Source organism: Cricetulus griseus, chromosome 8, assembly GCF_003668045.3.
Source record: "Cricetulus griseus strain 17A/GY chromosome 8, alternate assembly CriGri-PICRH-1.0, whole genome shotgun sequence".
NCBI lineage: Eukaryota > Metazoa > Chordata > Mammalia > Rodentia > Cricetidae > Cricetulus > Cricetulus griseus.
The window spans coordinates 24,422,126-24,557,881 of record NC_048601.1 but is presented as its reverse complement, the minus strand read 5'-3'; the positions used below and the strand labels follow the sequence as shown (position 1 = coordinate 24,557,881).

The 135,756-nt window shown below is 40.8% G+C and overlaps 3 protein-coding genes and 1 pseudogene across 6 annotated transcripts; 2 read left to right on the top strand and 2 right to left on the bottom strand.

The window, feature by feature from the left end:
- Positions 1-24,965: 24,965 nt before the first annotated feature.
- Positions 24,966-52,998, bottom strand: Ccdc77 (coiled-coil domain containing 77). 4 transcript variants are annotated; one of them, XM_027429305.2, is made up of 12 exons: positions 52,578-52,958; positions 49,663-49,716; positions 47,927-48,164; positions 46,871-47,013; positions 45,358-45,454; positions 42,267-42,339; positions 40,869-40,960; positions 33,440-33,588; positions 31,664-31,883; positions 28,300-28,425; positions 28,055-28,207; positions 24,966-26,388 (listed from the first exon to the last, which is right to left on the bottom strand). In XM_027429305.2, the coding sequence occupies exons 2-12, from the start codon at positions 49,698-49,700 to the stop codon at positions 26,242-26,244; spliced, it is 1,476 nt and encodes a 491-aa protein (XP_027285106.1). In that variant the 5' UTR covers positions 49,701-49,716; positions 52,578-52,958; the 3' UTR covers positions 24,966-26,241. The 4 variants fall into 4 exon arrangements, with proteins under 4 accessions (XP_027285106.1, XP_027285105.1, XP_027285108.1 ...); XM_027429304.2 differs by having other exon boundaries at positions 26,242-26,388; positions 52,870-52,990; XM_027429307.2 differs by lacking the exon at positions 49,663-49,716 and having other exon boundaries at positions 26,242-26,388; positions 52,870-52,998.
- Positions 28,434-30,873, bottom strand: LOC103160458 (60S ribosomal protein L6-like). Its single transcript, XM_035448655.1, is given in 2 exon segments — positions 28,434-29,721; positions 29,723-30,873. Coding segments are annotated over 2 exon segments (1,065 nt in total). The 5' UTR covers positions 30,008-30,873; the 3' UTR covers positions 28,434-28,941.
- On the top strand, positions 47,359-47,486 carry LOC113837063 (annotated as a pseudogene).
- Positions 52,999-56,296: 3,298 nt separating the features above from the next.
- On the top strand, positions 56,297-129,186 carry Kdm5a (lysine demethylase 5A). The gene is made up of 28 exons (XM_027429308.2): positions 56,297-56,932; positions 59,089-59,166; positions 61,189-61,311; positions 62,920-63,090; positions 66,044-66,178; positions 68,847-68,952; positions 70,680-70,771; positions 72,233-72,391; positions 76,072-76,191; positions 76,743-76,901; positions 80,514-80,695; positions 83,467-83,629; positions 88,000-88,119; positions 90,855-91,049; positions 94,189-94,370; positions 94,786-94,910; positions 95,577-95,727; positions 97,170-97,284; positions 101,090-101,445; positions 102,562-102,700; positions 105,259-105,438; positions 106,319-106,480; positions 106,987-107,538; positions 107,878-108,021; positions 113,066-113,225; positions 116,278-116,498; positions 118,638-119,048; positions 125,994-129,186. The coding sequence occupies exons 1-28, from the start codon at positions 56,768-56,770 to the stop codon at positions 126,198-126,200; spliced, it is 5,073 nt and encodes a 1,690-aa protein (XP_027285109.1). The 5' UTR covers positions 56,297-56,767; the 3' UTR covers positions 126,201-129,186.
- The last annotated feature ends 6,570 nt before the right edge of the window (positions 129,187-135,756 follow it).

Here is a 135,756-nt window from a genome sequence, read left to right as displayed (position 1 = left end):
GAATTGTCAGAGGTCACCCAGCAGGTGGAGGTTCAATTTTCCACTCTTGTAGAGAAAAAAAAAGTCAGAAAACTGTGGAGACAGCTGAGCATGGTGACACACACCTGTGATCCCAGGGGTCAGAGGTAATGCAAGGAGGACCTGAAATTCAAAGTCATCTTCAACTACATAGTTAAATTTGAGGCTGGCCTAAGATACATAAAAATGCTCCCCGTCCTTCCCCCCAGAAAATAAATAAATAAATAAATAAATAAATAAAACTTTGGAAGAGGAGGAAAAGTGGAAGGCCCCAATGTGTTTCAGGACATATTAAAATCAAGCACATAACCATGCAAATGCTGTACAAGGGCAGATATCTACAGGACTAAGTGTATTTCCTCACTCTAGGTCTTGGGTAGAAGTCCCTAGAAAGTGTCCGTGTGATGTTCTAAAGCCACCTATGGAAGCTTTGGGTGGTTGTTCGTTTGTTTGTTTACCAAACATCCAAAGCAGGAGGGCAGCTTGTTCAAGTTGTCCTGAGCCTGGTGGGAAGGGACTGGGACCCCTGTAAGATCTCTCTTTTATTGGTAGCAGTACTGCTGGCCTTAGGCTGAGTCACTTGCAGCATTTTGTCATGGAAATGGGTGGTAGCCTGTTCCCTGCTATGACTCTGGCAATCATTTCATTCAACCAAATGCTCGAAGCACCGGTGTGTGGGACCTGGGAGGGATGGGACACAGGAATCATGCAGTGTCATTGACTAGAAAAGACATTTCATAGAAATCACACACTTTAAAGGTCAGATTTCTGGCCCAAGCAGTAAGTGTCCAAGAAATTCAGCAAAAGGATGAAACCACTTTGTATCTCTCAATCTTGGGCCTTCCTCTTCTCACCTTTTCTCTCTTTGTTTCCTTGCTAAGGACTGGGCTCATGTCTGGTACATGCTGAACATAAGCTACACCCCTGAGCCACACCCTAGCCCCACTGTTCTGTTCTTATAACTTCCCTGATAAAGATGAAGGTGGGGGGAGAGGAGACCAGGAGATTCTCAGGGGTCCCCCCTCCTATCTTCAGTCCACTTTCCTGCTGCATAAGCCTCTGTGGTACCCTGCCTGCTTTACACCCCTTTGCATGCTGGGCAAGTTCTCTACCAACGATTTACACCCTAACCCCTACATTCCTTTTTTGACTTCTGGTGTTATCACAGACTTGGCACTCAGGTTTCTTTCCTGATCAGCTGAACTCCAGAGCTAAGTATATGGATTGAAATACTCATGCTGTCCCACATCCACAGGCTAATATATTGAATATATTATTTATAATGTCTTTTTGTTGTGGTGTCTACTGGATACTCACTAATTCTACAAATGTCTTTTCGTGACTTTTTACCATCTGACCCTGAGCCTACCATAGCCCAGAGTCACAATGCAGAGGCTGCACCAGAAAAGAAAAATAATTTATATTCTATTACCTGTAGTACCATCTTGGAAGAGCTTTCTCTGGGTTTGGGCTTGGCAATGATCTCAGCATCAGGGCAAGCCATGCACAGAGTAGGTCTTTTCTGATTATAGAAGTTTTGAAAGAAAGGTCAAAGTCAGGCTTTCTAAACTGAGCCAAAGTCATCACAGAGACACAAGATTCTGGGGGTAGAAGACACAGAAGGGAAGAGAGAGCTGGGGTGCATCTCAGTGGTAGAGGATATGTTGAGCATTCACAAAGCCTTGGGTTTGAGCCCGAGTGCAAGTGAATACACATAAACACAGGCACCTCCACCCCTAAAAATAATCCTTAAAGTAAGAGGAAGAGAAGCCAGGTAGTGGAGCACACGCCTTTAATCCCGGCACTCGGGAGGCAGAGGCAGGAGGATCTCTGTAAGTTCGAGGACAGCCTGGTCTACAAGAGCTAGTTCCAGGACAGCCTCCAAAGCCACAGAGAAACCCTGTCTCGAAACCAAAAAACCAAAAAACCAAAAAACCAAAAAAACCAAAAAAAAAAAAAAAGAAAAAGAAAAGAAAAGAAAAGAAAGAAAGAAAAGAAAAAAGAAAAAAAAAGAAAACTAGGGGAAGAGTAACAGGTGGGCAATAAGTGATGGGGAATCCCTGTGGAAGAAGGCTGAATTAGAACAAACAATGAAGTGTGTGTGTGTGTGTGTGTGTGTGTGTGTGTGTGTGCAACTACCATAATAAAATTCATCACTTGGTATACTTCTAAAAAAAAAAATAATGTTAAAAAGGAAGAGAAGGGGCCAGGTGGTGGTGGTGCAAACCTTTAATCCCAATACTCAGGAGTCAGAGACAGGCAGATCTCTGTGAGTTCGATGCCAGCCTATCTACAGAATGAGTTCCAGGACAGCCTCCACAGAGAAACGATGTCTCAAAAAAGAAAGAAAAAAAAAACGAAAAGAAAAAAAAAAAGGAAGAGAAGGATAATAGATAATGCCAGGAGGCAGAGGCAAGTGAATCTCTGTGAGTTGGAAGCCAGCCTGATCTATAGAGCAAATTCAGGACAGCTAGAGCTAGCTACCCAGAGACCCCCTGTCCAAAAAAAAAAAAAAAAAAGATGAGAAGGATGCCTAGTAACCAGCATGCCTAATATAGAGCAATTCTTTAAAAAATATATCTTCTAGACTTATTTTGCTTTATGTATATGAATGTTTTGCCTGCATGTATGTATACCATGTGTGTACCTCAGAGGTCAGAAGAGACAACCTGGAGTTGCAGATGGTTGTTACCCACCATGTGGATGCTAGGAATTGAACCCAGGTCCCCTAGAAGAACAACCAGTGCTCTTAGTCACAGAGCTATCTCTCCAGCCCCTACAGAGCAATTAGTATTCTACTACATAGAGATAAACTAAGCACCAGGCCAGGGATGTAGCTCGGTTGAGAGAGTGCTAACCTAGCATTCACAAGGCCCTAGGCTCAGTCTCCACCAAACTAACCTGCAATCCCGGTACTCCAGAGATGAAGTAGGAGAATCAGAAATTTAATCCCAGGCTACAAGGTGAATTTGAAGCCAGCTACATAGCAAGAGCCTGTCTCAAACCCTCTATCACCCAAAATGAACAAATAAATAACTGTGCTAGAGTGCTCTTCATCTTGGCAATGCTTCATTTTTTTCTCTCAACTCATGCAAATCATTTATAGAGAGGCAATAGGTTTTATTGGTTCATTTTACAAAGATATTAAATACTAGATATTGTATAGACAACTCACGGTTCAAGAGATGGGGAATCAAATTCAGGGCTTGTAACGCTAGCCAGACACCATGACCTGCACGCATCCCTGGCCCCATCTGTATCTTACAGGAGCTCCAACCCAGAAGTTCTGACTTCAGGCTCCTGAACACATTTTGTTGTTGTTGTTCTGGGGATGGAACCTAGGACCTTGCTAATGCTTTTACACTGAGCTGTATCCAAAGCCCTGAGGTCCAGTGTATTTTTATTCCTCTTTGTATATGTTGCTTCCAGGAAATGGAAGTTCCCCTGGAGAAATAAATCCACCCTGGAAACTCTGAGCTCTCTTTCAGCACATCTGCAACTCATTCAGACATGCTCTGTCCCTCATCCCTCCTCCCCATGTTCTCATCAGTACCACCTGCTCTTTTCTTTAGTGAAGACATCTTCATTTCCATCCATGGTTTCCTGGGTCCATTATCTACAAATAACTCTATAGAGTTTCCTTTTGCAGGGTAGTTTCCAGGAGCAGATAGAAATTCTTACTGAATTAATTGCTCTTATTGTGCTATTGCAGCAGGGCCTCAGTATGTGTCCCAGGCTAGACTCTCAATTCCTAGATTGAAACAATCCTCCTGCCTAGCCCCGCCACCCCCCACCAGCTGGCACCGTAGGCATTATGGTCAGGCCCTTCCATCTGAATGATGGAATAAACAGCAGGAACCCTGCCGAAGCCCTGAGTCTGTAACCTTACACAGTTTTGCCTAATAGACAGGAAAAGTGATGAATGTTTACCATCTCCATGGATAATTGTGTGCAAGATTAACAGGGCTAGTGGTGCAGGCCTGTAATCCCAGATAGCAAGGAGGCTAAAACAGAAGAATCTCAAGTGAGATCTGGCTGGCCTACAGACTGAGTTCAAAGGCAGCCTTAGCAAATTCAGCAAGACCCTATCTCAATGATTTGTTTTTGTATGCTTGTTTTTTTGGTTTTTCAAGACAGAGTTTGTAGTTTTGGAGCCTTCCTGGAACTCACTCTGTAGACCAGGCTGACCTTAAACTCACAGAGCTCCACCTGCCTCTGCCTCCCAAGTGCTTGAATTAAAGGTGTGTGCGACAACTGCCCAGCAGCTTTGTTTTGTTTGTTTGTTTGTTTGTTTGTTTTAATGAAGAAGAGAACTGAAGACAGAGGATTTGCCTAGCAGGTGTGCGCTCTATATTCAATCCCTAACACTGAAAATAAAGTGCAAGATTAAGCCATAAAGAGTTAAAGGATGCTGAGGATGATGGCAGTTTATCAGTCCCAGCACTCAGGAGGCAAAAGTAGAACTCTTTGTGAGTTCAAAGCCAGCCTCATCTACTTAGTGAGTTCCAAACCAACCAGACCCTGTCTCAAAAACAAAACAACAACAAACAAACAAACAAACCACAACCAACTCCATACTGTTTGGTTTTGGCTTTGGTTTTTTGAAACAGAGTTTCTCTATATAACAGCCCTGGCTGTCCTGGAACTCATTCTGTGACAAGGCTGGCCTCAAACTCATAGAGATCCGCCTGCCTCTGCCTCCTGAGTGCTAGAATTGAAGGCAGGTGCCACCACCACCACTGGCATAAATCCATACTTTTTAAAAAAGAACAATGCCTCAACTAGATGATGGAATAGACTTAGTAGACTTCCTATGAGAGGCCTTACCCTCTCCGTGGAGCAGATGGGAGGAGCAGGAAGTGGAGGGAGTGGGAGGAAGGGAGGGAGGGGGAACTGGGATTGGAATGTAAAAAGTAAATTAATAAAAAAAGAGAAAAACAAAACAGCACTCGGGAGGCAGAGGCAGGCGGATCTCTGTGAGTTTGAGACCAACCTGGTCTACAAGAGCTAGTTCCAGGACAGCCTCCAAAACCACAGAGAAACCCTGTTTCAAATCCCTCCCCCCAGAGAGAGAGGGGGGTAAACAAAAGAAATCAGACAAAGGAAGTTACAGAAAAGAAAAAAGAGTGACAATGTTATGCTCAAATCAAAATAAAGTTCATGGGCTTTAGAAAAATCCTCAGCAATTCCCAAACTAGGAGATCAAGACTTTGCCATTCTCCACCCCAGTTTTCAGCACTGTATTCAGGGAATGGTAAGGAGGTATTCTCAGGGCAGAAGTGTGTGCTTTGAAATTCTTCCTTTTCCAGTTCAAAGTGAGAATGCACCCTACACACCCATTATTTTTAGACTGGCCCCAAACTCCCATTTGTACCCTAGGATGACCTTGATCCTCCGGCCTTCACCTCTCAAGCACTAAGGTTACAGGTATGAACCACCATGCCCAGTTTATGCTTTGTGTTTTGAAACTGGGCTCACTCTGTAACAGGCTGACTCAAGGTCTTCCTGCCTCAGGTAAAATACACATGGCAAGTATTTTACCACTGAGCTAAATGCCCACACTTTTTCTTCTAGTTGACCAAGTTTGACCCAAGTGTGCCACAATGGCTGGTTTATGTGCTGCGTGGGATCAACTTTGTGCACATTGGGAAAACATTCTAACCACTGAACTGTATCTTAACTCCTGCTTCCAAATCATTACAACCACACTTTCTGCCTTCCATCAGTAAAAGGAATTCCCCAGAAATTCACCAGACACTTATGGGGGGTGCAGTTTTATTTGCTTAGGCTTTTCAATAGAATAATATCAATTATTTTCCTCCACTGAGGTTTCCTTTGTTGCTAGGAAGCTCAGAGGATACAGATAAAAAGCACTCTTCTTCCTCCTCCTCCCCCAACCCTATCTTTTTAGGGTATTGACACCAAGTCATTAGGTCATGCATGACAAGCAGCTTTACCCCTGAGCTACACTCCCAGTCCCCAGAAAAGTCATTTTGATTTCTCTTTATTTTTTTTTAAACTGTTGGCTGAGAGTTTAGGCTTCTTTTTTTTTCTTTTCAGATTTTTTTTATTTGAATTAGAAACAAGATGATTTTACATGACAATCCCAGTTCCCTTTTCCCTCCCGTCCTCCCCTACCACCCTCCCCCCAACTAAAACCCCTACCTATCACATATCCTTTCTTCTATTCTTCCCCTGACTCAACCTTTCTGCTCCCTCATGACCTCTGCATCCCTCCTCTTCCCTTCTCATTCTCGTAGCTCCCTTCCCCCTCTTCCGGTGCTCTCAAATTGCTCAGGGGATCTTGACCCTTTCCCCTTTTCCAGGGGACGATTTCTCTTTATTTTTAACTATTATACTACAATTGAAAGTTTAGTTTATCACCTTGGACAGAAAAAAACTCTTGACTTCTCTTTAGTTGATAAGCCAGGAGAGCTTCCCCTGAAGCTCTACTTCCCGTTTCTCTGATCATTAAACCCCTGCTCAGGGAGCGGCAGGAGATACCCAGTGAGGAGCACTTGCCTAGCATGCTTGAAGCACTGGTTCCCATCCTGGTATGTGCGGGGCAGGGTTGGGAATTGGGGCATGTTCCAAACCCTATATGAAGACACTCCCTTGCCTTTCTCCAGAAAGACACTCTCCTGCCTGCATCCTGCAGCCTGATACTACAGCTAATGGTGGGAAATGTGAAGCTGAAATGAAGGAGTGGTAACTCTAAGCAGAACCACGTATCAGTCTAAGCAGAATCTTGCATGTTCCCAAGTCATGTCTACCAGCTAACTATGTGGCTCGCCATTCCTCTAAGCAGTTCCCAACCACCAGTGAGCACTTGACACTTTTTCTTGTCCTGCCAGGACGTATTTCACAGGTTCAGTTCTCGTAAGTTTGCACAAACACCTGAGTTTGCACTCCGCCTTAAGGAGCTACACGGACCATAGACCCAGAAGCAGCTCCTGGACAGTCAGCTCTCTGGCGCCACCTTCTGCACCTTTGAGGATGTTCCCAGCATTTTCAGAATAGGCTGCAGGGCACCGGGCTTCTGGTGTTTCTTATCTCTATCGTGACATGAGCACTTCTGTGTGTTCTGGTTTGGTTTGGTTTGGTTTGGTTTGGTTTGGTTTGAGACAAGATCTTTCTCTTAGCCTCTGCTGTCCTGGAACTCATTGTATAGCTCTATCTAGAATTCAATACTTAACGATCCTCCTGCCTCAGCTTTCCAAATATTGGAGTTATGGGCATGGCTTCTGACCTTGTTTTCTACTTCCTGTGACCTGCGTGCCTCGTCATCATTCAGCTGAGAAATCATTCAATAAACATTCTTTTTCACTTGAGACAGACAGCCCTTGACTGTCCTGGAACTTGCTGTGTAAACCAGGCTGGCTTCGAACTCAGAGATCTACCTGCCTCTGCCTCCCCAATGCTGGGATTAGAAGCATGTGCCACCTCCTCCTGGCATCAATAAACATTCGGTAATGACGGAAACTACACTTAATCTCTAGTCACACGAGTCTCTGTCTCCTGGACGGTCCACCTATCTAATGCATTTCCCTAATAAAGTGGAAATGGTCCAGCTTGAAGCTGTAGCTGAGCACTTGCCTTACGAGTTCAAAAGTTCTGCACTCAAATTCCAGAATGGGAAAAAGGGAGGAGGAGAAGGAAGAAGAAGAGGAAGAAAGAAAATGAATAAAGAAGGGAACACATCTATACTGCATTTCTGCTTTACCTTTTCTGACTTTCATATTGGGTCTCAAACACAATTGCACCCACTCCCTGCCAGGATCGTTGTTGGCACCTTGGACAAATGGTCCCCTCACAGCTACATTAACCTACCTTCTGCTTTGCTGGGGAAGAACAATGATCCTAAAACCCAGTACATGTGCCAAGTGTCACAAAACGGCAGCAGCGCTCAAGCCCCGGACAGACTTTTTGAAAACCTTCTTTGTCTAGGTCCACTGGTTTAGGCTGTAAACCCAGTAAGAGAGCCCAGTCATGCCACTCAATGCCCAATCAGTGCAGCGTCTCAGCGACGGGTCTCGATTTCCACACAGCGAATGGGCACTGATGCAAGTCGGAGCGGCTGGTTTAGGGTTTCTCAGCCATGTTATCTAAGGACCGGCTGCTTGGGATTTGATCAGGGCTGGTTTGAGAGAGAGGCAGACGCCGGCTTCTCCCCAGAACAGACTGCTCTTTGAGCCCTGCCGCCACCGGGACTGAGGATGGAAGAAAGAAAACAAAAATCCCCACTGTACGTGGTTTTCTGGAATTTAGTTTGGCCCTGGAGAGGGAAAATTAGAGAACAACATTGCTCTCTGACTCCCCACGCCCTCTGCAGGCAGCAAACCCCACTAACGCCTTGTCAAGGCTGGGAAGAGAAAGGGTGAGACAAAATTTCCCACCCTGTCAACAGAGTTGGGGCTCCCACTTCATTCCTAGGGAAACAGTAAGATGACGAGGGAAAAAGCCAGGTTTGACAGAATGTGTGCTGTTGCTTTGAAGAGCAGGGATGGAACCCAGAACCTCCTACATGCCAAGCAAGAGCTCTACCCCTGAGCCACAGCCCAGCCCTGAAGTTCCCTGTAAAGTCGGTTTGCAAGTCCCCATTGAAATCCGACATTCTCATCTGGCTAAGGTATGAAGAAAGGAAGTGGCTTTAGCTCCCATTTTGGCTCCCTCATCGATAAGCTGAATACATAGTGTGTGTGTGGGGGGGGGGGTAGTGGTGATACCAGTGGAGTCAGAGGGGGTTAGGGATAAGCAGAAGCCTCCTGGAGAAAATGGACAGTTGAGTTCAGGGGTAGCACTTGCTACCCCTGGAGCTCCCAAAACAGTCTTCTGTCTTGAGGATTCTGCTATTCCTCCACGAGTCTAACTCTCGGAGGGCTGTCAGGCAGGCTAAAAAGAGATGTGCATGGTAGGGCCTTGTATTCTATCATCCTGTGTCTTTAAAACAAAACAGGGCTGGGGATTTAACTCAGTGGTAGAGAACTTGCCTAGCAAGCTTAAGGCCCTGGGTTCAATCCTCAGCAAAAGTTCCGAAAAGAAAGGAAGAAAGGAAGGAAGGAAGGAAGGCAGGCAAAAGAAGCCAGAAGTGGTGGTTCGAACCTTTAATCTCACCACTCAGGAGACAGAGGCAGGCTGATCTCTGTGAGTCTGAAGCCACCCTGGGCTACGTGAGAGTAAATCAGTCTAAAAGAGAAATAGAACTCACACAAGTTCCAGGACAGATAGAACTGTTACACAGAGAAACCCTGTCTCAAAAAACCAACAACAAAAACAAAAAACATACAAACATAACCTTTCTATATATTCCTAGCAGCCTGATATTTAACACTTACTATGAAGCCCATGGTGGCCTCAAACTTGCAGAAATCCTCCTGCTTCGGCCTCCCGGTTCAGAGATCATAGACGTATGCCTCTGTTTCTGGCTTCTCCTTCAAAGGATGTAAGTGATCTCAGAAATGTCAGGGCAGCCTCTGCATTGCTTTCCTTATATGGATTGTCTGCCTGTTTGCTCTGCATTTTCATGGAGTTGCAGCTGTCCTGGCCCTCATGTAGAAGAACATTGTCTTAGCCTTCTCTTAAAAGCCATCCTATCTTTAAGGGAGGCTGCCACTGCTTTGAAGACCTCTCAGGAAGCTGGGCATGATAGTACATACCCATAATCCCACCACTCCATAGGCTGGATCACACAGTGAGACAAACAAAACTGACTTTTTAGAAAAGAAACCATAGCATCAGTAAATGGAGTCAACGCATGAGAACGCCTAGGGAGAGGATGTGGGTCATTTACTGCTTGAACTGGAATGTTCCTCAAAAGTTCAGGGCTGGAACGTGGGAGATGAGGCCTACTGGAGTGTCTCCAGGTCACTGGGAGTGTGTCGTGGGTGGGGGGTCACCTGGTTGCTCTTTTTCTGAGTTCTGTTCTTCTGTTTTGCTTTGTTTTGTTTTGAGACAGTGTCCAGTAGCCCCAGATGGTCTCAAACCCACCATGTAGCTGAGGTTAGATTTAGACTCTGACCCTGCCACCTCTACCACCCAGGTACTGGGATTACAGGTGTGTGCCACCATGCTCAGCTGACGCCAGTTGCCACCATGATGTCCTCCTGCCTTGTCACAGATCCAAATCAATTAAGACCAACTGACAATAGACAGAAGTCTCCAAAACAGTGACCCAAACTAAACTTTTTGCTTTGTTAAGTTGATTACTTCAGATATTTGTTATAGTAACAGTAGGCTGACTAATTCGTGTGTGTGTGTGTGTGTGTGTGTGTGTGTGTGTGTGTGTGTGTATCCTTGCACAAGTGAGTGATGGCTCAGGGAATAAAAGCACTTGCCTCTCAAGCCTTGACTTTAATCTGCAGAACCCACAGTCCATAGAACTGACTTCAAAAGTGGTTCTCTAACATTCACATGTACACCCGAACTCTCTCATACAGATATATCATACACAGAGAGGGAAGGAGGGGGGCTAAAGGGAGCAGGCAAAGAAGAATATTTGTTTTCAAAGATTTATTTATTTATCATGTATAGTGTTCTGCCTGCATGTATCCCTCCATGCCAGAAGAGGGCACCAGATCTCATTACAGATGATTGTGAGCCACAATGTGGTTGCTGGGAATTGAACTCAGGACTTCTGGAAGAGCAGCCAGTGCTCTTAACCTTTGAGCCATCTCTCCAGCCCAAATATTTGTTTTTAAATCCAAGGTTATGATGACTTAGCAGCATTTGCTGCTCTTACAGAAGACCCAAGTTCAGTTCCCAGCACCTACATGGTGGCTCGCAATCATCTGTAACTCCAGCTGCAGACCTCTTCTGGCCTCTGAGGGCATCAGATATATGTGAGAATATACATACATGCTGGCAAACACTTACACACACAAAAAATACATCTTATTTTAAATATCCCAGGCAAAATGCCCCAGGAATACCAACACTAAAAAAGGAGTGTGGAGGTACAAGAGATGCTGAAGTGAGAGGCCCGGGAGCAGTCTAGGATGCAGGAAGCCGGAGTCCATGCCCACTCCCAGATGGCATAGACAGCAGTCTCAAAGAGTCAGTGCTTGGGAGGAGAGGACTAGAGACCAGGAAAGACAAGACACACCTGCACTGGAGAAAGGGTAGGCAGTCCGAGAGACAACTGGGCAGGCTGCTTTTGGCTGAAACACAGAATTCCACAGATGAGAACAAAATATGCTTCAGGAAACAGGAAGAGAAATTAGCAAAGAAAGAGAGCACGGCCATCATCACAGAGATGTCTGTGTCTATTTTCCACAGACACTAACAGGAGCTGGTCTGGGAAGTGACACAGCAGATGCAAGGCTAGAGGGGCTGACACGCTAATCTAAGTAAAAGAGCTCCAGACAGATCAGTCTAGACTGATCACGGAGTCTGAAGCCAAATGAGATCTTATAAAAGCTTATGTGATGATGCAACATTACGCTCATTTAGATTCTGGGTTCCGCATTTAATATTTAATTGTCTCTCCAAATGTCAAGGCAAGGTTGACAATTAAAAGGCTCTGAGGCAGTCAGCATGCTCATATTAAAGCTGTACTAATTTAAGATTAGCACTTCTATTGCTAAAGGCTGAGATGATTGGTACATATGGCAACGATGAACCAAAAGTGAAGCAGAATATCACAAAGCAACAGAAGGGCAACAGGAAATGTACAATCACTGCAGCTAGCCATGTGAGAAGGAAGTCACAGACTCAGGGATAGTGGACAAAAGGTATACTGGACCACTGTATTATTTGCTACAACTGAATACAAATGCATGATTATTTAAATGATAGACAAATGAACTGACTAGTCAAGCACAATAAAATATGTATTTAGCCAAACAAAAAAATTAGTTATCAACATGAAATTCCTGTATCATAAACCTAGTATCTAGTTTCAATTGGTTCTATTAATGTGTGTGTGTGTGTGTGTGTGTGTGAGTGTGTGTGTGTGTGTGTGTGTGTGTGTGTGTGTGTGTGTTGCTGGAGAAGAGCTCAGAGCCTTTTGGATGCTAGACAGTGCACCACAGCCCCAGCAGCACTTTTTTTGTTTTTGTTTTTGTTTTTCGAGACAGGGTTTCTCTGTATTGCTTTGGAGCCTGTCCTCACTCTGTACACCAGGCTGGCCTCGAAATCACAGAGATCCGCCTGCCTCTGCCTCTGGAGTGCTGGGATTAAAGGCGTGCGCCACCACTACCCGGCAGCAGCAGCACTTTTTTTTTTTTCCAGTGCTGGGGATCGAACTCAGGACCTTATGCAAAGGAGTAGCTGGCTGTTGAGATAGATAGATAGACAGACAGATTATGCCAGCCAAGATGCAAAGAAGATGTCAAGAAAGTCAGCAAATAGAAACAATTATAGATGCCATTTGAAGGTCAAGGTGCCTGAAGGTCACCGGGGCAAGGCCTTACTCCATACATGCCATTTTAAATGTGCTTATTATGGTCTGGTCATCCCAAGGCACAGTGTACCATCTCCAAGTCTAGAACAGCCTTGCCATGACTGCTTGGCTATGTTATGAGGTCACCAGGATATCAGGTGATTACATAATGGCCCCTGAAGTCCAGTGTGATTCACAGTTGCTGTGTACAGGGCTGATTGGAAACTAAGCCACCAGCCCAGTCCAGACGTAGAGAATTTCACAGCTTTTGCCCATAAAACAATGTTTTTATATGGAGATTTATCGCTCTTTTAAAAACATTTTCTTTTCAGTGCCTCATTTCAAATAGCAGCCAACTCCTCCCTCCAATTTTATCCTTTCTCCTGGGCCCCCTAATCTTGCTTAGTCTGGACCCATTTTGGCTCTGTGCCTTCACCATTTAGAGGGGCAGATGAAGCCAACTGTGACTTGCTGCAATTCCAGACAGATTTCACTGGCTACCAATTCAACTCAATGAACCCTGCAATGAGACCTGTCGTTCAGTAGTAGAGCTTGTCTAGCATGTGCAAGGCCCTGGTTCTCAGCCCTGGAGTCAAGAGACAGAGAGAGGGGGAGAGACAGACAGACAGACAGACAGACAGACAGACAGACAGACAGAGGGAGGGAGGGGGAAAGGGAGGGAGGGGGAGAGAGACAGATAGACAGACAGAGAAGGAGGGAGGGAGGGAGGGAGGGAGGGAGACAGAGAGAGAGAGAGAGAGAGAGATCCAAACATTCGCTCATTCACTCTCCTCAAGCCTCCATCATATCGAAGGCCACGCCTCTTTCAGTAGATGGCTTTGATTTATTCTCTAGGAGACACAGGCCATTGACCCCTTTAGATCACTATTTATCTATTCTTACTGTCTTTATCAGCAGTGGGTCTCATTTGTTCCAGTATTTGTTTGTTTGTTTGTTTGTTTTGTTTTTTCAAGTCAGGGTTTCCACTGTGTAGCCCTGGCTGTCCTGGTGGAGTTATGGGAGCCGCCAGAGATGCAGAGGAAGCAGGAGATGAACATGCCGAGCTGAGGAAAGGTACTGCCACATGGCACTGTATAATCTAAGATACAAGAGCTAGATAGTAACACGTCTAAGCTGTCAACCGAGCATTTATAATTAATAATAAGTCTCTGTGTGGTTATTCGGGAACTGGCTGGAGGGAAAGAAAAGTCCACCTACACCAGAGGTTTACCAAAGGAAAACTGAAATGCCAGCTGTGAAATACCTCCTGTGAGTTGTTGGTGAGTGAGGCTCCAAAGGTCCACCAAACAACACATGCTGTTGCCATTATTCTTGGTTGCCCATCAGAAGTAGATGCTTAAGACTCTCTTAGGGGGGCTGGAGAGATGGCTCAGAGGTTAAGAGCACTGACTGTTCTTCCAGAGGTCCTGAGTTCAATTCCTGGCAACCACATGGTGGCTCACAACCATCTGTAATGAGATCTGGTGCCCTCTGCTGGCCTACAGGCAGAAGACTGTATACATACTAAATGAAAAAAATCTTAAAAAAAAAAAAAAAGACCCTTTTAGGAAGATACCATACACTGTGGTTGTAAGGCTGGAACTCTTCTGGAAGCTTCGCCCTGGTGGCTAGCATTCATAGCGCCAAAAGATGTTTTGCATCTGAGGGAGAAGGGTCATCCAGTCTTTCCCTGCTGTGGTCCCTCATGTTACAGTTCCGATGCGCCAGGCAAGATGTGTCTACCGGTGCAATAGTGATAATGCATTCTGGTTGGGCTCGAACAGGAGTGCACATGTGCCTGGTACTGTAAACTTCACCAGAAGCCTGTGGCCTGGCTTCTAGAGGAGGCTGTTTCCTGGTGTTTAGCTCCATGGACATGTAGCTAAGCTGCCTCCTACATAGTTATGTTTAAATTGAACTAATTCTGCTCTCAACCTGGGTTAAGAGAAGCTTCTGTCTCCAGAGACTCACAAATGGTCAAAGAGCTGAGCAGAAGTCACTGCTGACCATGCAGCCTAAGTGAGACGTCCATGTCACCCTCTCCAAGGCTCAGGGAACATCTCAGATGATGGGTTGAGAAAATTCGATAGCCGGAGGACAGGAGGAGCGCTGTGAAAAGCTGTCTTCTGGACACGACACGGCTGTTGTACATATGAACTCAGAACAGTTGTGTTACCCTCACAAAACCGCCCTGGATGGGGGAGGGGCTCGTGAGGCCCCACCCCTCCCTGAGGAGCGCTTGGTGGTTAATGCTTGCTGTGGGTGGAGGAGTCATTCCTTTTAGTGTATTTGTCCATGTTCCAGGAAATAACCCCAACCCATGCTCATGCAAACAACCCTAATTTTACTCCGTGGGTCACCAAGGTGAAAAAGCCATAGCCAGGTGTGGTGGTGCATACCTTTAATATTGGCACCTGGCAGGTAGAGGTAGGCAGATACCTCTGAGCTTGAGATACTACATAGCCTGGGCTATGTAATGAGACCCAGTCTCAAAAAAACAAAACAAAACAAACAAAAAGCCAGAAAACCAAACCAAAGACATAAAAGTGGGAGGGGGACTTTTTGGGAAGGAAAAGGGAGTTCAGCAGGAGCGGAGAGGGGTAAGAGAGGGGAATGGACTGGGTGTGAAAATTACCCAAGTACATTATATACATGGAAGTTATTGTCATAAATAATTGGTCTAGTTCATCACTATTTTGAATGAGTATGTCACTCAGGGCGAGGTTCTCCATGCCAGGCTTCCATTCCATCTTGTCAGGGCTTGAGAGCAGGAACGATTTTCTGCAACCACACAGCTTTTCTTTTGGAAGTTTTTGGTACTATGGAGCAAAGAGTCAAACTGACGTCTCACTCTGAGACATTTTCAGGAGGTCTCTGCAAAGCTGCGTCCTTTTCTTCATAACTCGCTTACTCATTCCTTCATTTAAAAATATTTATTTTGTTTTATGTATATGTGTGGATGCCTGTCTATATGTATGTATATCATGATGGGGAATGTACTGTGTATGTTCATCTTATTGATTACTGAATAAAATACTGTTTGGCCAATGAGACAGCAAGTTAGACGGGACTAGGAGTCAAAGAGGATTCTGGGAAATGTAGTAGAGAAGTGGTGATCCAGGCAGGAAGTGACACAGCAAGGAGACTCATATTTCATATTTAAGCAAGGAGAAACAGGAAGTGTTCCCTTTTCCCCTCCGCTCTTCCTCCAGGAGTGCAATGTGATCCACCGGCAAAAGAGGGTGCCAGCGGAAGGCATCCTCTATAAGATAAGTCTTATAAAATATATAGATTTATGATAATTAAGGCTGAGCTAACAAATGAGAATCCTAGTCATTGGCCAAGCAGCATTTGAACCTAATACAAGTTTCTGTGTATTAATTTGGGCCCTAACTCGGCCGGGCGGCTGGCGTAAAGCGCACACGTGGCGGTGGGGCTCGGTGGGTTTTGGCGGAAAGATTTATCATAACAGCATCATATGAATGCCTAATGCCCTCAGAGGACAGGGGAGAGCATCTGATTTCCTGGAGCTGGACTTACAGGCAGTTTAGGGCCACCATGGAAGAGCAGCCTCTGTAAGAGCAGCCAGAGCTCTTCACTGCTGAACCACCTCTCCAGCCCCTCATTCCTTCACTTTTATCTTCTGCCATCTCCTCTTTTCACTCACACACAACCTTCTCTGCCTTTGGAAGGAACCTTGGGCTCAGTCTCTGTGCTGGTCCTGATTGCTGGTGGCCATACTAGCAACCTAGAAAATTCTCAGTCCATCTCATCTACAAAGGGTGAGGTTACCCTACCAGTAGGCACTATAATGGCATTTCCTGTTAGCCCCAACTTTCAGACACATTGTAAAGCCATAATCCCCCCTCTATAGACTTTGGGAATTTTTTTTCTGATGCTGAGAAACTGTTAGCTTAATGTTATACTATCATATTACTGCCCCACCCACCTCCCCTTTAGGAATTCTGACTAGAGATTCAAATGTAGAATTCTGGTTTCCTGCTTGGAAATTGTCTCTGCCCGAAATACCTGCATTTGCACCCCTGGTCCAGGGATGTGCTGGCTAGTTTATGTCAACTTGACATAGGCTGGAGTCATCCTGAGAAGAGAGGACCTCAGCTGAGAAAATGCCTCTATAAGATTGGGCTGTAGGCTATTTTCTTAATTAGTGATTGATGTGGGAGAACCCAGCTTATTTTTTTTTAAGATTTATTTATTTGTTATGTACAGTTTTCTGCCTTTATGTGTGCCTGCAGGCCAGAAGAGGGCACCAGATCTCATTACAGATGGTTGTGGGCTACCATGTGGTGGCTGGGAATTGAACTCAGGACCTCTGGAAGAGCAGTCAGTACTCTTAACCTCTGAGCAATCTCTCCAGCACCCCCCCTTTTAAAGATTTATTTACTATGTACACAGTGTTCTGACATGTTTACACCAAATCTCATTATAGATTGTTGTGAGCCACCATGTGGTTGCTGGGAATTGAACTCGGGACCTCTGAGAGAACAGCCAGTGCTCTTAACCACTAAGCCATCTCTCCAGCTCAGGACCAAGCTTATTTTGGGTGATGTCACCCCTGGGCTGGTGGTCCTGGGTTCCATACAAAAGGAGACTGAGCAAGCAAAGTAGAGCAATCCAGTAAGCAGCACTCCTCCATGGCCTCGGTATTAGTTCTTGTCTCTAGCTAGGTTCCTGTTGTATTTTGAGTTCCTGTCCTGACTTGCTCCAGTGATGGACTATGATGTGGAAATGTAAGCCAAATGTATCCTTTTCTTCCCAACTCGCTTTTGGTCATTGAAGTAATCATAACCCAAACTAAGACAGGGATCACTTTGTGAGGCAGGAAAAAGAAAGTGGAGGTGGTAGGGGTGGGGGGTGGGACTGTAGCTTCATCAACACCATCCCCCTAACTCTTTTCTCTAGATGCCCCAGAAAACTGGACTTATTTACTATGTCTCTCAAGTTGAATGTGAGCATGCACACATGGAAAAGCCAGGCCCTCATCTTGTTTCTCCCTTTCTTTTTAAAAAATCAAGCCAGGTGACGGTGGCATACACCTTTAAGGAGGCAGAGACAGGCGGAGCTCTGAGTTCGATGTCAGCCTGGTCTACAGAGTTCCAGGACAGCCAGGGCTACACAGAGAAACTCCATCAAATATGCATAAAAATAAAATAAATAAATCTTTAAAAAATATCTACAAGAAGGAATCAGAGCTACTTTGTGCAAAGTATGCCCAAAGATCCCAGGTTTTCAGCCAGAGAGATGATTTGGTTGATAAAAAACACTTGTCACGAAACCTGATAACCCAAGTTGAATCTCTCAAACTCACATGGTAAAAAAACAAAGCAAGCTGTCCTCTGACCTCCATGTGCACAAAATGTCATATGTGCCCAAACATAAATGCAAACACACAAATATGCATAATAAAATTGTTTATTTAAATCTCTTATTTTTGTAATCCAAATGCTCACTGTAACCCTATCACTTATAGCTTGTCCACCTCTTCCCAACATAACCTGCACCCCATTAAGAATGTGTCAGCAGGCTTTAGAATCATGGTGCACAGGGCTTCTGTGTCATAAGAGCCTCTTCTTGACATGACTTCACCTACACACTGTGTGTGACTCCATGTTTCCAAGGATGGGTAGCCTAGTGGGCCTTGCCCTTAAAGTTGATAGACTCCATTGCCTCTGGCAGTTTCAAGTAGAGTTTCTCATTTCCATCTTTGTTTCTGGCTTCTTAAATCCTCTAAACTAAGATGAATTGAGTGATCTTGCTTGGGATGTTGTAAGGTTTGGGGAGCAAGGGCAGATCCACCCTACTTTGACAGTATTACATCAACATTTTAGATTTATTAGTAATAGTGTGTGCTTGTGCGTGTGTGTGTGTGCGTGTGTGTGTGTGTGTGTGTGTGTGTGTGTGTGTGTGTGTGTGTGTGTGTGTGTGTGTGTACAGCAAGATTCCTTCTCACTGCCACCTCCCCACCAAGGGAGTCTATCTCACTAAAGTTCACAACTGGTTTTGAGACTAGTGAGGGCTGTGGGCTTGCCCTGACAGTGGGACTGCAGTCTGTTCTCACAAGGGTCCCCAGCTTGCTTTTTGGACATATCTTTCTTCCCCTCTCCTCTACCCAGGAGCCTTCCTTTCTATACACTGACAGCTGTCTTTTTCTCTGCACTTTTCAGGTATTGTATCACTTACTACCTTTGCTCTTCATGTCTTTGGAATAGACCCCTCCTATTTTTTTTTTTTGTTTGTTTTATTCGCACTCTTCTTCTCTGGGTCACATGGAAGTAACTTCTAAGCAACCATCTGTGGTGGTTTGAATAAGAACGGCCCCAGTAGGCTCTTATATTTGAATTGTTAGTCATCAGGGAGTGGGCTCTATTTGAGAAGGATTAGCAGATCCTCCTTGGTGGAGGAAGTGTGTCACTGGGGATCAGGATCAGGATGTAGAACGCAATTATTTCTCCCACACCATGTCTGCCTGCATGCCACCGTGCTCCCACCATGATAATAGTGGTCTAACCTCTGAAACTCTAAACAAGCCCCCAGTTAAACGCCTTCTTTTATGAGGGTTGCCTTGATTATGGTGTCTCTTTACAGCAATAGAACATTGATGAAGACACCATCTTACCCAGAAGTTCTTTCGAGACAGTCTGTGTTGTTAAGGCTGACCTTGAGTTCATGGGCTCAAACAATGTTGCCTCAATCTCACAAGTCTCTGGTGACTACAGGTATGCAGTAACATGCCTAACTTGTATTTATTTCTCTTTATTTTTAAATAAAAGGAAACTTTTTGTATTGTTTTGTGGTTTTTCGAGTCAGGCTTTCTCTGTGTAGCCCTGGCTGTTGTGGAACTTGCTCTATAGACCAGGCTGGCCAGGAACCCACAGAGATCTGCTTATCTCTGCCTCCCATGTGCTTAGATTAAAGGTGTGGTCATCACTGCCAGGTTATAAGCATCTCTTAAGCCTCGCCATTATAAAGAAACTGCAGTGAGTGGCAGTTAGTTCTAGGCTTTAGTTCTGGAATGCTAATTACTGTTGCTTCAGGAAATTATCACCATTTAACCAAAATGGAAAAGCTTTTTAAAATGGAGTAGCCATGGCTAACAGAACCTAAGGAACAACAGATAAAGTTGTCTTATGGCCTTCATGTGTACATGTACACACACACACACACACACACACACACACACACACACACACACACACACGAGAGAGAGACCAAAAAAACACCATAAACTTTTCATAACTGAATTAAGTGTATTTCAAGCAATTTTTTTTTCTTTTTTTAAATGTCTGTTACTTTTCTGTACTCCCGTTTGCCCTCTGTCCTCCAGGCCTTCACGTGTTTGTCCCTCTGTTTCTAACTCAGCCTGTCTGTGAATCTGCTTTTAAGATTCAATTCAAGTGATACAGTGGTGGTACACGACTTTAATCCCAGCACTCAGGAGGCAGAGACAGGCGGATCTCTGTGGGTTTGAGTCCAGCCTGGTCTACAAGTGAGTTCCAGGACAGCCAAGGCTACACAGAGAAACCCTGTCTTGAACCCATCACCCCTCAAAAAATATCAGCCTAAATAGAGCACCTTCTACTGCTTGTACCTTGTACACTTTACTTTTCTCCTCAGATTAATTTTTCCTGTTTATATTCCCAATTCTGAGTATACTGTAGCACGTGTGTGTGTGTGTGTGTGTGGTGTGTGGTGTGTGTGTGTGTGTGTGTGTGTGTGTGTGTGTGTGTGTGTGTATCAGAGTTGTTTACTGGAGCAAAAGTGAGAGTTTCTTTACAGGATGGGCATCGGTACAATACTAGAATGAAAAACTCTTTTGTTTCAAAACAAAAGGTCCTTTTTTTCCCCCTTTGGTTTTTCGAGACAGGGTTTCTCTGTGGGTTTGGAGGCTGTCCTGGGAACTAGCTCTTGTAGACCAGGCTGGTCTCAACCTCACAGAGATCCACCTGCCTCTGCCTCCCGAGTACTGGGATTAAAGGCTTGCACCACCAACGCCCGGCAGCGGTATTTTCTTGGCTAGGTCTATTCCAATTTGTTTTTGTTTTTAAGGCTACTGTGTATTTGGTGCATATATATTTAGAACTGTAGTGTCCTCTTGTCAGCTTGTTCCTTTGTTTGTTTATTTATTTGTTGGATATTAGAGTAGCAATGCCTGTCTGTTTCCTAGTTTGATTTGCTTGGGATACGTTTTCCAGCCTTTTATCCTTCTTTCTGGCGATCGGCAGTTGGCCATTAACACTGTCCCCGGCGGATGACCTCTCCTCTCTTCTCTCTTACTCTCTGCTCTGCTCTGATCTTCCAGTTCTCTCCCCCCTCTCTCTCCCAAGCTATAATAAACTGGTTAATGTGTTCTCCATAAGTTCCATTGTCCATCTCTCTCAAATTTCTAATTTAAGCAAAAGAATAACAGTATCTACCTTTGATGGTGAGACGTTTTGTGTCTTTGGGAAGCAGCAAATAGATGGATCCTGCTTTTAAGTACAGTTTGCTAGTCAGTGTCTTATGATTGGAAACCATTAATATTTGGAAGTATTGTTGAAAGGTGTATATTAATTATTGCCATTTTGCTGGTTTTGCAGTGTTTGTTGTTTTCCAAATTCATATTTGTTTAGCTGTCACAGTAGCATCTAAAGCCTCTACGATGTGCTCGTTGTTTTTCTCAATCCAAAGAATTCCTCCCAGTATCTGCTATGGAGCTGATGTTGTGGACATAAATTCCCTCGCCTGCTCTATTTAGAGGATGTTCTTTTTCTATCAATTATAACAGATAGTTTCCCTGGGTATACTTGTTAGGTTCAAAGCAGGCCCTAAAACTGGCAGTGCTGGCGACACCATCCTAAACAGAAGGGCTCTGAGCAGGTAAACAAGGGTAAGCAGAAGCCTACACTCAGCATTCCTCAGGAATCTCCTAAGGAAGACTTGCGTTTACTAGGAAAACACACCACTTCCCTTACTCCCTTACCCACCCAAACTACCTGGAGCAAGGGCATCTAGTTCCCAAATAATTAATCTAATAGCCGACTATCAGCTCAAAGACCCGCATCCTGTTGGCTCTTATAGAGAACCTGCTCACTTTCCTGCCAAGCTCCTGCCATCGATTCTTGGAGTCAGATTGGCAGTTTGTTCCCCCAATAAACTTTTCTTTCTCCCCATTGAGTAGTCCAGTCTGGTGGCTTCACTGAACCCTTACTTACAATATTAATCTGGGTTGACAAGTATTATCTTTCCAAACCTGAAGTGTATTTTTCCATGTTCTGGCTTTTATTTAAAGTTTCTGCTGAGAAATGAGCTGTTATTCAGGTGGGGCTGCCTTTGCATGTGACTTGTGTTCAGCTGGAACCTCCAGCTGGCCCATACATGGTCCAGAAAGCCCCATTCCTGTCTCTCCAAACCCCACCCACTCAGAGGCTCTCCAACAAAGGGAAGGCACAAAAAAGCCCAATTGCACGTTCTTAGCTGCTGTGGCTTCCTCCCCTGAAGTTGCATCTGCCCAAGTCCCCACCTAAGGCACTCAGCTTTTGACCATACTTGAGCTCAAACCCAGACTGTGGTGGACATGTCATCACCCCCTCACCTAAAACCTATATAATCTCCTTGCTTTTGTTTGGGCATGTGGCTTCTCTGGCCCCAATCTCTGGGACTGGAGAACCTGCCTGGGAGTTGCTTTGCTCAAATAAACTTATTATACTTTTTCAAGTTGGCTTGATCTGGCGTACCTGTGTTAGTGGAGAAACCTATTATGAGGGGACAGAAAACCTATTATTATCTTGGTGCCAAAACCCAGAAGGAGGTGAGTTCTCCCACCTGATGAACCAGGTCATTCAGTCATGTGGAGGTGGCTCGGGGAGGGGGGGCACTCCTTTTGAAAGGTTCAGGCTTTAATGCTGATAGGCTCTACCTCTTTAAGAGACAGCCCCGACCCCCAGACAACAGTCAGGGCACACATAGGGACGTGCCATCACCACATCACCCACCACGCATTTACAGCCTGGGTGAGGACTCCAGGCATGTGTGGAACCTCAGTGTGCATGCACAGTCTTCCCTTTAAAAGTTCCAACTTCCCTGCTTTCTCTCTCTCTCTCTCTCTCTCTCTCTCTCTCTCTCTCTCTCTCTCTCTCTGCTTCTTCTTTGCTCTCTGTTTGCTTCTGCTTCTCTTCTCTCTATGGCGACCAGCCATGGCGGTCAGCCATTAACCCTGTTTCTCTTCTCTTTTAGTCTCCCTACTCTGCCCAGCCTAATAATAAACTGGTTAATATGTCTCATCTTGCACCTCCTCTTTTCTTTATATCTAATTTAAACATAACACCTCTTCCTTTATCTTTCTCTCCACCAGACATAATCCACTTTTGACTTGGGGTAAGCCACCCATTTCCTAGTCACCACCTAAAGAGGTACAGGTCACCTCTTCCCAGTTCCAGGACCTTCGGGATCCCCTACCAAGCCACAGTTGTGCCAGGGTAAGCCCAATCTGTGCAGAGACGGTCTCTGTTTGAGGGGGGGCTTTGTGTAAGGAGATATCATTCCCAAAGGCTACCCCACCCCCACTGCTCCACCCCAGGCTATCTCGTGGGATGCTTTGCCCTAGTCTTCACTCCAGCACAGACTTGGAAATGAGCAATGCCAGGTCTAAACCTAATCCTCAGTCAGCCCTGAGGTGTCTGCTGTGAAATTTATCCAAATTGGGGCTGTCTCAGACCATACACCCAAAACCTTAGTCAGCCCTGAGGTGTCTGCTGTGAAATTTATCCAAATTGGGGCTGTCTCAGACCATACACCCAAAACCTTATGTCCAGGTTTATTTTGTTTTGGTTTTTCTTGCTGTTGTTACTGTTTGGTTTTGGGTTTTTTTAGATTTATTTATTTACTGTGTTGTCTTTGGTTTGCATGTTTGTCTACAGGCCACAAGAGGGCACCAGATGTCATTGCAGATGGTTGTGAGCCACCTTTTTTTCTTTGCATTGGTGCCAAAGATTAGGCTCTCCTGGTATTTGGTCTGGCCATGCTGGGATACTACCTGTCCCATTCCACCCAAACAGATCTGATCTCCCTGCTTGTTTCTGTCTGCTGTTCCACCCTACCACGGTAGGATCCTACCCACTCACTCCACCTGCAACAGATGCGCTCATTTGTTTCTGTCTGCTTTCCTACTCTAAACTTCATAAATGTCTGGTCTATACATTTGTTGCAATGTGGGAGTCAGAGCCAGAGAGGCCAGCTACTGTGTGCCCAGCACACACCTTTTCTCCCTTGCAGCATCTACCGATCTAATAAGACATACCAGCTCCTGGCAGGACCCCTGTCTCCCCCCAAAGAAAATGGATGGGTGCAGCACCAAGGCAATAGATTTTCTGTCCCCAAATAATAGGTTTCTCCACCAACAATCAAGCCAAATTGAAAAAGTATTACAGGTTTCTTTGAGCAAAGCAACTTGGTGTTTCTCTTTGTTCTGTATATTTAGTGTGTAACTATAACACAATAGGGAGAGTTTCTTTTTTGTCATGTCTATTTGGAGCTATATATGCTTTTATTTTTTTCTTTACTTCAATGGGCCTCTTTCCCTCTAGATTTTGGAATTTCTCTACTATAACTGTATTGAAAACATTTTCTATGCCTTTGACATGGAGTTCTTTGGAGGAAGAAAAAGCAGGGGAAAGAATAAGGAGAGAAGGCTCTTGCAGGGGGGTTACATGTGGGTGTAAAACGACAAAAGCAAGATAGAGTAAGAAGGGCTGAGCCAGGCTGCTAAATAATATCGGGTATTAAAGAGGGAAATTGCTGGGTAGAGATATAGGATATAAAAACTGACTGGCAGGGCTGAAGAGATGGCTCAGAGATCTGCTCTTCCAGAGGTCCTGAGTTCAATTCCCAGCAACCACATGGTAGCTCACAACCATCTATAATGAGATTGGGTTCCCTCTTCAGGCACGAACGCATACGTGAAGGCAGAATATTGTATACATTATAAATAAAATCTTTAAAAAAACATATCATCAGCACTGTCCAGTCCGTGGGCAGTGCTTCACAAGAGAGACCATAGCTTTGCTCAAGCATGTTAATCCCCTCGGGGCTCTGGTCTTGATGGTACTTGGAGTCTGTGAAAGTTCTAGTGTATCCTTCAGGTGTCTCCAGGTTGTCAGCTTCCTGAAGGCTGGATCTTTTGTGGTATACTATTTGTCAGGCTCTAGCATGTAGCATTTTACTTATACTTATTTTCCTATGAGTGTGGCTCACAGAGGGTCTCAGGCTGTCCAACGGTGAGAGAAGATAGTAGATACTCCAGGTACCAGACCATATATTAAAAATGATATAAATAAGGGCTGACGAGATGGCTCAGCAGACAGACACCTGCTGCCAAGCCTGACAACCTGAGTTAGATCCCAAAACCCACATAGTAGAAGGAAGAGACTGACTCCCTCAAGTTGCCCTCTGGCCCCCATATGCTGTAGCATCCATCAATTCCACTCTAAATAAATAAATTAAAAATCATTTTTTAAAAAGAAAGTAAACCAAGATAAACACTTAAAGCATAAGACATTGTGGAACACTGAAATATTTTGAACTTCACATTTTATTGAAAATACATACTTTGAATCATATTTTTGGAAAAAAATTGATAAAATATCAAACTTTTTTTGACTTAAGTGTCATTTTGGTTTTGCCTACTCTAGATAAAGTAGCACCTTTTTCTTGATGACCTTTTTTACTTAAGCACACAGGCTGTGCTGTCTCCTGGTGATTGTCACTTGGAACACACTCACAACAGTTACACAGCGAAATAAGTGTCATTGTGCGTGTAATTTGCTGCCTCTTTCCCTCCCTGCCAAGAAGGAATCCACTTCAATGAATGCTTTTGCTCCTGCAGGAAATGTGCGGTTCCACTGACACTTGGTCAAACTCAGCAAAACATCTCTTCCTAAGTTGTTGTCATCTTTGTTTATTTGTTTTTTAGACATGGTTTCTTGTAGCCCAGGTTAGCCTAGAACTCACCATATAGCCAAGGGTGAACGTGAACTTCACCTGTGCCTCTCCAGCGCTGATTATAGAGGAGCCACCAAGCCTGGATTTATGTAGCTTTAAGGATGGAACCCAGGGTTCTGTATGCTGAATAAACACTTCAGCAGCTAACCTACATCTGTCTTTTTTTTTAAAAAAAATAATAATTTATTTTAATTTATGTGCATTGGTGTTTTGCCTGTGTGCATGTCTGTGTGAGGATGTTGGAAGCCCTGGAACTGGAGTTAAAGACAACAGTCTTAAGCTGCCATGTACGTGCTGGGAACTGAACCAGGGTCCTCTGAAAGAGCAGCCAGTGCTCTTACCACCGAGTCATCTTTCTAATACCCCCATTACTGTCTTTTTAAAGAGAGAAAAGCCTGTCAATATATAAAAGAAAAGTAGGAATGTCTCCAAGTAATTCAGGCTATTGTTCAGATACCCCAACAGTGAAATAGCAAGGTTACTGCAAGCGCAGTCTTTCAACACCCAATTTGTCACTGCTTTGTTTGTTTGTTTGTTTGTTTCCTTTTCTGGTTTTGATGTTTTGTTTTTGGTTTTTGGAGACAGGGTCTCACTAAGTAGCCTTGAATGGCCTAGAACTTACTATGTAGACCAGGCTAGCCTTGAATCACAGAGCTCTACCTGCCTCTACCTTCAATTTGTGGCAATCCTCCTGTCTGAGATTATAGATGTGAGCCACCATGCCCTGAACACCATCTTTATAAAAAGAAATACCGTTACTCTGGCCAACTTCATGTCCACTGCCTGGGAACAGGTGACCAAGCCTCAGGTTTCAGGAAGCCGATGTCTACCGCCCCACAAAGTAGACATCAACACAGCCTGAGATCATTCTCCAGACCGAACACCTTAGACTTGAGGGCCTTCAGCTCGCCCTGTATCTTATGTGCTCGTCTATTGCTGTCACGAACTTCACACAGAATGGCAAGGTCCTGGTTTTCCCGGGTATTCACTGTTGCCTACAGAGGTGAGAAAAGACAGAGAGAGGAAAAAAAGAATTAGGTTATAAGCTATGGAAGAAAAATGAAGTCGTAAAGAACATGCTATACTGGCTGGCTCCTTTTTTGCATATGATAAATGCAATCCTAAATTCTTCAGTGACTAATTTTAACAACGAAAATGTTTAATTCGTCAGAGAAGGAGGCAGAACATCAAGAATTCAAGGTCATCCTTGGCCACATATGCAGTTTGAGGACAGCCGGGGCAACAAAAACCATCTTAAAAACAAAACGAACAAAACAAAAGGGCAATGAAGCTTTGGCATAGAGATTAATAAACAACTAACAACAGACAAAAAGATCGGTACAGCCTTCGTGAGATCGCTCAGTGGGTAGGTAAAGGCACACACCACCAAGCCTGACAATCTGAGTAGGACCTCAGGAGCCATATGGTGGAAGGAATGAGCTGACTTCCACAAGTTGTCCTCTGACCCCCACACATGGACCATGACATACATACCCTCACACAAAAATAAATAAATGTTAATTTAAAAAAAAGACCAATAAATAACATTATTGGAAATTTTGCCAAAAATAATAGAAAGCATTTCTTTCTTTTTTTATCAGCTTTGTTCAGAACATACTATTTAGGACCTGTGGTGATCATTAAATCTCTACCAAAACTCTTGAGATACTAGACACTGAAAGGTGTCTGAGAAAGTACCTCATTACTTGATTATTTTCCCCACTTTAAAAACAATTATTATTATTATTATTATTTTTTGAGACAGGGTTTCTCTGTGTAGCTTTGGAGCCTATCCTGGCACTCGCTCTGGAGACCAGGCTGGCCTTGAACTCATAAAGATCTACCTGTCTCTGCCTCCCGAGTGCTGGGATTAAAAGCATGTGCCACCAAGACACGGCTTAAAAACAATTATTTTAAGGAGTGAGTGTGCATGCACATACGAGTGAAGGTTAAAGATGACGTCAGATTGTCCTCTGCCACTCTCCACCATTTTTGTTTTGTTTTGTATCTGGGACAGGGTCTCACTATGTAGACCTGGCTGCCCTACAACTTGCTATGAGGACCAGGCTGGTCTTAAATTCACAGAGATCCTCTTGCCTCTGCCTCTTGAGTGCTGGAATAAAGGTGTGTGCCTGAGAGATGGTCTACCAGTGATCCTAGAGGTCATTGCTTTGGCTATACCACCTGCCAGCACACCCTGGGGCCCTCCTGTCTTTACCTCTTAGCACTGTGTTTCTGATGTGTGTCTGTGCTTGGATTTCACATGGGTGCCAGGGATCTGAACTCAGGTCATAATGCTTGCACAGCCAGCAACTTTACTCAGTGGGCCATCTGCCCAGCTCCCCTGCAGGAAAACAGACCTAATTCTTTTAATCTGGTTGTAAGGTTGAGTCTGTTTTCCCAGCAGGGTGTTCCTATTGAACTGTTGCTCAGAGGTTTCTAGGGTACTTATTTGTTGGTGTCCAACTAAGGACACAGCACATCCTTCTGAGTTTTTGTAGTGCCAGGGCCTTCTTATTGTCGTGTGCACACACACGCACGCATGCACACACAGGCTCTACTGAAATCCACACCACATCCGTGGCTGTCCCTCTGAGGAGCCCTCCTGACCGTCTTTCTACACCACCACCCCTTCCCTTCCTAACTCCGGGGCAAAGGTACCTTATAGAGCATTTGCTCCAGGTCTCTCAGCTTCTGTCGAAGAACCTTAATGTCTGTCTTGAAGCCTTCTACTTCCAGCATGCGTCGATGCTCCAGGGCTTCATAGCGTTTTGTCATTGTCTGTAAGCGCTTGCCCATCTTGTTGGAGCGATCCTAAAAATGGGTGATGGGGAGTTTATGAAGAGAGAATCAGTCTCCAGGGCTGTCTGCATGTCCACTCGTCAAAGTGTGACAGCACTATATACCTTGAAGATCTCCCTCCTCACTCCCTCTTCCTCCCGGATTCGAGCAAGTTCCTCTTCTAAGGAAATGCACTGTTGTTGGTACATGCTGGACAGCTTTTTCTCTTGCATTAGTTTATCCTTTAGAGACTGTAGGCCAAAGGGATAAAAACATTTAATGTTCAGCACTATAATTATCAGGTAATTCTTTTTTTAACTTTATTTTTATTTTATGTGCATTGGTGTTTTGCCTGTATGTATGTCTGTGTTGGATCCTGGAGTTATAGACAGTTGTGAACTGCCATGTGGGAGCTGGGAATTGAATCTAGGTCCTCTGTAAGAGCAGCCAGTGCTCTTAACTGCTGAGCCATGTCTCCAGCTCTATCAGGTAATTCAAAGTAACACTCTGGTAAAGAAGGGAGGGAAAGATTTCTAGAGCAAATGAGCGGGAACAGATATGAGGAGACACCGGGGTCCCTGCAATGTCTACACTTTCCTCTCTGTACTATCCCTCAAGTAGATACATTCTTTTTTTTTAACATATGAAGCTGTTTAATTAGGTCGATAGCAATTTTAAAAAACAGTTTGTAGTCGGGCGTTGGTGGCGCACGCCTTTAATCCCAGCACTCGGGAGGCAGAGGCAGAGGCAGGCGGATCTCTGTGAGTTCAAGGCCAGCCTGGTCTCCAGAGTGCCAGGATAGGCTCCAAAGCTACACAGAGAAACCCTGTCTCGAAAAACCCGTTTCTCAGAGAGAACTGAGACCTCAGGTAGCCCTGGAGCTGAGGAACAGCTTTGATCTTTGGCAAAAGCTTCGAGTCCATAGTTTTCTGATCGGCCTTGTGCTGCTCTGTAATCTCATATTTCTCCTTCTCTGTGTCGAAAGTCTCGCCCTCCTGGTGCCTGGGCTTGCGCAGCTGCTGCTTCTTAAAGTAAGCATCAGTCAGGTGTTTGGGGATTTTAACCTTGCTGATATCAACTTTTGTAGAGGTGGCAATGACAAATTTCTGGTGTGCTCTTTGCAGAGGAACTCTGTTGAGGGCAAGAGGTCCTGTCACAAGTAGCAAGCTGCTGCCCAGTTGCTTCAGGAAAACCACCCTCTTGCCCTTGTGGCACCCGGTGAGGATGATCAGGACAGTCCCTGGAGTGATGCTGGCTCGAAGCTTCCTTACATGCTGACTGAAGGGCTTCTTGCCATGGCTCAGCAGCTTCCGAGGAACATCTTCAGTAGGGTAACACCTGGGCATTTTTCGAAGCTTAACCACCCAGGTACCACCGTTCTTGTTACTGCCAAGTGGTTTAGTGACAGTGGCAAGGACCTTCTCCTTTTTCTTCTTCTTTTCAACCTTGGTTTTTGCAGCTGAGTATTTTCTTTTGTACAGGACCTTTCTGGAATACATAGCAGATTGGGAGTACCTGCCAATTTCTCTAACCAGGCCAGGGTTTCTGGCTGCAATGGGGCCTCCCCTTCTTGGGCTTTTTAACCTTAGGGTCACCCTTTTTGGCTGCACCAGCGGCATCACCACCAGCCTTCTTGGCTGCTGGTTTCTCTTTTGTGTCAGGCTTTTTGGCTTTTTCACCCACCATCTTGCAAAGAAGGAAAAGAGCAGTAGATACATTCTTAAGATAAAACAACCCAGGTGTCCTAGTTAGGGTTCCTATTGTTGTGACGAAATACCATGGACAAAGCAACCTGGGGGAGAAATGGTTAATTTGGCTTACACCTCCACACATCGTAGTCCATCACTAAAGGAAGTCAGGGCAGGAACTCAAGCAGGGCAGCAACCTGGAGGTAGAGGCTGGTGCAGAGGCCATGGAGGGGTACTGCTTACTGGCTTGTTCCACATGGCTTGCTCAGCCTGCTTTCTTATAGAACCCAGGACCACCGGCCCAGAGGAGGCACCATACACAATGGGCTGGACCTTCCCAAATGAATCACAATTAAGAAAATGCCCTATCAGCTTGCCTCCAGGCCAATTTTTATGGAGGCGTTTTCTCAGTGGAGGCTCTCCTCTGCTCCCATCCTCCTATTTGCGAGCTCCAGCTTGCGTCAGAACCATCTAGCACACCAGCTCTGGTGCTCATGGCCTCTAACTCTAACATTCTGGAGGGAGACAGGACCAGCAATTCAAGGTCATCCTCAGCTACACAGTTAATTAACAGCCAAAAAATAAAAGTATTTTTGGTTGAGAAGAACCACAAAATAGAGCTCAGAGTTTGTTTTAAGTAAGACATTATGATGTGTTTTAACTCTTTGAAAAAAAAAAAAGAAAGAAAGAAAGAAAGAAAGAAAGAAAGAAAGAAAGAAAGAAACATCAACAACATGTATTACACACTCCTCCATGGAGGAGCCAAACACAGACCTTCAAAACATTAAACTGCAGCCAGTAAGACAGCTCAGCAGTTAAGGCACTTGCTATGATGACTGGGCCCCACATGGTAGAAGGAAAGAACTGAGTCCTGCAAGTTCTCTGACCTCTACATTCCTATCATGATATGTTCATGTGTCACAAGAGTCTCAAATGGGTGTACACACACACACACACACACACACACACACACACACACACACACACCACATAAATAAATGCAATTTTTGGGGGGAGGGGGTTTGAGACAGGGTTTCTCTGTGTAGCTCTGGAGACCAGGCTGGCCTTGAACTCACAGAAATCTACCTGCCTCTGGCTCCCAAGTGCTGGGATTAAAGGCGTGTGCCACATGTGCCACGTGTGCCACCACCATCACCACCCAGCAAAATAAATACAATTTTTAAAATTAGAAAAACCAAAACAACAAATCAGATCCATATACAGAAGTGACACCTGTAATCCAGGTACTCTAGAGGCAAATGGAAGATTACCAGGGGTTCAAGCTCTGCCTAGGAAACAACAATGAACCTCCCACTCAAAATAATAAGCTGGTGTGGTAGCACATTCCCAGAATCCCAGCACTCAAGAGGCAGAGGCAAGAAAATCAAAAGTTCAAGGCCATCTTCAGCTACACAGTGAGTTGGAAGCCAGCCTGGCTACCTGAAACCCTGTCTCAAGAGGCCAAAAGGAGACATCAGACCAAGTTACTTTCTCATTAACTCTTCCAGGACACAATCATTAGAACCATGTTTATATCCCTTACACTGTCTCTAACAGGGTCTTGTGTAGCTTGGGCTGGCCTCAAACTCACTTCATCCAAGGATGACCTTGAATTAGTATCTCTCCGGTCTCTAATCTCCAAATACTGGGACTATAGGCATGAGCCATTGCACCTGGCTTTATGCAGTGCTGAAGATCAAATCCTAGCTCTCTGTATGCTATGCAAATATTCTCACAACTGAGCCTTAACTTTAACCTCAAGGAATTCTTTTCAACTCTCCCAGGAAAGTAATGACATTACCTTAATATATTCATTTTGAGTATGATGATTCTCAGGTAAAGCTGGGATAACTTTTCCAAGTTTATCTTCTTTCTTCTTACATTGCACTTTATACTGCTTAATCTTTGACATCAAGTGATCTTTTTCAAGCATCCATACCTTCTCTTTATTTTGGTTTTCAAATCTTAGTTGTAGAAAGTCTTTGGTGCTCTCGTAGAGCAGTTCTTGGGTATAATGGAGACTATGAAAAAAGGAACAACTGTGAGCATAAAGATGTTCACACTGTTTAGCTGAAATACAGGGCTATGCCAAAAAAGAATACAACTTCTTTAAAGATTGTACAATACAAACTCCCAAATAGTAGCAGTTTTAAAGAGACACACAGTCCGACAGTCTTATAGGCTTTATTAGCCAAAGTGTATTGTACCTACCACACTCCTAGTTCAGACTGGACTTCACAGAAACTTTACCGAGTGCTAATTTGAGGGTTTGGATTAAAAAGAGGACATAACTGTGTATACATAGCCCAAGTAAGTATGAGTTATTCCCGAGGAGCAATATAAGGAAGACCCATGCCACAAGGAAGACCTGAGCCATGGTTCTCTGACTGTGCACTAATCCCAGTTCTTAAATATCAGAGACAAGCTGTATTTATGCTGTTTTCACTTGTGTTTATGCTGTCCTCCATGTATGAAGGCCTATTCCAAAATCTTTTGAGATGCTCTAACATATACCCAGCTCTCCCCTCTTTAAATGTTTATCTTTTATTTTGTCTTAGGAACTTTCGAAATTGTCTAAGCTACCCTTGAATTTCAATCCTCCTTCCCTGACCTCTTGAGCAGTGGTATTACAGGCATACACCACCATACCCAGCTGAATTCTTGTCCTTTTCTTGAGATCAATTTCTCTATGAAGTTATGTCAATGATTTAGCGTATTTTACATTTTTCTGTTTTCTCAGTCCTACGTCAGTTTTAATTTGTACTGTCTTATAATTCAATAGTTGTTTATATACTGTATCAGATTTTGAATGTCAACATGCATATTTTTCCTGAGCAAAAGATAGCTGGATTTTTTTCCTTACCAGCAGAACAAGGATAGTACTAACTACTGGAAATACAAAAGCACTGATTAGTCCTGATAACTGTTGTTGATATTGGGAATAAAAAAATGATGTTTGTAGCTCTAAAACAGAATATCCTCAGAAGTTGGCACTAACAACACCTAGAAAAGTAAGTACTATAGAAAGTGATATAATTGCCTGCAAGAGCATTAAATACCATAAAGCAATCACTATAACTCCCTACTTATCAAATAATAGCTCTTTTCTGAGTAGCAGGAAACGTAAGTTTTATGTTTGAAATTATAAAGTGGTTTGAAAATATCCAGATTAAGGAGTAGGAGGGGGACAAGAGAAAGTAAAGGGAGTGAACATGATCCAAATATATTATGCACATGAGTGAAAATGGCAGAATGAAATCCACTATTACATATAATTTGTCTAATTAATATATGCTAGTAAAAACATTTAAAATATCATAGCTGAGCTGATGTGCTCACATACTAGAACACTTGCCTAGCCTGTGTATAGTCCTAGGTACAATACTAAACATTGCAAAAATAAATAAAACATCAGGGAAAAAAAGGGAGATACCCAAAGGTCAGTCATCAATGGCCTAGGGTTTCAGGCCACACAAGGGCCTTAGGATGATTCACTAATGAAGGAACTGAGCATGACCCTGATTAGTCATTCAGAAAAGTAAGACACCTGTTAGGACCATGATTCTTGGGTCCTCACCTTTTGGTCAGCTCTTTGACTTTGTCTTGATTTCTCTGGTGTTGAACTTGTATCTCCTCGATTCGAATCCGTCTATCCTCCATGAGCCCTTCAATTTGCTCTCTAGAGAGCTTTGTCTGCTCTCCCAGCTGGGCCTGAAGTGCTTCTACCTACATGGGCCAAAAGGGAAGAGTTAGCTATCCATTCCTGCTTCCATTACTTCATATCTCTGAAGGTGAGCCCTTCCTAGAAACAAAGTAAAATGGGTAGGGGAAAAAACCCAAGCAGTAGCAAAACAAACAGAATCTCAGCTCTGATTTTATGTGTGTGTGTACTGTATATGCCTATGCTGTGTTCACACTTCTGTTGGGCATGAGAGTGAGAAAAGTGTCTCCTTCAATCACTCCCCATCTCATTTCTCTTTTCTTTCTTTTTCTTGCTTTTTTTTTTTGGGGGGGGGTGGCTTTTCCGAGACAAGGTTTCTCTGTATTGCTTTGGAGGCTGTCCTGGAACTTGATTTGTAGACCAGGATGGCTTCGAACTCAGAGATCTATCTGCCTCTGCCTCCTGAGTGCTGGGATTAAAGGTGTGTGCCACCAACGCCTGGCCCCCACTTCATTCTTTCATTCTTTCTTTCTTTAATAATTTTTTATTTAAATTAGAAACAATCTTATTTTACACATCACTCCCAGTTCCCTCTCCCTCCCCTCCTCCCATGCTCCCCACCCCAGCATCCCATCCCTCATCCACCTCATTTCTTTTTTTTTTTTTTTTGTTAATATAATTTATTTATTCTTATTTAATCACATTAGGGTTTTGCCTACATGCATGTCTGTGTGAGGGTGTCAGCTCTTGGAGTAACAGACAGTTGTGAGCTGCCATGTGGATGCTGGAGGAGCAATCAGTGCTCTTAACCGATGAGCCATCTCTCCAGCCCCCCACCTCATTTCTTAAAACATGGTTACTCACTGAGCCTTGAGCTTACCAACTGCCTAAACTGAATGGCCAATGAGTTCCAGGGATCTCCCTGGGCCCACTCGCCCAGTGGGATTACAGAAGTGTTGTCACCCAGTTTTCTTTTCTTTTAATATATATTCTATTTTTATTTATTTATTTTTTGTATGTATGAATTTAACCTGCACTTATGTTTGTCTCATGTATGCCTGGTGCCTGCTACAGAAGTCAGAAGAGGGCATCAGAGGTATAGGAGGTTGTCAGCTGCCATGTGGGTGCAGGGAATTGAACCTGTGTCCTCTGCAAGAGCAGCCAGTGACCTTAACTGCTGAGCCTTTGCTCCAGTCCCCAGCCCAGCTTTTTGATGAAGGTGGGAGGGATCTGGGCTCAGGTCCTCATGCTTTCTGACGAGCACTTTACCAGCTGAGCCATCTCACTAACTCCTAATTCCCTTTATTTTGTGCTTTATGAATGGTGTTGGGCTGTACTAGAACCAACTCTTTATCCATACTCAGCCTCTCATCTATACCACACAAAGTAAGAGCTGTCATCCACCTCTCTCTACCCCATTATTCTTACTGTTCACTGTCTCCTTCTGGGCTTAGAGGACTGTGTCTTCCTTTTAAGATATCCCCCACCTTGGCAGGGCAATGATGGCTCACACCTTTAATCCCAGCACTTGGGAGGCAAAGGCAGGTGCATCTCTGTGAGTTTGAGGCCAGCCTGGTCTACAAAGTGAATTCAGGAGAGTCTCCAAAGGCTACACAGAGAAACCCTGTGCTGAAAGACAAAAACAAACAAACAAAACAACAATAACAACAACAACAACAAAAAAACAACACAGGCGTTGATGGCACATGCCTTTAGTCCCAGCACTTGGGAGGCAGATGCAGGTGGATCTCTGAGTTCGAAACCAGCCTGGTCTACAAGAGCTAGTTCCAGGACAGCGTCCAAAGCCACAGAGGAACCCTGTCTTCGAAAAACCAAAAAAAAAAAAAAAAAAAAAAGAAAAAGAAAGAATAGATGCCCTAATTATATAGAAACATAGTGAGTCTTCCAGTTTCAAAATGTAGAGCAAAATGGAGGTAATGTAATTTCTTTCTTGTGGTCTAGCTATTATGACTTTTGAGACACTGGCCAAAGGCAAAAATTTTTTAAGTCAATGTACCACTGCCCCAATAAGGATAGGAACTTTTGAAATAACACACTAGGACCCAGTTGTTGCAAGATAATTGATTATACTGTGTACAGATATGTCATTGTGATTGGTTTAATAAAAAGCTAAATGGCCAGTAGCTAGGCAGAAAGTATATAGCAAGAACTTCTGGACAGAGAGAACTCTGGGAAAAAGAATGGTGGAGTTACCAGCCAGATGGAGAGGAAGCAGGATGGACATTACACCAAGCCATGTAAAAGAACATAGATTAAAATGTACGGATTTGGGCTGGAGAGACGGCTCAGAGGTTAAGAGCACTGACTGCTCTTCCAGAGGTTCTGAGTTCAATTCCCAGCAACCGCATGGTGGCTCACAACCATCCGTTATGAGATCTGGTGTCCTCTTCTGGTATACAGATATACATGGAAGCAGAATGTTGTATACATAATAAATAAATAAAATCTTAAAAAAAAAAAAAAAAGAGCTAGAGAGGGGGCTGGAGAGATGGCTCAGTGGTTAAGAGCACTGCCTGTTCTTCCAAAGGTCCTGAGTTCAATTCCCAGCATCCACATGGTGGCTCACGACCATCTGTAATGAGATTTGGTGCCCTCTTCTGGCCTGCAGGCATACATGGAGGCTGAACACTCTATACATAATAAATAAATAAATAAATAAATATTTTTTGTTTTAAAGGAAAAAAAAAAAGAGCTAGTGGGACAAGCCTAAGGTATACACTGAGCTTTTATAATTAATAGTAAGTCTCCATGTTGTTTTTTTGTGAGCTGGCAGCCTAAAGAAAATTCCATCTATATGTAGCACCCAACATGGGACCATGTATATCCACATAAGGCCCAAGAAAGCTTTAAAAAAAAATTGTAATAGGAAACTAAAGGTGGTTTCTTGGTGGCCATGGTCTCTTGGGTAGGTTTGGCAGCATACAGAGACACAGCTACCTGCCGCTGCCTGTGGGCTGTAGTCAGCCACCAGCACCATGTGCTAACCTGAGCCACACTGGCAACTGACACAGCAGTTTAAGATTTGTCTCACAAGATCAGAGAACACTGCAGATGCTTAGTAAAGCCAGGTCAAGACACATTTAAACCTCTAAAAAGATATGTTTTTAAATGTGCATAGGCTTAAAAAAGAAAAAAAATGGGTATAGACAGTCATAGAAAAATGGTTTATAAATAATAAAACAAAGTCTTTAAAGAGAGATAAAATAATATAAAAAAGATAAGCTATACAAAGATGGGAAATACACAGAGAGTCTAGATCCTATATGATGTCTTATTTATTTTGAATTTTTAAATGCTAATGAACAGAGAATGACAGCTGCTGAGAGACACTGGATTGTGAAAGGGACTGTTGAATTAAGCTAGCCTAGATACTTTAGAAACACTTTAACTTTAAAATGGAAGTCAGAAAATGTCTTGCTTTGGTGAAGAGGTTATGCTTTTGTTTCCAGAGAAAACAAAAGGCTGTGGATTCCCTCAAGATTAAAGAGGACTGGGTTTGATCCAAAGAGATCCCCCTGAAAATCCTTGCTACAGATACTACAAGACAGGTGATGTATATTTTACCTGTATATTAAACATAAAACAAAAAAAATCATCTTTCAATGGCTTCTGTGCAACACACAGTTCATACCTGTGTTAATACAGATATGTATGTTACCTTTGAAAGTTTGTGTGCTTTCAGAGCAAGGGGACCAGAAACGACTAAAAACCGGTGGCCCAGGTGATCCAGCCTCTCAGAATGCCTCTGTTGCAGTTTCCTCAGAGTTCTGCATCTAGAACAGCTTTAAGGCTGCTGGCTGAGATGGTCCAGCCTCACAGACTATTCCAGCCAGAACTTCAGATAAGCCTTGCACTTTCCCGTCACACTGAGACTGGACAACAGCTAGTTCTCCTAGGACTTGATCAATATCCCAAATTTCTCAGGGTCCCTACAGACATCATTGCCCCCAGACAACAGGAAGCAGTCGAGAGAATATAACACCCACACTCCCAAGAAGTGCAATGGGTGGTTTTTGGTCATTCGGTGGGTTATGTATGTTTGTCATTTTTTAGGGAGGCTTGTTACAAATTGCTACTGGTCATGGTCAGGATAAAAGCTAAACAAAGGAGATTAGATTCAGGGATTTCTTTCTGAAGGGAAAAGAAGGGGGGATATAGTACAGGAATGATGGGGTAAAAGGATGGATTGTAGAGTCTACTCTTGAACAACTACTAGTCTCACATATTTTACATTGGTAAAGATCTTTGTATATTGGTATAAATTTAAAGTTATTTTTGTTATACTTTATATGTTTCTATTCTTATTTAAGATATTGTACCTATGCAGCTCATTTAAAAATGTAAAGTTCTAGTCCTTGAAAGCTATTTAGGATAATAAAGTAATACAGGTTAATAGTTGTCTGTAACTATCAAACTTACAGTCATGTTAAGTATGTTTTCAAGGTCATACAGAGATATATTTTAGATAGATAAGTGATCTTCAAACACTTCAAAGACCTACAGAATATGGCATTTAAAATGTTTTAATAACATAGGTTTTTTTGACAGTGAGGCACGTCTGCTCCCAGCAGCACCAATCTACTTCAAAAAAAAAAAAAAAAAAAACGATGATGGGCATCAAAGAACCTCCAGATGGAGTTTGTTTTCTTTGTGGCAAAAGCTAGCCATTTGGGCAAGAAACTGCCCTTGTCTTTACTTCTGACAGTGTGTGGTCCAAATTGAACAAGCAGGGCACAACTGCTAAACTTTGCTAAGACAGAACAGTCTTCCAAAAATTTCCTGCTTCATAGACAACTCTGTCAGATATTTTAGGTTTATAGGTCAACTTGGATGCCCCAACATTACAAAAGGACCTTGGATGACTGTCCAGGTAGCCAGCTGTCTTTGTCGTTTCGTGGTTTTGGAAGTTGCTTGTTCTGCACTTCCTGTTAGGTAATATTATATTGTTGAAGACTAGATAGTTATAGTTTTCTTTAGTTATGACATAAGGTAAATTAGATGCAAAATTTTGGACTCACCAAGAAGTATTAATAATGGAGTATTCTCTCTGAACTTGCCAAATGAAATGAACTGGACATTGTAAATGTAAATCCTACCTGATAATTGTTCTTACTGTATAAATTTTACTATGTTAGAGTGAAAACACTTTCCTTTTTATTTAGACAAAAAGGGGGAAATGTTGAGAGATATTTGATTACACTGTGTAAAACTATGTCGCTGTGTTGATTTAATAAAAAGCTAAAAGGGAAGCCAGGCTGCGGTGATGCATGCCTTTAATCCCAGCACTCGGGAGGCAGAGGCAGGTGGATCTCTGTGAGTTCAAGGCCAGCCTGGTCTACAAGAACTAGTTCCAGGGCAGCCTCCAAAGCCACAGAGAAACCCTGTCTCGAAAAACCAAAAAAGGAGCTAGTGGGACAAAACTAAGTAAGGTAGAAGCTGATTTTACAATTAATAATTTTATAATTATTAGTAATTTTATAATTAATAGTAAGTCTCCATGTCATTTTTTGTTAGCTGGTAGCCCAAAGAAAAATCCCTCTACCCCAGTAGTAAGATAATGATTTATTATTTTCCTAGATTTTAGAATAAATGATTATAACCCCAAATGTTGATTTGTCAGACAGACAAACTTCTTTATGCTACTCTCCGTATAGTCCTCAGGCCAATCACAGAGTAAATTCTAGGCAGGCATGGTGGCATCTTTAATCTCAACATTCAGGAGGTAGAGGCAGAGGCAGAGGCAGAGGCAGGAGAATCTCTGTGAGTTTTAGGTCAGCCTGGTCTACATAGCAAATTCCAGACTAGTCAGGGCTACATGACCAGATCTTGTTGCAAAACAAGAACAAAACAAATGGGAATTCTTATTTTAGGATGGTTTTGTTAGCTAGGGCTTAGCATGTTAACTAAAGGTTTCCAGAAGCACTCTAGAATATTCAAATAGACAATAATGATTTTAAAGTATAAGTACTATGAAGCTATTCTCACTTGAGAAACCCAAATTTCCTCTCAGGTATGCATTACTATTCTCCCCATGACTCCTTCCAAATATACACCATGTGATCACACACAATTAAAAAAAAAAAAAAAAAAAAAGCAAAAACAACTTTCCAGATCTATATGGTATTAGGCTGCCAGAGGCAGTGTAATGGGCTACTGAACTATAGTTATGCCATCTTGTGAAAGTATTCCTAAGAATACTTTAAATGCTAAAATTATTTTAGGTAAACTGGTCTCTGATCACTTAGATCAACCATAAATTCGCCATAGATTCCTACTATAAACTGGTCTTTGGACCAGCCATCAATTCTATACAATGTGTCCCTGACTTGAAGGTTATGAGAAGTACCTAACCACTTAAGTGCTGTATCTCCGCTTCTGTAAACAATACTTGCTTGCTGCAGATGTCCATACTGCCTTTCTGTACATGTTGCAATTGCAGTTTTTGCCTTTAAAAACAACAAATTGGAACAGTGACTAAAGCCTCCATATGACTTATTCAGGCATCTCAGGAGTTTTTCTCTTTTGGTACCCCATAACAACAGAACTCCCAGATCGTCTCTCTTAGAGGAGTGGGGATATATAGAAACAGGGTTTTGCTAGGAAGCTCTAGTTGGCCTGGTGTTCCCTACATAGAGCCCAGCAGGCTTCAAATGTATGGCAATCCTCTTGCCTCAGCCTCTCCTAAGTGCTGGGATTAAAGGAGTATGCCACTGTGTATGGCTTTCTCTCCTACATTAATGTTCATATTTAAATCTATATTAAAACTATCTCGGGCTGGAGAGATGGCTCAGAGGTTAAGAACACCGGCTGCTCTTCCAGAGGTCCTGAGTTTAATTCCCAGCAACCACATGGTGGCTCACAACCATCCGTTATATGAGATCTGGTGCCCTCTTCTGGTGTGCAGATATACATGGATGCAGAATGTTGTATAAAAAATAAATAAATAAAATCTTAAAAAAAAAAAAAAAAAACCTATCTCTAAACCAGGTGAGGTGGTGCATGTCTTTAATCCCAGAAATAGGTTGATCTCTGAATTTGAGGCCAGTGTGGTTTACATAGTGAGCTCTAGGACAGCCAGAATTGTGTAGACAGACCCTGTCTCCAAACAAAACAGAACAAAACAAAACAAAACAGTAACAACAACAACAACAAAAAAAAAAAAAAACTGCCTCTAACTTTGCTTGAAAAAAAAATTTTCTTGGCCCCCAGGATGCCTGGATGCAGCGCAAGTGCAAAAAGAGAGTTGTCGTGTAATAGCAAAGGCACACTGCACACAGCTACATGTGTAGAGAGAAACCACTTTGATCCACGACAAATGTCTCACCTGCAGCATGAGTGTGTGTATGTTCCTCTGGTAACGGTCACACATGTCCTCCTTTTCTTTTATTGTTGCTCTTCTTTTGCTTTCTTTAGGATCTAAAACAGAAGACAGAAGTTCATCAAAAACTCTGCTCAACTGCTTTCTGCTTCTCAAGTATCAATACTAACTAACCCTGCAGGAATCCGGCTTCCTTTACCTGCAAGAGAAGGAGAGGAGGAAAAGGACACACGTGAGACCTGCAGGGCTTGATTCCCAGGCAGAGATCTCTTAAGGGAATTTTGCAGCCCTTCACCTGGGTAATCATATTCACCTTCTGTCAGAATGTTCCTCTGGAGTTGTGACTATTTTCTTAGTGAAAGCCCAATTTAGACACTTTAGTTATGGCATGCCACACAATTTTCAAAAGAAAAGGTAACAACAACAAAAACTGAACGAGGCCACTAGCGCCTGGGAAGGCATGGGGGAGGAAATGGGAGGGTAGCTGAGGGGGCAAAGGTGCAGCTCAACAGCTAGAGTAGCTTCTAGTGTTTTCTGGCACAAGAGCGTACCTATGGTTGACAGCAACTGCATACCTGAAAACAGCTAGAAGCAGACAGGGCCACAGAGTACTTACAAGAGGTAATGGCTATCTACCAATCACCCTGATCACTAACACAATGTATAGATACACATTACAGGGTCACATCATACTCTACAAATATGTATAACTGTTAATTAGTAAGAATTTTTTGTTTTGTTTTGTTTTTTGAGACAGGGTTTCTCTGTGTAACAGTCCTGGCTGCCCTGGAACTTGCTCTGTATAACAGGCTAGCCTCTAACTCACTGAAATCCGCCTCCCAAGTGCTGGGATTAAAGGTGTGCGCCACCACCACCTGGCGAAATGTTATTTTTAAAAAGCAAAAGAAACTTGCACTGAGGAGCTAGGGAGATGGCTCAGTCAGTAAAGTGCCTGCTGTGTAAGCAAGGGGGCCTGAGTTGAGATCCTCAGCACCCATGTAAAAAGCCATGTCTGCACACCCATTACCCCAACACCAGACAGGCAGAAGCAACAGAATCCCTAGAGCTCACTGGATAGCTAGTCTAGCCAAATCAGTGAACTCCAGGTTCAATGAGAAGCTCTGTCTCAAAAAGGTGAAGACCCTGACATAGACCTCTGGCATCCACATAAATGCATACCCATACACATGCCTCCATTTGAACACACACGCACACGCAACACTACAAAACACCTTGCATTAAACAATAGTTTATTCTTTGCATAGTTCTAGATATGTATGGTATTGAATTGCCAGAGGCATCATTATGAACACTACTATCTCTGTCTAGTAGGGAAAATTTTCTAATTTCTTGTATTGGGATTTTCAATTCAACAGCAGTGAAGATTTCTAGAGCAGTGGTTACCTGCTTTGAATGCTGAAGGCTCATACTGTTCACACGCTTCTACAGCCTGGATAGTCTTTTGGAGGATGCTTACCTAAAGAAGTAGAAAAGGTATAGAAGTAATCTCAATATGTGTGAAATTGCTCAAAACGGGTATAATCATGTAAACACATTACATTTATATGAGAGGGAACCATGGACAAAGTAATAATTTTTGGGGATAAAATCCAGTGTTAATACAAACTAACAATAAATAAAAACACATGGCTACTTAATAAAATATATTTTGAAAAGTACTCTTTGAGGAAGATGTGGTGGTGTACACCTTCAATCCCAGCAGTTGGGAGGCAGAGGCAGGCAGATCAGATCTCTGTGAGTTCAAGGCCAGCCTGGTCTACAGAGTGAATTCCAGGACAGCTAGAGAGGGTTGTTACAAAAAAGAAAAAAAGAAAAAAAGAAAAAAAGTCAAGTGCTCTTTAACAAGAACATGCAAATGAAAATATATATATGATAATGCTACAGAGAATTTTTTTACAAAGTGAAAAGGCAGTCAAGCAAAGTGGTGTGCCCCTGAGATCCCCATATTTGGGTGGCTGAGGTAGGCAGATGACAAGTTTGAGGCCAGACTGGGTTATCTACTGAACTCCAGATTTGCTTGGGCTACATATTTAGACCTCGTCCTGTCCCATCCCATTCCTCCCCCCTGCAAAACAGGGTTTCTCTATATAGCTTTGGCTATCCTGGAACTTGCTCTGTACGTCAGACTAGCTTCGAATTCACATAGATCTTCTTGCCTCTGCCTCCAAAGTGCTGGGATAAAAGTGTGTCTCACCATTTGTGTGCTTTTGATAAAGACTATTATTAATTTGTAATCAATATAAAAAATGTTTGAAAAGAAATTAAGTTCTGAAATCTCTTCTTCACAAAGACTCCCTCTGCTTTCTTCTCTAATCTCAGCAAAACGTCTGTCCCTCTAAGCTTTAGTTTTCCTTTTGTTCTTCTCTTGGTGCAGTGCTGGGGAGGAACCAAGAGCCTCACACTCACTAGGCAAAGACTCTGCATTGAGGTATACCTAACCCTAGGCTTTAAGTTTTTTTTTTCTCCTTATCAAAAAAAAGTACATTTATTCATCAACAATGACACAATTTAGAATTAAAACACAGAATGGTGGCGCACACGCCTTTAATCCCAGCACTCAGGAGGCAGAGACCAGCCTGGTCTACAAGAGCTAGTTCCAGGACAGCCTCCAAAGCCACAGAGAATCTCGAAAAACAAAAACAAACAAAAACACCCCCAAAAGACCCACCACCACCACCAACAACAAAACATAGAATGAAAACAAATAACACATTTCTGAGTGTTTTCAAATTCCTGGCAAGTTACTCTTTAAGATTCAGGGACGGGTCAGGGGGTGTGGGCATGCCTTTAATCACAGGGCTCCAGAGAGAGAGACAGACAGACAGGTCTCTCTGAGTTTGAGGCCAGCCTGGTCTACAGAATGAGTTCCAGGATAGCCAAGACAACAGATTGTTGTTCTGCCTTCTTGATTATTCTAGTTGTTTAAGCTATCACCATTACTCCTCACCTGTCTTGATCTTAGGAAAAGGGTGCTCTACAAATCATCTCTCTGTCATTTGCTCTAAAAAGGCTCTTTAGAATTTGATTCCTTGGACTGTTCCTGACATTGGCTGTGTTGGGTTGGGTGCCTTGAGAAACAAACTGCACAGTGAAGATCTTCTTCCAGAATGTTTGTGGGGAACACTCTAAGGAGATCTACCTCTGAGGAAATAAGGGGAGTCTGGTTGGGTAAATGCAAAACTTCAGCTGTGATTTGGTTACAGCAGGTCCCTGCCAATACCATGGGGGATCTGAAGCTGAATGGCTTTTCAGAGCCATCTAAATTGAGGCAAAGACAATGGATTCTTATTCCCCTGAGCCCTACTGAGAAGGCAGAGAATGCAGACTGTCCCTGAGGGATAGGAGGCATAAGCAGGGAAGCAATTTCCTTTCTCTTTGAGCAGTTCTGAACGGAGAGTAAACTGTGAGCCATGAGCAGGCTATATTCCTTATCGCTGAAGACCCACTACAGTTGAAGACCCACTACAGCCAAGAAATTGTTCCAAGGCCCCTTCTCTGGATTCCCCAATAGAAAATCCTAATGTTTTAATAGCTGTAGCTGAGGTGTAGATTCATCTTTTTCATTTGTGGTTATATAATTTTTAGAATACCAGAAGCTAGGGATATAGCTTAGGTGTAGAGTGCTTGCATAATGTCTTAGTGTTTCTATTGCTGTAAAGAGACACCATGACCATGGCAACTCTTAGAAAAGATCACATTTATTTGGGGTGGCTCGCTTACATTTTGTATTTTTACTTCTCAGTTTGCTCCTTTTCATTCTAAGTCTTCATTAGAGTTAACATTAATAACCACATGACAGAGTCTATACTGGGCTGCTTTGAGATTTCCTCTGCCAAAAGAATTAATCCAAAACTCTTCACTTTGGCCCCAGGCAGACTCTTTGGACAAGGGTGAAAAGCAGCCACATTCTTCACCAAAATGTCACAAGAACAATTTCCAGGCAACATACTAACATTCTTCTCCTCTGAAAACTCTGTGAACTTCAACTCACAGAGAGCTGTGTGCCTCTGCCTTCCAAGTGCTGGGATTAAAGGCGTGTGCCACCACCACTCAGCATGGTTTCTTTCTTTTCTTTTCTCTTCTTTTTTTTTTTTCTTTTAAGATTTATTTATTATCTATACAGTGTTTTGCCTAAATGTATGCCTATACACCAGAAGAGGGTACTAGATCTCATTATAGATTGTTGTGAGCTACCATGTGGTAGCTATGAATTGAACTCAGGACCTCTGGAAGAACAGCCAGTGCTCTTAACCTCTGAGCCATCTCTCCAGCCTTCCAGCATGGTTTCTTAATAGTGAAAAAAAAAAAATCTTCAAAAGGTTTTTGCAGAAAAAAGCTTTAAACCTCCAGTAGATACTAGCCAGCTAACTTCATGGCTACTTTCCAAGTGGCATCTCTAACAAGTAGAGATGTTCTGACTATGAACCCTCAGCTGGGTAATGCTCATCATACCATAGCAGCAAAGATTACTTACTTTGTGGGGAGGCTCCTTACAAAAATAGGTCACTTCACCGGTGTCTGTTCCCACAAGAGCTAACAGATTTTGAATCTTTTTCTTGTCTTCCAGTTCCCTGCAATTCTCATAAAAAGTAGATATTACATACCAAAGATAAGTAACCATTCTATTTAAAGGATTTCCTTTCTAGTTGGGCAGTAGTGGTACACACCTTTCATCCTAGCACTCAGGGGGATTTCTGTGAGTTCAAGGCCAGCCTGCTCTAGAGTGAGTTCTAGGATAGCCAGGGTTACACAGAGAAACCCTGTCTCAAAAAGCCAAAAAACAAAAGTTAAAAAAAATACTAATAAAGTGGTTATACTGGTGGTTGCCAGGGCCTGGGAGAAAAACACAAAAGGAATTGTTTAATGGTCATAGTTGCAGTGTGGAAATATGAAAAGATTCCAGAGGTTGTCCAACAATGTAAATGTACCTACTTCTATTAAATACTTATAAATACTTAAAATGGACTAGGCTGACTGAGACAAGCATGTAATTCTAGTTACTCTGACAGCTGAGGCAGGAGGATTCCAAGTTGAAAGTCTGTCTGGGCTATAAAGAGAGTTGGGGGTAGCCTGGGCAATTTTAAAAAGAGTTAGGGGGTGGAATGGAGAGATGGCTCAGTGGTTAAGAGCACTGGCTATTCTTCTAGAGGACCCAGGTTCAATTCTCAGTACCCACATGGCAGGTAACAACTCTCTGTAACTCCAAGATCTGACATCTTCACACAGACATTCATGCAGACAAAACACCAATGCAAATACAATAAAAATAAATTAATTAAAAAAAAAGCCAGGGGTATAGGACAGCAGTAGGGTGTCTAGTATACATGAGGCCCCAGATTCAATCCCCAATATTAAAACAAAACATACAACAAGCCCCAAATAAACAAAAATGTAAAAGAAATAAGTCTCTCCCCCTCCAGAAATTTTGCAGGAATGTATCCATCTGTTCATGACACCCATCTCCCATTAGCTAACGCCTTCTTCAAGAATCATTAGGGGATGGTGGGTTGGCTCAGTTGGATAAAGGTACTTGCCATGTAGGAAAAATCCAAGTGTCCAAAGTTGTTCTCTGATCTCCACACTGAGCTCTGTTACAATGGTGTACCCCACATACAAACATCAGGTACACACACACAATAGAAAATAAGTTTTTTTTTAAAGGAATTATGATTGGATAAAGGCTTTTTCTCCCAAGTTTATGACTTCTTCATGAGGGCAGCCTGTACCCAACAACTGGTTAATATCAAGATACAAAAGTTTGAATCTGTTGCCTTTGAAAGAGCACCCTAGTCCTAGAGCTTGGCCTCTGTAACCCCCCATTATAGTTCTAATTTTCTAAGAACATCCCCAGTAACTGCCTTTCAGGGAAATCTCTACTGAAAGTTTGTTTTGTGGGGACACAACCAAAGAGGAAGACTGTAGATGAATTTCATCATTTTAAGTGTAACTCAGAGTTATAATTCTAACATTTCCCTTCTATTCACTACCTGATTCTTAGTCGGTCATTTTCTGAGTAGAGTCGTAAAACATGTTCCCGTTCCTGGAAGAGGCAGACCTGCATATCACTCAGGGCTTTCTGCAATTCAGCAATCTCTTCCTCCCTCTGCTGCAAATTCCATTCAAGTTTATGCTGCAAAAGAAAAATCCAGTAGAGTAGTTGAAAACAGTAGGTTTCAAAGGAAACCTCTTAGTGGATATAGAAGAGTCAGCTCATGTAGGAACATTTATTTTTTTTTAAAGATTTATTTATTTATTATGTATACAGTGTTCTGTCTGCATGTGTCCCTGCAGAACAGAAGAGGATACCAGATCTCATTTTGGATGGTTGTGAGCCATCATGTGGTTGCTGGGAATTGAACTCAGGACCTTTGGAAGAGCAGCCAGTGCTCTTAACTTCTGAGCCATCTCTCCAGCCCCATGTAGAAACATTTCTAACTGACGGTTTCACCAATACAGATTTCAAATGGCAGCACTAAGCTTTGAGCAGTGGCAGTATCGGAGCCAATGAGGTTTATCCGAGGTGCAATTATTGCTAATTGAAAACTTTTCTCAAATGGCAGCACTAGGTTATCCACACATTTGAGCTAAAAAGCAAAAGGATGAGATGGAGGTGTAGTCCAGTGGTAGAGCATCTGGTAAACAGGCAGGAAGCCCTACAGTCAATATCTAGCATTAAAAGAAAGGAAAGAGGGGGCTGGAAAGGAAAGCTATAGGATTAGTGTGATTGGAAAGTTCACACCCTTAGTCTTTCCTTTACACACAACAGCCCAAGAATGTCATATGTCTCATCTATCCTCCCTCCCTCCCTCCCCCCTCTCTCTCTGTGTGTGTGTGTGTGTGTGCGCGCGCGCGCGCGCATGCAGGTACATGTATAACCCAGAAGCTGATGTTGGGTGTCTTCCTCCATCACTTCTCCCACTTATTATGTGAGACCTGGTCTCTCAAGAGAGCTCAGCAATTCAGCAAGGCTTGGTCAGTGAGCTCCAGGACATTCCTGTTCCCAGTGTGGGAATTCTCTTTTTTTTTTTCTTTTGTTTTTTCACCTGTCCTTCACAAGATTCTCTGTAGAGGTCTAACTTCTTCAACAGGTCTTCATTTTCTGTCTCACAGTCAGCCATCTTCTTCTGGTAATACTCTAGAAGCTCCTGAGAAGGGCAAAGGACGGCCAGCCGATCCTCGGTTGAAGGCAGAGGAGTTGACTCCACCGAGTCTGCCATTTTCTTCCACCTGTTGGGATCACTGAAGCCACAGGCAGAACCACGTTTGGAGGCAGTTGTTATTCTATATGAAATTAGAAAGCATATATTAAATCCTCTGAATATTTGTGAAACATATATTTTTTTTTTAAATAAAAGGGGTTTTATGGGCCAGGCGCTGGTGGCGCATGCCTTTAATCCCAGCACTTGGGAGGCAGAGGCAGGCAGATCTCTGTGAGTTCAAGGCCAGCCTGGTCTCCAGAGCGAATGCCAGGATAGGCTCCAAAGCTACACAGAGAAACCCTGTCTCGAAAAACCAAAATAAATAAATAAATAAATAAATAAATAAATAAATCCTCAACATACACTCACACAACTATTTTCAATTAGCATGAAGAAATAAACCTGATGATACTTCCTCAAATATTAAAATATTGATGGGGAATGTCCTTCTGTATGCTGTGAATGTATGTTTCTCTTATTGGTTGATGAATAAAGCTGTTTCGGCCAATGGACACACAGGATATAGCCAGGCAGGAAATCCAAACAGGGAGAGGGGAAGGCAGTAGGTGGAGTGAAGGAGATGCCATGTAGCTGCTGAGGGAGCAAAAGACTCAGGAATTATTCTCCTGTAAGCCAAGACCTCATAGAGATATACAGATTAATAGAAATGGGCTAATAAGTAAGAGAGAGCTAGCCAATAAAAAGCCTGAGCCATCAGCCAAACAGTTTATAATTAATATAAGCCTCTGTGTGTTGATTTGGGACTAAACCAATGTGGGATCAGGCAGGACAGCCCTGTAACTTCCACTTACAGGGCTGGACCTGAACCTCAGCAGCAGAGCACATACTTGGCATACATAAGGCTAACACCGGAGTGCACACACCCATCCATCCCTAGCAGCCTACACAAAAGCTCATGACAGAAATACCATTTTATTTTCAAGGAGTAGGAAAGAGGCAAATAAAAATTTGAGCAAATTGGGCTGGAGAGATGATGGCTCAGCAGTTGGGAGCACTGGGTTCAATTCCCAGAACCTACAAGGCAGCTCACAACTGTCTGCAACTCCAGTTTCAAAAGATCCAACATCCTCACCAAGCAAGCAAGCAAAACACCAATGCACAGAAAATAAAAATAAATTAATCATTAAAACTAACAGAACAACTCTTACATTCTACAGACAAAGGGGAGGCGTGATTGTGAGGCAAGAATACTATCTGTAAATCCATCTCATGTTTATATATTGGTTGTTCCCTATGACCCAAGATTTACCATCATTGTGGTTCCTCCATTCACACTGAATGAGTCCTGGCATTTCCACAGAGACAGGGTCTCTCTATGTAGCTCTTGCTGTCCTGGAACTCAATATGCTGACCAGGCTGGTCTCAAACTCAGAGATCATGGCCTTCTGGGATTAAAAGTGTGTGCCACCACCACTGGTAAGCTACTTTAAACTCTAGATTCAGAATAAGAATAGAGAACAGAGATATAGGAAGTATGCTGTCCCTGGAGCTCCTATATTGACTGGATGAAACCTATAGAAGTATTGATTTAACTACTCAAAAATAAGCAAATATCTTACTTTCTGCAGACGGGTGTATGTGTCGGAGTGAAGTTCATTCTGTCTTATTCACATCTATCAAATACACAAAATTGATAATGAGGACCAGGAGGAATTAAAAAATATACATACATATATACATATATGCTATTCAGCTTGGTTCCCTCTTCAACATTTCCATATTTGACTCCTGAAGGGAACATAGCATTTAGACCAACACTGGGTATCTTCTTTAACTGCTTCTCCAACTTATAATTAAAGGGAAAAAGAACCCCAAAACCTTTTTTAGATTTATCTTATTTTTATGAGTGAGTGTATTTCTGCATGAGTATATGTACAACACATGTGTGCTTGGTGCCCAAAGAGATCAGAAAAGGTGTCACATACCCTGGAATTGAAGTTATGGTGTTTGTTTGTAGGGGAAGCTGTAGCCATGCCTACTTAGGGGCTGGCTACAGGTGTGCCTGACCACGCTTGCTTGCGAGGGCGTGGTCAGGGGACTTAAGGTGACTGCGTTTTCGCTTTCGGTTTCTCTTTTGGGCTTTCGTACAGACAGCTGTAAGTAAGGCTTTTCCCTTCTATTTCTACCTGACTCTGTATTGGTAATTCCCCACTGTTGTTGTAAGCCACCATGCAGGTGCTGGGAATCACATGGGGTCTTCTGCAAGAGTTAACAAGTGACCCTGACTGCTGAACCAACTCCCTAATCGATACTTTTTTTTTTTTTTAAACAAGGTCTTTCAATAAACCAGGAGTTCATCAGTTCCCATGGACTGTCCAACCAATAAGCTTCAGAGACCCACCTTTCTCAGAAAAACACATTCCCCAATCCTTCCCTCCCTCCTCCTTCCCTCTCACTTCCTCATACCCAACCAGCACCGGGGTTACTGTCATAAACAGCTGTGAAGGCTTTTTCATGGGTGTTGAAGATCCACTCTCTGGGCTTCATGCTTGTGAGGCAGGCACTTTGCCAACTGAGCTGTCTCTCTAAACCTTGTGGGTTTTTGTTTGTTTTCATTTTGTTGGTTTGAAAAAGTATCCAGCTATGAAGCCAAAGCTGGTGTGAGACTCATTATGTAATCTGGACTGGTCTGGGACTTTCATCCATCCTCCTGCCTGAGCTTCCCAAGTGCTGAGATAATATAGGTGGGTGCCTTTATACACTTAGTATCTGAAAAGAAATTCTGTGTGTGTGTGTGTGTGTGTGTGTGTGTGTGTGTGTGTGTGTGTGTGTGTATAGCGGGAAGACAACGTAAGGAGTCAGCTTTCTTCCTCCATTACTCAGATATCAGGGTCAAACTCATGCCTAGAAGCAAGCACCTTAACCTGCTGAGCCATCGTATATTTTTTAATACGCAATTTTAATAATGTTTAAATATATATTAATTTTATGTCTATGGGTGTTTTGCCTGCAAGTATGTCTGTTCACTAGGTAAGTGTATGCTGGTGCCCCAGGAGGCCAGAAAATTGTGAGCTGTCATGTGGGTGCTGGGAAGCTAACCCAGGTCCTTTGGAAGAGCAGGCAGTGCTCTTAAGCACCGAAGCATCTCTCCAGGCCCTGTCTAATGATTGTTTAAGAGAAAGGATACAGCCGGGCGTTGGTGGCAAACGCTTTTAATCCCAGCACTTGGGAGGCAGAAGCAGGCAGAGCTCTGTGAGTTCCAGGCCAGCCTGGTCTACAGAGCAAGTTCCAGGACAACCTCCAAAGAAATACAAAAAAACCCTGTTTGGAAACAAAAACAAAAGAGAGAGACAGAGACAGAGAGAAAGGATAGACCACTCCTGAGTTCCAGGACAACCAGAGTTACATGATGCTAGATAATTCTGTCTCAAAAAAGCAAGCAAAAGGGCTGGAAAGATGGCTCAGAGGTTAAGAGCACTGGCTGGTCTTCCAAAGGTCCTGTGTTCACTTCCTGGCAACCACATGGTAGCTCACAACCATCTGTAATGAGATCTGGTGCCCTCTTCTGATGTGAGGCACACATGGAGGCAGAAAGCTATATACATAATTAGTAAATAAATAAATCTTTAAAGAAATAAAATGGAATGCATGGAGAGCCACCTGTCTCTGCCTCCGGAGACCGGGAGAATTAAAGCCTACACACCACACCAGATCCACATAGTGTTCTTAGTTCTGTGCGTTTGTTCATGAGCTCCCTGGCAGCTGAAATACAGCTCCTTCCACAACTCCAACAAATTCACTTAATTCAGAATATTCTGTAAGTAAAATTTATCTTAAATATTATTTCCCTCATCTCCTTCCTGAATTTTTTTTTTCCATTCAAAATGATCTATCAAGGCAATTGTGGTGTCCTGTGTCAGTAAAACTTAGCAGTGAAGATCACCCAAAATGGAGGGCAGCCTAGACTAGAGAAGTTTTAAGTTCCAGATAAGCCTGGGCTACAGAGAGTGGCCTTGTCTCAAATAAGCAAAAACAAACAAACAAACAAAAACCACAAATGATCTGTCAGGATGATCTAACCATAGCTTGTGCATGTGTGTGTACTCCAGCACTTGGAAGGCTACGATACGAGTATTGCCATAAGACCAATATAAACAGTTAATGCCAAGCCTATTTGGGCTGCAGAGTTAGATCCCGTCTCAAAAATAAAAAAATAAACAAAAATTAAAAACATGTTTTCGCTGCTAAGTGGTTGTATTTACAGTTCCACTATGATAACCCGTCTTCCTGGCTGACAGAAGCCACCTTAACACTACTTCTAAGGCAGGGACGCCTTTGTTTATATAAAAGTTAGCGAATCTCTATTTCTTTGGATGTGTAAAAGGCCGAATTCAAGGCCCTGGGCATGCTAAGGAAACACTTTACATACTGGCCACAACACACACACCCCGAAAAATGTTCTATTTACTCGCATAACTACCTTCTGAACTAATTTATTATTCCTTATCTTACAAACGAGGAGATCGAAGCTTACAGAAGCGGGAGGGAGAGGGAGCCGGAACTCCATCCGTTTCCAGGGCGTCTGGATCTTGCTCTTCTCTTGCGAGTTCACCCAGTTCTTGACCAGATCCAAGCTCCCTCACCAGGTCCCGGAGACCTCTCCTTTTGCAGACACGCTTTCCATGACTGGTCCCCAAATCGCCTAACGACCCAGGTTTAGTCTTCTCTTCTTCAGTGTTTACCAACTTTTTTATCCCACCAGATTTTCTTTCTTCCCAACGTCTGTACTAAAATCCCTCTACATATACCCCGAAATCCACACTCACCAAGCACCAATCCTTGGCATCTGACAACGCAACCGAAAAGCAACTCAAATCAGCGAGGGTCCACAAACTGCTACCAATCGCTCACGAGTTTAAGCGGCCTTTCGGGTTTCGCACCAATAGGACGGTTGTTCACCCTTCCCATCTTGCCTTGCGCCTCACCGGGCAGGGGTTCCCGGGAAGTGTAGTTTTTCACCTGCACATTGCATTGCGTGTAGGCAGGGTATGTGGGGGGGGGGTGTGTGTGGCAAGTATCTCTTGCCTGTTAGAACTCACCGGTTTTGATAACTTGGTCTAAACACGCTGAACTTTTTTTTTAAATTTATTTATTAGTTCTAGTTAGGGAACAAAGAACTGTTTTTCTTTAATGAAACCTGTTGCATAAATGACATACAGAATCATGGAGCGGATCACAGCAATACTGTGATTGTCATTTGACATCACCTTCAATTTCATTTAAAGTGAGCCTAAGAAAAGTTTCACAAACCCTAAGGAGTTGTACTAGCAACACGTGGGAAGATGAACAAAAAGGATCAGGAGTTCGAGGTCATCCTCGGCCAAATAGCAATTTGGAGCCCTTGGTTATCTAAGCAAAAGGCCAAAACAGGAGGAAGGGAGAGAGAAATTTCCATTACTTGGTGGCTTAGATGTGGGGTTCAATGTCTCCAGTCAAAGGGATTATACATTCAAATGTTATGTCCAGCCAGTCTCATTTAAACATCAGGAGGCTATATGAAGAGCTGAGAGTGGGGGCTCATATTGAGACTAATCTCAGGACTCTGGGGGGCGGGGTGTCTCAACAACAAAACAAAAGAGGATACAAAAAGGGATTAAGCTGGGTATTGGTGGCACATGCCTTTAATCCCAGCACTCAGGAGGCAGAGACAGGTGGATCTCTGTGAGTTCGAAGCCAGCCTGGTCTACAGAACAAGTACAAGGACAGGCTCCAAAACTACCAGAGAAACCCTGTCTCGAAAAAACAAAACAAATAAATAATAAAATAATAAAAAAGGATTAATTCTGCAATGCATGGTAGCATTGCCTTAAACTTTAGAAAGCTTAAAGTCTGAAGCTTTCATGTCTATGTCAAGCTCAATAGCTCATAAGTGAAGCTACAAATTTCAAATGACATTGATTTTCTTAGTCATGTCATAGGAAAGGGTAAAGGGAAAGTTTATGGTTTTTTCTTCTTTGTTATTCTATTTTGATCAGTGCCTGTGAAATTTTTTGAGTCAGGCTGGAGTGGGGAGTATAATTCAGAGGCAGAAAACTTGGGTTTGTTTTGTTTTGGGGGTTTTGTTGTTTGGGGTTTTTTTTTTTTTGGCAGTATAAATAGAATTTTTGTTTACTATTTAGTATTCATTATTCCTGAAGCCCTAAGTTCTGTCCCAGGTTGTATCCAACCAATGAGCAAACAAGCAAATAGCCATAAAAATGTGATTTGGGTCTGGGGTGATAGGCTATGTCTTTTTGTTTGAATTTTTATTTATTTTTTAAATTAATTTTTTTATTCTAGTTTGTTTTTAAAGACAGGGTTTCTCTGTGTTGCCTTCACTGTCCTAGAACTTGCTATATAGACCAATCTGGCCTCAACACAGAGATCTGCCTGCCTCTGCCTCCTATGTGCTGGGTTTATGCCTTGAATTCCAGAATTTGAGAAGCAGATGGAGGAGGATCTCCATGAGTTCCAGGGTAGCCTGGTCTACACAGCAAGTTCAAAGCTAGCCACTCTACACAGCAAGTTCAAAGCTAAATTATTGTCAAATAATTACCAGAGTTAGGTATTAATTTCACTCTAACACTGATAAAATAAATTACAGATAAATATATGGTACTTGAAATTTCTTTTTCCTCTAAAGTTTTTTTTTTTTTCCTTGCCATTTTTTATCCCAGGGTGGCCTTGCCCTAGATAGCTGAGGATGATCTTGTAATTATGACCCTCCTGTTTCTGTCATCTCCTACGTGCTGTGACTACAGATACACTCTACCACTGGTTTTTGTGTTGCTGGGGATCAAACCCAAGGGCCCCAGCTCACTATGCACTTTGATTGCATGCTTAATGAAAAAAGTGTTTTGATAATTTTTAAGTTTTGAACTCCACTATTTCTTTTTATGTGAGTTTCCCTCATTATTTATTTAATTGAATGTATATGTATGTGGACTTGTGTAGAGGTCAGAAGACATCTTTCAGGAGTTCTCTCCTTCAACCATGTGGATTCCAGAAATCAAACTCAGATTCTTAGACTTGGTGGCAACCGTGCTTAACAGCTAGGCCCTTGCCATGTATTGACTGATTTGAAACTCAGTACGTATACCAGAAGGGCCTTGAAATTGTGGCATTCTTTCTACATCTCCTTCCCCAGCGTTGAGTTTATAGTCCTGTGCCACCACACGGGGTTTTTTCAAACTTAGACAATGTCTCCTGTAGCCTAACCAGGGCTCATATTCACATGCTACCTTTTTCTTTCTTTAGGGCTCGGGCTGCTCCTAACTATTTATCATTGTTGTGTTAATTTATGTGTGTGTTCAACACACACAAAACTAGGCATGCATGCAGAGGCCACAGGACTACTTTTGGGAGCGGGTTGTTGCCTTCCACCCTGAGACAAGCTTAAACGTATAAAGTAATTGTAGGATTATATAACCAGCAACAAGGTTTTCTGTCTGTTTTTTTTGAGACAGGGTTTCACACTGTACAGCCCTTGCTGATTGTGGAACTCCATGCGTGGGCAATCATGCCCAGCCTTACACGTAGAGGTTTCTGACAAGGTGACCAGTTTCATAGCAAACTGAAAGAAAAAAAAAAGTTAGCAGAGCCGGGCGTTGGTGGTGCACGCCTTTAATCTCAGCACTCGGGAGGCAGAGGCAGGCGGATCTCTGTGAGTTCCAGGACAGCCTCCAAAAACAATAAACACTGTCTCGAAAAACCAAAAAAAAAAAAAAAAAAAAAAGTTAAAACGAAAGAAAGAAAAAGTTAGGTGTTTTTAGGTCGTGTTTCCTCCTCAAATAAGACTGTTCGAGGAAGATTTCCAATAGCTGGAAGAGCAAGGCCAGGAGCTGTACAGTTGCTCCCTGTGTGGTGAGAAGGCCGTTGGCAGCTGGTGCTAAGCGGCCAGCGTGACGACTGAGGTGGGCTGGGTCCAACCGGTCACGGAGAAGTCAGAGCGCCGAGTAAAAGAGACCAAATTAGGTTCGTCGTAAAAAACAAAACTAAAATAGAGACACCGAAATTCTGCCAAGAGTTGGTCACTTGTCCAAACGTCAGACAGCTGTGTGGAAAACAGGTCTCGGAGAAGAGAAAAGGCAGAGCAGCTGCCCTAGGCCCGCCTTGTTTTCGTGTCCCCGACACAAAGAGGAACAGGAACCTCCTCACCGGAAACAGAACCTCTGCTCTCTGAGGCATTACACATTCCTCCGCGCGCCGGAAGCGCGCGTTCCCCCTGGTGGGAGAGCTTCTCCCTCGCCTTCCCTCGAGGGAAGGTCGTGGAGCCTTCAGAGTTCACGCAGCCAGAGTGGACGGAGGGCGCAGAGCTTCGGCAGGGAGGCCGATAAAAAGCCACGCCAGGCCGTCCCGAAAGGGAGTCAGGCAACGGGGCCGGACTAGAAGTCGCGGCGGCGGCGGCGGCGGGATTCTGTTTCCTGCGGTGCGGACGGATTTGGCAGTACGTTAACTTCCGGAAGCGTCCTGGCCCTGAGAGGAAAAGCCCTGAAGGAAACAATAACAAACGACCGGAGGAAGCGCTCCTGAGTCTTGTGTGAGGAACGGTTCTCTCCCGGGAAGATGCTCTGCGGCCTCTGTGAGGGGACGTGAGAGGGCTTGGTGGCCGTCACCTCGCCTCTCGCCCGCCGCTCGCTCGCTCGCTCGCTCGCTCGCGCGCTTCAGGGACCCCCGACCCTGGCCATGGCGGGCGTGGGCCCGGGGGGCTACGCGGCGGAGTTCGTGCCGCCCCCGGAGTGCCCGGTCTTCGAGCCCAGCTGGGAGGAGTTCTCAGACCCTCTCAGTTTTATCGGCCGCATCCGGCCTCTGGCGGAGAAAACTGGCATCTGCAAAATCCGTCCACCCAAGGTAGCGACCCGGGGACGGTGAGGGGCTGGGGGGGGCGGGGCGGGAGGGCCGTTCTCTTGCCGAAGCTTTTCCTGTGGCGGGGTGAATGGGCTTCCGCGTAGCCCCGTCCTCTTTTTTTTTTTTTTTTTTTTTTTTTTTTGGACTCAGAGTCTGCGTGTGAGGGTGTTTTGCCTCGGTTTCTGAGGTAGTTTCACGTCCACTTTTACATTTATCTGAGGGCGTGAGTATGGGTGCGCGCGCGCGCGTGTCTTGTACGTGGGTGCGCGCGCGCGGAGAGGTCAGAGGACATTTTGTGGGAGTCGATTCTCTTTCTGCGTTGTGGGTCTCAGGGTTCGAACTCGGATTGTCGGGCTTGGGCCTGACGCCTGAGCCATCTCCCTAGCTCTCAGGTCCACCCCCAGACGACAGAAAGCGGTGTCTCTGGGAACTTTAACTTCCAGAACTTACTTAGGCACGAATACTGTTCTTTGGGTCGGAGTTAAGGGTCACCAGGCTTCGGGCCCTTTCTAGGAAAGGTGTGTGACGCGTCATGCCTTTAAGCTCATGCACAATCACTGTGTTTCCGTACTAAAAACTCCACTTGTGTGGGCTATTTCTGTGCCCGAGCCTGCTAATGCTCAGTTTATCAGACCTTCACAGGCCACTACTCAGGTTTCTTAAAATGTAATCCGAGATGGACTTGCTGCCATGATGATGTCACTGAACTAGAACCCCCAAGCTAATTACTACTGCAACAAGAAAGGACATCCTTGGGAGGATAAAAGAGCATTAATGAATTATTTTTTAAAATATAGAGGTGTACAAATAATTGGTCAATAAGTGGGCATGAAGGAAAACGTTGAAATCTTTTTTTTTTTTTTTTTTTTTCCTTTGGGTACAGGGTTTCTCTGTGGCTTTGAAGGCTGACCTGGCACTCGCTCTGTACACCAGGCTGACTTCGAACTCTCAAGAGATCCGTCTGCATCTGCCTCCCGAATGCTGGGATTAAAGGCAGCATTAAAGGCACCAACGCCCGGCACGTTGAAATCTCTTGATGTTAAGATTTCAGAGTTGTCATATAAATAATCAAGTTTGCCTTCAAATTGGTTAATTATCCTCACTTTGTTTGGTTTCTCCGTGTGTAGCTCTGGCTGTCATGGAACTCACTCTGTAGACCAGGCTGGCCTCCAACTCAGATCCAAGGCCTCTCTCTCCTGAGAGCTGGGATTAAGGCAGTCTGCCACCACCCGTCAATTAGCCTCACTTTTTAAGGTTAGGAAAGCAGATAGTACCCTCTTATGAGTGGAATTAATTCCCTAAGAGTTTGAGTGATACGCTCAAGGTCAAAAGTTTTTTTCTTTTTTATTCATTAGACTAGTGCTTTCCAAATAATGATGTTGGGGTGGGGAGAGTGTTGCAAGGCCCTGGGTTCAATCCCCAGCAACATGGGAGAAAAACCTTGTTTGGTTGTTGCTGCGGGGGAAAATCAGCACCAGGGTCAGTTGGATATTGTTTAAACAAGATCCCGATGCCCTGTGAAGAGTAGAACCAATTTTTGAATGTGGACATTTGCAATCTATTTTCTAGCAAGTACAAAGATGATTTTTTGTTGCTGTTGAGATGTTCAAGCTATGTAGTCTAGGCTGACTTGGAACTCTTGATCCTGCCTCTTCTTCCTGAGTACTAGAATTACTGACATGTGTCATACCCAGTCACTGGGGGTTCTGTTTTTTTGTTTTTGTTTTTAACTTTTACTTGATAAGCCTATTGTTTATTGGACACTGTTTTGTGTTTGACAAGCTCATTGTATTCTTCCTGGATAACCTTAGAGACTGTAATTGTATACTGTGGGATGGTAAGACTTGAGAATTGCTTTTCCAAGTAATATTAAAATAAAAACTTTTTATAAACATATTGCTCTTTGTCAGGCCATGGTCATGAATGCCTCTAATCCCAGCACTGGGAGGTAGAGGCAGATAGATCTCTGAGTTCGAGGCCAGCCAGGCTACACAGAGAAACTGTGTCTTGAAAAAGCAAACAAACAAGCAAAACCAATAAATAAATAAAAATAAAAAAAATCTTTGTCTTTATAGTGAAGATTTAAGCTCACTAATATATTGTTCCTGTGATTCCTAGCAAATCCATTCTAAATTACCAGAGTAATTCTTTCCATTTAGGATTGGCAACCTCCATTTGCATGCGAAGTAAAAACCTTCCGTTTCACTCCCAGAGTCCAGCGCCTGAATGAACTTGAGGTGAGTATTAGACCAATATTTCTGCTGTTTTGGTGTTTGGGACTCAGGGTTTCACACAGACTAAGCACATGCTCTACCATGGCTTTATAGCTCCATTGATTACCTTGGGATTGTAAATAGAATTTTGAAGAGCTCATGTACCAAGGCCTATACTCTATCTTAACTGGGATTTAATAAACTAGTAGTTACTTAATATTTATGAGGAATATCTTTTTTGTTTGTTTTGTTTGGAGACAGGGTTTCTCTGTATTACTTTAGAGCCTGTCCTGGAACTCGCTCTGTAGACCAGTCTGGCCTTGAACTCACAGAGATCTGCCTGCCTCTGCCTCCCAAGTGCTGGGACTAAAGGTGTGCCCCACCACTGCCCAGATTGACCTGTATACTGTATTTTCATAATAGAAAATCCAGGAATTATAGAGAAATGGAAGGTCTCATATAGCCCAAGATGTCATTTAGCTGGATGTATAACCCAGAACTATCCAAATCTCCTGATCTTCCTGCCTCTACCTCTTGTGTGTTGGAATCACAGGTGTGCACCACCATGCCCAGTTTATATGATGCTAGGGGTAGACTCCAGGTCTTCAAAAAGCTAGGCAAGCATTCCACCAACTGAGCTACTTCCCCAGCCTCTTTTCCTACTCTCTCACCTTCTTGAGCCAGTCTTTCTTTGGAGCCAATATGGTCTAGTCTAGAACTTATGTAGCCCAGGCTAGTTTTGAACTCATGATCAGTCTCCTGAGTGTGCTCGGATTACAAAAGGCTTTTGCTGTGATGCCCAGCTCCAAACTCAGGAGTTTGTTTTCCTAATTAAATTTATGTTAGATAGCATACAAAATAATGGATTTCATTACAGTATTTTCTTTTTCCTTTTTTTCTTTTTTGGTTTTTCGAGTCACGGTTTCTCTGTGGCTTTGGAGGCTGTCCTGTTCATTACAGTATTTTCACATTGTTAGATATAAAAATGGAGGCAGCAGGGGTTGGTTCAGGAAAGGAGCTGACAAATTACTCTGTAGGAATGAAGTTTATTAGGAGAAAGGGCCTATAGACCATGATTGTGCCTTTAGGTAGGAGAGCATTAGAAACAGAATTACATTTAAAATAGCTTAACAGTGGCTGGAGAGATGGCTTAGTGGTTAAGAACACTTGTTGCTCTTTCAGAGGCCTTGGGTTGGACTTCCAGCATACACATGGTGGTTTACCACCCTTTGGAACTCTAGTTCCAGGAGAATCAGATGCCCTCTTCTAGTATCCATGGGCATACTACACCATTCACATTAAAAACAGCAATAAGCTGGTCAGTGGTGGCGCACGTCTTTAATCCCAGCACTCAGGAGGCAGGGCAGGCATATTGCTGTGAGTTTGAAACCAGCCTGATCTACAAGAGCTAGGTCCAGGACAGCCTCCAAAGCCACAGAGAAACCATGTCACAAAAAAAAAAAAAAAAAAAAAAAAAACCCACAACAACAAAATGAACTAAAAACAACATAACAGGGCCTTAAATGGAAGGAGAGGCAAAGAACTTTATTAAAAAAGATAGGTTGGGCTGGTAAGATGGTTCAAAGGTTAAGAGCAATGGCTGCTTTTCCAGAGGTCCCTGGTTTAATTCCTAGCACCCACATGGCAGCTGACAGCTGTCTGTAACTCAAGTTCTAGAGGATCTGACACTCTCTATCAGTATTCACATTGTCATTGTGCTTCTATAGTAGAAACTCTGCTGTGTTGACTGTTTTCTGTGTCCAGGCCTGCTAACATCCAGTTTACCAAATCTTTTCAGACAGCCAAACAACCCAAGTTCAACACTACTCTTCTTTTATAGTGAGATCTAAGTGTTGAACTCGGGTCATCAGACTTTGTTGGCAAGTATTTTTACCTGCTAAACCCTCTTGCTGGCCTTGCTTTCTCCCTTGCTTCTCGATATACTGGGAATTGAATCTAGGGCCTTGAACATGCTGGACAAATGATCTACCACCATGCTTTATCCCCAGCCCTATGTTTTTGATTTTTGTATTTTAATAATTTTAGGCAATGACTAGAGTGAGATTGGACTTTTTGGATCAACTGGCAAAGTTTTGGGAGCTTCAAGGATCTACATTGAAGATCCCTGTGGTGGAGAGAAAAATCCTGGATTTGTATGCTTTAAGCAAGGTGAGACCAATGCTTGGCTTAGACGGTTAACAGGAGCTGAAATATAGCTCAGTGATAATGAGTACTTCCTTAGTTTGTGTGCCAGGTCCTCCCATGAAGAAATTGAGCAGAGGTTTGTGATTCATGAAGTAAAGAATTTTAAATAATTTTTCTTTTGTATTTGTTTTGTTTGTTTTGAGACAGGGTTTCTCTGTGTAATAGCCCTGGCTGTCCTGGAACTCACTTTATATATATAGTCCAGGCTAGCCTTGAACTCACAGAGATCTACCTGCCTGTGCCTCCCGACTGCTGGGATTAAAAGCATGGGCCATTGCCACCCGGCTATTTTGTTTATTTTTTAATGATCAGTTCATTCATTCTTTTTTGGAGACAGGGTCTCCCTATATAGCTGGCCTCCAATTTTCTATTTAGACCATGCTGGCCTCTGACTTTGTGTGTCTGTACACATGCATGCAGCATAGTGCATGTTTGGAGGTCATATGCCATCCCACTAAACTATGTCCCCAACCCTGCCATCAGTGGCATCAAATATACATAGGCATAAAAAAGCATGCCTGGCCCATAAAATTTCTTTTGTGTGTGCATTGGAAGCCAGAGGAGGGCATTGGGTGTTCCTGTATATCACCCTGTGCCTTACTCCAGGGGTTCTCATCCTGTGGGCAGACCCCCATACACTGGTCATGTGCCTGATAACTTGCATATCAGATAGTTATGTTATAATTCATAGCAGTAGAAAAATTGCAATAATGAAGTAGCAATGCAATAATTTTATTGTTGGGAATCACATGAGGAACTGTGTTAAAGAGTTGCTGCGTTAGGGAGGTTGAGAACCACTTCCTGACTTCTTTGAGTCAAAACTTTGAAAACTAAGTTTTTGAACCTGGAACTTAGTTTTTTGATTAAACTGGAAGCTGGCAAGCCCTAGCAACCCTCCTGTCTCTGTTCTCTACAGCATTGGAGTAACAGGTACACTTGTAACCGTACCTAGTTTGTTACATGGGTGCTAGTAGCAAACTCAGGTCCTCACAGTTGCATGGCAATTGATTATAACCACTGAGCTACCTCTCTAGCCCTTAGAAGTTTCTTTTAAGAATTCTCTTTTGGTGGCTGGAGAGATGGCTCAGTGGTTAAGAGCACTGGTTGCTCTTACAGAGGACCTGGTTTCATTTCCCAGCATGTACACACACAGTCTTGGACATGAAGTGTTTTGTTGAGATCAGAGGACAACTTGTAGGAACTGGTTCTCCTACCATGTGGGTTCCAGGGATGGAACGCAGATCATTATGCCTGTTAGCAAGATTCTACCATCTTGCTGGCCTACATTTTCATTTTTAAAGTCAGGATCTCATGTATCCCAGTCTGGCCTCCAACTTAACTGTGTAGCCAAAGATGACCTTGAATGTCAAAAGTCGTCCTGCCTCCACCTCCTGAGAGCTGGAATTAGAGATGTACTACCACACAGGTTTTCTGGAACTAGAGCTTCAGGCATACCAGGCAAACACTCTACCAACTGTTGGGGGAGGGGAGAGCTTTTATCTTTTGAGATTATAGAAGTTAGGATGCCTACAACTAACATATTTCCCTAAAGAATTCCTATTTCCTTTTCAGATTGTTGCCAGCAAAGGAGGTTTTGAAATAGTCACCAAAGAGAAGAAATGGTCTAAAGTGGGTAGCCGTTTGGGATATCTGCCAGGAAAAGGAACTGGTTCTCTTTTGAAGTCACACTATGAAAGAATTCTCTACCCATATGAGCTTTTCCAGTCTGGTGTCAGCCTTATGGTAAGATGCATCATTGTTCTTAACAGTGGGTAAATTTAATTTGACAAGTATAAACTTCAGATGATAGTTACTGTAATCGATACGTTTATCCATAGCAAAGTGAGGATAGTTTTCTGAATGCACCAAAATTTGAGAAGACAAAGTTGAAAAATTAGAGCTATTTCTAGTGATTTTCAGGGTAAAGGATAATGGGAATGAAGTGTGTCATCATATTTAAGAACTTCATGATTTCGGGTTTTGTTTTGGGCTATTACTTTTTTCTTTTTTCTTTTTTCTTTTTTTTTTTTTTTTTTGAGACGGTCTGATTACGTAGCCTTGACTAGCCTGGAACTCACTTGGTAGACTAGATTGGCCTCTAGCTCATAGAGATCCACCTTCCTCTTCTGAGTGCTGAGACTAAAAGTGTGAGCTGGTATACATAGCCCCAATTCTTCTTTTCTAATGTTGTCTAGACCTGAAAGTAGGCATTTCATAGGTTCTTTTTGAGGCTGAGCCTTAAATAGCCTCTTATTCTTCTTATTCTCAGCACTTTGACAAGTTATGAGTCTTTGCAGGAACCACCACACTGTAAAAAGAAGCTTTTCTGATCAAAGCAGATCACAGCACTAATATATGATCTTCAATATGACAGGCATGTCCTGACCATTTAGCAAAACAACAGCGTAAATTCCTCAGGGTCTAACACCCTTTCCAGGCATAGGCTTTTTGATTATGTGTATAACGTCAAAGGTGACTTCCTTTCTGTGGAACAGTCCTCAAAGTGAGCTGTCATGCCACTATTATACTAGTAGGCCCGTCAGGTCTAGCAAGTTGGTAGTGAAGCATGCAGGATTCACACTGAATAAGGTTGTCGTTGATAAGTCCCTGAAGCAACCTGTATAGCACCTTCCAGCACTGTGAAAAGTAGCCAATCTGAAGAAAGCTTCTAGCTGAGTTCTTGCTTATTGTAACTTTAAAACTTTTTGGGAGTGGTATAATGGGTCCATCTTGAACATTCTTCTTTCTCATTGGCTTTTCAAGTAGGCTTTACTGGCTAGCCAACAAGCCCCAAGTAGTTTCCCATTCCTATCTTCTCACCTTGTCCAGCTACTGCTGGGTTTTTGTTTGTTTGGTTTTGGTTTTAATGGGGGCTCTGGATATCAAACTCCTTTCATTCTGCTTGGAAGGATTTAACTTTACTGACTAAAATATATTTCTTGTGCTTTAAGAAATTACTAGAGTGCCTGTGCTGTGTTATATTCATCCACCAGTAGTGTAGAGGCATCTAGCTTCTCCATGTTCTAGCAAGCATTTGATATGGTTGACTTTTTTGTATGTAGTAGACTCTGGTTGCAGTTTTGATTTTTGTTCTCAAAGAGTGGTGATATCACTGCTCTTTTTATTTTATGTTTATGTTAGCTATTCCCTTAATCATCTTTAAAACATTAAAAAAGTACTTTATGTGTAGTAGTGTTTACCTATATAAATTTATGTGCACCATGCCTGGTGTCAGATCCCTTGGAACTGGAGTTACAGAGGGTTGTGAACTGCTATATGGGTGCTGGGAACAGAACTCAGGTCCTCTGTAAGAGCAGCATATACTCTCAAACACTGAGCCATCTCTAGCTCCCTCTATTGATGTAATCTTCAGGAAGTGTCTACTCATATCTTTTTTCATTAAAATTGAGTTGTTGCCTTAATCTTGTAAGGGTTTGATATTTATTCTGGATACATCTTTTTTCAGATACATTATTTGTAAATATTTTGTGATAATGTATCTGACAGTTTTATAGTGATATGTTTGAAGATTTAATTTCCCATTGATTTCTTTTTCTTTTTTTATAGTTCTTTTTGTTTTTTGGTGTGTTTTGTTTTGTTTTGTTTTGTTGGTGGGGGTTAGGGGGTTTTTTGAGATAGGGTTTTTCTGTGTACTCTGGATGTGCTGGAACTTGCTTTGTACACTAAGCTGGCCTGAAACTCAGAGATCCCTCTGCCTCTGCCTCTGCCTCTGCCTCTGCCTCTGCCTCTGCCTCTGCCTCTGCCTCTGCCTCTGCCTCTGCCTCTGCCTCCACCAATGTCCAGCTGTTTAACAGTGTATTCTAACTATAAATGTACAGAAAAGGCACATAGGGTTCAGCACTCCACAATTTCAGGTATCTACTGGGAGCTTGAAACACATTCCTCACAGATAGGAGGAACTATTCTATATGTTTACCCCATTACCAATACTACTATCTTTTTGTTTTTTAAAGGTCTTTTCATGTCTGGTTTTGGTTATGAATCTAGCCTTTAATGGCTGAGCCATCTCTCCAGTCCTGTTTGTGTATATCTGTATGTGGGTGTGTGCAAAGGAGTGCAGGTGCCCACAGAGGTCAGACAGGTTGGATTGTTCAGGAGCTGGAGTCATAGGCAGTTGGGAAATATACTTGGTCCTCTGTTAAGAGCAGTAAATGATCTTAACGGCTGAGCCACTCCTAACCCTTAGTGCTTTATGTTCAGTATTGTATTATAGTAAATTTTGATACCTAGTAGTGTAAGTTCTCTAATTTTTTTTCCTTTTCATTATTTTTAAACAGTTTGCATTTTAACATAAATTTTAGTGTTTGCTTTCAATTTCCATAAAGGGAAGTCCCACTGGGCATGTTTAAAAATACAGGCAGACAAAACCCATTGGTAACTTGATGTGCTGGTGCATGCCTATAATATTAGAGGATCAGAACTTCAGAATCATTCTCTGCTATATATGGAGTTCCAGGCCAGTGTCTTAATGGAAGACATAAGAAAGACACTCTGAAAAACAAAACAGAAGTTGGCTTTCTCAGGGATTGCTTTGAGCCAATAGTTGAATTTGAGGTCAGAACTGCCATCTGATTTCATGTAGTGCTAGCAATTTACTGAACCAAATTTCCTAATTTTCCACTCATTCTCAAACTTATTAGTGAATTTTCTCTCTTTTTGTATACTTCTTTTTTAGGGTGTACAAATGCCTGACTTAGATAATAAAGAAAAAGTTGAGGCTGAGGTTCTCAGCACTGATCTCCAGCCTTCATCAGACCGGGGAACAAGAATGAATATTCCGCCGAAGAGAACAAGACGTGTCAAGTCTCAGGTACTTTTCAATGTCCATGGGCCATTTAAAAGTTTTGTGTGTGTGCGTGCATGTGTGCACATACCATAATATGTATGTGGAAGTCAGAGGACAATTTTTGAAAGTCAACTCTCTTATCATATGTGGCCCAGCACACAACTCAGGTTGTCATGCTATATAGCATTCCAAGATAGTGAGGAATAACAAACCGGATTTCTTCTCTAATACTTGCCTGAAGTGCAGGAAGAGTCACTGGGCACCACGTGGTCACCCTGGAGTTAGGGCTTGGGACAACAGTGGGCTTGCCTTGTGGTTTAGACTGCCAGGGTTTATTTTTAGAGCTGTTTGTGTTACTTTATAGATGTAGATTGAGCTTCCCCTATGCCATATAGAACTATGTATTTAAAGAAATATTTTACAATTTTTTTCTGTGCATAGCTTTCCTGTTTCTTCATGCTTTTTTTATGTGTGTATATATGTATGTAGGCATGCTTGTGTGCAGGCTTGAGTATTATAGGCAATAGGTTGTATTGTCTTGGGAGCCTCTGGGGCCTCTCTGACCAACATGTAACTCAGATCAATATCTTTCATCCGGCATTAAGATTTTTGTTTGATAACTTACGGCTTCTAGGAGCTGTATTATCCACCCGTGCAGTACACCTCCCCTCATTGTCTGAGTTGGCTTACAAAATAATTTTTCTATGTGGCATTTTCATATATCCTTAGTTTTAGTTAACTTCCCTGCTCTTTCTCTAGCCCTTCATTCCCATCGCTCGTGTGCGTGCGTGAGGTGTGCACCACAACCACCTTTGCTCTGTGCTCATGTTATGGTCAGAGAACAACTATCAACAGTCCATTCTCTCCTTCCACCATGTGGCTCTAGGAAATTGAGAATCAGGTTGTGAGTCTTCACAGGCAGCAAGAACCTGTATCCATTGGTATCTCAGTAGCTTAGGAGCTGTCTGTTTTACTAGAAGTTTAAAAACATACAAAAAACCCAAAACTTTCCCACAGGCTTCCTGGAAATTTAATGTGTCATCAGTTAAAACTTGTTCAACATTTTCACCCTAGTTATGTCATCACAACAAAGAGGTATTAACATGGCTTGTTTAGGGGAGCCTTAATTTTCCCTGTGATGGGCAGATGTCAGCTAGCAAATTATAAGTGGGACTTTTTTTGTTGTTGTTATGATATTGTTTACTTGATTCTCTTTCTCTGACAGCTGTAAATCAACAGGCCCCTTGTGCACAAATTAGGCTTCTGAACACTCAAAAACCCCTACACGCACGCGTGCGCGCGCACACGCATGCACACACCAGAAGACAAGGCCAGTTCTCTCCCAGAAATTCGTAAGCTTGTTATAAGTGGGACTTTCTGTTCCATAATAATCAATAGTGTTGGATCAAAGAGATGACTCAGTGGGTAAAGATGCCATCAAGGCTGATGACCTGAGTTTGGTTCCCTGAACCCTTTCTTTACCCATATGAGAATAGAGAAAAACAAGTCCTGCCAGTTGTCTCCTCTGACCTCCATATGTGCACCCTAACAAAATTAATAACATGTTTTAAAAAGTACTGTCTACCGGGACTGATGGGACATAAATCTTTAATGAGACATAGGTGAATTTTAGTTGAAAGGAATCTGAAGGTTGCGTAGTGCTTTGGAGACTTCTAAACTGTTATAACAGAAGCAGTGAGTAGATTTAGAAGGAAATCAAGTTGAGCATTGTGGCTCATATTTGTATTCCTGGAATTTGAGAGACAAGAGTATAACTCTGAGTTTGAGGCCAGCTTAGAGTATAGAATGAGACACTCTCAGAAAAAAAAACCCAAACCAACCAATTCATCATTCAGTTTTTCCCTTCATTTTGGAGGATTGTTGTATTAGATAAAAAAAAAAAAAAATGCATAATCCTAGATCCTTTGGAGGCAGATTAAGAAGATTGTTGAAGTCCAAGAGTTTGTGACAAGGCTGAGCAACATTGCAAAACCCAACTCCCTCCCTCCCTCCCTGCCCTCCCCTTCCCTCCCCTCTTCTCTTCTCTTTCTCTCCTTTCTCTCTTCCCTCCTTTCCCTGAGACAGGGTTTCTCTGTATAGCCTTGTGTGGTGATATTTTGTTTATGATCTAACAAATAGAGTTTGCCTGAAGATCACAGTGCAAAGCTAGCTACACTAAGTAGCCATAGAGGCCAGGCAGTGGTGGCATACACCTTTAATCCCAGCACAAAGGAGGCAGAAACAGGCATAAGGCTGGGGAGAGAGGAATATAAGATGGGAGGAGACAGGAGCTCATGGCAGTCTGAGCAACAGATAGTCTGAAGCAATCAGATCATTCAGTCTGAAGATTTGTAGGTACAGGATCACCTCTTTGGTCTGAGGATTTAGTAGAGGTAAGAGGTCTCTCTTGTGGCTGGCTCCTTTACTTCTCTTATCTTTCAGCACCCCTCCCCCTCATACTCCAGGTTTTTATTATTAAGACTTATTAGAACTAGTGTTATACCCTTGGCTGTCCTGTAACTGGCTCTGTAGCTGAGGCTGGCCTCCAACTCATAGAGATCGACTTAACTCTGCCTCCCAAGTTCTGGGATTAAAGGTGTACCCATTACCACCTATCTTACACCCTATCTTAAAACTAATTGCGTGATTGAGAGTAATTATGCTAATATTCATTTTGTTTATTCGATTTTAGTCAGACTCTGGAGAAGTAAACAGGAACACAGAACTGAAGAAACTTCAGATTTTTGGGGCTGGACCCAAAGTTGTGGGCCTGGCGGTTGGAGCAAAAGACAAAGAAGGTAAAATCTGTTACTTGTGTATAAAATAAAGTACAATGACATGGTAATTAAAAGGCTCAAGTGATACTTGAATTTCACCCAGTGCTGGGAATTCTTAACATTTGTAAACTTGCTACATGTTTTTGTTTTGTTTTGTTTTTTAACGCAGACTGGCTTTTTTAATGGTAGAAATACTGAATTTAATGTGTAAGAAACAAATATTACATTGCATTTTTTGACTTTTAGAAGAATCGTATGTATTCCATGTCTAACATACAACATGAAAATTTCATCTAGTGTCTAGTTAAGTTTCAGTAATGATTACTGGTTGTGTTCTAAAAGTTACTTTTAAATTGAAGGGATTCTCAGACTTTTAATATGAAAACATACTGTGAAGAGGTTAGAACTTTAAACTCTGACAATCATTAAATTTTTGAAATGTTTTCTCTATATGTTATGATACTATTGAAATAAATTGTCTTCAAGAGCCTAATTTAGCACCATATTAGAAACTTTTGTGAGTAGAATTGTTGCAAAAAAAATTTGCAAAAACTCAAGTTGAACTATTCCTATACAACATGTTAATTTAAAAACTTGTTTCTGTTGACATGTAAAGCAATCTTTCTAATTCAAATAAAAAATGGAGAAAAAAAACTTGTTTCAATGAACAATAGTCTGGATATATTTGACTATAAGAATTCAATGAAATACTAAAGTCACACATTATTCTGCATTTCTGAAGTGTATAATATAATGTGGCCTGAATTGTAAGGGATCAGATAATATTGTTCCACTCTCAAAACTGGGGATACCCAGGCCTGGTGACATAGGTTTGTTGTAATTCCAGCTACTATGAAGGCTGAGACAGGAGAATATAGATTTGAGGCTTGCCTGGCCTACAGGGTGAGCTTCTGGCCAATCTGGGCAATGTGGAGAGACAAAGGAGCATTTAAAAGGGCTAGAGATATAGCTATGGTAGAATATTTGCCTACCATATACAGAATCTTTCTAATATGACAAAAATGAAAAACAACAACATACAATCAGTATAATAATACTTAACAGACATGCTTTTTAAAATTATTTTTGTTAGTCCCTCTTTAACCTCTTTAAAAAGAAAACAATAACAACAACAAAAACCTTTGTTTTGTTCTTGTGTGTTCTTTATTCTTTTTGACAATCCTGTTTCGCCTCACACACCTGAGATTTAGATGTGAGCAACCATGCCTAGCTCTACTCTTTTTTTTTTTTTTTTTTTTTTGTAACACAGTCTCATTGTGCTAGAACATGCTATATCTGCCCTGAAACTCATACAAATCTTCCTGCCTCTGCCTCCTTTTAGTGCTGGAATTAAAGGTGTGCTCACCATTTCTGACCTTGTGCCATTCTTATACTTACTGTTTTGTCCGTAGTGATCTTTAAAAAAAAAAAAAAAAAGGCTGTGACTAATTTGAGAGCCCCTATAAAGCATACATATAGACAGTATGTAGTAATTACTGGATGCAGGCAGTCATTGAAGGTTTAACTTCTTGGATTTGTCTAGATTAGAATCTCCAACCTATATACTGGCTATATGATCTTGAGCAAGTTATCTAATTTCTCTATACTTAAAAGTTTTTTATTTTCAGACACTGTCTACCTCATAATGTTGTGAGACTTTATCTAATTTAAATAATTTTAAATAGTGTGTGGTCGCTAGTAAGTTCTCAACTTTAGTTTTTACTTTTATTGTATAACTTTATTTCAAGATGAGGTCACCCGAAGACGAAAAGTTACCAACAAGTCAGATGCATTTAACATGCAAATGAGACAACGGAAAGGAACCCTCTCTGTTAACTTTGTAAGTGCTTTGGGATTTGTCAGGAGGGAAAGGATATATTTTTATCTTGGTGTATCTTGATACATGGTGTTCAGTTATTGTGTTTGATTAGAAGACATGGTAGAAAATCTCAGGTTGGAGTTTTGGTTTATGTAATGCTAACTTTTCGTTGTCTCCTGTACACTCCCATAAATCATATGCCTGTGGGTAACTGAGTTAAAGAAGTGAACATAAATCTGTATATAATTAGCCCTTTATATCTTTAGGTTCTACCTTCATGGGTTCAACCAACCATAGATTGAAAACTTTTAAAAATTGTTTCTGGAACTAGAGAGATGCTCAGTGATTAAGCAATACTGGGTGCTTTTCCAGAAGATCTGAGTTTCACTCACAACACCCACCTGGCAATTCACAACTGTCTGAAATTGTAGCTCACAATTGTCTAGTTGCAGGGGATTTGATGCCTGCTTCTCTGGCCTTTGGCCTCTTGAAAATCCTAATACACATTTTAAAAAAATAATAATAGTAATAAATTGTTTCTATGCTGAACAGTGTAGAGCTTTTTTTCTTTGCTTTCTTTCCTTTGAAAGGTTCTGGCGATATAGCCCAGGCTGGCCTGGAACTCAGTGTGAAAGCTAAATGGCCTTAAATATGAGCTTTAACCTCTTGGATGCTGAGATCACAGGCATACATCAGAAAGCCCATCACAACCACTTTTTTTTCCTTTTGCATTATTTACTAAACAACATAGTGTGGCAATTTCAAAAGCATTTACATAAATTTAATCTAACTAATCTAGAGATGATTTATTCTGGGGGAGGCATTGGTATTTTGCATGTATATATGTCTGTGTGAGGATGCCAGATCCCCTGGAACTGGAGTTACAGACAGTTGTGAGCTGCCGTGTGGGTGCTGTGAATTGACCTGGGTCCTCTGAAAGAAAAGCCAGTACTCTTAACCACTGGGCTATCTCTCTAGCCCCTCTCCAAGAATTCTTAAAAATAATTGAGGTATGGGGTATTTAATAGGCAGTTTTCAGTATTCACTCTGTATTATAGTATTTTTATGTAGGATGAGTGATGATTTTTAACTATAAACTTATTTTTTATTCCCTAGATTATAGTGTTTCTTGATTCTAACAGCTTCTTTTTTTGTTTATGTGTTCGTTTTTCTGTTTTTTAAGATGGTTTCTCTGTGTATCTCTGGCTGGCTTTGAAGTCACAGATATCCACGCCTCGGCCTCTGCCTCCTGAGTGCTGGGATTAAAGACTTGTGCCACCACCACCGGGATTCTGACTCCAGCTTATATTTTTGCTAATTTGCCTGTAGAAGTTTTGGGGAGAATTGTTTGGTTTGAAATACATTTTTTTAGGATTAATTATGTTTAATTTTTAGTGTTCATTATTTTAATTAAGAAATAGTTCATGAGAAAAATACAACACTATACAGTAGAAAATTACTTATTTTTATTTATCTTTATAGGTTGATCTCTATGTTTGTATGTTCTGTGGTCGGGGAAACAATGAGGATAAATTGCTTTTGTGTGATGGATGTGATGACAGCTATCATACATTTTGTCTACTTCCACCACTACCTGATGTGCCCAAAGGAGACTGGAGGTGTCCTAAATGTGTTGCTGAGGTACAAATTTAATGTTACAGATCATTTAAAACTAAAGATACTAATTTATGCATATAATGTAAACATGTTCCCAAAAGCTTGTCCCAGTTTCTTCATTATTGTTGAAAAATCTCCAGAATTTTAAAGAACTATTTTGTATGAATGTGTAACAACTGTTTTGTGGTATCTTAATTTTTTCCTTCTCTGACTTCTGGTTAGATGATTTTTGGTTGGTTGCTTTTTTTTGTTTTTGTTTTTTTGGAGACAAGGTTTCTTTGTAGCTTTGGAGGCTGTCCTGGAACTCACTTAGTAGAACAGGCTGGCCTCAAACTCAACAGAGATCTGCCTGTCTCTGCCTCCCTATCCCTGGTAATAAAGGTGTGTGCCACCACTGCCCCACTGGTTAGATAATTTTGTTGCTTTTAGTTGAGTAAGACTTTTTTAAATTGTAAATTATTTCATTGAATAAATGGCAACAGTTTAAAATGTGAATAGAGGGGCTGGAGAGATGGCTCAGAGGTTAAGCGCACTGACTTCTCTTCCAGAGGTCCTGAGTTCAATTCCCAGCAACCACATGGTGGCTCACAACCATCCGTTATGAGATCTGGTGCCCTCTTCTGGTGTGCAGATATACATGGAAGCAGAATGTTGTATACATAATAAATAAATAAAATCTTTTTAAAAAATGTGAATAGAACTAAGCATATATATAAAAGTATTTTAAGCAGGTGGAGAGATGGCTCATCAGTTTTTGCTGCTTTTCTGAAGACCCAGGTTTGACTCCCAGAACCTTAAAACGATTGTGGCTCACAACCGTTTCTAATTCTAAATTCAGAGAATCATACACACTTTTCTGTCCTCCTCAGGCACAAAGCATACAAATGGTATATATAGACATATGCAAACAAAATACTCCTACACATACAATTTCAAAAACTAAATTACCAAGAGCCAAAGCCCTTGGTTTACTTGATGTTATTCATCTTTTAGATGTATAGTAGTTCTTTCCTAGACTTGAAACAATGATTTGCATTACATTTAAGGAGTCTCTGACATAGTGACTACTTTCAGAAGATACCAATTCTTTTTTGGTTTTTTGTTTTGAGACAGGCTCTGCTGGAATTCCCTCTGTAGATTAGACTGGCCTCAACCTCTCCAAGCGCTGGGATTAAAGGTGTGTGCCACTACTACCTGGCTCACAACCAATTCTCAAAATCAAGGATTAGCAAATACTTACAAGTGATTATCAAATCTTTGTGTATTTGTTAACAAAACCACAAATATGAAATGCAAAATTTCCTGAAATTTTGTAACTAAACACCAGATTATTGAAATAAGACTCAGCTTTTGTTATAGTATGTATGTGATCTTATGCACAAAGCTTTGTATGTAAGGCTTTTGTAAATACTATTTTTTGCAAAATAGGATTTTTCTTTCTTTCTTTCTTTCTTTCTTTCTTTTTTTTTTTTTTTTTTTTTTTTTTTTTTTTTTTTTTTTTTAAGACAGGGTTTCTCTGTGTAGCTTTGGAGCCTATCCTGGCAGTAGCTCTAGAGACCAGGCTGGCCTCGAACTCACAGAGATCCTCCTGCCTCTGCCTCCCGAGTGCTGGGATTAAAGGCGCATGCCACCCACACCCGGCTCAATTTTATTTTATATGCATTTTAATGTTTTGCCATGGGTTTTCAGTCGTATGGAACTAGAGTTACAGACAGTTGCAAGCCACCATGTGGATGCTGGAAACTGAACCCAGGTCCCCTGGAAGAGCAGTCAGTGCTCTTAACCACTGAGCCATCTCTCCAGCTCCATTGTTGTTTTTTTTTAAAAAAAGATCTTATGCTGTTTGGCCTCAAATACAGTGGAATCCTCTTGCCTCAGCCTCCTTATTTACGTTGCTTGAATAAAAATTAAGATAAGTTACAGATACTTTAATTTTGGGGTGTGTAGTTGTTTGCCTGCATTTATATATATATATATTTTTAAAGATTTTATTATGTATACAACATTCTGCTTCCATGTATATCTGCACACCAGATTCATAACACATGGTTGTGAGCTACCATGTGGATGCTGGGAATTGAACTCAGGACCTCTGGAAGAACAGTCAGTGCTCTTAACCTCTGAGCCATCTCTCCAGCCCCCTGCATTTGTATCTTTGTGCCACATGAATGCCTGGTATCTATGGAGGCCACAAGAGGGCATCACATCCAGTATTAGTTATTGACAAATTTATTATTAACAAAGGGAGTTTGTAAAAGAAAGTTTGCTTGGACTATGGTTCCAGATAGGTAAAAGTCTGTCATGGCAGAGAAATATACAGCAAAGCAGCGGGCATGGCTATCAGAGCATAAAGCTGAGTCTTCACACATTGAACCACAGACTTCAAGAAAAGAGAATGAAGTAAATAGCACATGTTTGAACTCTAAAAGCCTGCCTCCAGTGACGTACTTCCTAAGCCTCCCACCATAACAGTTTCACCAACCGGGTGCAAGCATTCAAATACCTTAGACTATTGCAGACTATCACAGATCCCCTGGAACTTGAATCATAGATGGTTGTGAGCTGCCATGTGGGTTTTGGGAAGTAAACCCAGGCCTTCTGGAAGAATACCTAGTACTCTTAACTCCAGCCCCATGGAATTTTGTTTGTTTGTTTTAAAGTTTATTTATTATATGTACAGTGTTCTGTCAGCATGTTTGCCTGCAGGCCAGAAGAGGGCACCAGATCTCATTACAGGTGGTTGTGAGCCACCATGTGGTTGCTGGGAATTGAACTCAGGACCTCTGGAAGAGCAGACAGTGCTCTTAACCTCTGAGCCATCTCTCTAGCCAGAGCAACATATTCTTAATTGCTGAACCATTTCTTCAGCCCCTTGCTTTTAATTAAAGCTAGAGTTGGACATGAAACTCTAAAACTCTAAAATTTGAGGTTTATACATCCATTAGCTTGTGCAAATTTGACTTGATTGTACATTTATTTTTAGCCTTTCTTTTCCTTCATTCTTTCTCCTCTTTCTTCTTTTTCCTTGACAAGATTTTCTAGGTAGCCCTGGCCAACCTGGAGCTTATGATCCTGTTGCTATGACTTGCCTTGTCTGTATTTATTTTAACAAAATATCATGATAGGTCTCTGAAGAGAAGGAATGTTTGGGATATCTAGGTACAGTTAGAGGCTTTTATGGCCTTTTAAATACTAGTTGTTTACTATTAGAAAACATAAAGGCATTTGAATTTCTGGTGACTGGTAGTTTGAAGAAACCATATACACAAACCTTTCTTTCATCTTTGAATATTTATTTACTTTATGGATGCTAAGAATGTCAACATCTTTATGTTTGAGTCCAAGTTAGTATTCCTCTTGGGTTTGTCTTGGAGGCAAAGCATAATAAGTACCTAAAGCTGTCTTATTCATTGTCTTGGAAGAATGAACATGCAGTTGAGATTCTAGTTTCAAGTAACTAATGAATTGCAAATAACTGATACTTGTTTTACTGTGTAAGGGTGATTAGATTTGTTTAAGCTAGAGAAATGATCAAGAAAAGCTATATTGGAGACTTTTATTTATTGTATTGCTGGATATTGAACACAGAGCCAGAGAGCATTATACCAGTGAGCTACCATTCATATTTCTTCATATGTGAGGGTTTTAATGCTTTCTTTTTCAGTTTCAATGAGCCTACCTTGAATGTCTTTTTCTCCTCCCAGGAATGTAACAAACCTCGAGAAGCCTTTGGATTTGAGCAAGCTATAAGAGAATATACACTTCAAAGCTTCGGCGAGATGGCAGATAATTTTAAATCTGATTATTTCAATATGCCAGTCCATGTGAGTAGCTGTCATTAGGTTCGTTTAGAGAGAAGGAAAGTTTTTTTTTCTGTCAGGTTTTATAGAAATCAGGAACAATATGAAAAAGGTTATCAAACACTAAATCTTAAAAATAGGGACCTGGTAATCTGTTTTGTTAATTGCACTCGCTTTGGTTTGGTTTGGTTTTTTTGTTGTTTGGTTTTTTTGAGGCAGGGTTTCTCTGTAGCTTAAGAGCCTGTTCAGTAACTTGCTCTGAGGAACAGGCTGGCCTCGAACTTCTAGAGATCTGCCTGCCTCTGCTTCCCAAGTGCTGGGAAGGTGTGCGACACCACAACTGATATGAGAAGCATCTTGATGTTTAAATTTTAGTTATTTTTAGCTTTTTAGTTATCTGTAGCTTTTCTCTTTTCTAGTGGAGAAATATAGGAATTAATTTTTTTCTGGGAAATGTGGTGATTTGTTTTTATCATGCTTTTGTTCATTTGGTCTGTATATTATGTTTTAGGGGACTATAATTACAATGAGTTATTTATCATATTTGGTTGTTTGTTTGTTTGTTTGTTTTATAGATGGTTCCTACAGAACTAGTAGAAAAGGAATTCTGGAGGCTAGTAAGTAGTATTGAAGAAGATGTTATTGTAGAGTATGGAGCTGATATTTCTTCAAAAGATTTTGGAAGTGGATTTCCTGTAAAAGATGGTCAGAAAAAGATGTTGCCAGAAGAAGAGGTATGGATACTGTTCTCTAACCCATTACTCTGAAGCTGATGTTGCATTTTCATAATCTTGAGGGACCATGCAAGTTTAAAATATATATGTAGACTTAAGATAATATAAATGTCTAATTTTATAAACATTGATTTTTGAACTGGCCATGGGTATACATTCCTATAATCCCAGTACTTTGGAAACTGGGGTAGAATAGTTGGGAATAGTTCAGCTTGAGCTACATACTGAGACTGTCAGACCCAAAACAAATTCAAAATGTCTTTTTTTTGTTGTTAAGATTTATTATGTATACAGTGTTCTGTCTGCATGTTTGCCTGAAGGCCAGAAGAGGGCACCAGATCTCATTACAGATGGTTGTGAGCCACCATGTGCTTGCTGGGATTTGAACCAGGTCCTCTGGAAGAGCAGTTAGTGCTCTTAACCTCTGAGCCATCTCAAGTTCTCAAATGCTTTTAAAGAATTATTTTATCTCTAATTTAGTTAAAATTTTTAATCTAGTTTGAAAGTTGTTTTTAAAATATTTTAACACTAAGGAGGCAGAGGTAGGCACATCTCTCTGAGGCCAGCCTCATGTACATAGTCAAAGGACAACTTGTGAGAGTCAGTTCTTTCCTTCTGTAGAGTGAATTTCAAGGATCTAACTCAGGTTGTCAGGTTTAGCAGCAGGTACCTTTCCCCACATAGCCATCCCACTGGCCCTTGCTTTCTGTTCCACAGTATAGAAAGTGACCTAGAGACATGACTCAGTGGTTAAGAATACTTGTTTCAGAGATCCATCATGTTCTGGCCCCTGAGTGTACCTGGCATGTACATTGTACACATACATACATGCAGGTACACATCCATAAATAAAACCTGGAAAGTTTGATGTATGTAATTGGGTACATGTTGCACACCTATAATCCTACTTAGGAGGATGAGCAAAGAATATTGCTTGCACCTAGGAGTTTGTATTTGGCTTCAGCAATATAGTGAGATACCATCATATAAAAAAAGAAAGTGAAGGCCAGGTGGTGGTGGTGCTTGCCTTTAATCTCAGTGCTTTGGAGGCAGAGGCAGGTGAATCTCTGTGAGTTTAAGGCCAGCCTGATCTACAGAGCTATTTCCAGGACAGCCAGGACTGTTACACAGAGAAACCCTGTCTCAAGATATCAAAAGGGATAAAGAAAAAAATGAAGTGACACACTTTTTTAAAATTAGTTTGTTGTTAATTTCTAAAATAAGTTTTCTTTAAGAGCTGGCTAGGAAGGATTTCATGCATCCTTTTTACTTTTTAGATCTTTGCCCCATAAAGATTCATAAAGCTAAGTTGAGATGATTATTTCTTTTTCCTTTTTACTCATCACTTTATCTTTTTCTCTGTTGTTGGCAATTCTTTAAGCATATTGCCTTCATTTAGAAGGAAGTAATTTAGAACTGGGGAAATGTCTCAATGTGACTATAATTCTACCACTAGTGGAGAGAGCAGGTTTGATGTCCAGTCTAGGGAAATCTGTGAACTCCAGGGGAGAAAAAAGCATGCATCACCACCACCTGGCCTCAATTGCCTTTTTGTTTTTCTTTAAGCATATTAGAATTTTATTCTGGGGCTGGAGAAATGTCTTTTCTCTTTCCCTTCTTATTTTGTTATTCATCAACCTCAGGATCCTCCTGCTTTACCCTCGGGGGTGTGGGTGCCAGTGCCCATCTTTGATATTCTCACCGAGATTTCTTCTTAATTAAATGTACGTAGGATTTTCATATTCTGTCCCCTTTGATCCTTAAGTATACTTCTGTAGTTTCCATATTTTTCTTAATCTTCATTTAAAATTCTATTTGGAGCCAGTCTCCGTTTGTACTCCTGGATGACTTAAAACACACCATGTGGATGTGATTAGCCTATGCTTTCTCTTTGCTGGAATTACAGGCATGCATTGCTACACATACTAGTTTCTTCTTTTTGTTTTGTTTTTTCAAGACAGGGTTTCTTTGTATCTTTGGAGCCTGCCCTGGAACTAGCTCTATAGGCCTCAAACTCACAGAGATCGCCTGTCTCTGCCTCCCGAGTGCTGGGATTAAAGGCGTGTGTCACATTGCTGGCCCCACATAACTGGTTTCTTTCTTTTCTCTTTTAAAATTTATTTATTATATATACAGTGTTCTGTCTGCATGTATACCTGCATGCCAGATATCATTATAGATAGTTGTGAGCCACCATGTGCTTGCTGGAAATTGAACTCAGGACCTATAGAAGAGCAGCCAGTGTTCTTAACCTTTGAGCGGTCTCTCCAGCCCCACATACTGGTTTCTATTCTTTCTGTTGTTTTATATGTAGATTTCTGATATATCTCTTATAATTGACATGTTTTCTGGTCACCTTTTGGGGTTTTTTGTTTGTTTGTTTGTTTGTCCTTTGAGGCAGGATTACACTATATGATTGCCTCAGCTTCCTAAATGCTGGGATTGTAGGCATGTGCCACTTCACTCAGTAAGAGTTTAAATTTTTTGTGCTCATACTATAGAAACCTATGAAAGGAAAAAAATAACTGTCTACCTATATCCATGTTCAGTTATCAACTGTTTTTTTTTTTTTTTGTTTTTTTTTTTTTTTAAAGACAGGGTCTCTGTATATAGCCCTGATGTCCTAGGTCTCTTTGTATAGACCAGGCTGACATTGAACTAAAAAAGATTTGCTTGCGCCCTGAGCCCTGGAATTAAAGGCATATGCCACCAGTTCATGCCTGACAGTACCTTTTACTTTTACTTTTTTTTTTTTTTTTTTTTTTTTTTCTTCTTCGTTTGTCTAGGAACTGGGAATTCTCATGTTTTCAAGTTCATGTATGAAATAAGTTTCTTTTGTGTGTGTGTTTTGTTCTTTAGGTTTTTTTTTTTTTTTGTGTGTGTGTGTGTGTGTGTGTGCATTGGTGTTTTGTCTGTATTCATATCTGTGAGTGTGTTGGATCCCCTGGAACTGGAGTTGTAGACAGCTGTGAACTGTGATTGCTGAGAATTGAACCCAGTCCTTTGGAAGAGTAGCCAGTGGTGCTCTTAACTGCTGAGCCATCTCTGCAGCCCCATAAGTTTTTTTGTTAATCTTAAATTTGTTGTTTTTCCTGATGTATTTCTGGTGAAGAAAGGTAGTACAATGACTTTCTGTGTTACATCAACTTAATATAGTGCTATAAATTCATGATTATGTGTCCTGACCGTATCTAGCACTGTGCTTTATATATTGTAATAATCATTCTGGGAAGTTATGCTACTGGGATACTCTGATATGAAATGGAAGATGCCACTGCAGGTAGGGCACAGTAGAAAGAGAAAAGCAATCTACTCCCATGTGGCACACTTTATAGCTTTGCTCTTGTGTTTCAGAGTAAACTAGAAATATGTAAAATAAAAGGAAAACCAGAAGCCAGGTGTTGGTGGCGCATGCCTTTAAACCCAGCACTCGGGAGGCAGAGGCAGGCGGATCTCTGTGAGTTTGAGACCATCCTGGTCTACAAGAGCTAGTTCCAGGACATCCCCTAAAGCCACAGAGAAACCCTGTCTCGAAAAACAAACAAACAAACAAAAAAAAGATTTTGTTTAGCACTTGTAAACTGGTTTTTTGTTTAACTTTTTATTTTACAGGAATATGCACTTTCTGGTTGGAATTTGAATAACATGCCTGTTCTGGAGCAGTCTGTTCTTGCACATATTAACGTGGACATTTCTGGTATGAAGGTGCCATGGCTGTATGTGGGGATGTGTTTTTCTTCTTTTTGCTGGCATATTGAAGATCACTGGAGTTACTCCATTAACTACTTACATTGGTATGTCCAGTTTTGTTATACTATATGTACGTAGTGACTTTGTTTGGGAGGGTGTTGGTATTAGAAATTAAATTCAGGGACTCATATATGCCAAGTATTTGTCTACCACTGAGGTATATCCTGAGCCCTGTTTGTTTTTTGGTTTTTTGGGTTTTTTTTTTTCCTGTTTAATTTTTTTATTTTCTTTTTAGACAAGCTAGTCTGAAATTTGGGTGTAGCTCAACTTGAGTTTCTGGATTTCCTGATTCTGCTACTTCCAGAATGCTAGGATTATAGGCATGTGTCACCACTCTAGACCTGGTATCTTATTTTTAAGATGTTATAATATTAGTATATTAGAGAGAACTGGCTTCAAAAGTATTTTTTACATAAAAGCAAGATAGTGTATTGAGGAGGGGAGAGGAGTTTTCTCAGACCATCTTCTCTTTGAAAGTGTGTATAATTACCTTAATCTAGAGTGGGTTTTTTAGTTTGTTTTTTGAGATGTTATTTGTTATTTTTTTATTTTATGTATATGGGTGTTTCAACTGTATGATTGTCTATAGACCCATGTGTGTGCAGTGCCACAGAGGCCAGAAGGGGGGGCACTGGAGCTTCTGGAACCAGAGTTACAGACAGTTCAGAAGTGCCACGTGGATTCAGAGAATTTCGCTCAGATACTCTGTGAAAGAGCAGCCATCACTCTTAACCACTGAGCCATCTTTCCAACCCCAAGTTTTAAATTAAATGATGCTTGTGTAGTATATGAGAAAATAATGATGACTTATTTTGCATGTTAGGTATTAAAAGGCCTGTTCATGTTAGTATTGAAGTTCTGAGCTATATCCCCAACCAAATTTTTGACATGTATTTTTTAACTTGTGTGTGTGTGTGTGTGTGTGTGTGTGTGTGTGTGTGTGTGTGTGTGTGTGTGTGTGTGTGTACACGTGTGTGTGTGTACGTGTACGTGTACACTACATGCATGTATAAGCCGGTAGAGGTGAAAAGAGTGTATCAGATTACCTGGAACTGGAGGTTTGAATGGTTTTGAGCTGCCACATGGGTGCTTGGAACTGAACCTGGGTCCTCTGCAAGAGCAGTAAGTGATTTCAGTCCCTAAGCCATCTCCATTCCCCCAGTTTTGATGTATCTAGACAGGCAAAATGTGATATTTAAACTTAGAGTTGAAAGATTTGATTTGGTGCTTGAAAGGTTTTTCATTTTAGTAGCATTTCCTCTAAAAATGCCTAAGATAAGAAGTGAATTCATTTGATGATTTTTTTTTTTATCTCTCAAAAGTTTTTCATTCAATTAGCAAGTTCTTTCTCTAATATTAATACTATTTTAACTGGCTGCCTTTTTTGTCTGTGTGTGTGTGTATTTTTAATACTAGTTAAGGGTAAGTGAAATTGAAAATTACTACCTGTATTAGAGTAGCCATATTTCAAGTGCTTTATGATCATATTTTAAAGATTTATTTCATCTCTCTCTGTGTGTATATGTGTGTGTGCGCGCATTCTACCTGAGTACAGTTACCTGTCGAGGCCAGAGAGCCTTAGGTCTCCTAGAACTGGAGTTACAGACAGTTGTGAGCTGCCCTATGGTATTCTTGCAGGAGCAGCCAGTGCTCACAACTGCTAAGCAATCTGTCTAATCTCCAGCCCTAAAACATTCTTATCATTACAGTAAATCTTACAGGGAATAGGGTACAACTCTCATCTAAAGTCTTGTGAATTATGAGAATTAGGAAATACAGCTATTTTGTATAAATAGCTTAATTATTAAATTGATTTTTTTGTCTCAGGGCTTCTGTTGCTGTGATAAAACACTATGACCAAAAGCAACTTGGGGAGGAAAGGATTTATTTCATCTTATAGCTTATAGTTTGTCTTCTAGGGAAGTCAGGATAGAGATCTAGAGGCAGAAATTTATTCAGAGGTTGTAGAGGAACACTTCTTACTGGCTTACTCCTCATAACTTATTCAGCCTGCTTTTTTACAGCACCTAGGACCACCAGCCTAGGAGTAGCACCAGCCTAGGAGTAGCACCACCCACTGTGAGCTGTGCCCTCCTACATTAATCATCAATCAAGAAAGTGCACCACAGGCTTGCCCACTGGTCAGTCTAGTGCCGGCATCTTCCCAATTTAGGTTCACTATTCCAACATGACTATAGCTTGTGTAGGGTTTATGTAAAACTAGCCAGCAGTATTTCCTAAGTTTGTAATTATTTAGTATTCAAAATGAACTCTAATCCATTAAAAATATGATAGATTAATTATGCCAGGTTTTGGTCTTTTTGTTGGCAACTATATTTAAAGTTTGATTAGTTTGTAGTATTACCTTATTTACATGGATAGGAAAATGGAACTTAATGAAGTTACTTATATGTATTCTGGAGATCATTGACTCTGTGTTTAACCATTGTGATAGTAATTGGAAAGACTCATGTTCTGGGAATCAAGGCAGTGAGTGTGTCCATATCCTTTTGAACAGTGATTTCCATGTAATACGTTTTCTGTTCGAAAGGTACCTTTACTAATCCCCAATTCATGTAATTTGGGTTATTTTCCCAATGGCAGTGAGTGTGTATCTTAATAGTCCACATATTCTTGCTTTATTTCCTGTTATTAATAGTAGCATATATTTATGGGATGGTTGCCAGGATTCTGGTCACATAACCTATGGCCAGGAATATGACAAGGTTAATTATAATGTAGTAGATTTGAATGAAAGACCCTGGCTTCTTTGGTACCATGTTCTACCTAGCTAAACAGTTATTTCTTTTGCTAGGGGCGAGCCAAAAACATGGTATGGTGTACCATCTCATGCTGCAGAACAACTGGAGGAGGTGATGAGGGAGCTGGCCCCTGAATTATTTGAATCACAGCCTGATCTCCTTCATCAGTTAGTAACCATCATGAACCCAAATGTGCTCATGGACCATGGTGTGCCTGTGAGTCTTTTTGTGTCTTCCTTCAGCGTTTTTCAACGAGTTCCTAGATTTTGATTAGATATAATCACCAGGGTTTTGTTTTGATTGGGGGGGGTTGTAACTATATGTGAAAGGCCCTGTAATATAGCCAAATTAGAATTTATACCCTGAATAGAACTGACTGAGAAGGGATGCTTTAAAGTGTGAATTATATATTATGTCTTACAGCTACTTATTTGAATAGGCTTCTGTTCTTTAGTAAAAACTGTTCATTCTTTTTAAACTTTTCTTGTTGGGGTGTGTGTGTGTGTGTGTGTGTGTGTGTGTGTGTGTGTGTGTGTGTGTGTGTGTGTGTGGGGGCGATTTTACATAGAGTATTAACTCTGTGTATACTGGACTTGCTGTATATACCAGGCTGGACTCTGACACAGAGATCCACTTGTTTCTGCTTCCCAAGTTCTGGTATTAAAAGTGTACACCACCATGCCCAACTAACTCTTTTTGACCTTAAAAATAGTTTTATTTAAAAAATTTTGTATGGTCATTTTCATTCAACATAAAAGACATTTTTGTTTTCATTAAGACATTCCATTTTCACACATACACATTGTTTCTTTTGACACAGGTTTCTCTGTGTTACACACATATTTAAATTTGTGTTGTGTATTTTCCTTTTGGGGGGGGGGGAGATAGGGCTTCTCTGCAGTTTTGGAGGCTGTCCTGGAACTTGCTTTTGTAGACCAGGCTGGTCTCCAACTCACAAAGATCCGCCTGCCTCTGCCTCCTGAGTGCTGGGAATAAAGGCGTGCGCCAACACAGCGCAACTGTGTTTGGAATTTTTTTTTTAAATTAAGATTTATTTATGAGTACGAATATTTTTCCTGCAAGTATGTATGTGTACCGTGTACATGTCGGGTAACTGAGGAAGTCAGAAGGGGGCTTTGGATAACTGGGAACTGCAGATGAAGATGGTTGTGAGTCACCATGTGGGTGCTGAAACTGACCTGGGTCCTCTCTAAGAGCAGTAAGTGCTCTTATTGGACGAACCATCTCTCCAGCCCTTGGGGATCTTTGTAAGGTTTATTTTATTTTATGTATATGAGTGCTTTGTTTGCATGTATTTTATATGTGCTATGTGTATTCCTGTGCCTCCACAGGCCAAAAAAGAGCACTAGAATAGGTATTACAGCTTGTTGTCAGCTGTCTTTTCGGTGGTGGAAACTGACCTGGGTCCTCTGAAAGAGCAGTAAGTGCTTTTAACTGCTAAGCCATCGCTCCAGCCCCCCTTTTAAAACCATTTGTTTTTAATTGAATTTTCTTTTGTGCTTTTGTTTGTAAGCCTACCCTTTAACCGCTGAGCCATTTCTCCAGCCCTGTTGTGCCATGGTGCATGTTTAGTAGTTTGGAGAACAATTTGTAAGAGTCAGTTCTCTAATTACAGTATGTGAGTCCTTGAGATTGAATTCAGGTCATTAGGCATGGTAGCAAGGGTCTATACCTACTGAACTATCTCAGAGACTCCCAGATCTCATCTTCTGTATTTCCCCTACTTAACTAGAATAATCAAGTTCTTAAAGTGATAACTGTTCTAGTTTCATTCTGTTGCTATAATAAAAACACTGATCAAAGCAACTTAAGGAAAGAGTTTATCTCGGCTTAAATTTCCAGATTATACACATTTTATCATTGAGGGAAATCAGGGTAGGATGTTGAAGACAGGCCTGCACTGCTATTTCAACACAGCATTACCTCTGGCCAAGGAAATCAAAACCAAAAAATACTACAGAAACCATGGAAGATACCTGCTGCTGGCTAAGACAGGCTGATGCTTAGCTACCTTTTTTATATAGCTCAGGAATGGTACCATCACATGGTGGGAGCTGGGTAGTGCACAGGCCAGCCTACATTAGTCAAGACAGTCGTCTTCCATAGTCAGTCTAATCTAGGAAACTCTTCAGTTGACACATTTCTCTCAGGTGGCTCATGCTGTGACAAGTTGAAAGATGAAGCTAACTAGGAAAGGATTCTTTTTTTTTTATTCATTTATCTTTGTGATTGAAATATTTTTTAAAAGATTTTATTTATTATGTATACAACATTCTGCTTCCATATATATCTGCACATCAGAAGAGGGCACCAGCTCTCATTACAGATGGTTGTGAGACACCATGTAGTTGCTGGGAATTGAACTCAGAACCTCTGGAAGAACAGTCGGTGCTCTTAACCTCTGAGCCATCTCTCCAGCCCCATATTTTTTTTTAACATGGACATGGTAGTGCATTTCCTCAGGGAGTCCATGACCAGGAGATTTCAAGTTTTATGTTTCGTTTTGTTTTATTTAACTTGGATACTTATTTTTATTGGAGAAAAGGTCTTACTATATAGCTCTTACTAGCCTGGAGTTCATTATATTGACAGTATGGTCTCAAACTCAAGGATACCTGCCTGCTCCTACTTCCTAAGTGCTGGGATCAAAGGTGTATGTGATCATATTTCAGTTTTTAATATAACAGATAATAGCTAGGCGTGGTTGTGCACAACTTTGATCCCAGCACTCAGGAAGTAGGAGCAGGCAGATCTCTTGAGTTCAAGGCCAGTCTGTTTTACAGAGTTCTAGGACAGCAAGGGCTACATAAGAAACTGTGTCTAGAAAAAAAAAATTAAAGAAAGAAAGAAAAAGGGTGGAGAAGATAATGACATAAAAATGTATTGTGGAATCTCCTTTTAGCTCAGATTTGTTTTTCCTTTTTTTGTTTGTTTGAGACCTAGTGTCAGGAAGCAGCTGGCCTTGAACTTGCTATTTATTATGAATATAGTGTTCTGCCTGCATGTATGGCTGCATGCCAGAAGAGGGCACCAGAACTCATTAAAGATGGTTGTGAGCTATCATGTGGTTGCTGGGAATTGAACTCAGAACCTCTAGAAGAGCAGCCAGTGCTCTTAACCACTAAGTCCTCGTTATAACTTTATTTTTTTGAGCCACTGAGACTGGAACTCAACACCTTGGCACAATATACAATTGTTCTTCCACTGAGCTACATTTCCTCAGAGCCTATTTATTTTGTCCAGGTTTGGCACTGAACTTGTGATCCTCCTGTTTCTTCCTCCCAGGTTCTGGGTTTGCAAGTATGTTACCATAGTCACTTCATATAATGGTAATACAAAGACAGATGAAATAATTTTCATTACTGTTGTCTGTCTTCAAACGGTGGATTTATACTAGGATTCAAGAGTATTAAGATTAAACTTACTTATAACAGTTATTGCTACTATCTTGAAATTTTCATACTAATTCTGTCTGAATTAAAAACCAAGGTGTATCAGTTGGTTACACTGTCAGAATATATTTTTGAAAGTTATAATTAAACTGGTATTAAGTTGGGCATGGTGATGCACGCCTTTAATCCCAGCAATTGGAAGCAGAGGCAGGCTGAGTTCCAGGCCAGACTAGTCTATAGATAGAGTCCCAGGACAGCTAGGACTGTAACACAGAGAAACTTTGTCTCGAAAGACCTACATAAATAAACTGGTACTAAAATTAATTAAACAATACTCAGAGTCTCATCACAAAACAAAGTAACTCGGGATGGTGGTGGCTCATTCCTTTAGTTCTAGCACTTGGAAAGCAGAGCAGACAGATCTCAGTGAGTTTAAGGCCAGTCTGGTCTACAAAATGAGTTCTAGGACAGCCAGGACTGTTACACAGAGAAATGCTGCCTTGAAAAACCATTTTTTTAAAAAAAGTAACATTTGGGAAAACTGATTGGGAATTAGAAGATATCTCATGACATTAACTAGTAGATTCATTTTCTAAAAATTATATTATGATTGTAGGAAATTTAATCTTTTATTCCTATGTACAACACAGGAACAAAAAAATAATTTTCTAAGTTTTTAAACGAGAAAACATTTTTAAACATGATCTTATTTAGCCCAAACTTGTAGCATGAATGATCTTCATCCTGCTCCTCTTGTTTATACCTCCCAAGTGCTAGGATTATAGACATTCACCATGAAGTGTAGGAATTTTAACTTAGGAAGAGAGTACCATTTTCTGTTTGAGGATTTCTTTTGGCTGCTGATTCTTGACATATATTATAATGTCCATCAGTATTTTAAGAAAACAGAGTTCTAGCTTTTTGGGGGGTGGGCGGGTTCGAGACAGGGTTTCTCTGTATAGCCCAGGCTGTCCTTGAACTCACAAAGATCCACTTGTCTCTTCCTTCTGAGTGTTGGAATTAAAGTCATATGTCACCACCGCCTGGCAGTTGTAGCTATTTCTGATATGTATAAGGTAATGCTCAGTTATTTCCAATTTTATAAAATATCTTTGAAATTATCTGAGTGGACTTGTCTTATTTTTTAAATCCCTATTTCTAATTTGCATTTAGGTGTTCAGGACTAATCAGTGTGCTGGGGAGTTCGTTGTGACGTTTCCTCGGGCCTATCACTCTGGATTTAACCAGGGATACAACTTTGCTGAAGCTGTGAACTTCTGTACTGCTGACTGGGTCTGTTCTATAGCACGTGGCTGTTGTACGTCTACTAACACCCCTATAAAATGCAGTGTTTTCTTAGCTGGGTTTTGGGTAGGATCCATGAATATTTAAGGGTTTATTGGAGTAGCTATGATAATTTAGAATTTTTATTATATTGCTTATTCATTATTTTCCCTGGTATGTTTGCAATTAAATGGGAAGTTATTTGTCTTTTCCTGAGCGGAATATGTTTCCTCCAGTCTTCATTTTCTCTGAGCACTTTTGAATCTTATGCAATTAGTTATAGTTGCATCATGTTGATTGATAAAAGACTGCCAAAAATTGAATACTTAATACACACTGGCTTTATTTTTCTTCCCCAGTGATGCTGGGTTCTTTGGCATTTTAACATTTTTAATGAGAGAACCATTTAGTAACATTGATCTTACATTTTCTGTAGGTAACTTAATTTGTTACTGCATTTCATGATTAGTCATACAGAGAAAATATAGTAGTACAGTGGGTAGTATTTTGTGTTTCGATATGTAGCCTTGCTGTGTTGTGTATCCTGCCCTTGAACTTCTGGGCTCTATGAGCTGTCTTGGTTCAGTATTTAAAATTTCTTCCTTACTTGGCTATGGAATCATATAATACATCGTAATTAAGACTTGGTTAAGTTTTTTGGGGGTGATTTACACGATATTGGGTAAGAATAGGGTAGGGTGCAAAGTGATTCAGGTAAAGAGTTGAAGATGATTTCAATGTCTTTAACATGCTCACTAATATGGACTTCGTCTATTTATTATTATTTATTTGAGGCAAGGTCTTACTGTGTAGTCCTAACTGGCCTGGAACTCACTATGTAGACCAGGCTGGCCTCAAACTCAGAGATCCACCTGTCTCTGCCTCCTCAGTGCTTGTATTAAAGGTGTGCACCACATTACCTAGCTAATACTAGTATTTGATCTTGAGGAACTTTTCATTTTAGTGGTCCTAAGGTTTTTGGATTTTGTTGGGGTTTTTTTTGTTGTTGTTTTGTTTTGTTTTATATTTATTTAGTGTGTTTACCATAGTCTGCATGTGCAGGTCAGAAGACAACTTGCAGAAATTGGTTCTCCTTTACCATGTGGGTCCCAGGGATTGAAATCAGGTTGTTAATAAGCTTGGCAGCAGAATGCCTTGACCTGCTGAACCATCTCATCAGCCCAAGGGCCTAGGTTTTTTTACACCTTGTGTGTCAAGAGACTAATAGATTGATTTAATAACCTAAAATAAGTTAAATATTATAGTTGAGGTTATGATATAAATGAAAACTTAACAGGTTTGTCTCTAGGGTTACAAGGCTAACTTTTATAAGTTACAGTGTCAGTTTTGGCTTTCTCAGGTTTTACAATAATTAAGTACTGCAGAAACCCCAATTTCTACTTGCTGTTGGATTGTAGTTATGTGAGAAATGCTTAAAAAGTACGTGTTTAAGAATAAAATGTGGGGGCTGGAGAGTGGCTCAGTGGTTAAGAACACTGAGTGTTCTTCAAGAGAACCTAGGTTCAAATCCCAGCACCCACATGGCAGTTTAAAAGTGTCTGTAACTCTGGTTCCATGGGACCTGACACATTCATACTAATGCACATAAAATAAAATAAAATAAATTATTTGAAAAAAAATAAAATAAAATGAGAAGCCAGGCAGTGATGGTGCACACCTTTAATTCCAGCACTCAGGAGGCAGAGATAGGCAGATCTCTGTGAGTTCAAGGCCAGTCTGGTCTACAGGGCCCCAGTGCCAGGACAGGCTTCAAATCTACACAGAGAAGCCCTGTCTCAAAAAAAAAAAAAAAAGAAGAAGAAGAAGGAAAAAAAGACAAATCAGACTTTGTAAAGTGCTTAAATAATACTCCACTTTCTTTTTCATTTTTGGCTCTTTCTGATAAATACTCTTTTATAGTTCTATGGAATCTTAACGTTTGAGTACTATCACTTAAATACTTTATGGTCTGAACTTTTTATTTTTTACAGTTTTCTTTTTTGTTTGCACTATGTTAGACTGTGTTGAGAGTTTTCTACCTAATGTAACAAAGCGCTTCACTTTTTCTTATTTCAGTTTTTCTTTATTTTTGTTTTAAAGGCTGATCTCAAATGAGCCAAGAATGGCCTTGAACTCCTGGTCTTCCTACTTGTACATCACAAATGATGGAAATTTAACATTATGCCACCCTGTCCTGCTCTTTATTTTCTTTTTTGGTTTGGTTTTTTAAGACAGGGTCTCACTCTGTAGAGCAGACAGGCCTTGAACTCACAGAAATTTGCCTGCCTCTGCCTCCCCAGTCCTGGGATTAAAGACATCTGTTAGTAGGCCCAGCATTGTTCAGTTTCTTGGTATATACAGTGAGTTACAAAATCTGAATTCAATTCCCCACAACCATGTGGTGGCTCACAGCCATCTATAATGAGATCTGGTGCCCTCTTCTGGCCTGCAGAGATGCAAGCAGAACACTGCATACACAATAAATAAATAAATAAATAAATAAATGAAATATAAATCTTTTAAAAAGAAAAACTGCATCTTAGGGCAGAAACTTATCATCTCAGTTTATGGACATCATCTGGGGAAAGACTTAAGAAATTTTGGCTTGTTACATAGGATTACTACTTATGTTTTATGCTCAGATAGGATTTACTTTTCTTCTTTATGAGTACCTGAAGGTAAATAGGAGTTCTGTGCTAGAATATTGTCCTTAGTAACTTAATTTGGAAATCTGTTGTTTTCAGTTGCCCATTGGACGTCAGTGTGTAAATCACTATCGACGGCTGAGGCGCCATTGTGTCTTTTCACATGAGGAACTCATTTTCAAGATGGCAGCCGATCCAGAATGCTTAGATGTAGGGCTGGCTGCCATGGTTTGCAAAGAGTTGACTCTCATGACTGAAGAAGAAACAAGATTAAGGGAATCAGTTGTACAAATGGTGAGTATGCTGAGTACATTTCTTTCCTACCTTCTTTCCTCTTTTAAATAGCTATTGTTTTATTTTTTTGTTTTTATAAATTTATATGTATGTGAACTGTATTTCTATCACTTCCTGCTCTTCCCTCCAATTCCTCCTGTGTCATCCCTGCGCGCGCACGCACGCACGCGCGCGCGCGCACACACACACACACACACACACACACACGCTTCAAATTCATGTCCTCTTTTTCTTTAATTATTATTGGTACATATATTATGAGTTAATATATAAACACAACCTGCTGAGTCCACTTAATGTTGCTTGTATATGTTTTTAGGGCTAACTATGTAGATAACCTATTAGAGGACTCATTGCTTACTGGGAAGATTGATTCTCTCTCTGAGTAGTTGAGGGGGTGGAGGCTTGTGAGATTTCCCCATTCACGTTGGCATGTCAACTGGTGGTATCGTTGTTCAGGTCTTGTTTAGGCTACCATTTTGTTGAAATTCCATGAGTGCAACTTCCCTGTCATATATGGAAGGTACATCTAGCAGACACTCTGATCATCTCTCTTTCCTTGCCCCCCTTCCATGATGTTTCTGTAGCCTTGGGAATTAGGGTTTATATTCTAAGTGAGTCAATTGGGTGTGGCCAACCCATAGTCAGTCTCCATTTGGCTAGTTATGTATGGGTTTTTGTAATGGTTTCTACCTGCTACAAAAAGAAACTTCATTGATGAGGGATGGAAGCTACACTTAATCAGTAATTATAAAGCTAAGTATTTAGAGTGCAGCTAGAAATTATCCTAGTTTAGGAAAGCAGATTCTTCTCTAGATAATTTGCTAGGTTTATAATACCAGATATGAATTCTCTCCTATTGAGTGGGCCTTAAGTCTAAGAAGACAGCTATTAGTTACTACCACAACATAAGTGCCACTATTGAACCTTTGGTGATATCATGCTATGTTGGTCACCATCATGCTTTGTAAGTGTCACAGCTGGGTAGGACTATTGATTGCTTTTCTCCTTTGGCAGTCTGCATAGTTCCTTCTGGTACTATGAAAGCTATTCCTCAGAGAGGAGACTTTTGGGTTAGATTGAACTTGATTTGTGTGACTCCTATTTCCAAAGTCTATTGTGTCTTTAGCATTAGGGACGTACCTTTCAACTTCTGGGAGTCAACCAAGGACAACATGAGCCTATATTCTTTTGGGAGTCACTTAAACTTAACTTGACTAACAACTCGAAAGGGGATTTCTTTTTCATGTCTAGTTAAGGATTTTTGTTTGTTGTTTTAAGATACTCTGTGGCACTTAAGGAGAGCATTATCAAGTGTCATATAACTTTATTTAAGCTGTGTCTTATTGGGTGTGTGTGTATATATGTACATATACATATATACATGTGTATATTTTGTATAATTTTAGATAGTGTGATTCTCTATGGCTTATACAAATATCCTTATTGTTATTTATCCCTCTTTGTTCATTCTCCCTCAGTATTGTCTCCCTTCTCTCCCCCATATTTTCTATTTCCCCCTTCATAACACATGTGTACTGTTTATTCTTTCTAGACTTGTGCCCACACCATCACCACCCACTGTGATCTTCTTTTACTTTCCTAGTTTCTGTGGTTTGTCTAGGTTTCATACTTACATCTGAAGATTCAGAGCTAGGAGCCACAAATAAGAGAGAGCTTGCAGTGTTTGTGTTTCTGGGTCTGGATTTCCTCACTCAGTATAATGTTTCTAGTTCTTTCCATTTACCTGAAAATTTCATGATTTTATTTTTCTTACAGCTGAATTCTGTTGTCTGTATGAGAACCATTTTCATTATCTATTCATCATTTGAAGGATATTTAGGTTGTTGCCATTCCCTAGCTATTGTGAATAGAGCAGCAATGAACACGGCTGAGCAAATGTCTATAGAAAAGAATGTCAAGTCCTTTGGGCATGTGCCAAAGTAGTGGTTTAACTTGGTCATAAGGAAGGTTTATTTCAGCTTTTTGAGAATTTTCCAACTGATTTCCAGGTTGGCTGAACTATGTGCAGTCCCACCAGCAGTGAGTTGAAGGTTCTCCTTTCCCCACATCTGTTTGTTGTTTTGTTGTTTTCTGTGTATGAGTGTTTTGCCTGAATGTATGTATGTGCAGCACATGCATGCAGTGCCCTTGGAGGGCAGAAGAAGGTGTTGCATCCCTTGGAACCAGAGTTACAAATAGTTGTGAATGATGTGGGTGCTGGAAACCGAGTCCCAGTCCTCTGGAAGAATACCCAGTGTCCTTAACCAGTGGGCCATCTCTCCAGTCCCAATTGTTTTCTTGATCTTAGCCATTCTGATTTGAAATTTGATGTGTGTGTGTATCAATGTTTTGCCTGTGTACCAAATTTGTGCCTGGTACCCACTGAGGCCAAAAGAGGTTGTCAGATATCATGGAACTAGAGTTAAACACACTTTTGAGCCACCAGTTGGATGATGGGAAATGAACCTAGGTCCCCTGCAAGAACTGTAAGTGCTCTTGATCATTGAACCACCTCTGCAGCCCCATTTTCTCATTTTTTGAGACAGATTCTTCCCCTTAACTCAGGGTAGCCTAGAACTGAGTATGAAACTAGGAGTGTCTTTGAAGCCGTGCCAGTCCTGGCAATCCTCTTGCTTTGGCCTTTCAAGTTTTCAGATTACAGATGTGAGCCTTATTACTGGAATTATTTTATGCATAAATGTGTGTGAATGTAAGCATCTATGTTCCATGGTGCATGTGGAAGTTAGGAAAACTCTCAGAAGTTAGTTCTTTCCTGCTGCCTTGTGGAATTGGGACATTTTTTTTTTTTTTTTCTTTTCATCCAAGTTGTGGGATTCTAGACTGTCAGATTGGACTACTCTGTCTTCTTCTCACTTATCGCCTGAAATGCTAGTTGTTTTCGGGTTTAACTTTTGATCTTTTCTTAATCTTTTATGCTGTTTCTTTTTTTTTTTTTTTAAAGACAAGGTCTCACTATGTAGTCCTGGCTGCCCTGAAACCCACAGAGATCTGCCTGCTTCTGTCTTCTGAGTGCTGGGATTAAAGGAGTGTGTTGCCACGCCTAATTTTTAATTCTTTTTAAACTACTGCTTTGTTTCAGTTGAGACCTGATCTGATGATGTAAATTATATTCCAGGGTGTGGTGATGTCAGAAGAAGAGGTTTTTGAACTTGTTCCTGATGATGAGCGACAGTGTTCAGCATGCAGAACCACATGTTTTCTCTCAGCTCTCACCTGCTCCTGTAATCCGGAGCGACTTGTATGTCTGTACCATCCAACTGATTTGTGTTCCTGCCCCATGCAGAACAAATGTCTTAGGTATTTAAAAGTTATTGCACATTATCCTTTGTTTTGTTTTGTTTTTGAGACAGGGTTTCTCTGTGTAGCCTTGGCTGTCTTAGAACTTGTTATTTGCTTCAAAATCAGAGATCCACCTGCCTCTGCCTCCCAAGTGCTGAGATTAAAGGTGTGTGCCACCACCTGGCAAAAAAAAAATCTTGATGTTATTCTTTGCTTTCTTTCCTGTTCCCTAAACAAATAACTTTTCCTTGACTATCTACTTCCCAAATGAAGGACTAGTACTTTTAAATTAGCTCTAACCAACCTAACTGTAATTAGTTTTGTGGTCCGTGCATTTCTTGTCCCTCTCTGCATTGAAACTGAGTTTCTTTGATTTTTCTCTTATTTCAGGTTATATTTTGAAGTTTTTTGTTTTTTTGTTTTTTTTTTGTAGGTACCGCTACCCACTAGAAGACCTCCCTTCTCTACTTTATGGTGTAAAAGTGAGGGCACAGTCCTATGACACTTGGGTCAGTCGTGTTACAGAAGCATTATCAGCTAGCTTCAACCATAAGAAAGGTTAAGTTTCCTCCTTTGTTATGAAAAATTGTAACTTTAAAAGAAACCTTTACTTATATGTTTTTGTTCTCCATTAACAAATGGAAGTTCTAGCTTATAATGGCATAGTTGAATGTATACTTATTTTATCTCATCCTTGTACTAAGCAGACCTAATAAAATTATCTTCTGTGATATCATGGTCATTTGTAATGGCTGTAGGCTATGCCTAGTTTTAAGATAGTCTCTTGTGATCTGAAAATGTGCTTTGTTGCCCTGTCTGTCGTCAGTTTCATGGCCTTTCTTTCCTTGGTGTCATTGCTAAGATTACATGACTATGCCACCACATCCAGTGAGAATCCCTTTTTAAATGGAAAGGCTGACATAGAATGGGACAGATAAGTTGTAGTATGTATTTTATATAGTCAATGACACTGAAAGCCTTTGATTTTTGATTGTTTTTGAGAGACAAAGAAGAGGGTAGGTAGAGAGGGTGGAAGGGAATAGGGATAAAAGAGAGAAATCAACTGTACCTTATTTGAGTGAAGTCATCTGTATCTGGTTAGAATCATTTATATTGGAGACTGTCAAAGCTTCATTGTTTCTACTAGTATTTTAGTGACTCGAGTAAGCTTTGTGACTATTGTAGAGTGGCCTTTTGTGTTTATCATCATACTTATATTTACAGATTTGGTTGAATTGAGAGTAATGCTGGAAGATGCTGAGGATAGGAAATACCCAGAGAATGATCTCTTCCGAAAGCTCAGGGATGCAGTGAAAGAAGCTGAGACCTGTGGTTCTGTGGCTCAGCTGCTGCTGAGCAAAAAGCAAAAGCACAGGTAAAGCTAAGAAGAGTTGAGGCCCTGTATTATTTTCACCCCATAGCCTTGTCTCTTCAATTCCTAGTAACATCCCATCCTTCCCCTCCACCTCCTCCATGTTCATAAGTTGTAAAAAGCTCATTAAATTTAAGTGAGTCATCAACTACACCAACAAAACAGCAAGTAGACCTGCTTGTTTCAATGCTAAAATAACACTGAAGCTTATGTAGTGTCTTTGGGACAAAGACCTAGCTATATATTCAACTTTATTTGAAATATTTAAGAACATAGATACATAGGTTCAAACTTACAGAGAGCCACCAGCCTGTGCCTCATGAGTGCTAGGATTAAAGTCATGCACCACAACACCTAGCAGATTAAGGTTTCTTAACAACATGGGTCAAGATATTTAATAACAAAAGATTTGATTAAATTATTTTGAGTTCAAGTGCTTAGCTTTATTTTCTACCTTGTATTAGAACTGATTTACTTCTTAAGGAGAAGTTATATTTCTAACTTCACATTCTTTCCTTTAATAAACTCTTTCTGTCCCATTCTGCAGTGCTCTTTGACTTGCTGTCCTTCATACATGTCATATATGCTCTTGTTTAGGGATTCCTATTTGCTCTTCATTGAGCTTGGTGTTTTTTTTTCCTGCCACATCTAGATGACTTGATTACTTCTTTCTCCTTTCATTTTTCCTTTTTTTATAAACATTTTTCTGTGGTATTATTTTATAGTTACTTAATATATTCCTCGGTCTGTGTGGCTTTTTCTGTAGTACTTTTCTGTGGTTTTAAGTTTTATTTTTTTAAATCTAATTAGAGAACCTTTGCTAGAGAACCTTTTCCAGTGAACATTAACTTGATTTTAGGACACTGACTCCTTTGGGGAGTCTGATAAAAGTTTGAGGACCCTTTTCAAAAAAAGTATATATACATAAAAGATTTTGAGGACTGAAGAGATAGATGGCTCAGTGGTTAAGACCACTTTAATTCCTAGCACTGGCATGATTCCAATTCCAGGAGACCTGATGCCTTCTTCTGTATTCTCTGAGTACTGCACTCAATGTAGTACACAGACATACCTGCAAGCAAAACATCCATACATATAAAATAAAAATATCTTTAAAACAAAAAGGAATTTGGCATAGATTCAGGGAGTTTATTTGCCTAAGGTAGCTAGAAACCCTGTGTTTCCAGTGTGAGCGTCTTTAAGACACAAGATTTCATTTTCTCAGCTTAATATTCCACCATGGGAATTAATGTTTCAAACGTAATAGCATTTAGATTTGAAGGACTGCCACTTGACAAGTTGTATTTTTTAATAATTATCTACAAAGGAATTATTCAACACTAGAATTCTATGATTGTTAAGGGTTCTATTTTGAAGAGAGCAGAACCCCCATTTGATACCAAAATGACTGTGTTTTTCTATGTCTCAATATTATTTCATATTAGGCAGAGCTCAGATAGTGGGAAGACTCGGACCAAACTGACAGTAGAAGAATTGAAGGCCTTTGTCCAGCAACTTTTTAGTCTTCCATGTGTCATCAGCCAGACTCGACAAGTAAAGGTGAAACATTGTTTTTTTGTTTTGTTTTGTTTTCTGATAATGGTTTTTGTTTCTGAACTTCTGTTCCAACTTAGGAAAATTGTATGTGTAGACTAGTGTTTGGTCCTATGATTTCCTTTTTCTCATATAGATGCTATCTAATGTTATTTAGTAGGCTTTGTTTGTTTTTTGAGTTCTTTCACCTGCATGTATACCTGTGTGTGTGCAGTGCCCATGGAATCCAGGAGAGGGCATCATATTTCCCTAGAGCTTTAGTTGCAGGTGATTGCTAACCAAGTGGGTGCTAGGAATCAAACTTTTAAATCAGGACTCTGATATTTCCAGGACTATTTTATTTGATGATCATATAAAAATATCAAAGGTGTATGTCAAGTAGTTTTGCATAGTTAATAATTTTGATAGTGTTAGGTTTTGTAGTCATCAGTTTATAATATGTTAGTATCAATTGCATTCTTGTTTTACTTCATTTTGTATGAACATTTAGCCCTCTTTTAGGAAGGGGGTTTTCTTTTAAAGATATATATGACACCACAATTTTTTTAAATTATTTACTTATTATGTACACTGTATTCTGCTTACGTGTATGCTTAGATGACAGAAGAGGGCACCAGATCTCATTATAGATGGTTGTGAGCCACCGTGTGGTTGCTGGGAATGGAACTCAGGTCCTTTGGAAAAGCAAGCAGTGCTCTTAACCTCTGAGCCATCTCTCCAGCCCCATGACACCAGAATTTGTTTCTCTTGTTTTACTCATTTTTGGGGGGGAGGGAGAGTTAAGACAGGTTTTTTGTGTAGCTTTGTAGACCAGGCTGACCTCGAGATCTGCCTGCCTTTGCTCCTTGAGTGCTGGGATTAAAGGAGTGCTCCATTAATTGCCCAGCTTAAATTTTTTAAAATATTTGTTTATTTATTTATTTATTTATTTATTTATTTATTTATTTATGTGTACAGTGTTCTATCTGCATGTATTCCTGCTGATCTCATTGCCAGATGGTTGTTGACCACCATATGGTTGCTAGGAATTGGACCCAGAACTTCTGGAAGAGTGATCAGTGCTCCTAACCACTGAGCCATCTTACCACCCATTAAATTTTTTTTTTTTTTCAGCCTTAGCTTGACTAGTAAGTGTCGGAATATATCAGAAACTATACCCCTTTCTTTAGGTGTGCCCTCTCCTGATACCTTCTTGTTTGTCTGGTTTCAATAAGTATCACCTGTATCATGTTGATTTCCAAATCTCTAGCTCTGACTACCTTATTTCTTTCCTACAGACCCTATATTTTGATGCATATTCTGTATTTCTTTTGGTAGACTAGAAAGCATTTTAAAAGGCTTTTGATAAACTAAAACCCTGTTTCCTTTGTTTCCATTATATATTCCATTATTAGCTTCAAACTATATCCCACAATAAACATCTTTATTTCTATTGCTTAAAGTATCCTTTGATTACTGTACCACCTCTTTGTGTGTGTGTGTGTGTGTGTTTAGTTTTATTTTATGTGTATGGTATTTTTCCTGTATGATGTCTGTGCACCACTTACATGTGTGGTGCCCAAGGAGTGCAAAAGAGTGTGTTGGATCCCCTAGAACTGGAGTTAGAGATGATTGTAAGTTATCCTATGGGTGCTGGAATCCAAACCTGGATCCTCTGGAAGAACAGCCAGTGCTCTTAACAGCTGAGCCATTTCTCTGGCCCCTCTACCTCTTAACTGCTTTTCTCTTTTCCCTTTTAGCATTATTGGTAATCTTAAATATAAATCAAATTAGAACCCTTCCCTGTGATTAAAATTCTCTAGTGGGCTGGGCGATGGTGGTGCATGCCTTTAATCCTAGCACTCAGGAAGCAGAGGCAGAAGGATCTCTTGAGTTTGAGGCCATCTTGATCTACAGAGCTAGTTCCGGGACAGCCAGGGCTGTTACACAAAGAAACTTTGTCTTCAAAAAACAAAACAAAAACCCAAAACAAACGAAAAACCAGTATGGTGATAAGCACCTATAACTGAGTACTGACGAAGTAGATATAGGAGGAGATTAGTTAGGTTTCTCTAGATTCATAAGACTTAGAGAATGAATCTCTCTTTCTCCGACCTTATATTTTACATTAAATTTTCTTCAGGCTCCTGAGAGACATAATAAAGCTTACCAATAAGGCCACCAGGCAATCAGAAAGAACAGGAACTTGACTTTTCTTATATCCATGTAAACTAAAGCTTTTCATTGTCCTTCTCATTGCTGAGGATGGCTAGGTAGAAATAGGTACATTTACTTTTTATGTATATATGTATTTTTAGATTGTACTTCATTCCAGACATAGTCAAATTGACAGCCACGAATTGCCATCTCAGAGAGTCAGAAGTTCAATGTCATATTTAGCTACATAGTTCAGGGTCACCTTGGGATACATGGAGACCAGTCTCAGAAAAGGAGGGGGGCGGGCATTAATGTTTGCCATGCTTGAACCTTTTCTACCACTTTCTCACCCCAATTCTTCATTTAATCTTTCCTTTCCCTCTTTTCTCCCTCCCTCCCTCCTTTTATGATAATGCATGAACTTACATACACATGTTCCTATGTGGGCACACATTTGTACAGGTACATGAGGTGTGGGCTCTTTCCACTTTATTTACTGAGGCAGGATTTCTTTCTAAACCTGAAACTGGGCCAGCTAGCCAGCTTGCCCTAAGGATTCCCTTCTTAGCTCCCAAGTGTTTGTATTACAAGCAGGCTAGTATTCCTGCCCACCTTTATGTGGGTTCTCGTGTTTATATAGCAAGCACTTTATCTACTGAGCCATCTCCTTAATCCTTTGTTTTAGTTTTGATTTGCTGTCATATATGGTTACTGCTTAGTAGCTGATATGCCTTTTTTCACCTTGGGTCATTCTCTGTTAGGTTTTCCTATTTTATGTTTAGAATGTTTAACTGAAATATTTTATTTAGATATATATTACTGTCTACCTCTATTTGAATGTATGGAGTCTAGCAAGATGGCTCAGTAGGTAAAAATGCTTGCCGCCAAGTCAGATGACCAGAGTTCCATTCCCGAGACCCACGAAATCTAGGATGGGAACCACCTCCCACAAGTTGTCTTTTGTTCTCAGTGTACACATACCAGTGGCATGTTCCCCTCCCCCACATCCCCAACAAAGAAAGAGAGGAACATGGGACATAAGCTGGCTCTTTGATTGCAAAGACTTCCAAATACTGTTACAACAATGCCTGTGTCTAAGCTATTTGGCATTTACTATCTATTGAATGAATCGGTTATATTTCCCTTGTCATTAAAAGATATGTTTTATTGATTCAGCCATATTTTAATTGTATAGATGGGAACTGGAGAGGTTGCTCTGCAATAAAGAGCACCAGTTCCTCTTCTAGAGGACGAACCCAGATTTGGATCCTAGCACCCACATGGTAGTTTACAACTATCCTTACCTCCATTTCCAGGAGATCTGATGTCCTATTCTGCCCTCTGAGGGCACCAAGCACACTCGTGCGCTCGAACACAGGTAGAACACTCATACATATAAAAAAATCTTTTTAAAAGGGAGTATAGAAAGAAATTAGTTACCAGGTAACATGCTTGTCTGAATATTTGGTGCTAATATGGTGCGATTGTAAGAGGGTCTAGAATTGATAGTCTCCCAAACCTATTTCTATCCCTTGCTCTTTTATTTTTAGTAGTAGAGTTCAGGATTGGGTATCAAACCCAAGGCCGTGCACATGCTAGGCAAGTACTCTTTAACTAATTAGCTGTAGCTTCAAACAAAATTTGCTATTTTTGTTTTATTTTTTTACCTTTTCAGAATTTACTGGATGATGTGGAAGAATTTCATGAACGTGCCCAAGAGGCCATGATGGATGAAACCCCAGATTCTTCCAAACTCCAAATGTTGATAGACATGGGCTCTAGTCTCTATGTAGAACTACCTGAATTGCCTCGACTGAAGCAAGAGCTACAGCAGGCTCGGTGGCTGGATGAAGTAAGACTAACCCTGTCAGATCCACAACAAGTCACTTTGGATGTCATGAAGAAACTGATTGACTCTGGGGTAGGGTTGGCACCTCACCATGCTGTGGAAAAAGCAATGGCTGAACTGCAGGAGCTCCTCACAGTCTCGGAACGATGGGAAGAGAAGGCTAAGGTCTGCCTACAGGCAAGGTAAAAACATTTTGGTGACAGTTGTCTCTTTAAGTCAAGGGGTAGAGATAGCCAGTGGTTAAGAGCACTGGTTGCTTTTCCAGAGGACCTGGGTTCAAGTCCCAGCACAAGGCAGCACACAACTGTCTGTAACTTAATTCAGTTCTACAGAATCCCATATCCTCTTCTGGCCTCCTTTTGACACATACGCAGGAGAAAACATCCATACACATAAAATAACTTTTAAAAGTAAGTAAAAAGTAGAATGAGATGGAGGAACATAAAATCTGTTTCATTAATTTACATTACTTGTCTTGAGCCTTCTTGACCAATCACTAGCTATCAAATGGGGCTACCTGTAGAGAGTTTCAGATATATCCAGACTGATGTGTAGTGGATTTTGTTAGTTAACTGCAAATGATAGGAAATAGTATTGTTTCAAGTCCATGTTGTTGATACAGTTAGGAAATAAGAATTACAAAATGCTCATTGAAGCACACACTAGTTTTGTGTCATCTCAGGCTGAAACTACCAACTTAAAAACAAAATTTGTCCATACTTTTTCTACTTTCTTTCATTAGATATAGGGCCTTGGTTTTCTAAGACTTTGAATTCTCTGGGCACCTTACCATCGCTATGAGCCTAAAGTAATTTATTTGATCCTAGTTTCCAATACCAGTGTAATTCTGGGATTTTGATTAATGAGAATGAGGTCTTTGTTTTTGTTCACCAGTGAATAATTAGATATTAATGAACCAAAGTATATGGTCAACACAAATGGATTTCTGTTTTATTGCTCCCTATGTTGCTAGTCCATGCCCATCTCTGAGCATTGCAGGTATTTTAGAGAGGTAGAGTGGAGGTGGTCTAGGACTAAGCAGTAAAAGGAGCCTAGATCCAAGACTCATTCTAAATTAGTATATCAGGTGTGTCATGTACTTTATTATTTTTAAGAGGAATGAATCTTGTTTTCTTGTCTATAAAAATAGAAATAATGATGGTGGCTGCTTTGTTTGCTTATGGGAATGCGATAATTAAATAAGCTCATGAATGTGAGTTATTTACACACTAAAATGTTGCTTTAATTCTTACAGTAATTGGACTTTTACTTAGTATCTTAATATTTTATTTATTTAGACCTCGACACAGTATGGCGAATTTAGAAAATATTGTGAATGAAGCCAAGAACATTCCAGCCTTTCTACCTAATGTGTTGTCCTTAAAAGAAGCTTTACAAAAGGCTCGTGAATGGACAGCTAAAGTGGAAGCTATTCAGGTAAAGAAACTTTCAGATTAGCCTACCTACCAGGTAATACCTTCTCATAAATAAACTGTAAACCTTACTTGTTTAGAATGATCATTATAAAGTAATTGTACCTGACTGGGCAGTAGTGTAGCACGCCTTTAATTCCAGCTCTTGGGATGCAGAGGCAGGTGAATCTCTATGACTTGGAGGCCTGCCTGGTCTGCAGAGGGAGTTCCATAATAGCCAGGGCTACCTACATAGAGAAACTCTGTCTTGAGAAGAAAAGAAAAAATAATAATACCTAAAGTTCACCTATCTTTCCTCTGATTTTATAATTCAGAATAAATAGTAAATATTTTAAGGTTTTGGTTAGGAAAGGTGGTAGAGTTAAGGTATTCAACTTTCAGAGAAGGGAGCATTTATATTTTATGGCATATAAATTATTTGTTTTGTATTTTTTTGTTCTTTGAGACAAGGTCTCACTGTATAGCTCTCTCACTGTATAGCTCTGACTGGCCTGAAATTCAGAATAGAGTCCTGGAACTTACTATGTAGCCCAGTCTAGCTTGCCCCTGCTACCTCACTTCTGACTTAACCTCCTTAATAATTTTTAAGGAGTGTCTGGCAGTCCTTCCCTTTGGTAGAGTGCTGACTTGTAGGCTCTATTTGAGCAGGTTTTTTGGTTTTTTTTTTTGTTTGTTTGTTTGTTGTTTTAAGTAGGACAACTCTTCTTCAAGTTATGTGACTTCTTGGTTTATCCAGAGGATATTCTGTAGTCAAGGGACAATAGTTTGGCTTTTCGATGACTGAGCATTTTTATCTGTGTATTTAGCTAACTGTTCTTATCCTGGTTTCCTTTGTGATTTGTGCCATTATAGTATTTATAGTAACAGAGTATATTATTACTTAAAATCATTGTTTATGTGTATGTATTTATGCCTGAGTATATGTATGTGTACCACATATGCAGAAGCCCACAAAAGCTAGAAGAGGGTATCAGATTTCCAGGAACTGGAGTTATAGACATGTGGGTGTTGGGAACTGAACCTGTCTTTTACATGAGCAGAAACCTCTTAATCACTGAGCCATTTCTCCAGTTCCAGTGTCTTTATTATTATTTTAAAGAAGTCATAGATTTATTTGGTTGTTTTTTAAAACAGTATTTCATATAGCACCAGTTGACTTCAAATTTGCTGTGTAGCTAAAGTGGGCCTTAAACTCTGAATCCACTTTCTATCTTCTGAGTGTTGGGATTATAGACATGCACCACCACTCTCAGCCTAAATTCATAGATATCTTGTCCTTATTTTCCCAGATGTCAGGATATCTTTCAAAATAAAATTTTCAGGCAATTATGTCAGTTGCTACATGAGAAATAATCTTTTACTAGAATATAATGGTTCTAAAAAACAGTAGTGATTTCATTTCATAGAAATACTGAGACACCATGAATTTAGGAGGAAAATAGTAACTCATAGCTTTCATTGTATAACATAAGCAGTAGGTGGTTATCCAATCTAAGATACTGCTATTAGTTTTATGTCCATAGAAATTAAATTTGGAATTGTAATGGTAAAATGTATTTCCACTCTGTAGAAAAGATTGTTTCATTGTCCCCTGTGACATTGTTTATAGGGACTGAAGCAATGGCTCAGGGTTTAAGAGGACCTACTGCTTTTGTAGAAGACCTGGCTTCAGTTCCCAGCACCCACATTGCAGCTCTCAACAATCTATATGATTCCAGTTCAAAGAGGTCCAACACCTCTGGCCTCCGTGGGTACTTAATGTACACATACATTCAGGCAAGACTCTCATACACATAATTGTTTTTTTTAAATCTTTAAAAAAGACTTACTTGGCATCTAGTAGCAAATTGATTATTCATTTGTAATTGCATCTATACATTTCTGTTCTTCACTTGTCCTTTGAAGTATTTTTATCTTATTGGTTCCCTTATTAGTTATTAAAAGAAAATCTTTGATAACTTGTTCATTAAAAAATTAATTCTTTGGGAGACAGAGAGAAGTGAATCTCTGAGTATAAGGCCAACCTGGCTTACAAAGTGAGTTCTAGGCCATTCAGGGTTACGTAATTGAGACACTGTCTCTAAAATTAATTCTTAAATTTATTTATTTATTTATTTATTTATTTATTTATTTATTTATTTTGGTTTTTCGAGACAGGGTTTCTCTGTGTAGCTTTGGAGCCTATCCTGGAACTCACTCTGGAGACCAGGCTGGCCTTGAACTCAGAGATCCGCCTGCCTCTGCCTCCCTAGTGTTGGGATTAAAGGCGTGCGCCACCAATGCCCGGCTTAAATTAATTTTTATAAACTTTTTTTCTGTAAAATTTGGAATTAAATTCATTAAGGTGAACAATTGTTGGTTTAGCACAAAATTTAGCGCTATGACTAAAGATGTCCCTTAGTGGTACAGTGCCTGCCTGGTGTACGAGACTTGGGATCTATTCCATGCTTAGTATTAAAAAAAAAAAAAAAAAGTTAATATTAAACCAAGTTTCCCCAACAGTACATTCATTGCCAGACTCCATGAAAGAATTAAAATTGTGTGTGAATCTACTTTTTCCAGAGTGGCAGCAACTATGCTTATTTGGAGCAGCTTGAGAGCTTATCTGCTAAAGGACGCCCTATCCCTGTTCGTCTTGATGCTTTGCCTCAAGTGGAATCACAGGTCGCAGCAGCAAGGGCCTGGAGAGAACGGACTGGGCGGACCTTCCTTAAGAAGAATTCCAGCCATACATTGTTACAGGTGAAGAATAATGCATATGTGTGGTCTGCAGCGCTCTCATAGCAGTTGACAAATCCCTACCTGTAGTGGTGTTGGTGAAGATTCTTTTCAGTTAATTTAGTCATTATTATAATTAATTTCTATTAATTATAGAATTAGGTAGTATTAGGTGTTGAATTGAAACCTGAAGTCTTAAGCAAGTTCTTTTTTTTTTTTTCTTTTTTGTCTCATTAATCTGTGCTTGTATCCAGAAATAGCAACCAGCATATATCTTAACCTCTGTTAATAGACTCTACTAAAATGTTTTATCCCTCAGAGACATAAACTTAATCCTTTTTTTTTTTTTTCTTTTTTAAGATTCTATTTATTTATTATGTATATAGTCTTCTGCCTGCATGCCAGCAGAGGGCACCAGATCTCATTCCAGGTGGTTGTAAGCCACCAGTTGTGGGGAATTGAACTTGGGACCTCTGGAAGAACAGTCAGTGCTCTTAACCGCTGAGCCATCTCTCCAGCCCAACTTAATTCTTTTTATCCTGAGCAGTTGAACACAATAGTTAAAGATGACAGACTTTGGAATTTCAACCTTTATCCTTGGACAAATTATCCCTTGTCTCTCTTATCAATAAAATCTGGAAAATAATGCCTGCTATGTACAGTTGTTATGAAAATATAAACAGATAACATACATGGATCCCTGGTGTGGCTGAGGTGAGAGGTTCACCACAAATTGTAGGGCAGCCTGCACTACAAAATAAGATCCTGCTTCTAAAATATGAGAATAAATAGTTACTTTGTACATGGTGAATGATTCATTCATGGTCACTTTCACTCTCAAGGGTTTTAATTTGTTTTGTTTTGTTTGTTTTTAACTAGAGTTATATTTTTTTCAATTTTGCAGGTGCTAAGTCCCCGAACTGACATTGGTGTATATGGGAGTGGTAAAAACAGGAGGAAAAAAGTAAAAGAAATAATAGAAAAAGAAAAGGAAAAGGACCTAGACCTTGAGCCTTTGAGTGACTTAGAGGAAGGACTGGAGGAGACCAGAGATACAGCCATGGTGGTAAGGAACTAAGTGATGGGCCTTGAATTTGTTTGTGAATGCAAAGCTCTGTGAAAGATGTTAGTAGTAGGTTTTTAACTGTTTATTTACCTGTGTTATTTATGGGTGTGTGTGTGTGTGTGTGTGTGTGTGTGTGTGTGTGTGTGTGTGTGTGTTAGTATTAAAAGTTTGCTGTTTGTTCTCTTCCCCAAAGGGTTTATTTTTCTTTTTCTATTCTTTCAATAGTCTTTAAGTCCAAGAGCCAGACTTGGATTCCTGGTACCTTGGTACCAGGTGCTTGGTGCAAGTGCTTGATCTGAAGAAATACCCTCTTTGTCCTGTGCCCTACAGAGAGTACTCTCATATAAAATGTCAAATATTATAGCAGTTTGTCATTTTACAGATGAGAAATCTTTATGTGGAAACTGGAAGGGTAACCCACATTTCAGGAAATTGCCATTGGCGTTCTTGGATACTTTGTGGGTTTTTCAAATTACTCTCCTTAATTAAATGCTTGTTGTATACAGGTGGCAGTTTTCAAAGAACGGGAGCAAAAGGAGATTGAGGCCATGCATTCCCTCAGAGCAGCCAACTTGGCCAAGATGACAATTGGGGACCGCATAGAAGAAGTAAAATTTTGTATTTGCCGGAAGACAGCCAGTGGGTTTATGCTACAGTGTGAGCTCTGCAAAGACTGGTTTCATAATAGTTGTGTTCCCCTTCCTAAATCAAGTTCCCAGAAAAAGGGATCCAGCTGGCAAGCTAAAGACGTAAAATTCCTTTGCCCTCTTTGCATGAGATCTCGAAGGCCCAGGCTAGAGACTATTCTGTCATTGCTGGTATCCCTTCAGAAGTTGCCTGTACGGTTGCCTGAAGGAGAGGCACTTCAGTGTTTGACAGAACGTGCCATGAGTTGGCAAGATAGAGCACGGCAAGCCTTAGCCACAGATGAACTGTCCTCTGCCCTGGCCAAACTCTCTGTGTTAAGTCAACGTATGGTGGAACAAGCAGCTCGAGAAAAAACTGAAAAGATTATCAGTGCAGAGCTCCAAAAAGCAGCTGCTAATCCAGACTTACAGGTCAGCTTCTAATTTACTTTCTTGTGTTTCATGTAGTAGTATTTCTCAGTTTTTGACTAGTAAATTAAACGGATTTAACTTGTTTACTTAGGTAGAAAATTGGCTATAATTGGCCAGCAGTTATATGATCCATAACATTTTCTTCCTTCTGCATACATGGCCTTACTTTTCTTCAGGTCATTTCAGTGAAATACTATCTGAAAATATTCAGGTAGACTATAGCATTATTTATTTTCTTTTAGCTGCTTTTTAAGTAAGTTAGTTATATTTTATTGATGTTAAACATGTATTAATTACCTGTTTGTTTAATCTGTTTGTCTGTTCATTTTTGTTGTTTAGGGACATTTACCTAGCTTCCAGCAATCAGCTTTTAACCGGGTGGCGAGCAGTGTATCATCTTCCCCCCGCCAAACAATGGACTATGATGATGAGGAAACGGATTCTGATGAAGATATTCGAGAGACATATGGCTATGACATGAAGGTAATTACAGGGGCAGGCTAGGAATACATTTCTGGTGAGTTCTATTTTTAAAACTGCCGACCATTAATACTTGAGGACTGAGGGTGGAAGAGAAACCTACTTACATATTAGTCTTGAGTAAGTGGTGATAGCAGTTTTTCAAAACTTAAAGGAAAAATAAAAACTGAAACTTTAAAAAAAAAATCTTATGTTTGTGGTGAAGTGTCCCTGCTATGGCTATTACAAGGTCAGAGGATAACTTGGCAGATTCAGTTTTCTGCTTCTACTATGTGGATTTTAGGGATCCCACCCAATGGTCAGGCTAGGTGGTAGCTGCCTTGCTCATCCCAAAACAATTTAAGATAATTAGAGAAAGCTAGATGGAAAGCTCTGTCAGTAAACTGCTTGCCTCACAAAAAGCAGGAGGACTTGCCTTTATTTCCCCAATACCCTCATTAAAAATGTTGTGAAAGTGTGTGCTTATAAGTCCATACTGGGGAGGTAGAGACAGGTGGATCCCTGGGACTTGCTCTTCACAGAGAGACCCTGTCTCCAAAACAAAAAGGTGAATGCCTCCTGAGGAATGACACCTGAGGCCTCAAACACATGCATATAAATGAATACTTGTGCAGGCACATAAAAATAATTTTTAAAAGCTTTTTATTGTTCTGGGTTTGGTGTCACGTGCCTTTAATCCCAATAATGGGGAAGGAGAGATAGATCTCTGTGAGTTCAAGACTAGCCTGATCTACATAATGAGTTTGGCCAGGCAAGGGCTACATATACAGGGACTTTCTCAAAAATATTTTGGGGAAAAAATTGTTCCTCTTTTTCTCATCTTAAAAATCTTTACGACTTAAATTAAAATGTGTATATGTTGATAAAACATTTTTAGAATCTTTTTGAGTTGTTAAGGTGGAGGCTAGAAATGTAGCATTTAGCTTTTGTGTGTGTGACACTGGGTTCTTGCTTCACTACTACCAAAGAGTATCTGTACAGTTATGTTTTAAGAATCCCAAGCCTGGGATTCTTTAATCCCATCTCTGGGAGACACAGGAAGGCAGATCCCTGGTCTACAGTGTTCCATGACAGCCTACACGGTCTACACAGAGGCATTTAGCACACCTTTAATCCCAGCAACTGGGATGCAGAGGCAAGCCTAGTCTGCTTAGTGAGTTCTGGACCAGATAGGCTGCTTAGTGAAAGAAACCCTGTTTAGTCAGCCAAAATCTAACCATCCCACCCTAGATGTACTAAGAGTTCTGCTCTGGACTTTTTTTTTTTTTTTTTTTTCCCCTGCATAGTGTGATGGACACTACTGGTGGGGAAGAGATTACTGACTGAATGAATTCGCCTTTCATGTAATAGAAAACTATGCGGTTGGAGAAATGAGAGCTGATGGGGGTGGGTGCTACAAGTGCCTATTGCTTACTGCTCTTACAGAAAACCTGGCTTCAGTTCCCTGCACCCACATGGAAGCTCATAAACGTCTATAACTCAAATTCCTGGAATCCAGTACTCTTCTGGTCTCATAGGCTCCTTCACACATGTGTTGCATGTAAATTCACACAAGCACATAAATATAAATAAAAAAGAATAAATCTTTTAAAAAATACTACATTGCAAGGGGCAAAGAGTTAGGTCATAACAAAGAGACTTTTTGTAACATAAGATGACAGTCTACAGGGGTCATCTCCCATTTTGAAGATGCTCTTGTTCAGTTAGAGTGAGTACTTTGTGTTCAGTTTCCAGTAGCAGTCAAAATTGGCCAGTGTTGGTCTTAGAAGGTTAGTATGAGCTGTGCAGGTGATTTCTAGTTACGCAATCTCTGCTGTGTACTTAGTTAATCATTCTGATTAAACAGTGTTGCGTTCTGGACATAGCCTTGGATTATAAGGCTGCAGGACTGCAACTCTGTGGTATTAGGTTGAAGCACTCCAGTACTTATATTTTGGTGGAAGCAACGTTTTTATTTCTGGCCCATGCTTAAGTAGTTCCCTGGTAGAAACCTATTGTGTTCTTCTGGTCTCTTTGCACAAAGAGTGCTAGATACAGTGTTGTACTTTGCCTTAGTTAGTATTTGCAGGGGTACAGTTATGTTTAGAACAAATTAACATTAGTACGATTGTTTTGTTGGTGACAATACACTGACTTCAACACCTTTGTGTTAGACCAGTTGGCCTTTCATTGGCACTATGTGTTAGATGTAAGCCCTTTGGGTTTTGCCTCATGATAACGTGGATCTGGAGAGACACCTAAAAGTAGGTGGTAGTTTTATGCGTGACTTGGTTGCTCTCTTAGAATCTGTGCCTATTAACCTGGGAGCTTCGTACTCTGATGTAGAGGCATTCTTCAAAGATTAGGAGACATTCCATCTGTGCCCATTGACTTATCTTTTGTTTGCTTTTGGTTGGTTTTTTGTTTTGTTTTGGTTTTCCGAGACAGGATTTCTTTGGCTGTCGTGTAGCTCTGTAGACCAGGCTGGCCTCAAATTCACATAAATCTGCCTGCTCTGCCTCCCAAGTGCTGGGACTAAAGATGTGTGCCACCGCCACCTGGCCAATGGTTTTTGTGCCAGCATTTTTATGTAGAAGTCTGGGAATTATGTTGTTGAGAGGTTTTTCTGGGCCACTTTCCACTTTAATTGTTGGTTTAGAATCTCTTGTTAAATCTGAAGTTCTCAGATTCCAGCTAGTTATCTTGCCCCAACGATTCTGCCTCCCTTCTAAACACAGATGGTTGCTTCACCTACTCAGGTTTTTCATTAGTTCTGGGGAATCCAAATTCTGGTCATCATGCTTTTGCAGCAAACACTTTATCTACAAAGCCAGAAAGCCCCAGGACTTTTTCTGTCTCCACCTCCCCAGCTCTTAAAGCACAGGTGTGCTGCCATATCTGACTTTATTTTTCTGCATAGATGCTGGGGATCAGACTCAATGTTCTTATGTTTGAGCAACAACCATTTTAATGACTGTGATCCATCTCTCACCTGAAGCTACTAATTTTTTTCTGTTGATTTTTATATCCTGCTGCTTGCTTAAAGTATTTACCATATCTAAAATTTTATTTTATTTTCATTTTTTTATGTGTATGAGTACTTTGCCTGAGAATCAAACCCCAGTCCTCTGCAAGAGTAGCAAGTGCTTTTAGCCACTTAAACCATCTCTCAAATCTAAAAATTCTGTGGCGGAGTCTTGTATGGGTATGTACGAGTATACAGTTATGTATATATGTATGTGGCTGGGTGTGCATGTTTGTAGATACCAGAAATCAATCTTGGGTATGGTTCCTCAAGGAACCATCAACCTTATTTTAATTTCTTAAAATCACATTTGTTTGTGTGCACTTACTCATTCACACCATGACACATGTATGGAGGTCATAGGACAACTTTTTAGAAGTCGGTTCTCCTTCCACCATGTGGGTCTTGGTGATCGTACTTAAGGTATCATCCTTGGCAGCAAGTACCCTTTCCTACTGAGATAGTTGCAGCCCTACCTTATTTCTTTTGTTGAGACAGGGTTTTTACTATGTAGTTCTAGCTAGCCTTAAACTCAATAGAGATAGATCCACATGCCTCTCTTGATTTTATTTGGGGTTTCTTTTCTTTTTTTCTTTTTTCTTTTTCTTTTTTTTTTTTTGGTTTTTCAAGACAGGGTTTCTCTGTGTAGCTTTGGAGCCTGTCCTGGCTCTAGCTCTGGAGACCAGGCTGGCCTTGAACCCACAGAGATCAGCCTGCCTCTGCCTCCCGAGTGCTGGGATTAAAGACGTGCGCCTCCAACGCCCGGCTTGGGGTTTCTTTTTTTAGTGAGAGGTACTTTCTTTATAGCTCAATGCCCATTACCACTCAGAGAGAAGACACTCTGTGATTAGACAAATCAAACATAGAAATACACTTATTAGCAACTTAAAACAACTATTACCACCACAGGAAAGAAAATGGTCAAAATTACCTAAACTTGGAAGTTAAAATTAAAGTTGAAGTGATAATGCAAAATAAAGATGAAGAGAATTTCTTGGAAAATCATCTGAGACCTAACTAGGACTGTCAGAATTGTATAACTTGTATAATGCCATTCAAGTTCTTTATTGTATTACATAAGGTTACTTGGTAAGAGTATGTGAATTCAAAAGCCTTTAGAAGAGATTAAATTACGTGTGTCTTAAAATATCACATTTGAACTTTCCTTCTTCCTCTTAAGTCCATTTTGTGTTTCTATTAAAGGATCAAGAATTGCTGAGCAGTGGTGGCACACACTTTTAATCCCAGCACTTGGGAGGCAGAGACAGGCTGATCTCTGTGGGTTCGAGGCCACCCTGGTCTACAAATTGAGTTCCAATACAGCTATGAATGTTACACAGAGACACCTCTACCTTGGGGAGAGGGAAAAAAAAAATCAAGAATTACTAATGTGGGCCGGACATTGGTGGCACACACCTTTAATCCCAGACTCTCCAGAGCGAGTGCCAGGATAGGCTCCAAAGCAATACAGAGAAACCCTATCTCAAAAAAAAAAAAAAAAAAAAAAAAAAACTAACTTGGGGCTAGAGAGATGGTTTCCATTGTTAAGAGCACATATTTCTATTGCAGAGGACCTGAGTTTGTTTCCCAGGAAGCACATTGGTTAGCTTACAACCACCTGTAATTCCACCTCAAGAAGAGCCAATATCTCTGACCTCAATTAGTATCTACAGTCACACACTCGAGTGCGAGCTCATGGGCACGAACGCACGCACATATAATTAGAAGAAAAAGAAATTAAAGGATTCTTGTTAGTAAGTTAGTTAGATGCTTATATAGAATTAAATAGATTTGGGTAGATAATGTAATGGTATCTTTGTAGATTATTTTTAGTTTGACTTTCCCTTTTGGGCTCAAGTTATTTAAGCTTTTCTGTGTTTGTGTGTATTCACGAGTTGTTATTTTCTATATTAACATCATAGTTAATTTTAATTTCATGTTTTTAGTGTCTTATTATCAGAAGTTTTTAACCTGAAAGCATTCATTTACAGGTTTTTGTAGAATAAGTGGCTATAATTCTGATAACTTTCCTTTGTTCCTTAGGATACAGCCAGTGTGAAGTCCTCTAGTAGTCTAGAACCTAATCTCTTTTGTGATGAAGAAATTCCCATCAAGTCTGAGGAAGTAGTGACTCACATGTGGACAGCACCTTCATTCTGTGCAGAACATGCATATTCTTCTGCTTCTAAGAGTTGTTCTCAAGGTAATAATTACCCTTGGAAAGATGTGTAGGATCTGGGCATGCTGGCAAATTCTTAGAATCCAAGCACTTAGGTTAGGAAGTGCAGGCAGGAGAGCCCAGTAGGTCAAGTTCTTTTCAAACTAGATAGCAAGTTTAAGGGCAGCCTGGGGCTACATTAGACCTGCCTTTCTAAAAATATAAGTGGACCTGGGAGGTGGTTCGGCACCAGACTTGCAAGTCTGACCACCTAAGTTTGATTTCCAAAACCCTCATAAAAATGCTAGCTGCAGTGGCATGCATCTGAAATCCTCACGCTGGGGCAGGAGATTTGTCTGGGAATTCTCAGGCCAGACAGTCTGCAGTAAACAACACAACAGGAGAAACAGGTTCCTCAACAGGACTGAAGACACTGGCATCTAACTACCAAATGCTATGGCACATGTGCCCCTGTACTCACGCAAGAAATGAAAAATAAACACATGATCACAGCAGAGGCAGGCAGATCTCTGAGTTCAAGACCAACCTGGTCTACAAGAACTAGTTCCAGGACAGCCTCCAAAGCCACAGAGAAACCCTGTCTGGATTACTCCCCCCCCCCCAAAAAAAAGAAACAAATCAGAAAACATAAGGGTTGGAGATTTAATTCAGTGGTAGAGTGTTTGCCTAGCAATTGCATTTCCTAGGTTTGGTCCTCAGCCCTGAGGAAAAAATAAATAAAATTATGTATCCATAGAAAGTAAGTCAATTCGTATTAATTCAGATTGTCAATTCCTCTTGAATACGTACATGGTTGTCACCTACTAAAAGAACTTGAAAACACTATTGTGGTTAAGGAAAGTCAAAATCTGCTTTTCATTTTCTGTCATTAGATGATAGCCTGAAAAGGTAATAGAACTATAGCATCCTAATTAGGAAAATTTTATGGTCACATGGTCACGTGTCATTTTTGTGTAGAATCTCTGGCCAACCTACACTTACCTCTGCTTGATCAATACCAGTTGTCAAGAAACTCAGTGCTCCAGATTTTATTTTGTGGACTATTGTTTTGGGGTTTAGAGACAGTCTCTCTCTCTCTCTCTCTCTCTCTCTCTCTCTCTCTCTCTCTCTCTCTCTCTCTCTCTAAAATTTTATTTATTTGTTATTTATACATTCTACTTCCATGTATATCTGCACACCGAGAAGAGGACACAAGATCTTATAACGGATGGTTGTGAGCCACCATGTGGTTGCTGGGAATTGAAGTCAGGACCTCTGGAAGAGCAGTCTGTGCTCTTAACCTCTGAGCCATCTCTCTCTCCAGCCCCAGAGTCTCATTTTATAGCTTTGGCTGGTCTAAATAATTCTCTTTGTGTGGCCTCTGTTGGCTTCATATTTATAGCAGTCCTCATGCATCAGTTTCCTGAGTGCTGGAATTACAAATGTGCACCATTATACCTGATTGGGCTTCAGTGGGGGGGTTGTTTTGTTTTGTCTTAAGATTTTTTTTTCTTTTTTCTTTTTTTTTTTTTTTTTTTTTGTTTTGTTTTTTTTTTTTTGTTTATTTTTTCGAGACAGGGTTTCTCTGTGGCTTTGGAGGCTGTCCTGGAACTAGCTCTTGTAGACCAGGCTGGTCTTTAACTCACAGAGATCTACCTGCCTCTGCCTCCCATGTGCTGGGATTAAGGTGTGTGCCATCAACACCTGGCTAAGATTTTTTTTTTCTTTTTTTAATGTGCATGAGTGTTTTGCCTGCTTTTATATATGTGCACTGTGTCTGTGCCTGGTGCCTGAGGAAGTCAGAAGAGGACACTGGATCCCTTGGAAGTATTTATGGGTAGTTGTGTGCTACCATGTGGGTGCCAGGAATCGAACCTGTATCTTGTGCAAGAGCAATGTTTTGTTTGTTTATTTGGTGTTTCAAGACAGGGTTTCTCTGTAGCTTTGGAACCTATTCTGTAGACCTGGCTGGCTTCGAATTCACTAAGATTCGCCTGCCTCTGCCTCCCAAGTGCTGGATTAAAGTTGTATACCACCACTACCTGGCTAAGAGCAGTATTTTCAATCACCAAGTCCTCTCTCAAGTCCCAGATTTTGCCATTCTTGGATGTTAGAAAGGTCTTTCTTTTGATGAGTGCTAGCTCAGTGATGTTCATTTTTCTTTTACCTAGAGAAAATAAGTAGTACTTTAGTTCACTGCTCTGGAAAATGGCCTCTAATTCACTGAGATAGCCTGCATCTACCTTTAATTCCTAGTTCTGGGGTTAAACACATGCACTACCATCGCCCTGAAAGAACCAGATTTAAACTCTAAATCGGCTATTGAGGATGGCCCTTAGGATTTTAGCTTCCTTTGTGGGGCAGGTTATGGGTGTATATGTGCTTGAAGGCCTGAAGTTGATGTCAGGTGTCTTCCACTATTAGTTTCAGTCTTGATTTTGTGACAGGATCTCTCATTTGAACCTGAAGCCCACTGACGGACTAGACTGAAATATTTGGCTGTCTCCATATCACAGCACTAAGTTACAGTCACAGTGCTCACTGCTGCACCCAACTTCATGTGGGTGGGTGCTAGGGATCCAAACTCAGGTCCTTATGTTTGTGTAGCGAACACTGTGCACACTGAGCCATGTCCCCAGCTTCCTATATTCATTTTTTATTTCATTTTTATTTTTATGCCTATATTCTAGCTACTTGGGAGCTTGAAATAAGAGGATATTTTGAGACCACTCCCAAGCAGCATAGCATCTTTCTTTGGGGAGGAGGTTTCTTTTTGTTTTTTGAGATAGGGGTTCTCTGTGTAACAGTCCTAGCTGTCCTGGAAATAGCTCTGTAGACCAGACAGGCCTCAAACTCACAGACATGCCTGCCTCTGCCTCTGCCTCTGCCTCTGCCTCTGCCTCCGCCTCCCAAGTGCTGGGATTAAAGGTGTGCACCACCATTGCCTAGCCCCCTTTTTAATACTAATATAATTAATTCAGTTATCTAAATTTACTGTAGAGGAGAGAGGAAAATTTCTTTCCTAAACATTTACTTTGAAAACATTTGTTTACCAGTTTCACTTCTTTGCTTTGTTTCATGATGTCTTTGGGGAAAGGTTCTAGTACACCAAGAAAGCAGCCTCGGAAGAGCCCTTTGGTTCCCCGAAGTTTGGAGCCTCCAGTTTTGGAGTTGTCTCCTGGAGCAAAAGCCCAGTTGGAAGAACTCATGATGGTTGGAGACCTCCTAGAAGTGTCTCTGGATGAAACACAACACATATGGCGGATTCTGCAGGCCACACATCCACCCTCAGAGGACAGATTCTTACATATCATGGAGGTATGGACTTCATACTAACTTTAGTAGTGAATTTTAAAGATATTTAATATGTCCAGGTCCTTAGTAGTACCGAGGATGCTGTCAAAATGATGGCTGAGTGGGAAGTAATTTGGCAGTCTTATTCTTTCATTTAAGCAGAAGTATTTGTTCCTTTGTTTTCTTTATTGAAATTTGTGTGATAGTTCTTTTATTTCTCCTTTAAAAAGGCAAATATTTAAAAAAAAAAAAAAAGTTTAGCCAAGTATCATGGTGCAGGCTTGTAATCCTAAAACAGAAGTGGAAGCAGGAAGATAACACATTCAAAGTCATCCTTGTCTTCTTTGAGGCCAGCCTCAGCTACACAAGCCCTTGTCTCAGAAACAAACAAAAAGTTAAGCAGTTTAGGGTCTAGAGAGATGCATCAGTGGTTAAGAGCATGTTGAGTGACTCACAACCACCTCTAACTCCAGTTCCAGTTCCAGGGGATCTGAAACTCTTTTCTCTACTCCAGAACCCCTCCACTCATATGCATATATCCACACAGAAACACACAAAGTCTACATACAATTTAAAATATCTCTCTTTTTTTTTTTAAATAATCAAATGGTTTTAGAACAGCTATCTTAAAATTAGGTAGATGTGGTACACACCTTTAATCCCAACACTTAGGAGGCAGAGGGAGGCAGATCTCTGTGAGTTTGAGGACAGCCAGGGCTACACAGAAACCCTGTCTGGGGGTCGGGGAGTAAGGGCTTGGATAAATGTGGTAATTTTTAAAAGGTGCATCTGGGGAGATGGGTCAGTAGGTAAAGTGCTTGCTGTGCCAACGTAAGAACCAGAGTTTGGATCTCCAGCACCAACATTTAAAACAAAAACAAACAAAACAAAACAAACTAGTGATCTTGGTAACCTGCCTATAATCCCAGTGTATTAGAGACACAGAGGTAGGGAATCTCTGGAGCCAACTGGCTAGTCACATAAGCAAAAATGTTAAGCTTCAGAAAGAGACCATACCTCAATTTTGATAAAGTGGAGAGTGTTTGAGGAAGACACAGACATCAACTTCAAGCTTCCACACACATTCCAACTTGTATACACATATCATATGCATGCTCGTGTGCACAGGAAAAAGGGTAAGGGGGTGGCTAAGTAGAACTGGATTAGTTGGACGGGAGAGTTCACTACATCTACATTTATATTTCATATTTCATAATGTGTTTTTACATCCATGATCTCCTTTGATCATGCTAGGATTGTAGGCATGTGCAATCATTTCTGAATATAGGATTAGTGTTATTTTGTACTCTTTTTTTTTTTTTTTTTTCCCTTCATTGAATATTCTCTCTCAAAGAGGTCTCACTAGGTAGCCTGAACTATCTTTGACCTGGAAGAGATCACCTACTGCCTCGGGGGTGCTGAGGTGTTAAAAGTGTGCACAATCACACTTGGCTTAATCAGGCTCTTATTTTTATTTTTCTTTGACACAGAGACTTTGACAGCCCAAACTTTCTGAATAGCAAAGGATGACCTTACCTTCTGATCTCCTGCCTCTGCCTCCTAAATGCTGGGGTTACAGGGATGTAACACACACCTGATTTTATGGTGTGCTGAGGATCAAATTCAGGTCCTTATGAATGATCTGCTGAACTACGTGCTCAGCCAATCTGTCTCTTAAACAGCTTTAGAAGAATAGGGTTTTTTTTGACATTTAAAAATTTTTGGTGCAGTGGCTACAGCACAAAAGCTATCGTCTTACCTTTTTTTTTTTTTAATAGACAGCTCAGTTGTATTATGTACATTTATATTGTATGCAAATGCCACCACAACCCATCCCTAGAACTCATTTTGGGGGTTGGAAAGTTGAGACATGCTCTCACTATATACACCAAGCTGTCTTTGAACCTGCAGCGACTCCCTAGCCACTGTCTCCCAAGTGCTGGGATTATAGATATGTACCACCAATACCAAGCTTCCTACAACTCTATAATCATCCCAAACAGAAATCTGTACCATTAAACAATAAGTCCGTTTCTCCCCCTTCACCTCCTATTCTACTTTTTGTGTCTGCTAATTTATTTGTTCTAAGTACCTCACATAAAAGAATAACAGCATTTTTTTAAGCTTTCTATTAAAATGCTGGTTAATTTTATATTTTTAAAGGATGATAGCATGGAAGAGAAACCACTAAAAATGAAGGGAAAGGATTCTTCAGAGAAGAAACGGAAGCGGAAACTAGAGAAGGTGGAACAGTTTTTTGGAGAAGGAAAACAGAAGACCAAGGAGCTAAAGAAAATAGATAAACCTAAAAAGAAGAAATTAAAATTAAATGTGGACAAATCAAAAGAGCTGAATAAATTGGCCAAGAAGCTAGCAAAAGAAGAAGAGAGAAAGAAAAAGAAAGAAAAGGCTGCTGCAGCCAAAGTTGAGCTTGTGAAAGAGAGTACTGAGAAGAAAAGAGAGAAAAAAGTGTTGGATATCCCCTCAAAGTATGACTGGTCAGGAGCAGAGGAATCTGACGATGAGAATGCCGTTTGTGCAGCACAGAACTGCCAAAGGCCATGTAAGGACAAGGTGAGTGCAAGGGTTCTTTGACTGATGTAGAAGGGCCAGAGCTAATAATGATTATGGAGATAAATGTGTGAATAGTATAATAATATATTTGTGATTCCCAGATTTGGACTTCTAACATAATTTTTTCTACAGTTTTTATAAACCAATTTAAATAGGGAAGCTATTTATGTGTGCTTAGTGGAGGAAATACATTTTTTTAAGTCGTTTGTTGTTTTTCTCTTTTAATTGTTGTCTTTTCAGCTACAGCTATCCTATTTAGCAACTGCAACTCCTCTGTAGTAGGTAGGCCCCAAGAGCAGACGCCTCAGGGAATTCTGTTCCCTCAAGCACTGACTCTTTCAAAGCTACTAAGGAAACTTATTTAAATCTCTGTCCTGCTAAAGAACTCAAGATGTAAAGGTTGAGGTAGAATCCTGCTTCTCAGAGAGACTGAATAGCAAGCAGCTCATCTAGCTCACCTCTTCACATCTCCCAAGAAGTCCTTGTGCTTTTTCTCGTCCCTCCTGATAAGCCCTTCTCCACCTGGCTCCTCCCTACAACTTCCTGTTGGCTAGTTGCTGATGCAGCCTCCTTACCACGGTGAATTTTATTTAATTAAACACATCTTTGTATCATTAAACAAATGTTTCAGGCTTAAACAAAAGTAACACATCTTAAAATAATATTCTACAACAGTTGTTTACTTAGAGATATACAGAAGCATACAAAAGTTACTTGACACTCTTGGCAAGCAGTGTATTTCATATGTAGTGTGCGGGTCAAGCTTCAAAATAAAGTTCGTCCTTATCTTACACTCTCGATGAAAGATGCTCTCTTGAATGAAACATTTATTTTTTCTTAGCAAATAATTCAGACTCTTAATGATATTGAAGTTTTTCAGCCTAGAATAGTAGATGGCTCAGTGGTTAAAGGTGCTTGTTGCCAAGCTTGAGAACCTGAGTCCATTCCCAGGACTACATGATAGGAGAGAACTAGCTTCCTCAAGTTATCCTCTGTCCTCTAACTCCCACATAAAGACTGTTAGGTATATTTCAAATACATGTAATAACTTTTTTAACCCTAAGTTTTAAGTACAGTAATTCAGTGTTGGCTGTTTTTTAGGCAGTAGTTCTGCTAATTTCTGGGAGAAATGGACAGACTTTATTGGAGGAAAAAAAGTCTCAATTCTTTAAATGATAGGAGACATCTTTTATTCTTCCTGTCAAGAATACTAGTAAGCCATGTGGTGGTACACATTTGAAATTCAGCACCTGGGTGGCAGAGAAATTGAAGGTTTCACATAAGAGACCAACTTGGGCTACCTATTGAGACTTTGTCTCGACAATAATTTTTTTTTAAAGAATTTACTTATTATGTATACAACATTCTGCTACCATGTATATCTGCACAGCAGAAGAGGGCACCTCATTATAGATGGTTGTGAGCCACCATGTGGTTGCTGGGAATTGAAGTCAGGACCTCTGGAAGAACAGTCAGTGCTCTTAACCTCTGAGCCATCTCTCCAGCCCTCAACAGTAAATTTTAAAACCAGTAAGTTTTTAATTTTAAAGTGCTAGGGAAAAAGCTCGGCTGTTGAAGTGCTTACATGCATGGTTCTGAGGACAAGAACCTATATAAAGGTTGGGCTGTAACAGCACTGAGGTGAGGCAAAGAAGCAGGAAGGAGAGGAGGGCAGATGTGGAGACAGGTGGAGCCCCCAAACTTGCTGCTTGCTGAACTCCAGGTTCAGTGAGAGATCCTATGTCAAAAGGAAGGTGGAGCACTAGAGGAAGATACCAGCTGTTGACCTTTGCCAACACACAGGCCATAATGTGCATTCTCAGAGTATTTCATGTTTAGAACTTGAAATATTCCTTAGTTTGAAAATACAAGATAAGTAAAACTGCCAGGCGCTGATGGCGCATGCCTTTAGTCCCAGCACTCACAAGGCAGAGGCAGGCCGATCTCTTGAGTTGGAGACCATCCTGGTCTACAGAGTGAGTTCCAGGATAGCCTCCAAAGCCACAGAGAAACCCTGTCTCAAACACACGCATACCCCCCTCCCCAAGAAGAAATGAATAAAGCTGCACCACTGTCTCTTGAAGTGTGTGCCCCACTGAACACATTTTTAGATACTGAAAGGAACCGAGAAGTCTCTTGTTCTGGCTCCTCACACTTGCATATATGTTGTGGCCAAAGTTACAGAACTAACTAGTGGTAGAACCCCAAAACCAAAAGCTAACCCTGGCTCTTTGTTCCAGATTCAAGTTCTCTATCAGTTCCCAGCTCCTGTATAATTTTTCATTTATTTACCAAACAGGCTGATGGAAGATCAGCTTTTTTCCTTTGGCTACGAAAATATTAGCAGCTCATTGCTGTTAAATCTTCCTTCTCTATTCTTTAGCTAAGTTTTAATAACTTCAATGCTAGCAATATGTAAATAACACTTACTATCCCTGTCCTCTTCCTTCAGCATGCAAACACTTGAGGCACTACCACCCCCCATTCGCTGTGCAATTAAATGTAAATTAACTTATGAAAAAAGAGGACAGAGTCTGTGAAAACACTTGATAACAGAAGTATTATATAAGTGTAAACAGGTGGTCATTACTTTTCAATGAACCATGAGATTTCGAGACAGGGTTTCTCTGTATTGCTCTGTAGACCAGGCTGGCTTGGAACTCACAGAAATCCTCCTGCCTCTGCCTCCCGAGTGCTGGAATCAAAGGCATGTGCCACCAACGCCTGGTTGTGTGGGTACATTTTGATAAAACAGATTTAGCTACATATTCAGGGAAAATGTCTGTATTAAACTGTTAAAGGTGAGCATAATGTGTTTTTCCCTGTCATTAGTTTAAGTGAAACAAATTTAATGTTGTATTTTTCTGTTAATTCTGTGCAGATTATTTTAGATTGTAAATGTTTCATCTGCCATTACTATCTTACAATTTATTTCTGGCACTAGTTTTACTAATTTAAGAATCTTCAACTTTATTAATTGTTTAAGTATCTAACAAATGATGTATAGCTTCAGATAAAAAAAAACACTTTTTTAGGAAAATATGCAACAGAAAAACCTTGGTTTTTAGCTGGATGTCCCTTTGTCATTTCTCTTATCAGTAATGGTTATCATTTTTTTTCTAAAAATAGAAATGTTGGGAAATATTCTTTTAAAAATTAAGTGGTTACTTGAATGTCCCTAGCTTTAATTTTAAAATAGCTTACAAGGAGTAAAGAAAGAAAACACCAGAGTAAGGTGAAGGTTTCTAAAAGGCTGTTTTCCCATCAATTACAAAGTTTGAGCTAAAATTAACTTTCAAAACAATATAGAGGAATTTTCAGAAATGTTTTAAAATCCAGAAGCTTTTTCTCCCCGAGGTCTGCGCCTGTATCTATCTTAATTTGTGTTAACAGTGAAACATGCTTGAAAGAATTAATCTTGGTGGGCAGTGGTGATGTGTGCCCTTACTCCCAGCACTAAGGAGGCAGAGGCAAGTAGACAAGTAGATCTCTGTGAATTCGAGGACAGCCAAGGCTATATAGTGAGACCCTGACTCAATGAAATGAAAAATGAATAATCATTTTACATAGGATGATACAGTTTTTCTCTCCACTGATTTATCCTCAATGGAACTTTTTATTACTTAAACAGTATTATGCTCTAAGGTCTGAACAAAATACAAATTGCCAAGAACTTAAGTCTGAGTGTGAAATCATACAACAAAACAAAAATGTCAGGCTATCATTATTTCTGCTACTCTGTTTGCCTCTCTTCATATTCCATTTCTTTTCTCTCTTGATTGTACTGGGCATGAAACCCGGGTCCTTAAATCCTTAAAAAGACTAAGTAAGCATTCTTGCCACTGAGCTATTAAACACCCAAGAGGTCAACTCACATCAGTTTTCAGGCTTGGCAGCAAGTGCTCTTACTTACAAGATCTTTCTGGCACTATTTCTCTTACATCTGAACACAGTAACCTATTTGTACAGTGTTATTAGATTTTTACCAGTTATTTTATCAGCTCATAGCTGTTGTGGGTTTTTTTGTTTATTTTTTAAGATGCAAGTTATTGCTAGGCTACCTGTAAGGACAAGAAGGATCCTTGTCCTTCAAAGGATCCTCCTGCCTCAGCCTCTCAAGTTAATGGGACTATAGACACTTGCCACCATGCTTACATTTTGGAGGAATTAGTTAAATTTTTTTAATTTACTAAATAATGAAGCCCTTTTCCCTAAACAATGAATGAAGGTGGGTTTAACTATTAGAATGTAGTATGCAGTTAGCCAGATTCCATGCTTAAAAACTTTTAGGTTACTGCATAGGTTGTTGCCTCTCAAAATTGTCTGTGGATTCAGTTGTCATTCTGAACTTCAGTTTGCTTTGTGATCCTGTGGGGCTTTTCATGTGGCAGTGGAATTCAGGTTGATGGTTCATACAGGAATTGATAAGTGAAGGATGTAGTTTTCCTTACTGTATTACATAACCAAAAGACTGCAATAGCATCTGTGCACCAATGTATAACTCAAGGAAAATGATATCTTTCTTTGAAGTAGTGGAAGAGCTAGGATTAGAAAGGTACTTTTAGTCAAAATCACACAAGAGAAAAATACTGATTTTTGTTTGTTTTTTATTTTTCAACACAGGGTTTCTTTCTTTGTGTTACAGCCTTGTCTGTGCTGGAACTCATTTTGTAGACTGGGCTGGCCTCTAACTTGCAGAGATCTACTGCTTCTGCCTCCCAGGTACTGGGATTAAAGGCATGTGCCACCATTCCTGGCTTATGCCTTTCTTACTTGAAAGAAAATAGTAGATTTAGTTTTAGAAACTGGAAGCCAGTGGGTACAGTGAAAACTTTAAAAAAGTATTGAATGCCTTTTTTGGGTTTTTTGTTTGTTTTTGTTTTGGGTTTTTGTTTTTTGTAGCAGATACTTCTAAAAGTGGTAGCATTTTTACTGTGGACTAGCATAAATGAGGACTTTGTTGGATCAATAGGGTTAGAGGTGGGAGTAAAGGAATCTGTTTGGGGTGGCATCATAAACCATCACAGTAACTGGGCATGCTGGTGAAAGCCTTTAATCCCAGCACTTGGAAGGCAGAGGCAGGTAGATCTCAGATTTGGAGGCCAGCCTGATCTACAGTACATGTTCCAGGACAGCCAGGGCATCAAAGAGAAACACTGTTGGGGGCGGGATGGGGGGGGTGCGGGGATCATAGTTTATCAAATCTATACAACCACTTGAAATGATGGTCATTTTTCTAATTCCTTTGGAAGTTCCAAAAACCCAAAACACTCATCTTCAGTTCATCTTCAATGGTTAGCGGTTTGTAAACATTTACTTTCTATAGCTCCTTTATATTTACTGTATTCTATAGCTTGTTATCTCCTAATTTTTCTCTAGTTGCATCAGGATTGTTGTGATCTGTTTAACTATACTCTTGCTTTCTTCTGAGGCAAAACATACATGTAGTTACAAAGAAATGGAATTTAGTTTAGGTGGGAGTAGTTAAGTAGCTCTGCACTTAGGGAAGTAGTATCACAAAGAAGAGACAAAGTGGTCTGAATCATCTAGAATGTCTTAAAGTCCACAATCAGTTCTAAGTGTGGAATTTCCTTTGCTTAATAAACTTACAACTTTGCGACAGAGATCCCATCATTTAGAGGCTAATCTCGTTTGAGCCTGGCAGAGAACTAGACTGCAAATGAAGTTTGAGGCTAGCCTGGGCTACACAGTAAGACTATATGCCTGGGGAGAACACCTAAACAATTTGACTACAGGAAGAAACAAAAATCACATTTAAGAAAAATACAAATGTTTAAGAGTACTTAGAAGAGAAATGATAAAAGCCAAATGACAGTTTTTAATAAATAATTTTTCCATCCTTTATTACATAAATTTTATCAAGCTATGGAAACATTTTGGAAACCACTCACTTTGCCAAAATAAAACTTATTTTGCTAGCCAAGGCCTCCTTTGTTCTTCTCTGGCTGTGCTGAAGGGACTTCTTTGATCCCTTCATTTTCCTTTGTTCCAATGTCTGGAACAAAGTGGCTTCCTGTATTGCAACCACAGTGATCAGCCTTTTTATTGTGAAGGGGGATGGCTGCAGCCCTTTTCATCTTGATAGATTCTTGTCTACACTGACGTTGTTAAGTATAAGAACCACAATCACCATCCAAACAGAAAAGCCTGATGTTACACTTCTGCTCTGCTGTAAATTCAAGGTGTAAAGTCCTTTCCTGTCTCCTGTAGTCACTGAAGGCTTTGAAGAATCAGTGTTTGCCTGGCATCTGCCGCTGACACCTGTCATTTTTTTTTTTTCAGGCTAATTTTAAACCTCAGAGTAATTTGACCTGTGTCTTTGACTGTTGTAATTGGTTAACTTGTAAGATTTGACCTCTGATATTTGCTAACTTTTTATAGGGAGTTGTATTTGTAACGGAAGAAGAGAAGAATAAAAAATAGTAGTTTTAAAAGTGGCCTATGTGACTGCTTTTCTAAAAAGGTATTTAATGCTCTTAGTACTTTGGCTTATCTCTTTGAAATAAAGCTAATCCACAGGATTGCCTCATCTTGTTGTACTCTTCCTTTCTTGATTTTTAATTGCATTGTCTTAGAGCCTAGAAATTGTTAATATTAGCTAAAACTACTTGGCTGCTCTATTAGAAGTTTCTTTTTTGTCAAGTATTTCCCAATCATGTTTCTGCCTCACAAGGAACCCCAGGTATTCATGAGGTAATAGAGTACCTAAGAGGCCTAATTTTGTGGACACACTATGGTAAAATATAATTTGGGGGTATTAACTTCTCAGCTTCTTTCTTTGAAAAATAACCCCATAAGAAGTCATATCTATCTCTGGATATCCCAGTTGTTTGCTCTTCTTTAAGCCAAGAAAGCTCTTTGGTTTGCTTTTACTCTGATCTTACTGTTATGATACTAACATGTCTCAATCTTTATCTTCTACAGGTAGACTGGGTGCAGTGTGATGGTGGCTGTGATGAGTGGTTTCATCAAGTTTGTGTTGGTGTGTCCCCAGAAATGGCTGAAAGTGAAGACTACATCTGTATAAACTGTGCAAAGAAGCAGGGGCCAGACAGCCCAGGCCAAGCACCACCTCCTCCCTTCATAATGAGCTACAAACTACCAATGGAGGACCTTAAAGAGACCAGTTAGCAGATGCTTGGTTAGCTTGCAACATGGGGGGAAGTGGACTACATTGAGACCTTGCTCATCAAGCAGAGTGGTTCTGATCACTCAGAATGGTGTTTCCAAAGATGAATGGACTTCAGAGAAAGTCCTCTTAGTGCTGGCTTCCTCTGTGCATGGATTGTGTAGGCTACATTCTCAATCATCTGTGCAGAGGATGTCTTCTTTGGTACAGCAGCCAGTATTTCAGCTCTTGACTCCTTCGAGTATGGGTTGCTTCATTAAGGCCAGGTTCTTGATGGAACTCTTGGAAGGCTGTTTGGAATTAACACATTGATATGCTTAGTGGGTGTATAAGATGTGGCTTGTGACCAATTGAAACCTTCTACAAGAAGGTTACACCTAGAGGTGGTGCCATCAGAAGGCCCTGATTATTTGAATCTCCTTAGGTAATTGGAAAAGAGTCAGAGGACAACTTTTTCCATAATTACTGGCATTTATGCTCTGCTGATCCAGTTAGGAGGAACAGGCCAAAGTTATCCCTTTTAGAAGTCTTGGGGTGTCAATGCAATCTTTAGACCTCAGCTGCTTGTGCTTATTATATCAATAAGAAAATCCTCCAAAAGAGCCCCTCACTTTCCTCAGGAGGATGTCAGCAGGTTAGAAAGTCTGACTATACTGGATTCTGGGAAGAAGGTTTTTTCTTATTTCAAGGCAGGCAGCCCATTGGTTTGAGAAGTCTGTCTGGGTCTGTTTTAGAGGAGAGAGGTACATGGATCCAGGTTCCTGGAGGGAGTAGAGATGACTAATGAGATCCTTTTTCTGAGCCTCAGTGATGCATGCTTATCTGGGAAACCCTTATTCACAAGTATTCCAGACTCCACCATGCTTCAGGCATGGCCATAAGCAAGACTGGCAAATAACAGCTTTTGCCTTGCAGCCCTAACCCTAATGCCTGTAGTAGCCAACATGGCCCAAGAAGATGTTGATAAATAACACCGTGGCTTCATCAGAGGATGTGGGGTTATAGGTCCTCTGGGTGTGAAGCTGTTTTAGTAAATCCGTTTTTAAAAGAAAGAAAGACTTGTTTTTACTTTTTTCTAAATGTCTCTGACTACTGACTGTTCTATAGATTATTTTTCCTTTTTTAATATACATATATAAATATAGATATATATATTTACTGTTACCAGCAGCGTATGACAAAGTTTGAGCATCAAAAAATCCACTTGGGAGCTTGCATTTTCTTTCTGCTTTTTGATAAAGAAATCCCATTCCTTCCTTGTAGTACAAGGAGTTAGCACTTCCTTCTCCATTCTCACCTAAACATATCTTCCACTTTTCTTGTATTCAACTAGATAATATATTTCCTCCATGTTGGGACTTGTCCCTGTCTGTTGGGCAGCTTGGTCTTACCTAGTCAGTGCTGAATGTTTTGTATGTTTGAAACTATGGTGCTGTGTCCTCTCCCCTGTTGTGTTCTGTGTTCTTATAAAGTTGTTAGGTGTACTCTGTAAACTCTTAGTAGAAGGGGACTAATATATTTTAAAGGACAAAAGTTTTTTTCTAAAAATATTTATCTTCACTATCCTGTGTTCTTTATTTTGGTTTAAGAATCTGAAGTTTGACTTAAACTCATCAGTTGTCTTTTTAAAGGGGGCATTGAACAAACCTAGAAAGTTTCTAGTTTCTGCTCCCCTTTTGCCCCAGTCTCTTAAGAAAATGTCTTCTAGTAACTAGAAGTGAGATGTACTGTCCAGTTACAGACTGTGTGGGTATGAGGGTTACCTCAAAAGGCATCTTAAGGGAAAAGGTTTTCTTACAAAACGCCTTCTCCCAAGTGCTAACCAGGCTTGACCCTGCTTAGCTTCCGAGGTCAGGCGAGACATACACATGCAGGTGGTACGGTTGTAGGTACAACATCCAGTTTCTGGTTTATACTACCTACTTTTTGGTCTCTTATTAGATAACATTTGAATATCTTAACCAGTGGTTTGAATGTGTGCTGTGTTTGTGTCTTGAATTTCCATCTCCATGTAGGTGTGAGTAGAAGTTACAGGTTAATTAAGTAATTAGTTAATTTTGTACATTTTCATTTTGCCAAACTATGAACATTATCACTTAAGAATTTTATTTGCTTGTTATTAAAATGAAAAAAAAGCACAATTTTTTTTTTTTTTTTTTTTTTTTTTTTACTTTTTTGTCTTTGTAAAAGACTTGAAATGCTTGTGGTTAAAAATTGAGTGTACTCCCACCCTTCAAAAATTTTAAATGTAAGTGATGGAATCCTAGAATGCATTTAAAAAATTTGATTTTCCTTCCAATTCCAGTTATCAACAGAACAGGGTTTTGAGGATGCTGAAAGGTGACTGTTTGGGGAATAATTTGTGTACTTTGTACAGTGTTTGTCCATTGGAGACCTCAGAAATAGGCAGTCTGTACCTGTGACCAGCTGCCTGTCATCTTCTGATATTTTGAAACTTTTAAATATATAATTTAATTGATTCAATTGGCTCTTTCTGTACTTATTTGAGGAATTTGGTTTGTCTTAACCATAGATTTATACCAAAAGAACACAAGAGAGGTGCTGGAAAGATGTCTCAACAGTTAAGAACACTGGCTGCTCTTCCAGAGGACCCAGGTTCAATTCTCAACACTACATGGTGGCCCACAACCATCAGTAACTCTAGTTCCAGGGGATTCTGCGTCCTCTTCTGGCCCCCCAAGAACACTGCACACTTGTGGTGCATAAAAATACATCAAGAAAATAGACACATAAACTAGAAGTAATTAAGTTATAGAAAAACAGTTCTTCTAAGGATATAAGAGAAAAAAGTAGCACTCTACCCACAAATTTTAAAAGACTTAGTTTGTGAGTTAATGAAATAAGAGTCATCTATTTGAGGAAAAGTAGATGTTCTAATATAAAACATTGTTTCATGAAAATTACAACTGACTCCATTCTTCTGTATTGCTTGTTTACATTTTGTATTAAAACTTGATTTATATTGTTTCTCTTTGTCCTCAGAGTTGCAGTTCTTCATTACTAGTGTTTTAAGGTGACTTAAGGGGTTAATATTTTTTAAAACTCTTTTGCACTGCCTTCATTATAGATATTTTGACAAAAGTCAAATGAATGAAAAAAAGTTGAAGTCTGCAGAGTGTGGTGGTATACACACTAATCCCAGTACTTGGGAGGCAGAGGCAGGAGTTCAAGGCCAGCCTTGTCTACACAGCAAGTTCCACACTAGCCAGGGCTACATAGTAAGTCCCTGTCTCAAAAAATAGAGGAGTAATGAAGTCTTTGATCATTCCTGACAGGGCAAGTCATTAGAACTCTATGCAGTCCCTGAGTTCAGAAGTACAAGGTAGCAATAGTTACTAGTCCCTAGTTAGGGAGAAGTTTTGTCGTCATCCTCTCACAAATGTTATTTCACTTTTGGTGTGACTCCAGAAGCCACGTGGAATGTGGAGATGAAGAGGTGTGGCTCCCCTGTGAAGCTGCTGTAAACCAGCGTGGCCTGTCTGACTCTTGACTTGTCCTAAGTGAGATATGAATTTTACTGCATGCCACACTTCAAAGAACTAGAAGGCAAACATTAAATCTTTGATTGCCCATGATAACAATTTGCCAGACAAAGCTAGACCCTTAAGTTAGCATGATTTCACTAGTGCTTCCCTTCTGTTTCTGCTTTTGTCCTTAACAAGACAAGTCAGTTTTCTTAGTTTGCTGGATGCAGTTCATATAAAGAAACTGTCAGCTGGGTGTGATAGCACACACCTTTAATCCTGACACTGTGGGAGACAGGCAGGCTGTTTTACATAGTGTGTACCAGGTCAGCAAGAGCTTCATAATAGAACAAACTCTCGAAAGTAAGAAAAACTGTTAGTGATTTAATTCTGTAGTGCGTTTGTGTGTCAGCCAGTAAAGTAGTTTTGAAAAGGCGAAATTTAGGAAACCCACCTTTCAAAAAGTTAGGACAGTCTACTTTTAGGAGAAAGTACAATTTGGGGTGAATTTTGAAAATTGCAAATTGTGGAAACTTTAAGCTGTTGAAGCCCCATATAACCCTACAACCAAGTCCAATAAAGTTTCACATGTGAATTATAGCTTCATGTGTGTAGAATGTTACTTTTGTTTTAGGTCCTTAAGTACAGCACCTTCCAAACTCCTGTTTATTTAAATCAAACTACACCATTACTTTGAATATGGATTTGCCAAGTGGCATTTATAGCATAAGAGGGGAGAAAATGGACATTGGTGTCTTAGAAATGAGAGAGTTCTCTTGGCCTGGGTCCACTACTGCACTGGGAAAAGACACCATCATACTCTCCTTCACTGATGTGTTTGTCTAAACAGTGTTTTTTAAGAAGCTAAGCTTCCCCAGTTAATGATTCCCTTACATGTTCATTAAAATTCACCAGGGTTATTAATAGTAAGTTACAGAAATTATAGCTTGATTTCATGATGGTTGAGCATGGTTCTTTTTTTTGTCTTCTAAAATAGTAGTAAATGTGCTAATTTTTTACATCTAATTTTTTTCCCTTGTGCCTGTGCTCAGATTCCCCATCCCAACTCTCAGCCCATCCCATCATTTGTGTTGGTGTGATTTCAAATGGTAACGAAGTAAAGGTAAATTCTGAGAATGAATACCAGAAATCCTGAGGAAAATTAGCCAATAAATGGGAGCCGCTTTTAACCTGGGCCAAAGCTGTCTCTAATACTTTACTTGCTATCTATAACATAAAGAAAGAGCTAAGCCAAAATAATGATTTGATAGGTGGTCTGGTTAGTCCGCTATGGACTGTTGAGAAAACGGGTGTGTGATTGTTTTAGAAATACAAAGTGTGAAGAAGTAATTCTTGATGGTTTTACATGTCTATTGGCACAGGCTTACCAACTTGGGATGCTCCTGTTTGCATTACGAGTATGTACCTCCCCACTTGTCTGTCCTGTTTCATCAAGAAACCATAACCAAAATACATCCTTCCTTTGGCCCCTCTCAAATAGTGGAGATTGTACATCCACCACTGAGCAATAGTCTCAATCAGCTTTTAACCTTTAAATTGCCCAAGCTGACCTGAACTTATTTTGTAACCTTAGTGAGCCTTTGTTTTCATTATCTCTGCTTCTGGCTCCCATGTAGTTTGTGATAGAGGCCAACACCACTAGACCTTTATTACTTTTGGTTCTTAGGACTCACTCCCTTTGCTGAGAACCAACAACGGGGGAAACAAGAAAATACTTCCTTTTTCCCTTTGGCCTTCTAATGCTCACAAGTAATTTAAACCCAAATTACCTTAGAAGAGTAGTGGTGGCACACACCTTTAATCCATCAGTTGGGAGGCAGAGGCAGACAGGTCTTGGAGTTTGAGGTCAGCCTTGTCCACAGCGTAGGCTCCAGGATAGCCAGGGCTACCCAGAGCAACCCTGTCTGAAAAAGCAAACAAAAAAGTAAATGACACATTCCCTCCATTGCCAAGGCTGTCAGATTAATCAAGTATGATTGACAGATCATTGCTTTTAAAAAAAAAAAAAAAAAAAGATAATGCCTACAGTCGTATTGATCTCTGGTACCTTCAAGAAGTGTGTGGTTCCATGTATGTGTTGGGAGGAGAGCTGGTGAGAAGATGGGGGAAAGACCTGGCTATCTCTTAATGTAAAATTATTTTGATGGATGTTTGGCATTTCATAAGCTGACAGGCCCCTCAGTCAGAATTGTGTAATATTCCTTGGTTTAGAGGAGGTATATATATCTTGGAGACTTCATTCAGTAGTTGACAACAACAAAAAGGAAGATCCAGATTCCCTTCATTTTCATCACTATGTGGAAGGCCACATGATAGGGAAAAATGCAAAAGAACATAACCAAGTAGTATTGCATAAACTCCTGATTGTGCATCTATTTCTCATCTGTAGTTCTCATCTATTTGCCCCATAAGGTATGTTTCTGCTGTAATTTGATAGGAAGGAATTATTTCAAATTTCTATAAAAGGAAGTTAGATGTGAGTTTTGAAGCTGGATTGTGTATCTTCTCAGTGAAAAGAAAAAAAAGTCCCTGAGGCGGGAGATGGTTCCCTGTGCTAAACTTTACTAAGGAACCTTTTTGAGTTGTCAGGGACTTATAGATGAAGAATTTAAAAATTAAAAAATAAAAATAAAAAAGGTTGGTGGCACACACACCTTTAATCCCAGCAGAGGCAGGTAGATCTCTGTGAGTTTGAGGCCAGCCTGGTCTACAAGAGCTAGTTCCAGGACAGGCTCCAAAACAATACAGAGAAACCCTGTCTCAAAAAAAAAAAAAAGAGGGATGTTCTCCTAAAATGTGCATGACACTCCCCTCACCTCCACAGCTGCCTAGTAGGTCCACTGGGTGCAAACCGATGCTCTTTGTGATTTGTTGAGACAGCTTATCTCAGACCTCTTTGGAATCCACTTCGTCTAGCTTTTGTTGCTCTTAGGGAATCAAGCTGAAGTCCTCATGCTTGCACAATAAGTACTGTACTCACTGAGCCATCTCTTCAGTCCACTGTTTCTGCTTTTTCTTGGGGATCTGTCAGGAGTATAGAACAATTCCATTAGAGAACTTCTCAGGGTCCAAACATCCCCTTCCAGTATACAGGAGCTCCAGTCTGCATTGTATTGCAGATGCTAGTGATTTGTGTTGAATGGCATAGCCTCAGTGGAGAATGTCCCCTAGTTTTGCATCTCTACAGAACTAAGCATTTGAATAGGGTGGAGGGCGAGGTCTACATGAGTAGAGACTGTTTAGAGGTATCTGCTGAGAGGGTCTACAGAGGTTGAAGAGTAATGGTCTTGGGGTCAGGGGAGAACGGTTAGAAAGCAGTTGAGAAAAATGCTGGAATAAAGGGGAGGCTCCAGTCTGCAGCATGGAACTGAGAGCTCTCCAAATATGACAAGATGCCTACGTCTGGTCCTTATCACCGTTGGGTTGCTAGGAATTTCCAAGTCCACACTCTCCGACTCAGGCCACGACGGGTCTCTACTTCCAGAACATGAAGGTGTTCATGTTTCTATGTTAATATTCTCACTTTAATCCATGTGATCTTTATACAATCCAGCTTTGGATCCACAGTGTCCACATGTGCCTCTAGTATTCTTTTTTCTACCCATCCTAATTTGTTTTCAGCTTCAGATGATAATATTCTTGGACTATTTAAGTTCTTGTCCCCTTTTAAGGTGTTTTTCAAATTTTTAGATCATGACCTTCTACTCCAATAATAGTCTCTAGTTGAGAAATCTCTCCTCACAATTTTTTTTTTTTTTTTTTTTTTGGTTTTTTGAGACAGGGTTTCTCTGTGTGTTAGACCCTCGGAAAACTCAGGCCTCCGGGGTTCCAGCCCAGGACCACAGTCACCCCAATCACCAGACGGATTCAAAAACTTGCTGCAAATTGCATGAGGCTTTGTTGTTTAACGAGTTAACCACTCGGGTCTTTCACCCACCCGCCATGGCGGATGGCTAGCAAAGACAGCTCGAAGGGGCTGCATAGAGATCTTGTAGGGCAGCGTAAGGAGAGTGTCTAGGGGTACGCACAGGCTCAGGATTGGTGTGCCTCCAGGCTTGGAGGGCTTGCCCTGTGTTGATCAACTGGTTGTTATGGCCCATAGGCCCTCCCAGGGTGGTTGCTATGCTCTGCGAGTCATTGCTGTGCACTTGTCCATAAAGCACACCCAGAGCCATAAAGTGTAGTGCCACCAGCTAACTTCTGATTGGTTCCTTGCCACGAGGCAGGGATCTGACTTTGTAGTGACTAGGACAAGGTCAGACAAGCATGTGTTCAGCTGTTATGGCTGCCGACAGGGGCAGGCATCTGACCTTAGTGACTAAGACAAGGTCAGACAAGCTGTTATGGCTGCCGAAATGGGGAGCTGGTCCCTTCATGTGTAGCTTTGGAGCCTATCCTGGCACTTGCTCTGTAGACTAGTCTGGCCTCAAACTCACAAAGATCCGCCTGCCTCTGCCTCCTGAGTGCTGGGATTAAAGGCGTGCGCCACCAAAGCCCGGCGAGAGTCCACATCTTGATCCACAAGTAGCAGGAGGAGAGAGAATACTGGGAATGGCCTGAGTGTCTTAAGGTTTCTGTTGCTGTGAAGAGACACCATGACCATGGCAACTCTTCCATTTTGTTTTGGTTTTTGAGACAGGGTATCTCTGTAACTTTGGAGTCTGTCCTGGAATTCTCTTCATATACCAGGCTGACCTCTAACTCATAACATCCACCTGCCTCTGTCTCCTGAGTGTTGTGAATAAAGGCATGAATCACCAACACCTGGCAGACAACAGCAACTCTTATAAAGGAAAACATTTAATTGGGGCTATTTTACAGTTTAGAGGTTCAGTCCATTATCATCATGGTGGGACATGGTAGCATGCAGGCAGACATGGTGACGGAGAGGTAGCTCAGAGTTCTACATCTTGGACAGGCAACAGGAAGTGGTCTGAGACACTGGGCATGACTTGAGCATATCTGAGAACTCAAGCCCTCCTCCACAATGACACACTTCCTCCAAGGGTATACCTACTCCAACAAAGTCACACCTCCTAATAGTGCTACTTCCTATGATCTTACGGGTGTCAATAACATTCAAACTACCACAGCCTGTGTCTTTTGAAACCTGAAAGCTGGCTCCCATTGACACACCTCTTCAACAAGGCCACACCTCCCAATCCTTCCCAAATATTTACCAATTGGGGACCAAGTATTCACACATATGAGCCTATAAGCATGGGGCAATTCTCATTTAAACCACCACAGAGGTATTGTTCTGTTGTTAGTAATATTTCCATAGTTGACTTAAAACTTAAGATTTTACATTTTGCTAACAAGCTCTTGTTTTCTGCTGTTTATGTCTCAAGATTTTGACCTCTTAGAACATTATCTTCAATTCCACATTCACTTAAAAGTATCCATTTAAGTCTTTATTTTTTTTTTGTGATTACATTTATTTTGGATGTGGGCATGTGTGTATGGGGGAGGGGAGGTAAGGGGCAGGGCTCATGTTCCACCTCACACATGTAGAGGTCAGACAACTTGCAGGAATTGGTTCTCTCCTTCCTCCATGTGGGAACTATGAATCGAACTCACTGTCAGCAGGCTTGGCAGCAGATAGCTTTATCTGTTGAGTCACCTCACCAGCTGTTAAAGTCTTTTAAATGATCACTTTATAAGCAACTATTGTATATTAGATCATAGGTCTGCTGCTTCTAAGACATGGTCAGTCTGAGAGAGCAGATGTGGTAGACTGGGAACAATCAGGCTGTGTCCTGAGAATAAAGAACTGACAGGTGCCTGTTAGAGCAAGCAGGCCTTGGCATGCAGAGTAAGCCTAGCCCTCCTCCTCACATTGCAAGGTAAGTTTATGGTCCTACCTAATGCCTTCCTCCATGCCCCTTGGCACATAAACAAAGCCAGACTAAGTCATGTGGTGGGAACTTTCCCATTCCCACCCTGAACAAAGTCAGAAACCCCTGTGCTTTCTGGATTTGAATGCTCATTCTATCAGGCCACACAGGGCAGCTCTCTGCCTCTCTGCCCTGAAGGTCTGCTCTCTACCGTT

What these genes read in the sequence shown, in the direction of transcription:
- Ccdc77 (XM_027429304.2), bottom strand. Translation starts at nt 49,700, where the DNA reads ATGAACTTCACTCCGACACATACACCCGTCTGCAGAAA. An exon ending in GTAAGGAGCCTCCCCACAAA is followed by an intron (nt 42,340 to 45,357) that starts GTAAGTAATCTT and finishes CTACTTCTTTAG; the next exon opens with GTAAGCATCCTCCAAAAGAC. An exon ending in GTCAAAGAGCTGACCAAAAG is followed by an intron (nt 31,884 to 33,439) that starts GTGAGGACCCAA and finishes CTTTTTTCATAG; the next exon opens with TCTCCATTATACCCAAGAAC.
- Kdm5a (XM_027429308.2), top strand. Translation starts at nt 56,768, where the DNA reads ATGGCGGGCGTGGGCCCGGGGGGCTACGCGGCGGAGTTCGTGCCGCCC. An exon ending in AGCGCCTGAATGAACTTGAG is followed by an intron (nt 59,167 to 61,188) that starts GTGAGTATTAGA and finishes TAATAATTTTAG; the next exon opens with GCAATGACTAGAGTGAGATT. An exon ending in TAGCTTCAACCATAAGAAAG is followed by an intron (nt 94,911 to 95,576) that starts GTTAAGTTTCCT and finishes TTATATTTACAG; the next exon opens with ATTTGGTTGAATTGAGAGTA.